General features: G+C 37.4%; 1 protein-coding gene across 6 annotated transcripts; it reads left to right on the top strand.

The window, feature by feature from the left end:
* The first annotated feature begins 11,198 nt into the window (after positions 1 to 11,198).
* On the top strand, positions 11,199 to 102,872 carry SLC38A9 (solute carrier family 38 member 9). Of its 6 annotated transcripts, none has more exons than XR_005724808.1 (15): positions 11,199 to 11,409; positions 24,091 to 24,237; positions 47,370 to 47,502; positions 50,877 to 50,998; positions 51,133 to 51,196; positions 51,426 to 51,519; positions 53,329 to 53,499; positions 58,219 to 58,278; positions 61,181 to 61,375; positions 68,011 to 68,118; positions 83,170 to 83,276; positions 92,447 to 92,560; positions 94,117 to 94,324; positions 98,664 to 98,753; positions 99,939 to 102,872. XR_005724808.1 is itself a non-coding variant. In XM_040262541.1 (15 exons), exons 2-15 carry the CDS (start codon positions 24,125 to 24,127, stop codon positions 100,102 to 100,104), a joined length of 1,686 nt encoding a protein of 561 aa, XP_040118475.1. In that variant the 5' UTR covers positions 11,199 to 11,409; positions 24,091 to 24,124; the 3' UTR covers positions 100,105 to 102,872. The 6 variants fall into 6 exon arrangements, 5 of the variants coding, with proteins under 5 accessions (XP_040118475.1, XP_040118477.1, XP_040118476.1 ...); XM_040262541.1 differs by having other exon boundaries at positions 94,117 to 94,265; XM_040262543.1 differs by having other exon boundaries at positions 11,263 to 11,567; positions 94,117 to 94,265; positions 99,939 to 100,732.
* Positions 102,873 to 113,042: the final 10,170 nt, after the last annotated feature.

Here is a 113,042-nt window from a genome sequence, read left to right as displayed (position 1 = left end):
TTTTGTGCTTTCAGGTATTGCAATGAAATAGTTCTTTATGAAACACTCAATATAATCTTTGAGAGCTCCTGGTTAAGAAAAAGTGCATTCTGATGATAACTAAAGTTCAGTATTGAGTAAAGGATAAACAATGGATAAAAATCATGCAATTCAAAAATTGAACATAAACAGTGGAAAAAGACAAGCACTGTTTAGTAAACACTTACTCCTTAATGGGTGTCCCAAGAAAGTCACTTCAGTCATGTCCGACTCTGTGCGACCCCATAGATGGCAGCTCACCAGGCTCCCCCGTCCCTGGGATTCTCCAGGCAAGAACACTGGAGTGGGTTGCCATTTCCTTCTCCAATGCATGAAAGTGAAAAGTGAAAGTAAATTTGCTCAGTCCTATCCGACTCTTAGCGACCCAATGGACTGCAGCCTACCAGGCTCCTCCATCCATGTGATTTTCCAGGCAAGAGTATTCTATTTTCTTGTTCTCACTAACAGATCCTAAGTTACTGGTGGTAATAAATCACAATGTATAGAAAAGGCATGGATTCATTCATTAGTTAAATAGGCTTTAAATGAGCACCTACTGTATGCCAGGTATTATGCTAAATGTTCCAGGTAAAATTAGCTTCTCAAGGAACATTCTAGTGACAAGAATGGCAATGACCAATGGAATTTAAACCTTAACATTCTTATCTCAAAAGATTCCCTGGAAAGCTTATGTAATGTTTCTCCAAATTCCCTGCTGCTGCTGCTGCTAAGTCGCTTCAGTCGTGTCCGACTCTGTGTGACCCCATGGACGGCAGCCCACCAGGCTCCCCCATCCTTGGGATTCTCCAGGCAAGAACACTGGAGTGGGTTGCCAGTTCCTTCTCCACCAAATTCCCTAAATCTCCTATAATAAGGTAGGAGAAGAGTTTCCTCAAAGCTGTCTCTCAGTTTGGAATCAATGTAGTTAGTTCAAAGTAATGCATATAAAGATGACTGATATAGATTTTATGTTCTTAGCATTCTCTCCACATTATTCAAGTAGTGATTTTTTAATTGATGTGTACTGTGCCTTGCACCATGTCAAGTCTATTAAAAATTCTTTTAATCTACCAGTAGTACATGGGGCTTTCCTGGTGGTTCAGTGGTAAAGAACCTGCTTGCCAATGCGGGAGACATAGGTTCAATTCCTGGGTCCAAAGACTTCCTGGAGAAAGAAATGGCAACCCACTCCAGTACTCTTGCCTGGGAAATCCCATGGACAGAGGAGCCTGGTGGGCTACAGTCTATGGTGTCACTAAAGAGTCAGACACGACTTACTGACTGAACAACAACAAACAGTACAAAAATGTATTACCTCACGTGGGGGAGAATTAGATGTTCATCGTTAAGTATTATAAATATTTGAGAATATTTATATTATGTGCATAACCATACAATAGGCTAAAAAAAATTAAATACTGCAGGTTGGAGCCCTATAAATCAACACAAAAACGAGGTGGAGTGGGTTATAATGTCTCAGACAGTTAGCACATCTTGTACTAGTGAAACATCTAAGGAAGAAAGCAACTTGGACAGGGGTTTTCAGCATACCAAGCAGGGTTCAGAGAGGCCAAAATAACTGTATTTTTCAAGTAATGGCTAAGGCAGTGTTTATGAATGTGTGGTACTCATACCACTGATTTTAGGCAACTCAGACAATTTTCAGTTTGATAGTCATTTTAGTGTTTTTATTTAATATCTTAGTATATATTAGATACATTAATCAGTGCGTATGTTGATAATGAACCCTGTTAGAGAAGCTTCGAGGTAACAGGCACCCTCTTACATCACTGTTGGGGATGTTCCATGGCCTAAACCTTGAGGGAAGGGAATTTGACAACATCTAGCAAAATCACATGTGCATTTACCCCTGGATCCTATAATCCTACTTCTAAAATTTATCTCAAAGATACACTAACAAAAATATAAAAGGACAAATCTGTTGTTCATTTGCTCAATTGTGTCCAACTCTGCAACCCCATGGACTGCTGCACGCCAGGCTTCCTTGTCCTTCACCATCTCCTGGAGCTTGCTCAAACTCATGTCCATTGAATCAATGATGCCATCCAACTATCACATCCTCTGTCATCTCTTTCTCCTCTTGCCTTCCATCTTTCCCAGCATCAGGGTTTTTTCTAATGAGTCAGCTCTTCATGTCAGGTAGCCAAAGTATTGGACCCTCAGTTCAGCATCAGTCCTTCTAATGAATATTCAGGATTGATTTCATTTAGGATTGACTGGTTTGATCTCCTTGAAGCCCAAGGGACTCTCAAAAGTCTTCTCCAACACCACAATTCAAAAGCATGAATTCTTTGGCATTCAGCTTCTTTATAGTCCAACTCTCACATCCATACATGACTACTGGAAAAACCAAAGCTTTGACTAGATGGACCTTTGTCAGCAAAGTAATGTGTCTGCTTTTTAATACACTGTCTAGGTTTGTCATGGAGAAGGCAATGGCAACCCACTCCAGTACTCTTGCCTGGCAAATCCCATGGACCCAGCAGCCTAGTAGGCTGCAGTCCATGGGGTTGCTAGGAGTCAGACATGACTGAGCAACTTCACTTTCACTTTTCACTTTCATGCATTGAAGAAGGAAATGGCAGCCCACTCCAGTGTTCTTGCCTGGAGAATCCAAGGGACGGGGGAGCCTGGTGGGCTGCCGTCTTTGGGGCTGCACAGAGTCGGACACGACTGAAGCGACTTAGCAGCAGCAGCAGGTTTGTCATAACTTTTCTTCCAAGGAGCAAGCGTCTTTTAATTTCATGGCTGCATTCACCATCTTAGGTGATCTTGGAGCCTCCCAAAATAAAGTCTGTCACTGTTTCCACAAAGTTATTAATGGCAAAACTAAAAGTTAACCAGAAATAAGCCAAAAATCCCTCAATAGCAGACCGAAACATCCACCCATGTAGTTGAAGGGGCAGAAAACTTTTCCCTTCTTGCTTTGTAGACTTTTTGGCTGGCCCAATAATTAAGCTGACATTAAACAAAAGGAGAAAAACAATTTTAATTTCATACATACAGGAGTCACATAAAAATATGAGACTCAAAGAAGTGACCAGGGGTTTTCTTGGTGGCTCAGTATCAATATAATGTCCTTCCAGTGCATATTCAGGGTTTATTAACTTTAGGATTGACTGGTTTGATCTCTTTGCAGTCCAAGGGACTCTCATAGTCTCCTCTAGCACCACAATTTGAAAGCATCAATTCTTTGGTGCTCAGCTTTCTTTATGGTCCAACTCTCACATCCCTACATGATTACTGGAAAAACCATAGTTTTCTACTATATAGACCTTTTTGGCAAACTGATGTCTCTGCTTTTTTAAATATGCTGTCTAGGTTGGTCACAGCTTTTCTTCCAAGGAGCAAGTGTCTTTTGATTTCATGGCTGCAGCCAGTGTCTGCAGTGATTTTGGAGCCAAAGAAAAATATCTGGCACTATTTCTATTTTTTCCCCATCTATTTGCCATGAAGTGATGGGAACAGATGCTGTGATCTTTGATTTTTGAATGTTACATCTTAAGCCAGCCTTCTCACTCTCTTCTTTCACGCTCCTCAAGAAGTTCTTTAGTTCCTCTTCACTTTTTGCTATTAGGGTGGTACCATCTGCATATTTGAGGTTGTTGATATTTCTCCAGGCAATCTTGGTTCTAGTTTATGAGTCATCCAACCTGACGTTTCACATGATGTACTCTGCACAGAAGTTAAATAAGCAGGATGACAATATAATCCTTGATACTGACATACTCAATTTTGAACCAGTCTTTTGTTCCATGTCCAGTTCTAACTGTTGCTTCTTGTCCTGCATACAGGTTTCTCAGGAGACAGGTAAGGTGATCTGTTATTCCCATCTCTTTAAGAATTTTCCAGTTTGTTGTGATCCACACAGTCAAAGGCTTTAGTGTAGTCAAGTATGTTAGGTCAAGCATGCTGGCTTATATCTAAAGAGATATATCTGCTTATATATTTTTTAATGGAAGGATAAGCCAAAAATTATAAAATGACTAAGAGAGAATAGGTTGAGAAGGAGAAGAATGTCAGACTTCTCTAAATGAGTGGATTTGAAACCATGTGATTGTTATACAAAATTATAAAACTAAATCAAATCAAAATTTAAAAAGGCAATCTTTAAAGTTAATGCAAAAAAACAAATGCACTTAAATGTGTATTTAGTTAGTGGCTTAACCACACAGAAATGTATTTCAAATGCTTTAAAATATAGTAATTTGACCATATGTCCCTAGTGAGATATATCATAAGGCAAACAATACTGCATAAAATCCACCAATTCTGTAGTTCATATTGTCAGTAATAAACTGGTACATAATTAAGTTACTATTGTTTAAGAAGTAAGATTTTTCAGTGTGAGAGACAAGAAATTGGAAAAGAAAAGCAGAGGTTAAGAAATAACCCTATACTCTCAAATTTGAACTAGAAATATCAGTATGAACTCATGATATATATCTCCTTAAAAAATAAAAATAAAAAATTTACAACACAAAGACTTCCTTACTCTGCCCACTGAAAAAACTTAGCAACTATGACAAACCCATCAGCAGTACACGTGCTAGCACATAGACTAATGTTGACTTGAAACAAAAACACTGCTAAATATTTCTCCAGCAAAGATTTGTTTATTCAGGATCAGAAGAGAACTGCAGTTTGGGGTCGGCAGCCATCCCAAACCACATGCAAGCCCTGGCATGGCAAAGGAAGAACACTTTTACAGAGAGGAGAAAGGCTTGTCAAAGTACCTGCCCAATAAGATGGGTTCCTCATAGCTCTAGAGGAGTTCCCCAGGTAGGGATAACCACTTCTAAAAAGACTTTAGCCACAGAAGAGGTAGTCTGTCTTCAAGGAAAGTCTTCAGTCCAGTGCACAAACATAAAGATCATGACTAAAACAAACAGCTCATGGCTTTTCACTGAGACCTTGTCAGGAAAGAAGTCTTTCCTCTTCCTGTTGGGTTCTATTATCATCACAGGTTACAAGAGCTCCCCCTTCTGGTCTCCCAACTCTACTTAACTGAGGTTTCTGTTCATTAATTTTTTACATCTTCCCCTTTTGATCAGGATTTTTCTCTGAAAGCATTGCTGATCAAGAGTCAGGGTTTCTAGTTTTAACAGTTTTTTGTCCCTCAGTGTCACAAAGGACCATTACTGGGCCTAGTGTCTCACATTAGATTGGAAACCCATTAATGCCACATTTGAATAACAAGGAGGGGAAGGAGGGAAGCCGGTCAAGCACTTTTTATCTAAAGTGCTGTTATCAAAATCATTACATCGGAGATCTTCTGAAGTATTATGCCATCATCAAAGGTTTGGCAACAAACTTCCAACAGGCCTGGTCTACATATCTAGGGAAAGTTGTCTCATCAGATATCATCTGCTTCAATTCTGGAAAATCTTCACTTTCATGTCACCAGATGACGTGCAGTTTCAGTCAGGGCTTGGTGCTTTCTTTAGGTGTAGCTCAGGAATCCAAGAGTCTATTTCTTTGGAGTCTGGAGGCACAAAGGTTGTTTGGAGTACTCAATAAAGGGCTTTCCAACAAGATTGGAGAGAGTTCTTCTGGATGTATCTTTTCTAACAGACAAAATCTCCAAGTTGCAAGTCGTGACACTTAGGGTCTTTGTCCCCCAAGGGTGCCATTTGAAAAGACTGATCTACCAAAACATGGTTGTTTTTAATAGAAGCCATTAAGCATTTGCAATACTGGAGTTCCTCTCCTTTTATCACTTGTGCATCAAAAGAAGCAGGAGCCAAGTTCATTGGATATACTGTGACTATATCTAAGAGTTTATAAATTCCAAAAGGAATGGATGTAAGATTTAGAGGAATCATAGCAAGGCTTTAGGCCTCTGTGAATTTTGCCAATTGAATTTTAACAACACCCTTCGTGTGTTAGACTAAACCAGAGGACTAAGGATGGTAAGCACAGTGAAAGTGATATAAAGCCAGCCAAACAGCACAGACTTGTCAAAGTACCTGGCCAATAAGATGGGCTCCTCATAGTTCTAGAAGAGTTCCCCAGGTAGGGGTGATCTTTTTCAAAAGGACTTTAACCACAGAAGTAGTAGTCTGTCTTCAAAGAAAGGCTTCATTCAGTCCAGTGTGAAAACATATAAACCATGTCTAAAACATACTTATATGCATTAGATGGAGGAACTTGTATGAAATCCACTTGCCAGACCTCAGATGGTCCACAATGCAATTTAAATCGTCCAGGATGCAATACAAACCAGCTTCCCAGGTTTATACTTTGAACAAGTGAGACAAGTGAGGTAGGCACTTTTTGCAGCCTTGTTAATGTTTCCCCACCAGTATTGATTCATGAAGGCTATTATTTTGTCAGTATACTAATCGTTTAATTCATATATAGTAGTGAAGAGTGGGAATTTTACACTCTTCAGCAGGACTGGATTATTATTTGGTCCAAAACACAATTTTTAAAAAAACAACACTTAAAATTTTACTTCCACTGGAAGAAGGAAGCCATGTTGTTTCCACATTCTGAAATCATGAACTACTCCAAAAACATGTCTACTAACAGTATAAATATTGGCAGTTTTGTCCTTGCCTAAAGTACAAGCCCATGTAAGAGCATATAACTTAGTGTATTGGGCTGAAGTAGTTATGGATAAAGATGCTGCCTCAACAACATCAATAAGAGTTGTTACAGCATACCCAACACAATAATTTCCATTGTCACCTTTCAAATAAGAACCATCAGTGAATCATGAGAAAGAAATATTACACAGTGGAATTTCCTTTAGATCATTATAAGAATTCAGGAGGTGATCCATCAGCATTAAGCAGTCATGAGGTACTTGATGAGTGACAGAGAGAAGAGAAATAATCAGGCTAAGGTTGTTACAAGGTAAAAGAGTTATGTGAAGGACAGTTAACCAAAGTACTTCATTGGAGTTGAGGCAGCTGTCTGAGGAACGTTGAGTGTGATGGGAATTCTGCTGTGTGTGTGTGCTTAGTCGTGTCCAACTCTTTGTAGCTCCATGGACTACAGCCCCCCCGCCAGGCTCCTCTGTCCATGAAACTTTCGACACAAGAATACTGGAGTGGTGGTCACTTCCTACTTTAGGGGCTCTTCTCGACCTAGAGACTGAACCTCCATCTCTTGCATCTCCTGTACTGGCAAGCAGATTCTTTACAACTAGTGCCACCTGGAAGCCCTGAGCTTCTGCCGCCTCAGCGGATATGCATAATTTTGTAACAATCTAAACACTAAAAGATGATGCTGTGAAAGTGCCAATATGCCAGCAAATTTGGAAAACTCAGCAGTGGGCACAGGACTGGAAAAGGTCAGCTTTCATTCCAATACAAAAAAAAGGCAATGCCAAAGAATGCTCAAACTACCGCACAATTGCACTCATCTCACATGCTAGTAAACACGGCAACATCTGTCAGATGCCATGTGAACCAGCTTGAGATACTTCACAGTTTTAACATTAGATCAAGCTAATTCTTTTGGCTAACATCACATCTTTGGAAAATTGAGTTTGCAACAGTTGCTATGATCTCCAGTAAGTGTCATGCAAAATCCAGTGTGGGAGAGGACATGAAGATAGTGATGTCCCATCTGATTTCCAGGTTTGTGAAGTTACACAGTGCCCAATAGGTATACACACCCAATTAGTAAGCAATTGTGGTTCTTTAAGAATAAAATAAAATAGTTTTCTTTCAATTTACATATCTATTTAAATGGTTAAAATTGTTAGGGCATAAAAACATATTAACTTATTTGGACCTAACTACTTAGTAAATGGAAATAAGGACACTGAGAAAAATTTACTCAGACACTAAAGGTGACACGAACCTCTGATCTAGCAGATAATCATCAATGGCTGCTGCTGCTAAGTCACTTCAGTCGTGTCCGACTCTGTTCCACCCCATAGACGGCAGCCCACAAGGCTCCCATGTCCCTGGGATTCTCCAGGCAAGAACACTGGAGTGGGTTGCTATTTCCTTCTCCAATGCATGAAAGTGAAAAGTGAAAGTGAAGTCGCTCAGTCATGTCCAACTCTTAGAGACCCCATGGACTGCAGCCTACTAGGCTCCTCCATCCATGGGGTTTTCCAGGCAAGAGTACTGTAGTGGGTTGCCATTGCCTTCTCCGTATCAAAGAATGGTGAAAAGCTAAAGGAGAATTTTGAAAGAGAAAATATTTGAGCCCACTGAGTAGTTTAATATCGCAAATGAGACTTCCAGAAATGTGCTTCCTAATATGATAGGAAGTACACAATACCACTTATAAAGAATTGATTTTAAAAATCAAGCTTAAATATGATCAAGCTTCTAGACTTAACTGCCATTGTTCAGTTGCTAAGTCATGTCTGACTCCTTGTGACCCCATATACTGCAGCATGCCAGGCTCCTTTGTCCTCCACTGTCTCCCAGAGTTTGCTCAAACTCATGTCCACTGAGTAGGTGATGCTGTCTAGTAACAATCTCATTCTCTGCTGCCCTCTTCTCCTTTTGCCTTCAATCTTTCCCAGCATCAGGGTCTTTTTCAAGGAGATTTAACTACCAGTCAACTAATTCTATAAAGTCTGCCTTCTTTGTTGCATGATCACTCCATTCAATTAGCTTGGTGGTCAACTAGTAATTTAGCAGAGATGTCTTTATTAAATGCCTAGAAGCAAAAAATAAAAATAAACAATCAAGGTTCAAAAAAACTCTTCCAGTGCTTGCCAATTAGTTGTGTCATTGGGGCACTCCTTCAATGCTTAGTTAGATACTTTACAGTTCTGCAGTAGTCTTCACTTCCTCCTTGCACCAACTCTAAAAGACAACCAGAAGTGAGAGCTTAGGTTGACAGGGTCTTCTCAGGTCTTTTCTGAGTATGTGTCTAGACCAAGGCAGGCATGTGGCCTTCTAGATTTCCCAGAATAAGAGGAAGCTTTTCAAAACCCTTATTCCCCAAGTATCTGCTCCCCCAGCCTCTTCCTTCCCAGGCTTTTGGCCTGCTTATTGTTTGTCTCATCTGTTATACTGTACCCTTATGGCAGTGGCTAATATATTTTAAATCCTTTTGACAAACACTGCCTAGGAAGCTAGCTGCCTCAGTCCTGGGGAGGCTCCAGGACAGCCTTGAGCCAAACCTTTAGGGAACCACCAGATAGGTCAAAACACACAATTACAACTCTTTTTCTCTTTTTCTTTTTTTTGCCCTCATAGCACTGCCTGTGGGATCTTAGCTCCTTTACCAGCAATTGAACAAGGGCTCTCAGAAGTAAAAGCAGGGACTCCTTAGCACTGGACTGCCGTGGAATCCTTTAGATTCAGGTCTGTGTTGCCCTCTGTGTTACCGTCAACCTAAACCAGGAAAGTGGGCTGCTGTCTTCAAGGCCACTGACAAGCTGAAGATGATCATGGAGCTCTCTTGCCAAAATTTAGCAGTGTCTCCTTAAGTGTTCCCCTGGTTGCTGTAATTTTTTTTAATTAGATTCCAGAGTACCCAAAAAAGTTGATTCTGACAGTTTTGCCAGCTTATTCATTGCTTTTATGGGAGGGACAATTTTCAAGTTCCCTATTCAGCTATCTTTTCTGATGTCATTCTATACCATTTCCTTTTACACTTCTCAGCCTTGCCTAAAAATATTTTCTCAGCTTGAAAAGCAGAGAAAAAAGAACATTTTGCTATCACTGGAGTTATCAAAAGAAATTACTGTTGATCTGAAGAATGTAATGTTGAACTAAAGAGCAATTGCAAAAGTTTTTAAGTAAGGATACCATTAATAAAATAACTTTTATCTACCTTAAAGGCAAGGAGGGCATGGCAACCCACTCCAGTATTCTTGCCCAGAGGATCTTATGGTCAGGGAAGCCTGGCGGGCTACAGTCCATAGGGTCACAAAGAATCAGACGCTATTGAAGTGACTTAGCATGCACCTTAAAGGCAACGTTCATCACATCACCTGCTTGTATTTGTCAAACCCTCAATTTCCAGCTCTTCTGCTGCTTAATAGTTGTTGTGCCTTGGGTAACTCACTTAAATTCTCTAGGATGGCTTCCTTATTTGTAAAATAGGGGTAATATACACTTCTAGAATCATGGTAAAGACTTACAGAGATATTGAATGTGAGGGTACAGTGGATAATGATCCAACTGTCAACGCAGGAGACACAGGTTCAATCCCTGGTCAGGGAAGATTCCACATGCTGCAGAGCAACTAAGCCCATGCACCACAACTTCTGAGCCCAAGTGCCACAAATACTGAAGCCAGAGCACCTACAGCCTGTCCTCCACAACAAGAGAAGCCACCTGCAATGAAAAGCCTCTGCAATGAAGAGTAGCCCTGCACTCCACAACTAGAGAAAGCCCGCACAGCAACAAAGATCCAGCACAGCCAAAAATAATAAAAGAAAATATTTTTAAAAGATATTTTGCATGTAAAATGCTTGGCACTCAATATTAGATATTTGTTAAATTTGGGTTATTTCATTTTCCATTAACATATTACATTGTTGTATTTATCCTGGTTGTTTTGCTTCCCAAAAAAAAAAAAAGTCACTGGCTTCCTGTATAAGAAGAGCTTAGGTATCACCACATGCTTTTCAGAAGGCTTACCTTAAGCTGACTTTTAATAACAAGCACATTAATTTTACTTAGTTGTATGTTTATTTGGGGTGGCTCTGGGAGAAACTGTTAGGGATGGGGAGAGGGTGCTTAAAATCCTCCCAAATCCCCTTTCCGGCTAGTGAGTAATTTGCCAACACGTTAAAAATTAAAAAAAAAAAAAAAAAGCCTAAGTGTTTAGACAAGGAAGGAAAAGTGCCAATCCAACAATTTTCTTTTTTCAAACCAGCTTCCCTTGGTATCCATCGGGTTCAAGCACGTGATGAGAGTACAGAGCATCAGCCAGAACATCCTGAGATGAGAGACAGTGGGAAGTCTGCCCTAGATGGAAATATCACATCAGCCCTTTCTCAGTGGCCACCGGGTGGTACCGACTGCAGCAGATCGCGTCCCTCCGCTTCAACGCCTTAAGGGCCTGGGACAGACAACAGACTCCAGCGCGGACGTCAGGCGGCTGGGGGAAGCGATTTGCCTACCCGGGCCGCCAGTCTTTCTGAAGCCGAAGCCCAAGCAAAAGCCGAAGCTGAAGAGGGAGGGTTGGGCTCTGCGGCGGGAGGCGTGTTGGTTGTCGCAGAGCTCTCTGGGAGTTGTAGTCCGCGACGGCGGGAGGTTTGACTGCGGCTGCCGGCTTGGTGCTCTTAGAACTCCATCCCCCGCCGGCCCCCGCGACCTAGGCCTTTGCTTTTTCCTGTCCAGGGGACAAGAAGCCTCGCTGTGGCAAGTTGAGAAGCTTGGGGAAGTGGTGTCCTCCTTCCCGCCAAACGCTCTGAGCTTCTGGGCTTGGCCTGCTCAGGTAGAGCACGTTGCGGGTTTTGCAAACTCACCTCCGGGGAAGTAGCGGAGGGAACAGGGGAGAAGCGGCCTGAACGACTGAGCTTGCATCGGAGCGGGCTGTCACCCGGGGAAGTTCTTTGGTGAAACGCGCCGGAACGGTGGCTTCTTGCGGGAGCGGTGAGGCCAAAGCTGGGGCCCGTGGAGTCCTGTCCGGAGGGGCGGCGCGCGCTCCTGCAGGGTTCGGGTGCGAGCAAAGCAGGGGACTCAGTCCGTGGCTGGGAGAACTCGAGGGGCTGTGGGAGTCGTGTCTGCCGGGGCCTTAAGGAAAAGGCATGGTTACAGTGGGTGAACACCCAGGTGAGAGGAGGGAGGCGGAGAATTGGCAGAATTATAGGAATGGGAGTAGGAGAGAGCTAGAGAGGGGAGGTGGAGGGGGAAACCTCTTTGATGCCTTGATGCGGTCCTAACCTCAGATGGCGGGGGCGAGGGGTGGGGAGTGAGGGCTAGACCAGTAAGTCCTTGTCACTCTTCTCCCCAGCCCCCACCCCCGGCTCGATTGTGAGAGCTAGTGCCCTGATAGTAGGTGGCTTGACATCTTCCTGTCTTAGAATAACAGCTAGAAGGGGTCTTTGAGAGTTGCTATCAAGTGCGCTGAGACTTTCCAGATGAGGAAAGTCAGGCCCACCGAGGTGAAGAAACTGACTCGCTCACCACCAGACAACCAGTTATTGACCAGCTGGACTGAAACCTAATTTTCATGACTCTCAAGCCTTGCCTTAATCTATTGCTGCGATCAGTAGATTAGCAAACTCTAACCTGTTCCCCCTTCTTTTATCTTTTTACTCTGGCATATGCAAGGTAACCAGGCAACCCCTGAAGGGAAAGAAAGGCTTTAAACTCCAATGCGTGAGTGCAAAGTCTGCTTCGGTCGTTTCAGACTTTGCGACCCTATGGGCCGTAACCTGCCAGGCTCCTCTCTCCATGGGATTCTGCAGGCAAGAATACTGGAGTGGGTTGTCATGCCCTTCCCTCTCTTGCATTGGCCGGCGGGTTCCTTACCTCTAGGGCCACCTGGGAAGCCGTTAAACTTTTAAATAGTTTAAAGAAACCTTGTTTTAACTTAAACAAAATCTCCTTGCATCACAAACATCTACAAACTTCATGTTAAGATGACAGATCGGTAGCAAACTAAAAATGTAACCAATAGATTCTTTGACTGGAAGAAAATAAATAAAGTTCACCTTTCCCATTGTGTGCCCACTAGAGCTCTGAGAACCTTTAGCCTTAGATTTCTTCTCTCAGTCTTAAGTGCTGCATATCTCAGTTACATACATAAAAGTAGTTGCTGTTCATTGTGATTCTCATATACCCTGAATAGTTACAATAAAGGATAAACAGCATAGGAGGATGGGAATGCATGAATTACAAATTAAAATAATGATTTATAGTATTTTTTTTTAAGGACATATGACCATAAAAGTAAAAAAAAAAAAAAATCATTAAGAGGTTAAAAATCTCTACCAGGTCAGCATTTTATAATACACTTAAATTTAAGTCCTTTGCCAGTATTCTTTCTTTCTTCCTCCCTAAACATAACTTTAGAGCATTTATAATAGCATTCCCTATTGTGGAAGGAGAGGTTCTTTGGTGCTACTGCATTGTTTTAACTGGTAATTTCTTTATTAAACCACATTCTCTTCCAGCACTGTCAGATTTACACCTCTTGAAGGATTTGTTGATCCAACTGTCACATTAGAATTTAAATATTATAGCTTCTGTCAGTTGACCATTAAGCAATTCATAAGGAAGAGGTTTGGATAAGTCCATACTGGACTTCATAGAAGTTATAGACTTACAATACATAGAAGAACATACATATACATAACAAAACTGCTTTTACCTGGCTGCCTTTTTAATGATATGATTCCATTTGCTTTTTTTTTTTTAATATTTATTTATTTATTTGGCTGCATCAGGTCTTAATTGCGGCATGTGGAATCTAATTCCATGACCAGGGATTGAACCCAGGCCTCTTGCATTGGGAACACAGATTCTTAGCCACTGGACCAACGGTAAAGTCCCCCATCTGCTTTTATATTGGCATGCTGGATAAGTGTGTAAACTATGACCAAACTTGGCCCACTGCCAAATGTATTTATTTTTTATGTAGTTTTACTGGAATACAGCCATGCTTACTCATTTATATATTGTCTTTTGTGCTACAAGGCAAAGTTGAATAGTTGTACAGACTGTATGGCTGGCAAGGCCTAAAATATTTACTATCTGGCCATTTACAGAAAAAAAAAAATTATCAACCCCCAGCCTGGTAAACTGAATATAAATGTACTATCTAAAACTCTACCATATGCATAAGTATTAGTTAATAGTAATTCTCACTCATAAATACTTATATGGTGGTTTCATAATCCATTTCTTTGGGCAAAAGCCAGTGCATGTTATTGCAGATTATTGCTAGCATCTTGGCATATATATTGAGTTGGCCAGTATATTTGGTTGTTTTATGTAAGGTGCTGTAGTAGTGCTCTGTTGTTTTTAACTTCATTTGAAACAGTTCTGTTAAGATTGTATTGTAACAGCTGTCATATCATGTGCATTAAAAAAGAATTCATCAAAATTGGTGAATTTTTGTGTAGCTTTTTTAATATTGAAGATGGAAGGAAAAAAGCAACATTTTTGGCATTTTATGCTTTATTATTTCAAGAAAGGTAAAAAGGCAACTGAAACACAAGAAGAGACTTGTGCAGTGTGTAGGAAGGTGGCATGACTGATCAAATGTGACAAAAAATGGTTTGTGGTTTGTACTGGAAATTTCTTTCTTTATTTATGGCTGCGCTAGGTCTTTGTTGCTGTGTGGGCTTTCCTGTAGTTGCAGAGAGGAGGGGCTACTGTCTAGTTCCAGTGCATGGGCTTCTCACTGCGGTGCTTCTCTTGTTGTGGAACACAGGCTCTAGGGGGCACGGGCTTCAGTAGTTGTGGCACATGGGCTCAGTGGTTGTGCCTCCCACCTTTAGAGCACAGTCTTAGTAGTTGTGGCACACGAACTTAGTTGCCCAGTGGCACAGGAACGCTTCCCAGACCAGGGGTTAAACCTGTGTCCCCTGCATTGGCAGGTGGCCTGTTTAATCATTGAGCCATCAAGGAAGTACGGTACTGGAGATTTCTTGTTGGATGATGTTCTACGGTCAGGTAGACCAGTTGAAGTTGAGAGTGATCAAATCGAGACACTAATTGAGAACAGTCAACTTTCTATCTTGAGGGAAATAGCCAACATACTCAGAATATCCAAATCAAGCATTGAAAATCATTTGCACCAGCTTGGTTGTGTTAATTGCTTTGATGTTTGGGTTACATGTTAGTTAAGCAAAAAAACCTTGACCATATTTCTACATTCAATTCTCTATTTAATGAAAATTCCATTTTTAAAACAAATTGTGATGGACGATAAAAATTGGATACCATACAGTAATGTGGAATGGAAGAGATCATGGGGCAAGTGAAATGAACTACCACCAACCACACCAAAGGTTGATCTCCATTCAGAGGACATGATGTGTATATGGTGGGATCGGAAGGGAGGTCTCTACTATGAGCTCCTTCTGGAAAACAGAACTATTAATTCCAGCAAGTACTGCTCCCCATTTGACCAACTGAAAGCGGCACTCAAAGAAAAGAATCTGGTATTAGTCAACAGAAAACACATAGTCTTCCATCAAGATAATGCAAGACTGCATATTTCTCTGATGACCAGCCAAAAACTGTTACAGCTTGGCTGGGAAGGTCTGATTCATCCACGGTATTCACCAGACACTGCATCTTCAGATTTCCCTTTATTTCAGTCCTTCCAAAATTCTCTTAATGGAAAATTTTCAATTCCCTGGAAGATTGTAAGAAGCACCTGAAACAGTTTCTTGCTCAAAAAGATAAAAAGTTTTGGGAAGATGGAATTGTAAAATTGCCTGAAAAATGTCAGAAGGTAGTGGAAAAAAATGGTGAATGCTGTTGTTCAGTCACTAAGTTGTGTCCCACTGTTTGCAACCCTGTGGACCCCTGGACAGCAGCATGCCAGGCATCCCTGTTCTTCACTATTTCCTGGAGTTTCCTCAAGCTCATGTCCATTGAGTCTGTGATGCCATCTAACTATCTCATCCTCTGCTGCCCCTTCTCCTCCTGCCTTCAGACTTTCCCAGCAACAGGGTCTTTTTCACGATGAGTCAGCTCTTTGCATCAGGTGGCAGAGTATTGGAGCTTCAGCTTCGGCATCAGTCCTTTCAATGAATGTTCAGGGTTGATTTCCTTTAGGATTGACTGGTTTGATCTCCTTCCTGTCCAACGGACTCTCAAGAGTGTTCTGCAGCACCTCAATTGAAAGCATCAGTTCATCGGTGCTCAGCCTTATCTATGATCCAACTCTCACATCTGTACGTGACTATTGTAAAGACCATAGCTTTGACTGTATGGACGTTTGTTGGCAAAATGATGTCCCTGCTTTTTAATATGCTGTCTAGGTTTGTCATAGCTTTCCTTTCAAGGAACAAACATCTTAATTTTGTGGCTGCAATCACAGTCCATGGTGATTTTGCAGCCCAAGGAAATAAAATCTGCCGCTGCATCTACTTTTTCCCCATCTACTTGCCATGAAGTGATGAGACCAGATGCCATGATCTTCGTTTTTTGAATGTTGAGTTTTAAGCCAGCTTTTTCATTTCCTTTTCACCTTCCTCAAGTGACTCTTTAGTTCCTCTTCACTTTCTGTTATTAGAGTAGTTTCATCTGCAATTGGTGAATATGTTGTTCAATAAAGTTCTTGGTGAAAATGATGAAAAATGTGTCTTCTGTTTTTGCTTTAAAACTGCAGGAACTTTTTGGCCAACCCAGTACTGTAAATTTGCTTTCTCAAAGAATTGTGAAAGGAAGTTTCTGAACCTGGAGTGGAAAGGACTGACATTCTTTGAAATATGGTGATGCTCACAGTTAGTACCTTTTAAAAGACGTTACAGAAGCTTCCTTTTGTTGTTCCCTATGTTCTTTTTATAGAGATAATGTTTCAGCATAGGTATTAGCAAGCAAGTTATTAATAAGCTGTTTTTGTCTTGAGACCCCATACTAAAACCAGTCTTAAATGATTAGGGGCTCATTATTAAATGATTTATCTTTGACATTAATCTTGCATCTGGGACTTTGTTTTAAAGGTCAGAGGACTGAATGAAATAGAAGTGAGTATGTCTGTTTATGTCATTTTGTGTATTTAATTTCCTGTATTAGTGTTAGTCTATGACAAAAATAATACTTTGGAATATTTAACAGTTTAGTCAATCATTGATAGCACTATCCTGTGTTACCATCTAAGTAATATTAGCTATGAAACTCCAGTTCACCTCTCAACCTAATTCATCAGATTTTAAGATATCTTATAGTTCTCATCAAGACTTTCAAAAAAGATATTAAATTTCCTTTGAGACAGCTTTCTGGGGGAATTTAAAGTTGAGGCAACTGAAAATTATCAATTTTCTTATAATTCTTCATATTTTTTTGAATATTATAAACCTCTGAAAGGCACTGGGATCTTTTAATTTGAACTTTGAACTCATTCATGATTTATTTTAAATCATTGAAATAATCAGTCCTTCATATTTTCCTCAACCATGATTACTACTTTTTGTTAAGGCTGACTGAAATTTAAGAACCTTTCTAGATTTTCCTCTTTTCTGATTTCCTAACATTCAATAATCAGTGAAAGTATCATCTCTGGGAGTTAAAGGAATCCTGTTTGTAAATTCAGCCACATCCTAGTTTAGTTTAGGAACCAATACAGTGGAGAGCATTGGTTAGCAAAGTAAGTCAGAAGTGTAACCCTGTATTTCCACCATTGTTTAAGCAGGTAACTTTTTTCCCTACTCTGACTTGGTTATTAACTTTTCCTCTGTTTCACTGCTGCTAGAAGGATTATTGCTGCCTAAGGAAATACCTAGGGCTTCTCTGGTGACTCAGACAGTAAATATTCTGCCTGCAATGCAGGAGACTCAGGTTGGATCCTGGATTGGGGTGATCCTCTGGAGGAGAAAACGGCTACCTACTCCAGTATTCTTGCCTGGAGAATTCCATGGGCAGAGGAACCTGGTGAGCTATAGTACATGGGGTCACAAAGAGTCAGATATAGTAAGGAAATGCCTAGGGTTTCCCTGGTAGCTCAGATAGTAAAGAATCTGCCTTCAACATAAGAGACCTAAGTTCAATCCCTGGATTGGGATGATCCTGTGGAGAAGAGAATGGCTACCCACTCCAGTATTCTTGCCTGGAGAATTCCATGGACAGAGAAGCCTGGTGAGCTATAGTCCATGGGGTCACAAAGAGTCAGATATGATTGAGTGACTAACACCTACTTACTTACTAAGGAAATATCTAGAGTTTCCCTGGTGGCTCAGTGGTTACGAATCCGCCTGCCAATGTAGGAGACCCAGGTTCAGCCCCTTGGTCAGGAAGATCCCTTGGAGAAGGAAATAATTAACCACTCCAGTATTCTTGTCTGGGAAATCCCATGAGCAGAGGAGCCTAATGGACTACTGTCCATTGGGTCACAAAAAAGTCAGACACAACTTAGCAACTAAACAACAAAGTGTTCCATTGTACATATACATCTTCTTTATCCATTCATTCATCTGTTGATGGACATGGGTTGCTTCCATGTCTTAGCAGTTATAAGGACTGCTGCTCTAACCATTGGGGTACCTGTATCTTTTTGAATTAACATTTTCTTTTTTTTTTTTTCTGGATATATACCCAGAAGTGGAATTGATGAGTTATATGGTAGTTCTTTTTTAGTTTTTCTGAGAAATAGCCATACTGTTTTCCACAGTGGTTGCACCAATTTACATTCCCACCAACAGTGTATAAGGGTTCCCATATCCACATACTCACCAAGACTTGTTATTTCTTACCTTTTTGATGATAACCTTTCTAATGGGTGTGAGGTGATATCTAATTGTGGTTTATTTCCCTGATGATTAATGATATTGAGCATCTTTTCCTGTGCTTGTTGGCTATCTGTATGACTTCTTTATAAAATGTCTATTCAGGTCTTCCGCCCATTTTTAAATTGGGTTATTTGGTTTTTTCATTGAGTTGTATGAGCTGTTTATATATTTTGAATTTTGACCCCTTATCAGTCATACCATTAGCAAATATTTTCTCCCATTTAGTACACTGTCTGTTTTGTCACTGGTTTCCTTCGTGTTCTGCAAAAGCTTTCAAGTCTGATTAGGTCATATTTATTTTTGCTTTTATTTCCTTTGCTTTAGCATTTGTTGTTCAGTTGCTCATCCATGTCCAACTCTTTGTGACCCCATGGACTGCAGCACGCCAAGCTTCCCCATCCTTCACCATCTCCCCGAGTTTGCGCAAACTCATGTCCATTGATTCAGTGATGCCATCCAGCCATCTTGTCCTCTGTCATCCCCTTCTCCTTGCTTTAGCATACAGATAAAAAAAATACTGTGATTTATGTTAGCATGTTCTGCTTATGTTTTCCTCTAGGAGTTTTATAGTTTTCAGTCTTATATTAGGTCTTTAATCCATTTTGAGTTTATTTTTGTATTTGGTGTGAGAAAATGTTCTAATTTCATTCTTTTACATGTAGTTGTCCAGTTTTCTGAGCACCACTTTTTGAAAAAACTCTTTTCTCCATTGTATATTCTTGCCCTCTTTGTCATAGATTAGTTGACTATAAGTGCATGGGTGTATTTCTGTGCTTTCTATCCTGTTTATTTGATCTATTCGTCTGTTTTTGTGCCTATGTCATAGTTTTGATTTTTATTATTATTTGTTCTTGTAGCTTTGTAGTATAGTCTCATGTCAAAGAAAGAACATTATTCTTTTAACTCTGTTCTCTTTCTCAAGATTATTTTGGCTATTCAGGGTCTTTTGTATTTCCATACAAATTTTAAAATTATTTTTCTCTAGTTCTGTGAGAAAGGCCCTTGGTATTTTAATAGTGATTGCATTGAATCTGTGGATTGCCTTGGGTAGTATGGTCATTTTAGCAGTATTAATTCTAACCCATGAACATGGTACATCTTTTCATCTATTTGTGTCATTTTCAATTTCTTTTATCAGTGTATTGTAGTTTTCCAAGTACAGGTCTTTTGCCTCCTTAGATAAGTTCACTTCTAGGTTTTTTAGTCTTTTTTGATGCAGTGGTACATGGACTTATTTTCTTAATTTCTCTTTTGAGTAATTCATTATTAGTGTGTAGAATTAACAACAGATTTCTGTATATTAATTTTGTATACTGCAGCTTTACTGAATTCATCAATGATATCTGGTGGTTTTCTGGTGGCAGTGTAGGGTTTTCTGTATATAATGGAACTTCCTTTATAGGTTATTATCCTTTTTCCCTTTGCTACCTTTAACATTTTTTCTTTGTGATTCACTTCTGACAGTTTTTTGTTGTTATTTTTTATGGAGTTATTGGGTTTTCATTGCTGCATGGGCTTTCTCTAGCTGCAGCGGGCATGAACTACTCTCTAGTTGTGGTACAAGGGCTTCTTATCACTGTGGCATGCATGCCTGGGCACGTGGCCTTCAGTGGTTGTGGATCCCAGAATAGAGCACAGTCTCAATAGTTGTGGCCCACGAGCTTAGTAGCTCTTTGGCATGTGGGATCTTCCGGGATCAGGGATGGAACCCATGCCTCGTGCATTGGCAGACGGATTCTTTACCACTGAGCCACCAGGGAAGCCCCTTTTGACTGTTTTAATATAAAGCGTCTTAGAGATCTTTTTGCATTGAGGTAATTAGGTGTTCTCCTAGCTTCATAGCCTTGTATATCCAGTTCTTACCACAGGCTTGGGAAATTCTCAGCTATTATTTCTTTAAATAAACTCTGTCCCCTTCTCTCTTTTCTGGGATACCCAATGTCCTAATGTTGTCCTTCCTAAAAGAGTCAGTCAGGTCTTATAGAATTTTCTGATGTAAAAAAATATCTTATTTCTCTTCCTCTCCTACTGGTATTATTTCTAGATTTCTGTCTTCAGGCCTGCCGATTCTGTCTTTTATCCAGTCTGCTCTATTTCCATTGCTTTGTAATTCATTCTTCATTTCATTTACTGAATTCTTCAGCTCTAGAATTTTCATTTCTTTCTATTTTTAGAGTTTAAATCTCTTTGTTAAAGTATTTCTGTTTTTATAAAGAATCTTTGTTAAAGTATTCTGTTCATTAATTTTATTCCTAAGCTCATTGAATCTGCCTTTCTGAGTTTTCTTGTAGTTTGTTGAGTTTCTTCCTGACAAATATTTTGAATCTGTTTCAGTTAGGTCACAACATTTCATTACTTTACATTTATTTTCTGGAGAATTGTCATTTTGTAGTGCAGTGTTACTATGGTTCATGGTGCCTGATGAGCTGTTTCTCCACAGATAAATTTCAAGTGGCAAACACCTTTTTTTGCTTGATTATAACAGATTCAATAGATTAGAAATTAGAGGCCTTTCTTCTGTTTTCCAGCAAATGGTGCACAATCTTTTGGTTTCTCTTACATGAACTACCTGTAGTTATATTTGAATCTTCACTCTCGATCCTCCATCACCTCTGTTAGCAGTGTTACCCTGGGCACTCATTTTTGCGTCTTGTGCCTCCCAGGTTGTCGGTGCCTTGCCTTCTGCTATAGCTGGGATGGTGGTCTCTTACGTCATATCCAGGGTCTCCTGAATTACAGGCTCTGCCGTTGCAGGGGGAGGGAGAAGAGAGAGAAGAGCCAGAATTGCAGGGCACCTATGCTGGGTGCAGTGTTGTAAGGTTCTCTGTCTTGACCTCTGTGTTCGTGGCGCCTGCTGAGGCAAGAGTCGTGTGCCCACCTCCCCTGCTGCCAGCGAGTCTTTTGGGGCTGCAGTCTCGGCTGCTAGAGCTGGAGGGCTAGGATTACAGGCACCACCACCACTCTTCTCTTGATTTCTCCCTCCCTCAGTTCCTTCCTCTTCTATATATTCTATTTAGTCTGCTCACTCTTAGATGTACAGATGTGTGGAACTCTCCAGCATCCTAGTGTATTGGGTGGAGGCAGTTTTGTTGTGTTATAGATGTTTTACTGGTTGTACTTTGAAGGGAAAAGATAAAGGTAGCTTTTTATTCCACCATGTTGCCAGCATCCTCTCTTCAACTTTTAAAAACATCCATTGAGTTTTAAATTTTGGCTATTATGTTTTGTTTTATTATTTTTTTCTTTGTTGTTATTTATCGGTGCCTAAGCGTTCACTCTGGTTCTTTTCAAACATGCTGTTACTTTTTAAAAATATCCACTTTTTCCTTTATTTGTTTAAAGGTAGGAAGCATAATTGTTTTATAATCTTATTCTGATAATAAGAATGTGGTTGAAACCTTTGTGAAACTATTTCTGCTGTTGCTTCTGGTTCTCACTAATAGCATTTTGTTTCTTTATATGCTGGTTTATTTTTGACAGTGTACTGTTCATTGTTCTTGAAAAATTGTTTGCAAGTCTTTTTTGAGGGCTAGGATCAATGTTTTCTGTATCCTCAAAGAAAAGATTTACCTTTGCTTCAGCCAGTTACCTATAAGCTTTACCAAGCAAATAACCTGAAATTATGTTCACAGCTTTAAGTGTTCTTTGATCACCTTGCAAATCCATGAGGTACAGTTTGTAGTATATAATATTTCCCTCTACACAGACACACACACAGACACATACAGACACACACACAGGCTATGGTCAGTGTCAAGAAAACTTGTTTGTGATTCTCTTGTGAGGGAGTGAGGCACTTTTCAGCTCAGTTCAGTTCAGTCGTTCAGTCATGTCCACCTCTTTGCGACCCCATGCACTGTAGCACGCCAGGTCTCCCTTTCCATCACCAATTCCCGAAGTTTACCTAAACTCATGTCCATTGAGTCAGTGATGCCATCCAACCATCTCATCCTTTGTCGTCCCCTTCTCCTCCTGCCTTCAATCTTTCCCAGCATCAGGGTCTTTTACAGTGAGTCAGCTCTTTGCATCAGGTGGCCAAAGTACTGGAGTTTCAGCTTCAACATCAGTCCTTCCTGTGAACACCCAGGACTGATCTCCTTTAGGATGGACTGGTTGGATCTCCTTGCAGTCCAAGGGACTCTCAAGAGTCTTCTCCAACACCACAGTTCAAAAGCATCAATTCTTCAGCGCTCAGCTTTCTTTACAGTCCAACTCTCACATCCATACATGACTACTGGAAAAACCATAGCCTTGACTAGATAGACCTTTGTTGGCAAAGTAATGTCTCTGCTTTTTAATATGCTCTCTAGGTTGGTCATAACTTTCCTTCCAAGGAGTAAGGATCTTTTAATTTCATGACTGCAGTCACCATCTGCAGTGATTCTGAAACCCAAGAAAATAAACTCAGCCACTGTTTCCCTATCTATTTGCCATGAAGTGATGGGACCGGATGCCATGATCTTCGTTTTCTGAATGTTGAGCTTTAAGCCAACTTTTTCACTCTCCTCTTTCACTTTCATCAAGAGGCTCTTTAGTTCCTCTTCACTTTCTGCCATAAGGGTGGTGTCATCTGCATATCTGAGGTTATTGATATTTCTCCGGGCAATCTTGATTCTAGCTTGTGCTTCATCCAGCCCAGCATTTCTCACGATGTGCATATAAGTTAAATAAGCAAGGTGATAATATACAGCCTTGATGTACTCCTTTTCCTATTTGGAACCAGTCTGTTGTTCCATGTCTAGTTCTGTTGCTTCCTGACCTGCATACAGATTTCTCAAGAGGCAGGTCAGGTGGTCTGGTATTCCCATCTCTTGAATAATTTTCCAGTTTACTGTGATCCACACAGTAAAAGGCTTTGGCATAGTCAATAAAGCAGAAATAGATGTTTTTCTGGAACTTTCTTGTTTCCTCAATGATCCAGCTGGATGTTGGCAATTTGATCTCTGGCTCTTCTGCCTTTTCTAAAACCAGCTTGAACATCTAGAAGTTCACGGTTCACATATTGTTGAAGCCTGACTTGGTGAATTTTGAGCATTACTTTGCTAGCATGTGAGTTGAGTGCAATTGTGCAGTATTTTGAACATTCTTTGGCATTACCTTTCTTTGGGATTTCTTCCTGTTAACTCCTAATCTAATAGTGAAGCGCTCTGTAGTCACAGCTGTATGGGAAGTAGGGATAGGGGGTGATTTCTTACTATACTCATTCCTTATTTTGGATGAATTTGGGGGGTTGTCTTTTATTTCCCTACTATTCCACAAGATCTTGAAAACCCCAGCACAGTTTCTCCTGGCACAGCAAATACCTTCAGAACGGAGCCAACTTGTTTGAGCTACTTACTTTCTAGGTTCTTTAATTTCACCTACAAATGGCCTGCATTTCCTTACTATTTTCAAAAAAATTTTTTTAGTATTTTATCTAGTATTTTCAGTTGTTTTCTGCAGGAAAATGAACCCAAATAGCCTAATCTGTTTTATTACTGGGAATGGATTGCCTTGCTTCTTTTTTTATTAAGCTGAAAAATAAGTAGTAACTCCTTTTCAACTTAGCAAGTTTCTGGTAATGTATTTTAGACATATAGCTCATTAAGATATCTTCAGCAAATTCCTGTGTTTTTTTATTTCTTACACATGCAAATGTATTACCTATCAGTAGTAAAATAGTTCTTATATTAAACTTTAAATTATTTCTCTTTTCTGATTTATTACAGGACTGACTTCTTTAGTACTTAGAGTCTGAGAAAAATGGCAAATATGGATAGTGATTCTAGGCATCTTCTCATCCCTGAGGGAGATCATGAAGTAAATCCTGGACCTATGAATATCCAGTTTGATTCATCAGATATAAGATCTAAAAGGTAAGTGTTTAAAATAAAACATTTATTTCATAATTAAGACTTTTAGTTATTAAAATAGAAGTCATTATAACCAAATATATAGAGATTTTATTATAAAATATCTAATTTCTTACAGGCTCTGTATGTTTGTATATAAAGGGGAATATATATGAATACATTTTCTCACTTATATTTGACTTTTTAGACTAAACTCCCTATCTATCTCTGTCAGGGAAGGCTGAGGTAAGTTTTATGAAGTAATATGCATGTAACTCATTTTAACAAGTACATATTGATTGTCTGATCTGTGCAACGTATTACGCAAAGTCAGGCTTTCCCAAGTGGCTCAATGTTAAAGAAACCACCTGCCAGTGTAGGAGATGTAGGTTCGATCCCTGGGTCGGGAAGATCTCCTAGAGGAGGAAATGGCAACCCACTCAAGTATTCTTGCCTGGAGAATTCCATGGACAGAGGATCCTGATGGGCTACAGTCCGTGGGGTTGCAAAGAGTTGGACATGACTGAGCAACTGAGCACAAGTATGGGAAGTGCTGGGAATAGAACAGTAAAAATAATTCATAATCTTTACCTTCTTTGAGTTTAAATTCCAGCAGATAGTTTAAGATAATTAGAGTTTAAAATTTATTTCATTTCTTACCTTGACAATCCAAAAGAATCCACTGAAAAATTATTATAAATGCAATTTATAATAACAATTTATAAAAAACAATTCAGTAAAGTGGTTGTTTACAAAATAGGCAAAAATCAATTGCATTCTAATAAGAAAATGTAATGGAGGAAAAGATAAAATATATAGGAATAGCCTTAAGAATGTGCAAAATCTATATGAGAGAAACTCTAAAATACTAAAATAACAGCACATTGTTTATTCAAATCTGAGACGCTGATTAAAAGTTGTACTAATTTTGGTTGTTCTTTTTTTTTTAATATAAAACTAACATAAAGTGCTGCCCATAACTCTGATGCAACAATTTCTTAGAACTTAGAATTTTATTTTTGTACTTCCTAGAATTCTAGTGCAATTACAAAATTGAAAATATAAACAAAATATATCGGTTAAGATATTACAAATCTGATTCTTCACATAGTCTGGTTCTTCTGAATCGCTTTTTGACTTGCAGTCATCAAAAATCATTATTTTTTCCTGCTCACACAAAATTGTCCTTATTACCATTAAGAGCATTGATAGTGTAGTATTTCTTGAAAGAATTTTCTTCCAAATCACTGACACTTTTTAGTTTTGATGCTTGTACTTGCCTGATCTTACCAGAAGGTGTCACAGAAAGCTTTCTAACAACACTATGGCTCATATTTATTCCTTGCTGCTGCTAAGTCGCTTCAGTCATGTCCGACTCTGTGCGACCTCATAGACGGCAGCTCACCAGGCTCCCCCGTCCCTGGGATTCTCCAGGCAAGAACACTGGAGTGGGTTGCCATTTTCTTCTCCAACGCATTAAAGTGAAAAGTGAATGGTCTCTAAATGGTTTGATCATTGGAATGACCACAGATGACCTGTCATGCCACCAGGAGCAGTTACTTTCATGACTGCCACCTGGCTGACAGTGATTAAAAGATGTCCTGGATTATTAGATGCATCCATATTTTAGAAAGGACTAAATGTGTATTTTAGAGTTAATAAGATATTACATGTAACAAAAAGGGATATTCTGTTCTTAGTAGGGAAGACTCTAAAATACAGTGTCATGCTCTTTAAATTTTAACCCACAAAATTAATGTGATCTGCCCCTCACCAAAAAAAATGCCAGCAACCAATGCCAAAGTTTACATGGCCCAGCAGTTTCACTTCTAAACATTAATGTGCAATGTCAAATAGTATATGTACAGAGTTGTTTGATGCCCTGTTTCTTTATAATAGCAAAAGATTGAAAACAACAAAAATGTCTTTTCTTACAGGACTGTATAAATTATGGTGCCTTGATACAATGGAATATTTTTCACCCATTAAAAAGAAGGAAGTGACTTTATTACATATCAAAATGGAACAAATCTTCAACTTATTTTGTTAAATGAAAAAAGTCAAGTGCAGAGCAGTCAGTGTATATAGTATACTGCCATTTGGGTAAAGACATTAACAAGTTATATATAATGCAAATATATAGAAATGAGTCCAGGGGAGTAAATAGGAAACTGTAAGAGTGTTGTCTCCTCAGAAAGAAACTGAGTGCTTTAAGTGGGACATGTGGCAGTTACTGTTAGGTAAATGCCTAACTATTCAACAACCCCATCTATTCCTTGAACTTCTATTTTCCAGTTTTCTCAAACTCCGTTTCCTCTTCCATTTCTCCCAGGATCTAGGGCTTTCTTACTCATCTCTGTGTGCCAGTTTTTCTCAGGGAATTCACTCAAAAATCCCCTCTAGACAATGCTTTGTAAATTATACTTTTTCTTCCTCCCCTTATTCACTATTACTTATCTAACCTATTCGTGCACAGCTCTATTGTCTGTTTAACATGATGATGGCAAAAAATGCTAATTTTGTTAAGGCTGTAAGCAGTTTCCAATCCAGGAGATGAAAGAGGATTGGTTTAAACTATTCTTGATAATCCTGTTTCCATTTTCCAGATACTTAATTTTTTAGTCTTTTTTAGCAGCTTGAGCTGTATGAAATTTATCACATGAGAAATGTATCATTGTCATTTAAAGTGGCCATCAGAGAAGATAATGAAATGAATCTTATAATTTTCACTTGTATGTTTCAGTATCAGTGAATAGAAGGACTAATGAATGCTGATTAAATGCTCAGAACTTTCTTGAAACCTCTGAATTCTATGATAAATAATTGACCACTGTGACGATAGAACATAGGTCTTTAAAGTGCATTCCACTGTAATAGGTTGGCAGGAGTTCAAACAGTTCTCTGAGTATTTAACCATTTAGATTAAATGGAAGTATATTTTCTATAATGAAATTTGTCAAAATAAGAGGGAATCAACTATTTTCAATCATAGGATAACTGTCTAGGTAAGCATGTTTTAAGGAAGGCAAATTTTTATGAGTTTAGCAGTATTGAATGCTAATTTTCTTGTGAAATAATTTCAGGAACTTATTTGATAAGGGGAAAAAACAGGAATATCTCAAAATAATGTTATTTTGTGGGTAAAACAATATTTGTGTAAAATGTGGGTTATTACATAAATCTCAGATATACTGTATTTTTTAATTTATTAACTTTGAAAAAATTAGTGTTAATTTAGCCTTATCTTCACGTTTGTGAAATGATGAAGTATCGTTTATACTTTTTTCTAGTATCAGTTCAGTTCAGTTCAGTCGCTCAGTCATGTCCGACTCTTTGGGACCCCATGAATCGCAGCACACCAGGCCTCCCTGTCCATCACCAACTCCCGGAGTTCACTCAGACTCACGTCCATCGAGTCAGTGATGCCATCCAGCCATCTCATCCTCTGTCGTCCCCTTCTCCTCCTGCCCCCAATCCCTCCCAGCATTAGAGTCTTTTCCAATGAGTCAACTCTTCGCATCAGGTGGCCAAAGTACACATTGCAGTAAATACAAAGGAGTTAAAATAGCATTTATCCTTGTGCTACCTAAAATCATCTTTCATATAGCCACATTTGGGAAACTGTCTTCAGCTGTTAGAATATAAAAAATAACATTTGATACTTTTAGATTGCTTATTCTTAGTTTAATATGTGGTGGACTCTGTCTCTTCCACTAGGTGGCAATCAAAATCATGTTCCAGTTCAAACATAAAAATTTTAAGAAATGTTTGGGACTGAAAGTTTGTTGGACCTGCTTATCATTTTGGTGGACTGGGGATTAGACTTAGGTAGATGAAGGAGCTTGTCACTGTAGAGGAACCATACATGTCACAAGCATTTGGATCATTTGGAGAATTTTTGCAAATTACACAATTCCACATTTCTCTCTGCATGCCTCCCCTCACCTCCCTTATTAGTTTTTCTTCTGGTTTGGGGTAAAGAATGTGGATAGGGGGACAGAGAGGTTTAGAAATCTCTTATACTGTATTTGATATATGCCATTGGCAGTCACTGGCCTTAAGAGTTTGTTTTGCTGCTTTTCCCAGACTTTCTGGTAACCGGATATTAGAGCTGGTATTCAGGATTGCTTCATGCTCTGTTGCTGCTCTGGGATTATAACCTTTGGGAGTTGACCCTCCCAGCCAGCCTGAAACCAAGTTGGGATTTGAACTTCCCTTTTTCAGTTTTCTCAAACTCTGTTTCCTCTTCCATTTCTCCCAGGACCTAGGGCTTTCTTACTCATCTCTGTGTGCCCAGTTTTTCTCAGGGAATTCACTCAAAAATTCCCTCTAGACAATACTTTGTAAATTATACTTTTTTTCCTCCCCTTATTGACTAATGCTTATTTATCCTATTGGTGCCAGCTCTGTTGTCTGTTTAATGTTATGATGGCAAGCAATATGATGTGTCAAAGACCCAGTCTATTACTTTTTCATGACTATTTGCATTTTAATAAGGAGAATTCTAGAAATATAAAAGCCTAACCTAATCACTTTCATGCACTGGAGAAGGAAATGGCAACCCACTCCAGTGTTCTTGCCTGGAGAATCCCAGGGACGGGAGAGCCTGGTGGGCTGCTGTCTCTAGGGTCGCACAGCGTCGGACACGACTGAAGCAACTTAGCAGCAGCAGCAGCAGCAACCTAAGGATTAGATTTTTCTAATAACATTTCAAGTACTCTGGTAAGCCAGTGAGGTAGAGGTAGATACTTAAAATAGGCAGTATTCTGGGTGCCCTTCAAAGATACCAAGCATGCTTATGGCCCTTATTTTTTTTAAGTATTTATTTGTCTGCCCATGTGCAAACTGGCCTCTCTTACTGTCATCTGTCATTAATACTGTAACTAAATAGCAACCTGAATTGACTCTTTTTGTTATCTGTGGTCCGAGAGAGAGAAAGAGCAAGTGAGCGAGAGCGAGCAAGCACATAACAAAGTGAAGAGTTTACCTATTAACGTGTCCTAGGCCAACAACAGTGATTGGAAATGATTATTTGATTATTGAGGCTCAGTTGTTTAATAGTTGGGGATTTATACAGATCTAGTAAAGTAGTGTTTCCAGGAGTGTTGGTTTCCAGAGCTGTGTAATTGGATTTTGAGGAACTTGCCATCTATGTTAAATAGGCAGGACCAGGGCCCTTGACCATGTATCAGTGCCCTGGAGCTGAGGACCAGTTTTCTGGTTGTATATCTTTTGTTCCCTTCCCTCTCCTTCCTCCTTTCTCCTTTCTTCTTTTCTCTCCCTCTTTTGTCTTCTTCTCTCCCCTCTCTTCTCCCTACTTTCCACCATTATTTTTCTCCAGTAGAACTCTTTTTGCTAAATGCTTAAAGAGGGCAATCCTGGCCTTGGGTTTAGAGATGCTTTAAGTCTAGCTATGGACTTTGTTAGAATGGTATCTTATTTCTAGTTTCATTGGAACCTTTTTATTCTCTCCAGTTCATAGGTTCTTTTACTTCTGCCAGTCTTTCCAGAATGTCTTTGTTTGCATAACTATCCTTTTGCATTTATATTTGCTTTCCTGAGGTGCTTCCATTTCTTTTCCCTAGATCTGTCTGTCTTATCTGATTTTGCTGTTTCTTCCCTTGCCTGCAAACTAGTTCTTTATTTTCTTCCCTTTCTTCCTCCCTCATTAACATTATTTGGACAAATCTGAAGAAAGAGGGAGCCTAATAATGGAGTGTGACTGGTGCTTGTTAGGGCTAGTCAATCAAGTGTGTTTTGTTGGGAGGAAAGGGTATGAAGAGTTGGCCTAGCATTTTTCTGTCTACTCAGTTCTACTTAGTGTTATAACACCTCCAAGTATATAGTTGAAAAGGATTTTAGTGTGTCAACCAAAAAAAAAGTGTAGTGGGCTGCAAATAAGAAAAGAGTTTATGGCAGGGGCCGGTTTCTTAAAATTATAATTCAGGAGACACAGATTTGGGTAATCCTGAAAGAGTGTTCTGAGAAAAAGAGTCAGGGGCTTATAAAGACAGAAAGCGATGAGAATGTTAAAACTAGCCTGGAAAGAACTGATATCCTTAAGGAATCACGAGTTGTTATAGGATAGGGGTCCTAGATGTAAATTACTGTTTATTTTAGGGTAAGGGTCTGATAAGTATCTTGAGTTTCTGGCAGATGTTCTAAATAACTTGCTTATCAGGTCAAAAGGTCAGACTCCATCCAGGCTGAGACGTGCATAACTCATACTTCCTTAATAGCTTCCCGACTGCCTTTCAGATAACTCTCAGCAATACCAACTCCATTTGGATTTTCCTTTCATAAGTAATTATATCATTACTGCAAAAGTGATGAAACCCATTGCAAACTCATTCAATTTTCTTATTAAAGAAAATTAAAACTCCTTTTAACCAACAGACAAAATCAAATATTTGAAATTGGAGGCTCATGAAATTTAGGGATCTTGTCAAAATCCTAATGGATGACTGTAGCCCAAAGATAAGGAATTAATATAAAAGTAACATACTGAGATTATGTATCTTTGTCTTGTCTGTTATGTTTTAGTCTTAATCTCAAATTGTCTCCAGAAGTCTACTATATAATTTTCCTATGGCTTCTTGTTTTAAGATTTCATCTTGCAATCTATTCTGTATTCCTTTGTCCCCAAGTATAGTTTCTAAGGGCTTTTAAATATTAAGAGATAAGTGAATGCCTCAACATTTCAAGCTAAGAAATACTTTTCTATAAAGTGACATAGAAAATTACTTTGGTGCTATGCTTATTTTAAAAAGTTTGATTCATTTGCAACAACATCACACTTCCTCATTTTTTCTATTTCAGTTAGCTTATAATTTAACTTGGCATGTATCACTACTTCAATTAACATTAATTCTCTTTTATCAGATTCATATCTGACTTGTTATTTATTCTAACACTAGTTTTTATATCTACCAATGCCTCTGATTTTTTATTTTATTATACTTCTTCCACAGAGTGGCTTCTAATCTCTTAAATCCTGGCTTATTTATTATATGTAGCCATTGGTCTTCATCCTGTCTTTGTTGTTATGCCCTAGCTCTTATATATTGTTATTACTTTAGTATGTTATTTTCATTTTGTTTCTCCTTTATTATAGTTGGCTCAGAGGATAAGTGTCTCCCTACAATGTGGGAGACCTGGGTTCGATTCCTGGGTTGGGAAGATCCTCTGGAGAAGGAAATGGCAACCCACTCCAGTACTCTTGCCTGAAAAATCCCATGGACGGAGAAGCCTGGTAGGCTACGGTCCATGGGATCACAAAGAGTCAGACACGACTGAGCAACTTCACTTCACTTATTATAGTTAGAGAATAATTTTTATAAATATTTTCTATTTTATTTCAGCATTATTGAGGCATAATTGGCCTGTTTTATTAAGGCTAGTAAATTTGGGTGTTAAAAATAATTGCTTAAAAAGAGGGCATGATCCTTAAACATTGCTAGTGGAATTGAAACATGATATAGCCACTCATTGGTCCTTCCAGTTTTACTGAGATATAATGGACATCCAGCACTTTATAAGTTTAAGCTGTACACCATAATGATTTGACTTACATCATGAAATGATTATCACAATAAGTTTAGTATACATCCATCATCTCATGTAGATACAAAAATTTAAAAACAGAAACAAATATTTTTCCTTATAATGAGAACTCTTAGGATTTATTCTCTTAACAACTTTCATATATAACATACAGCAGTATTAACTGTATTTATCATGTTGTACATTATATTCCTAGTACGTATTTACTTTGTAACTGAAAGTTTATAATCGTTTTCACTGCCTGTCTTCTTCCATCCTCACCTCTACCTGCCTCTGGTATAGTCTTTATTTCTATTCAGTCTTTATATCTATGAATTTGTTTTTGAAGTATAATTGACCTGTAACACAGTTCGTTCCTCTTATACAACATAGTGATTTGACATTTCTGTGCATTTTAAAATGATCACTTCAATAAGCTTAGTTATGATCTGTCACCATACAAAGATACTACACTGACTTTGTTTCCCATACCATTCATTTCATACCCATGACTTCTTTTGCAGCTAGTATAGCCACTTTTGACAACAGTGTGATAATTCCTAGAAATGTTAAGTATAGGATTATCATTTGACTTAACAATTCTACACCTAGGTATATACTCAAGAGAATTGAAACATATGTCCAAACAAATATAAAGAAATGTCCATAACATTTATAATAGCCCAAAGTGGAAGCAATCCAAATATCCACCAGTTGATATATGTATAAACCAAATGTAGTATATCCGTACAACATAATATTATTTGACCATAAAAAGGATTAAAGTGTCAATATATGCTACAATATGTATGAACCTTGAAAACATGTTATATAAAAGAGGCCACACAAAAAAAGACATATATGATTCAATTTATATGAACTGTCTAAATTAGGTAAAGGCAATAGAGACAGAAAGCAGATTAATGGTTGCAGATGCTGGCGAGAGGGAATAATGGAACTTCTTTTTGGAGTGATGAAAAGTTCTAAAGTTGATTATGGTGGGACTTCCCTGGCAGTCCAGTGGTTAAGACTCCACACTTCCACTGCAGGGGGCGAAAGTGGTACCCCTAATGGGAGAACTAAGATCCCACATTCCACATGGCATAGCCAAAAAACAAAAAATTGGTTTTGGTGCTTGAGGGACAACTCCATGAATGTTCTAAAAACTATTGAATGACACATTTAAATGGGTAAATTTTACAGTATGTGAATTAATATTTTAATAATCTATCATTTTTAATAAAGTATTTTTATTTTATTTATTTTTAAACTCTTTGGCCATGTCATGCAGCATGTGGGATCTTAATTCCCAGCCAGGAATCAAACCCATGCTCCCTGCAATGGAAATGTGGAGTCTTAGCTACTAGACCTACTAGACAGACTGCCAGGGAAGTCTTGTTAATCTGTTACTTTTTTTTTAGTTAAAGAGGGCAAAGGAGATTTTTGCTTATGACAAGGGCAGACTAAGGAATTTGGACCAACCAACTGCTGAGAATAACTAGAAAAACTTACCCCCTCCCCAATTTTTTTAATGTGCCTACAGACATAGGAGAACTGATAAGACAAGAACAGTAGGATCTAGATCTCGAAGAAGGAGGGCACCAAGAAAGGGAAGTGCAGCATTTCCTCAAGAGTATCTGCCAATTCTAGTTTAAGTTTATTAGCTGAGAAGCTATTAAATTGACAGAGCTTTTGACAGCTTTACAAGGCTACAGGGAGAAAAATTGGAATACAGTGCTCACTAAAAGTAGGCAGGCCCCGTGCAAACTTCAAGTTGAAAAGCCTAGAAATATGAATGAACTGGAAATAGAATGGTCTTCTTTCAGAGACTGTAGCTCAACTTTAACTCATCTCAGTTCCTAAAATTGAATTAAGGTAATCTAGGTCTGCTAAGTATCTTAAATTGGCTCCCCAAAGCAAATGTATATCCTTTCTAAAGAAAATAATATTATTCTAAGGCTTCAACTAATTTATACTATTTTCTGTATACTAAAATTCCATTAAGTACAATGCCAGGTACTTAAATGCCAGGCAGAGAGGATAAACCAACATGATTAGAAATTAGAGACTTGATTCGCAATAAAGACTGACATGGTCCAGATGATGGAGTTACCAGAAACAGACTTTTAAAGACTATGTTAATATGTTCAAGAAAACTGAAATAAGATTGAGAATTTTGGCACTGGCTAAAAATATAAAAAAGAACCAAACTCATAGAAAATGTTTGCTGAATAAAAAAAGGGCCCAGATGGAAAATCTGGGACCAAAAGACAGAAAACAGTAACCTAATGTAAGAAATCAGTCAATGATGAAAACAAATCAAGGCAAGGATGTAGAGTAGGAGTGATTATGCAGTACTAGAGTAAGTGTAAATTAGTATAATCACTTTGCAAGAGAGTTTGTAATTATCTGCTAGCATTTAGTATACACTATTTGTAATCAATGGAAACATTTCACCAAGAGACATGTACACAAATATAGATTATAAGTTATTCATAAGAGTGCCAAACTGGAAACAACCTGGATACCCACCATACAGCTATGGTTAAATAAATCATATTTTAATGTAATGGAATATTATACATTTATAAAAATGAACAATCTACAGCTGCAAACAAGAATATGGATGAACCTCAGAAAGATAATGTTGGTGAAAGAAGCTAAACAGAAAACACACATTGTGTGATTACACTTTATGTAAAGCTCAAAAGCAAGTAAAACTGAGTGCAGAGTGCATGTATGTAGGTCTATACTTATCTGAAAATATACTAGAATGTTAACTGATTATTTCTAATGGGTGATTTTTATTTTGTTATATAACATCTGTATTATCCTCAATATAAACAGTGTACTACTTTTATTAAAAAAAAAGCTTATCCAGAAAATATAGCATTCCTATAGTTTAGGATAAAAATAGTATATACAAAATGAAAAACCCATTTTCTTACAGTGTTTAAATCAACTGTACTTCTATAGGATGATAAATTTATCTTTTTTTCTCTTAAGAGTAGATTTTGTTTTGTTCTTGTATAGAGAAGGTTCTGGAAAAAGACAAAAGCATAAAGAAACATATACCCATCACACAGAGGCAAGTGTTGTTAAAGCATTTTAGTATATTTTCTCCTATCCTTTTCAGTGATTTTTTAATGAGATCATATGCTATATACAGTTTTAATTTTTTTAACTTTTTCAATTAAAATTTTTATTACATGCTGTTGTTACTTCTGCAAAATATCCTTAGTTGTCTGCCTGTTGACCTGTTTTTTCTCCTTCTCTGCTTCTGTCCCTTGCTCTCTACTTCCTTCCTTCCTTTGTTTTGTTCTTCTTTCCCTTCCTTTTGTCAGTAAACATTCACGAAGCTCCTTTTGGTGCTAGACACTCTGGGGAAGGAGATAGACACTCAGCAAAAGTAAAAGAGGTTATAAATATTTGATATGTATTTATATATGTATATTATATATGTATATAAACACACACATATGTATATATACACACACACATATGTATAGACACGCATATATGTTTTTTCAACTCAGTACTCATTTTTAATTAGAAAAAAGTACTGATTTAACCCCATCCTGATCCAGCATTACCAAGAACCCATGGGATCATATCCCAGCAAATAACTATGCTATAGGGTCTGGCTAAGTTCAGCAAAGAGTAGAATGAGGTCATCTGTGGTACTAATGGATAGGTGCTTTGGAGGTTTCTGTGCAGGCATTTCTTTAAGAACATTCATTGGTCAAGTGCAGAAGTCAGCAAACTTTTTTTCTGTAAGGGGCCAGGTAGTAAATATTTTAGGGTTTGTGGGCATATGCACTCAGTTTTTGGAATGAAAACAGCCATAGACAACACATAACTGCATGGGGCTTGCTGTGTTCTGATAAAACTTTATTGATAAAAACAGACCATGGGCCAGACTTGTCCTATCTGGCTGTAACTACCAACCTCTGGTCTGCAAGGAGGGCCTGGACTTAGGTACAAGCAACTGTAGGGACTGGTACTTCTGTTGCTGTGACCCCTAGGATACCTCTTGCCTTGCTTCTGGAGAAGTTAAAAAAGTAAGGTCCACTTACCTTAATTTCTCTCCACCCTCACAGTTGCTTCTAATAGTTGTTCTAATCAAAAGAGCCTTTTGCATAATAAAACAGTCTCCAGCTTCTCCCTGAACCTCAGGCCTCTGCAGCAAATCTAGAGGTCTTTGGCAAGGTCATCTAAGGGTTTTAGCTGCCATAAATTCTAGGGATTATGACTGAGGCTAAGAATGATAAGTAAGGAGAAAGTACCAGATTTCAAGAAATTGTAAAAGGTTTTATAATAAAAATTATCCTTAAGGATCATTGAAATGCCCCAAAAAGCTATAATCATTTTTCCATATTAAGAATTATTTCCAAATATCATTTTACATAAATGCATATTACTTAAATATATCATAATTTAACAGTGTTTAACTATTAAGCTGTTCACAATTTTAATTATTTTAAATAATGCTTTGCTTAGCAGCTTTCTACATGCCATATTTATACCATATTTTGCTTTCTTCTAGTAGAGTCTCAAAAGTATAATTATTAGAATAAAAGGATGTAAAGCACAATTAAGGTTTTTTTATGTATTACTATATAGCCAAATTGTTATCTAGAAAGGCTGTGCAACTTTATACTCCTACCATCTATGCGTGGAAGTTCCTGTGTCAGAATCCCCTTTCTAGCACTGTTTATTTTCTTATTCACTAAATTGTTTATAAAACTTTCCTATATGTAAAATTAGTTGATAAGAGCCAGTTGGCAGCAGATTTCATGTTGGACTGTTGCCTTTTATCAGACTGTTCAGTTATTTTGGGAGTGGTTTGCTAAGTTATATGGCATACAACCAACAGTGGATTCTGGTCAGGCTACTACAGTGTTTGCCATTTGGGTTGAAGGCCAGTTTGTGTAGACCATTTGTTGCTAGTGTCTTTCTAGTGGCGAAGCAGAAGTTCTCTTAGCTGCTTTACCTTTTTTTTTTTTTTTTTTTATCTTGTTTGGCTCCACCAGGTTTTAGTTGAATCATGCAAGATCTTCACTTGTGGCATCCAAACTTCTAGTTGCAAGTGTGTGGGATCCCACACATGTAGTTCCCTGATCAGAGATCAAACCCCCTGCATTGGGAACATGCAGCCCTTAGCCACTGGATCCCCAGGGAAGTCCCCCATTTATCTTTCTTGAGGTTCATGATAAAGATTTCTAAAGCTTGATAAGTAGTTGTTGTTGTTGTTCATTTGCTAAGTTGTGTCTGACTCTTTGGAACCCCATGAACTGTAGTACACCAGGCTTCCCTGTCCTTCACTATGTCCTGGAGTTTGTTTAAATTCATGTCCATTGAGTCGGCGATGCCTTCCAACCATCTATCTCATCGTCTGTTGCCTCCTTCTGCCTTGAATCTTTCCCAGCATCAGGATCTTTTCCAATGAGTCGGCTCTTTGCATCAGGTGGCCAAAGTATTGGAGCTTCAGCATCGGTCCTTCCAATGACTATTCAGGGTTGATTTCTTTTAGGATTGACTGGTTTGATCTCCTTAGTATTCCTTTCTTAAATTATGGGAGAGGAATAAGAGCAAGGCTCTTTCTCTGGTAATCTGTTTAAAGAGTAGATGAATATTTTGTGTTTTCAGTCTCTAGGTAACAAGGTAATGAAGAAAGCAATTCTAGTGTTCATCTGAAGAATCATAAGTATATATCAAAAATAAGACTTGTCTCAATATATATACTTACTGAAGTATTTCATTACATTTCCAGCTTTTGAGGAAATTTTAGTTAAAATGCTGGCCTGGCAATTTTCTTTTCCCCTGCTTTTTTTCTTTTTTATTGGGGAGTAATTAGGCTTTGAAACTAGAAATTTCATTTCTCTTCCAGAAATTCTTTTGGTAGATTTGTGTAAGAAGGAGAGTAATAATTGATGTGACATTGAAGGTTGAAGCCTAGAATATCTATAATTTATATTATTACTTATTTATAATTAATATAAATAATTATAACTAAGTATATAATTAAGTATATCTTAGTTATAATTTATAATTAAGACAAATTCTTTTCTTCCAAAAATTAATAATACTCTTACTTTATTGCAGTTAAAGAAATTGAGACAATTTGGGACTTATTTTGGCATTCTGATAAAACAAGTGAAAGGAAGAACTGCTTGGAGAGTGTGCCCTCTTGGGAATTTTTCCCACATTCCTAATCTTACTTTGTAGAATGTCACTTATGGTGTTGTGTTGGAACTGCCTTTTCTAGGTAGAAAATAGGATGGGGTGGTGGTGGTGGTAGTGTTTTATATCAACCTAGAGAAAAACAAAAGAACTGTTATGTTTGTATATACTTACAGGTGCTTCTAGCATCTTAACTTTGTTGAAAGTTCTTGATGTTTATTTATATAATTCTTTTGGCCTCATTTCAGTGCTGATGCTAACATCAAAACAAACAAAAAAAAAAACCTTACATTTATGTTATTGATCATTTTGTAGCCATGAAAGAAGAGATTGTTTGTTTTCAGCACAGTCGAATTAAAACAATTTATGGGTTTTTAAAAACCAAAATTTGAAAGCATGAATTGCACTGAAAGAATGTGTAAATTCATTCTTAGCAGCATCTGTGTATATATGTACTTCTTTTTTTTTCCTTTTTGTTTCATTTTCTTTTTTATTTTTTTTGTATGTGTACTTCTGTATTATGTATATTATAAAACACAAAAATAGAAATTTAAAAATTATGTAATGATCTTGATAGAATTAACTTTGAAGAAGTAAAAGTCACTCAATTGTATCTGACTCTTTGTGACCCCATGAATATACAGTCCATGGAATTCTCCAGGCCAGAATACTGAGTGGGTAGCCTTTCCCTTCTCCAGGGGATCTTCCCAACCCAGGGATTGAACTCAGGTCTTCTGCATTGCAGGCAGATTCTTTACCAGCTGAGCCCCAAGAGAAGCCCAGCATGCTAGAGTGGGTAGCTTATCCCTTCTCCAGTGGCTCTCCTCGACCCAGGAATCAAACCGGGGTCTCCTGCATTGCAGGCAGATTCTTTACCAACTGAAGCTATCAGGGAATCCCAGTAGAATTAACTTTAAATTTTATTTAACAATACATTAAAACTTTTATTTTACTTTATAATATTAACAATAACAATAGAATATGCTTTATTATTTTTGAAAATCTTATAACACCTTGCCACAATAGTAATTCAAGATAATTTGAAATTAATTTCTGCTCATCCTACAATAATATATGGAAGTTTTTGTTGAAATTTGCCTGGTAAATTTTTATCCTTCTCAATATGACTCAATCATATTTAGTGACTGCTGTGCTAATTTGTGTATTCTGGTATTCCTTGTTATTAATATTTTTAAAACCCCAAATACTCCTATTTTTACTGGTTTAATACTGTTAACTTGGAAACAACCAGTAGCATTGTTCACCTTTCTTGGTTCTCTCTCCAGTCTACCCTCCCACCTCTCCTCTCCAGAAATAAAATTAAAAAAAAATACACTGGTTTAGAGAGAGCCTTCAGAAAGTAGCTAATCTCTTGCCTGAGGGGAAGGAGAAATTAACAGAATCATCCTTCTCAGGCTAACTGGAATTAAAATCAAAACTGTTACAAGCCAGTAGCTTCTTGGCCAGAATGGAGGAGCTACCTCACTGGTCTGAAAGTATATTAGGGGGGAGCTAAATACTTCAGGGGTATCCATTTGGAAGGTACTCTGATGAGAAGGATACAAAGGAGAAAGAATCATTAGATATACGCAGATCTAATAATTTGCATTGGAATTATAACTTTATAAAGTTTTTATACTGTTTTATCCAAAATATAAATTTTCATGTTTGAAATAAATTGAATGTTTAATGTCACTGACTTTTAGCCATCTTATACTCTGAATACTTTTTAGTGAAGATATTAGTATTAATACCTAGTATTAAATAAATACCTAGATACTGGTATTGTCATTTGCTTTATTATTACAATTTTTACTTTGATTTTTTTGTGTGGTTAATAACATGTTCAAAGACCATTTACATTATTTGGAAGTTCTTAAACATTAGAAAAATTTTAATCCGCATCTATAAAATTGCAGTTTTGAGTTTTATTGGTGACAGACATTATTTTCAACAATAAAATCATGTAATAATGGAAACATTTTTAAACATCCATTATCAGAATATTTTCTGTATAATGTGTGTTTTTTAAAAAGCAACTGCTTTTTCAGGGACTTCCCTGACAGACCAGTGGTTAAAACTCCAAGATTTCAATACAGGGTACACAGGTTCGATCCCTGATCAGGGAACCAGAATCCCAAATGTCACTCAGAATGGCAATAAATTAATTTTCAAAAAGCAACTTCTTTCTCAGTCATTGTTACAATATCTTTACTTTGAAGGGAGACAGATTAGGTATGTGGGGAGTTATTTTAGTTTTGGATACCTTCTGGGTACCTATGTAGCATACTGTTGACAGCCACAAGTCATCATAGAAGAGGTCAACAAATTTGGAACAGTTGTCTTGTTACAGAAAAAAGGTAGCTAATTCATACTTAAGTTTAATAAATCTTTAAGATATTTTGCCACAAGATAACCAGCAAATTTCTATATGGTACACAAGAATTTTTGGGTCCCTCTTGATCTCATTAATGAATTTTGAAAGAATATGTTACTTTAAGATCTATTTTTAAAGTTCTTTTTATCATATGTTATATACAGTATACAGGAAAGTATATGGTACATATGTACAATTTAAAAATTCATAAAGCCCACACCCATCCAACCAACAGTGAGGTCTAGAAATTAGCTGCATGGCAGCTGTTTTGAAGCTATTTTGAAGGTGTGTGTCTTTCACCAAACACATCCCTCTGCCTCCCTATAGGTAGTCACTCTCATGACATTTATGTGATCATCTTCCTGCTTTTCTTTATTATCTATTGTCTATGTATCCCTAAATACTGAATTCAATTTTACCTGTTTCTGCATCTCATGTAAATGGGATCCTACTCTGTATATTCTTTTGTGACTTTTGTTGAGCATTATAGTTTTCATCCAAGTGGTACATAACTACTTTCATTGCCAGTAGTTTCAAGCATTTTATTCTGTAGGTATCTGCAGTTTATTTATTCATTCTACTTTCGAACATTTGGGATATTTCCACTGTGGGACTTTTACAAAGAATGACATTATTGTATGTGTCTCCTGGTATATATATACGAGAACTCTTCTAGGATATATCCCTGGGGGTAAATTTGATGAGTAGTAGTGTATATGTACATTCAACTTCAGCTTCCCAGGTGGCTCAGAGGTTAAAGCATCCGCCTGTAATGCGGGAGACCTGGGTCTGATCCCTGGGTCAGGAAGATCCCCTGGAGAAGGAAATGGCAACCCACTCCAGTATTCTTGCCTGGAGAATCCCATGGACGGAGGATCCTGGTGGGCTACAGTCCACCAGGTCACAAAGAGTCAGACACGACTGAGTGACTTCATGTTCACTTTCACTTTCATATTCAACTTCACTAGATAGTGCCAGACTATTTTCCACAGGGGTTATACCAGCTTCTATTCCCAGTAGAGTTTCCATTGTTCTACCTCCTACTAGTACTTGATATTGTGAGATTGCTAAATTTTCACCATTCTGATCAACATATTATACTGTGTCATTGTATTTTTTCCATGAGATGGAAGTTGGTAAAATGTTATTAATGATAACCAGTTGTGGGATTATAGGTGATTTTTCTGTTTTTTATGCTTTTAAAGCATTTTCCTATAGTATTTACACTTACCTCTTCAGCTACCACTTCATTGCTCTCATTCCTCTTTACAGAAAACTCCTTGCAAGGATTATTTGTACTCACCATACCAAATTTTTCTCTTGAACCCAGTTCATCCAGGATTTTGCTCTAACTACTCCGCCAAAACTGCTCACATGCAGGTTACCAGTGGTCGTTTCATAGACTAGTCCTCATCTCATTTGACTTAGCAGTAGTCACAATCATTTGACACAATCGTTCTCTAACTCTGAAAAGTCTTTAATTTGCTTGAGGATACCATACTAAATTGATTTTCTTTTAGGTTGCTGCTTCTCATTTTTTATAGCTTTTGATACTTTGATTATTCCCTCCATCATTTCTCCCCCAGGTATTTATTAAAAAATTTTTTTTAAACTAAAGAAAAGTTTAAAATGTTATCTTCATGATTTTTGATTTTTTCTGATTATAAAAGCAATATAGGTTTTGATGATCATACTGTGGTTATATAAGATGTCATCATTGGGGGTTTACCCGCATGAAGTGTATATGGGAAATCTTTGTAGTATTTTTTCCAACTTCTATATTTCTAAAGTGATTTCAAAATGCATTTATTCACTGTATTTTATTGGGCTCCTATGATATGCCAGGTACTGCCTGAGAATAGAGTAGTGACCAAATTGACAAAAATCCCTGCTCTCATGAAGCTTTTATTTATTAGAGGTAATCAGTAGTAAATAAAAAGTGCATATTATGCTAGATAGTATAAATGCTAGAGAGAAAATGTAAGGCAGAAAAGCAGAGATGGTGTATAAGAAATGACAGGGATGGAGAAGAGAGGTTGAAATTTTAGGTAGGGTGACAAGGATAACCAAATGTCTCATTGAGAAAGGGGACTTTGAGGAAGGACTTGAAAGAAGAAGCAAGCCATGAAAATATTTAGGAGAAAGGCCTTCAGAGCCTTTGTTTAAAGTAATAATGAAGATCCTAAAGTAGATACATGCTTTCAGTGTGTCAGGAATCATGAGGAGGGTACGGGGGTTAGTGTGGTACACAAATCCTAGAGGTGGGGTGGGAGAAGGGTAGCAGAGAGCGGTTATGATATGTGAATCAGGAGTTCAGGCTGGAGATAATAGTTGGAGTGCCATCAGCATGCACATTACGTTTGAAGTTATAGGACTAAATGAGTCCACCAAGAGACCGAGTATAGACAGAGAAGAGAAAATGGATTAAACTCTGGATTACCCTGACATTTAAGGATTAGGGGTTTGAGAAGGAATCAACTAAGAAGACTGAGAATTTGTCCCTTTAGGATTATGTCTATTGGCATGTGAAGTCCTCCAGGTACTAACCCAGGTTTCCCTCATCTCTTACTACTTCTCTTCTTACTACTTGTGGTTTTAAAACATTTATCCTGCTCCCTTTCTGGGTTCTTTCTACATACTTTTCCATTCTTTAAAGCACAATTTTTTTTTCTTTTCCTCATCCTTGATTAACTCCTTTGTATCTTTTCAGATTCACTTCAACAATAGTTTTCTTGTGGTCTGCCAGACATGATTTAGTTTCCCCTTCTATGTACTCTGTGGGCTTCCCTGGTAGCTCAGACGGTACAGCGTCTGCCTACAATGCGGGAGACCCAGGTTCGATCCCTGGGTCGGGAAGATCCCCTGGAGAAGGGAATGGCAACCCACTCCAGTACTCCTGCCTGGAAAATCCCATGGACTGAGGAGCCTGGTAGGCTACAGTCCATGGGGTCGCAAAGAGTCGGACACGACTGAGCGACTGCACTTCACTTCACTTCTGTGTACTCTGCACGTACGCAACATCACACAACCTTTTTGCTCCTATTATTGCTCATAATCACTTTCTCTCTTTTTCTATTTTTCCTCTTTGAACTGAAATTGCTTGCTTACCTATCTTTTCCAGTAGACCATGATACTTGATGCTCTATGTCCTGTTGATCATTTAACACAGTGCTTAATACTTTGTTGGCTCTTAAACAATATTTCATAAACTAGAGAACCAATAAAGTAATTAACCCTAATAAAAAGAGAAGAGCTTATATAGGCTCAACCTTTGGAGATGTTTTGCCAAAAATTTTACTTTCCTTTTAGGCTCAAAGGATTTGTTAACAAAGAAACCACTCATCACACCCAATTTCAATAGTTAATAGGGGATTATTTGACTTAATTTCAACATACAGTCATTAAAAGAAGAGAAATAGAAACAATAGAGAAAAGTAGAAGCATATACAGCACCAAATTAGGCCAACCAACCTCCAGACTTAAACAGTGCTGGGAAGTCCCTCATTAACAGCAATCTGGAGTCCCAGTTGGGAAAAGGTCCCAGGCAGTGCATCCAACCACGAGTGAGACTTCAGATTGCAGTTTCAAGGGCTCCACTTATAATTCCAGACACAAAAATGCAGCTCTGACTTTTTTTTAACTTTTACAATGCTGTTTGTTTCACCTCGGGAGTCACAGAATTTTGCTAGACCCCAGGGTATTGGCCAGACCTGCAGGGGCTCAAGAATTTTGAAACCCGCTCTCTTATCTAAAGTGCTGCCTGACTTGCAGTGCTTGCAGGCAGGCATGGAATCCGGGCAGTACCCAGGCAGGTCAGAAGCAGGTCAGAGACCTGCTCTCCTGCTTCTGAAGTCTGAACAAGACTTCCTCCATTTTAATTTCCCTAATAGGAGACATTGAGTAAAGTTGGAGCATAGGGAAGAGTTTTTGTGAAAATGTTATTTAGGCATCAGGGGAAGCAAGAAATGTGTCTGCAAGCCAGAAATTACCAATATTTTTCTTGTAGCTGTAAATATCGAGGCACAATGGCTTGATTAACTTCTTTTCTGTCTTCTTTATGCAAACCTGCCCAGCAGACACAGTGTTTTACCAAACAGGTAGAAACAAGTACAGTGGGTTCATTATTTTGAATGTTTATTTGCATGGGATTTTTGTGAATACTTGATTCTCTTTTCATTTTCTAACAGTTGCAATTTGGTAAGTGTTTGAGAATTTCATCTTCCATAGAGATGTGAATAAAGAAATAGTTTTAAATCAAGAGTCTTCATTTTGAGAATGAACCTTCTTAAGAGTCATGGAATTGTTAGTAAATTTCAGAGAAGCGTAACTGGTCAGTAGAAGGGTGGAGACAGATTTAAAAGCCAAAAATTTTTAAGGAATTTAAGGAGTGGAACCTAGAAAAGGTGTTAGGTAGAAATAAGGTTTCTTTGTTTATAAGTATATTAAATGAAAATACAAGGTTTTGAGTCACATTTTTAAAATTTTGCTGAATGTTAAAAGCATTTTTTTTCTGTAGCATGACCATAAATATTTTTAAGGTGAGATAAACATAACTTGTGTGTGAAATATTATAATTTCTTTCCAGTGTGACACAGTTGAGCTGTATTTCAAATGAGAAGTACCATTGATGGGGAGCATTCATGTAAAACTGTGTTCAAAAGAAAGAGTTTCAAAAAATGTTTTATTCTGAATATTCTCTGTATAGTTTCAATTTTAAAAGTGTTTTCAAATCCAACAAAAGTTCAATTTAGAAATATAATTCATATTTTTTTGCTTTCTCAGATAAAGCTAAAAGCATATGTTTCTAATAATTCAGTTAAAATATGCTGAGTTGTATATTTTTAAAGAGAATCTGCATTGAAAAGATTCCAAAATATTTGTTTGAACAGGCACTCAGCATCTTGATGAAAACTGTTGAAAAAGAAAAACTTTCAGAGTCATTCTGCTCTCTGAGTACCCAAGCCAACTAAACTGGTACAGTTAACACTTCTGTAAGAGGCCAGGAGGCAAGAAATTGGAACACTTCCTGGACTACTTTTCAACAGGCCTTCGAGCCAACTTAGTGCTTGATATTCAATATTAATACCATTGAATTTTCAGAGTAATAAGCTATGAGTAGAACATCCTCATCTCTATCAATGTCATATTTATTAATCTCTGTTAGTTATCATTGATTAGCTTAAAGCTCTGCTTTATGTTGGCATTAAAGCTGTAGTTTGTTTTTTAATTTTGTGGGATATCATTCTTACAAAACAAGAAGGGAATGTCCTGTAGAATGTGACCCCTCACTGTCTCCCAGACATATATGTTTTTATATTGCTTTTTTAAATACTACTGAGTGCTACAGTAGAGATGTAAATTATTTAGAACACCTAATGCCTTCAAAAGAGTGGTAATTATCTCAGGCTACCAAATTTATAAGTAGGGATAGTTTATTGGGCCTCTGACTCTTTTGTGTATCCCCTTGAGATTTATTGGCATCACTGATTTCATTTAGCAAATATATGCTTACTATAGATAATATATCATATTGATCTCTATATCTACTTATTTGCTCTAGGAAATGCTCTTAGATGTTTTTTGAATTGAACTAGAAAGTACCCACCATATTTAGGTGCTATGGTGGAGAGTAAATAATAAACAAACGATTCAAAGATACTGTATGCTAACTAGAGCTGCTAAGTCGCTTCAGTCGTGTCCGACTCTGTGCGACCCCATGGACGGCAGCTTACCAGGCTCCCTCGTCCCTGGGATTCTCCAGGCAAGAACACTGGAGTGGGTTGCTAGTTCCTTCTCCAATGCATGAAAGTGAAAAGTGAAAGTGAAGTTGCTCAGTTGTGTCCGACTCTTAGCGACCCCATGGACTGCAGCCTACCAGGCTCCTCCGTCCATGGGATTTTCCAGGCAAGAGTACTGGAAATGGGATGCCATTGCCTTCTCCTATGCTAACTAGAGAGACTAGGCTAAATTTAACTTCTCTAATATTACAGAGTTATTTGGAAAAACTGCATAAACTAAAATTCCAGTCACTTGGTTTTTCAAGTGCTTCCCACAAGATTAGATTAACAGTCTCCAAAAATGGTTATCATACTTTAAGAAATTTTAAGCTTATTTCAGAACTATAAATGTAGAAGACTTACCAGGAACCAGTGATAAATCTCTTGGCTTTTTTCCCCCTTTATTATTTTGGATCTGTGTACAAGCTGAAATAGCAAATTATATACAGTTTGGGAGACAGTTCATTTGTAACTTCAAGGGATCTGAGGAATACAGTCATTTCATGCACCCCTGCAGATCTTTCCATTTAAAGTAGTTTATTGCTGGAAAGAAAGCAAATGGAGGGAGTTTCAGTAAGGAACTGAATGGGTTAATGACTGAACATGATGATTGAAAACCAGAATCTATGGTTGATTGGGACACAGTTATAAGGAGAAAGCATTGCATATAAATAGTAATGTAATGGTATGTTACTGAAATCTAAGAAAAGTAGAATGAGACAAAATAGTGTCTTGATGTTCCATTTGATAGTACTTTGGATAAGTTTCATAAGGGAGATGGTTGAGATCACTAATCCTTAGTACATGAACCAAGAAATAGGAATTGCGTTTATCATAGGAAGTAATTTTGGCCCATAAAGGAGTAGAGACTCTTTAATAGAGGAATGTTTTTGTCTGTAATCTCTCTGATTCAATGCCAAACGTTTTTCAGAGAATATTCAAAGCTGTGCCTAAGTTTCATTGTTGAAAACTGACAGCTGCTATATTTCTTTTTGATAACTGATTGAAGCTCTTTCTGTTATGTCTCCTCTGTTGCTAAATTCCTTAAGTTTAAAAAAGTGTGTTTAAAGTAAGAACTTTATGAAACAAAGCTTTATTCTGTAGATTGGATAATACTTCTTTTGTGACATTTTCTTTTCCCACCAAAAGTGAGAAGTGAATGCCTTGCCTTGGTACATCCCATTTCTAATGGAGGACAAGAAGTCATTTTCTTCAATGGCTGACTTCCAGAATTTCTGCCTGAACGTTCTTTGTCAAGTGTATATTCCCTTCTCTAGGCCCTTCTATATAGAGCCCACAAACATCGTCAGTGTGAATGATGTCATTCAGAGGGTTAGCGACCATGCCTCTGCCATGAACAAGAGGATTCATTACTACAGCCGGCTCTCTGCTCCTGCAGACAGGGCACTGGTAAGGGGCAAAGCATTGCTGATTGTCTAAGGTTAAGTTGAAGTGAACAGTGAACATAAGTCAGGGCAACTCCCAGTGGTTGAACTTTTTGCTGGCCATATTCCAAGGATGGCATCATGGAAAGTCAAAGATACTAATTAATACATCTTACATCTCAGACTAGTTCATTCTTATTAGCCGGGCATAGAGAAATTTGAAACAATCTCTTTATGTTTACAACAGCCTAGAGATGTGTTAGACTGAATTCTGCTAATCCATAATCATAAAATCTTTGAGAAGGAGGAACTGTTGAAGTAGTTTAGATCATTGATTAATAAAATAAATAATAAGTTGTGCTTAGTCTATTCAATTTTTAAGTTTGTAGCTATAAGGGGAAAATGTTTTGAGAAATTTTCTACAGGAATGAGAAACTGAAATTTATACATACCTTTCACAAATATATATATTATAGATTAAAAACAAGAGTCAAAGAGCAGCTATTAAAGATTTTAAGCTTTGCAGTCCACCTACTGTCGCATATTCTTTTCTGATTAAAAACAAGAGTCAAAGAGCAGCTATTAAAGATTTTAAGCTTTGCAGTCCACCTACTATCGCATATTCTTTTCTGCTTTTGTTTTTGAATCATTTAAAATGTAAAAACTGCCCATAGGAAGAGACTGTAAAAAATCAGATTGAAGGCTAGATCTTCTTATTAAATCTGTATTATTATCTTAGGTTCAAAGCTATATAAGTAATTTCATGCTTATAAAAATTACCACATATGAGATGTTCAGAAATTTGAAAGTTTAAAGAAGAATGAAACATTTTGAGAAAAAAATGATTTTTATAGGTGATAAAAAGGGAGAAGGGAATTCAACATTCTAGATGTTTACAAGGGGCAAGGACTGAGCTAGTCACTTGAGCACATTAGGCCTTGTGAAGTCCTAAGATGTCCTTTTGTGTAGTCAAGGTAGGAACTTTCAAAATATTCTGGGTGGGATCATTTGTTTCCTCCAATGTTTTCACTTTTTCTTACTCTAGGTCTTTACATTAGTAGTTATGGTAAAGTCTTAGTGCCATATCAGAATTATCTAAGCCCTCTGGGGAGTAGAAGTCTAGTTCAGACCTCCTAGAGGCTGTTTTCTCAGAAGCAAACTTCAGAGATACCAGCTGAGCCAGTCTAAGTCTGAGTGTATGTTGTTTGCCTGGAAATTGTCAGCACTGTACACCAAGTTGAATCCCTTTTAACTGACAATGAGATGAGTCTAGTGAATCAAAGTATATAAACAGTGGTCTAAAATTAATATGATATGACCATTTTTAATGATTGTGTGTATACATCCATGCTCATTTTCTGAGAATCCCAAAATTATTTTTCTCAAAAGATTTTTAAAGGAAGAGAAATATGAAACCACAGGTGTCAGGTCTTTGCAGAGTTATAACTTTTTATTTTGGATAATTTCCCCACTTACCTGAATATTTTTATTCTGAATTGGTGAAGGGTAGTAAATCATTTGACTGCCAACATCTCCCAGATGCTTGCTAATAAATATGTGGCCTGCACAGGCCAGCATCACTGAGAGCATGTTAAAAAGGCAGACACTCAGCCCTTAGTCCAGATCTACTGAATCAAAATCTGTATTTTAACAAATTTTCTGCGTGAATCACAAAAATATTCAAGTTTGAAAAGCACTGTCCTAGGCCCACCGACAGAGTGTGGGATCCAGTCTCCCAGTTTCTCTATATCTCCTAATAATTTCTTATCCTCTAGCTTTTTAATCCTATCCCTGATAACTTTAGATTTTCACTTTTTCTGAACTTGCTCTGGTAGATACCATAGTTTATCTCCTGCCTGATACAGACATGGTCCTGCCCCTTTTTTCTTTTACTCCATAGTAGAAGACAGCAGAGCTCAGAGCCTAGAGGACTGAGGGTAAAGAGAAGGCAGCAGACTTATTTCTATATATGCTTTTGTAATATATTATAGAAATAATTGTTTACAAAGCCACAGGCATGGCATTCAAGACATTCTTTTCCCACAAGGCACCAAAAATTGTATGCATAAAAAGAGAAGGATTTGATATTCTTTCTTTTTGCACCAGTTCGTATCCTGTCTCCCTACTGAAGCCTAATATTCTGTCACTTTCTTGAGGTCTTTCCCAACTATTCCAGTCCCCATTATTGTTTTTATTATTGTTGTCATTTCTGTGTTCCAGAATTGAACACTTACTTTTTATTCTTATAGCCTTATATAATTGTTTTATATGTTTTCTAACTGAAATTTAAACTTCTTGAAGTTAGGAGCCATATATTATTTTTTCTTGAACGCTAAACCTAGCATTGTACCTAGCACAAAGTTGTAGATTTATGTAGTAAGTACTGATACAAAAGATTCTTGCTTTATACCAGTCAGTTCTTATGTCTTTAATATTATATATAAGGACTGCATATTCTCAAAGGACAATTCTCAGTGAGATGGTCAGAATTCCATCAGGAAACCGTATTTCTTTTAACTCCCAGAATAGGGAGGTAGAAAGAAATGTGTCGGGGTCAAGTGGGAGCTATGTGTGAGAAATATATACATATTTAATTGTTCTTTTCCTGTGTGTTTTCAACCTCTCTCTATTGGTTCCATCTCTACTGTTTACATTTCCTGTCTTTAAGAATCTTTGTCTTGCCTTTTCCTTAAGCCATTTTCAGTTCAGTTCAGTCGCTCAGTTGTGTCCAGCAATTTGCGACCCCATGAATCGCAGCACGCCAGGCCTCCCTGTCCATCACCAACTCCCGGAGTTCACTCAGACTCACGTCCATCTAGTCGGTGATGCTATCCAGCCATCTCATCCTCTGTCGTCCCCTTCTCCTCCTGCCCCCAATCCCTCCCAGCATCAGAGTCTTTTCCAATGAGTCAACCCTTCGCATGAGGTGGCCACTTTAGCTTACCTTTTTCTTCTACTACCAAAGCATTTAAAAGAAAAATAGTCTATGTTTTTTATTCTTTTCTTTCCCTTCTTAGGAATTCAATGACCACTTGAGTCTTAAAATTCTCCTCACTTAAAGCCCAATCCCTTCCATCCAGAATTACTTAATTTCAGTCTTTGTGGCTCTTCTTCCTCCTGTCTCTTAAAAGTAAAGAGAAAAATACTTTGACGATTGCATATTCTAAGAATTCATTCTCATTTGAGATGAACAGTTTATTATTTATAGTATTTAAACTCTTACTCCTTTAGATCTTACTATATTTAAAAAGTAATTTTTATGTTTTAATCGGGTACACACTGTTTATTTGTTCCTGATAGTTGGAAATGTGTCTGTAGTCAGGTACTTTATTGTATAGGAAATATCCTGTGTTGAACATTTACTGGTTCTAACATTTCTTTACTTTTTTTTTTAACCAGATTGCCCCAGATCATGTAGTTCCAGCTCCAGAAGAGTGCTATGTCTATAGCCCATTGGGTTCTGCTTATAAACTTCAATGTTACACTGAAGGATATGGTAAAAACACCAGTTTAGTAACCATGTGAGTTAAACTACTTTTTGGAGCATAACTTAAATTATGTGTAAATAAAAATTACTGATTATTTTAATTTTTGTCTTAATTAAAATATTTGAAGAGTCAAACTTTATGTTTTACTACTATTACTCTGCTTTCAGTTTTATGATTTGGAATACCATGCTGGGAACATCTATACTAAGTATTCCTTGGGGCATAAAACAGGTAATATAATTTTCAGCACACTTTGTATTAGAATTTTTTTTCTTTGTATTGTAAGTTTTATAAGTTTAAATAAGTCTATATAAAATTATTAAAGAAATAGATTATTATATTTAGTTTTACATTAGCTGTCAGATTTTTATGATAATTGTTTAGGGTAACTTAATATGGTTGCATATTAATTTATTCTGACATGATATATGTTGTTCTATATTTTTATTTTTTTAAACAGGCTGGGTTTACTACTGGAATGTGTGTCATCATGCTGATGGGCCTTCTAACACTTTATTGCTGCTACAGAGTAGTGAAATCAAGATCTATGATATGTAAGAATTTACCATTGTAAAAATAAATGAATGATGTGGATATTAATAAGAATTGATGTTGAGGTGGATCACTGATGTGTGATAACACACATTTCACAAGTGTGTTAACTATTTTCTGCCTAAAGGTTTATTTCTCGTAATTCATAGCATTTGGCAGAACTGATATGGTAATAAATTTAGTGGCTTCCTTTGAAATTCTGAGAGGCTTGTTCTTTGCAGAATGCATTTACTTTGGTGCTAATTTCCTCAGAAGAATAATTTAAAAAGTCAGATTTTAAAAATAAGATCTTTGCCAGAACTAAATTGAGAATTTTATGATTCTTATCAGTTAATTGTGACTCATTTTGACCTATCCCTACCAAAAGATCTAGATATTGGCATCTCCTAAAAGTGAAAATTGTAAATATGAAAATGTGAGCAATGAGTCCTTTATAATCAATTCTCAAAGTTGTACCAGCATGTCCACTCATTTCTATAAATTCTAGATCAGGGATATACCTTTTTAGATTGTTTTAAAGTAGTTGAGGACCTAAATAGATGAACATTATTTCAGTCAGTCTCAGCAAATGAGAATCAACAAACCAGGCTCTGCCTCCAGTTTTTTGGTCTCTACTAAGCAGTGGTATGTTTTTCTTAATTGTATTATTTCCTCATATCCCTTTCCCATTTATCCACAAGCCCCTTGGTGCTCTTATAGATCTCCTAAATTCTTTATATGAAGTAGGCAATTAACCCTTTATTGTGTCTTGTCAGTTTCTCTCGTATTCAGTATTTGAAATGGCTTTTGTATCATATTAGTTTGTTTATATCTGGCTATCTTTTCCATTGTAGTTTCTATTTCTTCAGTTGATAGAAAAGGACAGTCTTTCAGTTTCTATTTTTATATTGTCATCTAAATTTTCAGTTATTTTTAAAATTCTTCAAATTAATTTTCTGAAATTTTTAATTGAAGTATAGTCAATATACAATATTAAATGTACAGGTGTACAATACAGTGATTCACAATTTTTAAAGATTATATTCCATTTATAGTTATTATAAAATATTTTCCATATTCCTCATATTATACAGTAGATCCTTGTAGCTTATTTTATACATAATAGTTCATTCCTCTTAATCCTTCACTCCTCTATTGCCCTTCCCCACTTCCTTCATTGTCTGAAATTTTAATTGGCATATTATATAAACTATGACTCAAGAAAACATTTCTCTATATTATTATTAAGCATGCCAAATATTGGATATTGTCTTCTATCCCATATTGATGATTTTTTTCTAGCCTTGGTTATCACTTGCTGTTATTAGTTACCTTAATCTACTTCTCAGAATCTACCTACATTGCAGAAGATCTGGGTTCGATTCCTGGGTTGGGAAGATCCCCTGGAGAAGGAAATTGGCAACCCACTCCAGTGTTCTTGGCTGGAGAATCCCATGGACTGTAGCCTGCCAGGCTCCTCTGTCCAAGGGGTCGCAGGAGTCGGACACGACTTAGTGATTAAACCACTGCCACCACCACGTCTCAGATTATCTGTACTATTTCATTGGCCTACACTTCTTATATGTTTGTTCTAAAATTTTTTGTTTTGTTTTTGTTTTTTTATTGACATATAGTTGATTTACAATGCTGTGATGACCTGCCATATCTAATGTTTTAATTACTGTTATTTCATAAGATGGTCTAATGCCTGGTGGTAAAATACCCATAATCTTTTGCTAAATATTTTGAATCAATTTAGAGAATATAAATTTATGAATATGGAATATATAATTGACATCTAATTTTATTTTCCCCTTTTATATTTTATCTAGCATCAGTGGATACCACTACCTGGGAGTATCCAGATGTCTGCAGATATTATTTTGGCTCCTTTGGGCAGTGGTCAAGTCTTCTTTTCTCCTTGGTATCTCTCATTGGAGCAATGATAGTGTATTGGGTGCTTATGTCTAATTTTCTTTTTAATACTGGAAAATTTATTTTTAGTAAGTATCCATATCATATGCTTTAGCATAATTATTTTCAAATATAATAACTACTATACTGTTTTGGTTTCAGTCTTAAATTCTAGACTTGGAATTAATGAAGTAAAAAGTAATATTTATGATTCTAGGAGATATACTTGGTTCAATTTGTTTTCTATGGTTTCTATGTTGATTACAAATATAAAATGTATGTTAATTTCCCAAACCTTATTTTTGGGTGAATATATTCCTTCAGATTCTCTAATTAACATAAAATATTTCTAAGTTCCAAAAGATGTTTTAAGCATTGTTTGCATCTCCTAGGAATGAATTTTTTTCCTGCTTAAGTAATGGTATCCATTTAGAAAACATGATCTCAATCTATACTCACTCTCTACCTCAACTAATATAGTTATTATATATAATAGAATATATAATATTATTATTATATCATAATAAATACTATTTTCTTTTTTATATGGAATTTGCATTCATTAAAATATACACATCTTGGCCATATAATTTTGGCAAATGGATACATCCATGTAACTCACACCTCCTTCATGAAACATTTCCATCTTCCCAGAAAGTAGTGATGTATTTTTCTATTATAAAAAAATTCAGATCGTTTGTTGCCATTAAAAGAGAACCTAGTTCATTTTTTACTATTTATCTTGAATCTCACAAATGTGTTGAATTCTTATTGCTTATAATTTTGTAAATTCACTTGGATTTTCTATTTAGATAGTTGTGTCATTCATGAATATGAAAACTTCTTCCTCTCTAGTTATTATTTTTTGAATGATTCATATATATATGCATACATCTGTATTTAGTATATACATTCAAACATATATAGGACTTCCCAGGTGACACTGGTAAAGAACCTATCTGCCAATGCAGGAGACATAAGAGATGTGGGTTCGATCCGTGGGTCAGGAAAATACCCTGGAGTAGGGCATGGTACCCCTCCAGTACTTTTGCTTGGACAATGACCATGGATAGTGAAAGCTGGTGGCCTACAGTCCTTATGTTGCAAAAGAGGCACACATGACTTCAGTTCAGTCACTCAGTCACGTCCGACTTTGCAGCCCCATGGACTGCAGCACGCCAGGCCTCCCAGTCCATCACCAAGTCCCAGAGTTCACTCAAACTCATGTCCATTGAGTCAGTGAGGCCATCCAACCATCTCATCCTCTGTTGTCCCCTTCTCCTCCTGCCTTCAATCTTTCCCAGCATCAGGGTCTTTTCAAATGAGTCAGTTCTTGGCATCAGGTGGCCAAAGTATTAGAGTTTCAGCTTCAACATTAGTCCTTCCAACGAACACTCAGGACTGATCTGCTTTAGGATGGACTGGTTTGATCTCCTTGCAGTCCGAGAGACTCTCAAGAGTATTCTAAAACACCACAGTTCAAAAGCATCAATTCTTTGGCACTCAGCTTTCTTTATAGTCCAACTCTCACATCCATACATGACTACTGGAGAAACCATAATCTTGACTAGATGGACCTTTGTTGGCAAAATAATGTCTCTGCTTTTTAATATGCTGTCTAGGTTGGTCATAACTTTCCTTCCAAGGAGTAAGCATCTTTTAATTTCATGGCTGCATTCACCATCTGCAGTGATTTTGGAGCCCAAAAAAATAAAGTCAGCCACTGTTTCCCCATCTATTTGCCATGAAATGCTGGGAGCGGATGCCATGATCTTCGTTCTGAATGTTGGACTTTAAGCCAACTTTTTCACCCTCCTCTTTCACTTTCATCAAGAGACTCTTTAGTTCTTCTTCACTTTCTGCCATAAGGGTGGTGTCATCTGCACATCTGAGGTTATTGATATTTCTCCTGGCAATCTTGATTCCAGCTTGTGCTTCATCCAGCCCAGCATTTCTCATGATGTACTCTGCATAGAAGTTAAATAAGCAGGGTGACAATATACAGCCTTGACGTACTCCTTTTCCTATTTGGAACCAGTCTGTTGTTCCATGTCCAGTTCTAACTGTTGCTTCCTGACCTGCATACGGATTTCTCCAGAGGCAGGTCAGGTGGTCTGGTATTCCTATCTCTTGAAGAACTTTCCACAGTTTATTGTGATCCACACAGTCAAAGGTTTTGCATTGTTAATAAAGCAGAAATAGATGTTTTTCTGGAACTCTCTTGCTTTTTCCATGGTCCAGCGGATGTTGGCAATTTGATCTCTGGTTCCTCTGCCTTTTCTAAAACCAGCTTGAACATCTGGAAATTCACGGTTCACATATTGCTGAAGCTTGGCTTGGAGAATTTTGAGCATTACTTTGCTAGCGTGTGAGATGAGTGCAATTGTGCAGTAGTTTGATCTTTCTTTGGCATTGCCTTTCTTTGGGATTGAAATGAAAACTGACCTTTTCCAGCCCTGTGGCCATTGCTGAATTTTCCAAATTTGCTGGCATATTGAGTGTAGCACTTTCACAGCATCATCTGTTAGGATTTGAAATAACTCAACTGGAATTCGATCATCTCCACTAGCTTTGTTCTTAGTGATGCTTTCTAAGGCCCATTTGACTTCATATTCCAGGATGTCTGGCTCTAGGTGAGTGATCACACCATCATGATTATCTGGGTCATGAAGATCTTTTTTGTGCAGTTCTTCTGTGTATTCTTGCCACCTCTTCTTAATATCTTCTGCTTCTGTTAGGTCCATACCATTTCTGTCCTTTATTGAGCCCATCTTTGCATGAATTGTTCCCTTGGTATCTCTAATTTTCTTGAAGAGATCTCTAGTCTTTCCCACTCTATTTTTTTTTTTTTTCTATTTCTTTGCACTGAACACTGATGAAGGCTTTCTTATCACTCCTTGCTATTCTTTGGAACTCTGCATTCAGATGCTTCTATCTTTCCTTTTCTCCTTTGCTTTTCGCTTCTCTTTTCACGGCTATTTGTAAGGCCTCCTCAGCTAACCATTTTGCTTTTTTGCATTTCTTTTTCTTGGGATGATCTTGATCCCTGTCTCCTGTACAATGTCACAAACCTCTGTCCATAGTTCATCAGGCAGCCTGTCTATCAGATCTAGTCCCTTAAATCTATTTCTCACTTCCACTGTATAATTGTAAGGAATTTGATTTAGGTCATACCTGAATGGTCTAGTGGTTTTCCCTACTTTGTTCAATTTAAGTCTGAATTTGGCAATAAGGAGTTCATGATCTGAGCCACGGTCAGTTCCCAGTCTTGTTTTTGCTGACTGTATAGAGCGTCTCCATGTTTGGCTGCAGAGGGTGTTTGCTATGACCAGTGTGTTCTCTTGGCAAAATTCTATTATCCTTTGCCCTTCTTCATTTTGTACTCCAGGGCCAAATTTGCCTGTTACTCCAGGTGTTTCTTGACTTCCTTGGCAACGAAATAACAACAGATGACCATAACTGGCTTAAAATAAGAGAAATTTATTCTCTCACAGTCCTAGAAACTATAAGTCTGAAATCAAAGTGTCTGTAGGGCCTTTGAAGCCTTTAGGGAAGAACCCTTCCTTTTTCTTCCTAGTTTCTGATAATCAGCTGCTACCAGTCCTTGGCATCCCTTGACTTTAGTAATATTTCTCCAACCTCACCCTCTGTCTTCACATGGCCATCTTCCCCCAGTGTCTCTATGTCCAAAAATCTCCTGTTCTTATTAAAGACACCCATCATTGAATTTAGGGTGTACCCTAATCCAGTACAACCTAACCTTAGCTTGATTATGTCTGCACAGACTCTGTTTCCAAATAAGGTCCATTCTGTGTTTCCTGGTGGACATGGATTTGGGAGAATTCTATTCAACCTAGTATACTTGGTATCAGGGTTTTTACTAGCCTTATGTAAATCTTTGGCATCAGGAATTATGTAATTATGTAAAGATCCATAACTTCCTATCTTGAATCACTAATAACCCATGGAGATGTTATAAAAACCTAAGCATAGATTACTTCTTTTTTTCTATCTTGAGACACATATAATGGAGATGAATAATTCACATATATAACTTACTTTATGACCTTAAAATCTAATCTAGCTTTTTTTATCATCTTATTTAAGTTTTACATCACTTTCTTTAATGCTTACTAAGGTTATGAAAGGCTAACATCAAACAGAATAAAGTAAATTCCCTCAGGCAAATAAAAAACATATTTTTACCCATTCTCTCATTTACTGTAGAATGATATGAATGCCCAGGTATCTGCATTAGCTTTTTATTTTGCTGCTACTTTTAGTAAAACTTAGTGGGACCTGTGATCAATAATTACTATATAGCTTTCACTTTATAAAAGCTGTTCTATATTTTGTCAAAACTTTAAGTGATTTTTTCAGATAAATTCAGGTGTCTTGAGTAGTGGCTTTCCACCTTTTGCAGGTTTTAGAACCTTACTATATAAAATATAACTACTTACATAAATCAGTGTGAGTATAGGATAAGAAATTGTGCACATTATCTTTATTCCAGGACTTTTAACTTCAGCCTTCTGGGTGGTTTTTTTGTTTTGTTTTGTTTTTAAAACCTTCACTCATAAAAATTTTCCACCATGAGACTATGACACCAATGACATCATTCCTATAAAGCAGAGAAAGCTGAAGAAGGTGAAGTTATGTTAATAATGAAGTAGTCTTTGTTCTGTGTATTAAATAATATTACCACGGATTAGATCTTAAAAGATTTTTATAGATGAAGAAAATTTAGAGGGTGATTGATTTAATATCTTCCACTCAGTATTAAATTATGCTTTCCTCATAATTTTTAGATTTTATTCATCACATTAATGACACAGACTCTATACCGAGTACCAATGATAGCAACCCTGGTAAGTAGTTTGGAGTTGAAAGTTTGCCTTGTTTCTTTATTCATCACCTTTTTTCAAAAAAGATATAAGGTAGAACCTACAAATTTATTTTAGGTATATGACCAGCATAAAATCATTAGGTTAACTAAGCCACTATTAAATTGTTGATAACCAGTAAGGTAAAAAAAGAACAGCTCCACAAAAGTTTGTGTTAATGTAAGCTAAACAATATTTAGTTCATGTTATACAGTTCACAGTTATAGCTCACATCCACAGTATCCATATTTGCTTATGATCAACAAATATTTTCAAGTACCTCTATCACTGCTGATTGTTTTAGAAGTCTAGGACCTTTGTTCTCAGTTCGTTAATTTAGTTTTAAACATTGATCATATTAGTTAGTAATATTTAAGATATATAAATTGTTTACTAAACTTCCTAATAATGAACCAAGGCTAGGAAATATGGACAAATAAATTGAAGATTTGCACCCCCCCAAAAAAATCAATTTCTTAGAAAAGTTTATTTTAATTAATTTATTAAAAATAAACATTTGGGGACTTCCCTGGTGGTCCAGTGGCTAAGACTCCATGTTCCCTGTGCAGGGGGCCTGGGTTTGATCCCTGGGCAGGGAACTAAGATTCCATATGCTGCAACTAAGACCTAGTGCAGCAAAATAAATACATTAAATAGATAAAGAAAATTAAAAAATAATAAATGTTTGTAGCCTCGGTGTTTATCCAGTATGGGAGTCATAGGAAAAATGAATAGAAAAGCTAATATAACCTGAGTAACAGCATAACTAACATCACCTAAAGCTTTTATGTGTTTAGGTTTCAGAGATACTGAATTGATATTTTGATGGAGGTACACATTGATCACTAAGAGGACAATTCATTCAATGCATATTTATTAAATCTGTTATGTGTCAGAAACTGTTCTAGGCTCTGGGGTATAATGGACAGACAAGAGTTTCTCTTGTGAAGTATACATGCCAATGTTTGCTGTTCAGTGTCTTACTTTACCCCTTAATTAAGTTAATTAATCTGTCTTTTGTTAACGCTAGAAAATGAGTGAAGTACCAGCATTATTTCTGTGAATGCACATACATACACACATACTTTTCGTTAATTATACTAAAATGTATTCATATAATTCAAACACATACCTCCTGAACCCTGTTCCTTACCTCAGAATTTTCAAAAGCCCAAGAAACATACTGGTTTTAAAATTGAAATTCATTTACTGTAGCTACTCTGATATCAGTTGATGAAACTGGTGTATTACTATCTAGTAGGATTTCTTGAGTAGAGAGTCAGTTCATTGTTGAGTTCATGAATATTAGAATTACACTAATAATTTGGAGAGCATTATCAGCAAAGTCAGTTTACTTTGCATAGTGATATCTTATGTTGATAGTAGCACTTCTTAATTCTTTGGTTTATTTTAAACAAAGTATTGAATAGAGTATCAAGCAATCCATTTCAGTAAATATTAGAAATTACAGCAGACATTATTGGATACTTACTGTGTGCAAGCATTGTTCTAAATATTTTACAGCAACTTCATAAGGTAGTACTGTTCTCTTCATTTTCTATAGCGCTTCCCTGGTAGCTCAGCTGATAAAGAATCTGCTTGCAGTGCAGGAGACCCTGGTTCAATTCCTGAATTGGGACAGTCCCCCAGAAAAGGGATAGGCTACCCATTCCAGTATTCTTGGGCTTCCCAAGGCACAGAGAATTTAGTGACTTGTGTGTAGAGTGACAGAGTGAAGACTCTTTATTCAATCAGTTTACTTCCATAACCTGTATTCTTTACCACTCTAGTTGATTAGCACAGGAAAAATTCAAGTTAATTTACTTTTGTCCAGAGCATAGAAGGAAAAAAATACAGGTTAAAAGTGCTGACTAAGAAAACTGTTTGGCTTTGTGGCATGCCAAATAACAGATAGAGAATAAAATTGTTGCTCAGCATTTTTTTACAGCATTAAACATTCTTTATAAACAGCTGATTATTAGCAAAAGTACTATTATGAACTTAGAAGCACAGTGAGAATGATCTGTATTCTCTCTGCAAACAGAAGAAACTGCCACTTGTAGATCAGTGGTAGGAAAAATAAATTTTATTCACTTCCCAGTTCTCTGGATATCATCTGGGCTTTCAGCTGCTCTAAGGCCTGAGAAACATCCAGGACAGTTACTCTGGATTGCTGGGATTCAAGATTCTTAAGCTGTAAGCAATTATTAGATTTTGGCAGTACCATAGCAATGTTTCAATGGTGTCCGCTTTTTATTCCAGACCCGTCAATTTTGCTTATTGTTAGAAGAAACCTGTTCTCTGGACTTTGGGTTATTAGCAAAACGAACAATTACCTTGAATGATGTGTCTTATATGATTGTAATAATAAGATCAAATGTCATCCAACCTGATATTTTCTCTCTGGCAGTGGGACAGAAGGATAGTTGGTAGAATAATTTTATCGTTTCCAGTAGAAAGTAGAAATCAAGGCTATACCTCAAAACTTTCTAACATTCTACCTTTAATTATTGATAGGTAAGAGTTTTCTGACTATAACTACATATAAAATAGATAAACCACAAGGACCTACTATATAACACAGAAAAGTATATTCAATATCTTGTAATAACCTATAGTGGAAAAGAATCTGAAAAATAATACCTGAATCACTATGTTGTATACCTGAAACTAACACAACATTATAAATCAACTATACTTCAAAGTTTTTAAATAAATAATTTAAAAATTTGGAAAGACTCCACATATATCTAAACATAACCCTCTATTTTTTTTCCCAAAAAGGAGAAACTTAATATTCAAGGTAAAACTTAAGGTTGGTAGAGCAAGTGTAAGTCTCATTGTTCTTCTTTGTTGCCTCCTCTGATCCGTTGCTTCCTTGTTGCAGTGATTTGTCCAAGTGCCAGGAGCAGTGGCCATCCTGATAACAGCTCTATGGTTTTCTACGCCAGTGACTCAGAACTCCAACAGTTTGAAAAGTGGTGGAATAAGTCCAAGACAGTGCCCTTTTACCTCATAGGGCTCCTTCTGCCACTGCTTAATTTCAAATCTCCTTCATTTTTTTCAAAATTTAACATCCTAGGTAAGCCAAGACACTCTGTTATAGAGCCTCTGTATAGTAGAATACGTGCTGAATTCTGTGGGAATATGGTCTGACCAGCCAAATAGTTACCTTCCAGGCCTGTTCATCTGTGTTTAATTTCTTCACACGTATATTGCGCTACTTTTTGCTTTTCTTGATGAAGTTTGGCACAGAAAAAAATAGAGATGGCAATCTCAAGCCCAAGTCCCTTTTAAAGATGAGTTACTGGGATTTCCATTCTATCCTTACTGAACAACTATTCCTCATTTCCACTACAACTACTGGCAGTAGAAAGATTTCAGCAGGAGAAATCCAAAGTGAATATTATAGGAATTCTCAGTTCTAAAGTTTGGAAATGTTAGAACTTACTAAGGGAGATTATGGAATATTTTTTTCCTACAGATTCTATTTAAGAGTATAAACAAGAATTATCACTTTTTAAAAAATATAAATTTATTTTAATTGGAGGCTAATTACTTTACAACATTGTATTGTTTTTGCCATACATCAACATGAATCTGCCATGGGTGTACACGTGTTCCCCATCCTGAACCCCCCTTTCACCTCCCTCCCCATACCATCCCTCTGGGTCATCCCAGTGCACCAGCCCCGAGCATGCAGCATCATGCATTAAACCTGGACTGGCAATTCATTTCACATATGATATTATGCTTGTTTCAACGCCATTCTCCCAAATCATCCCACCCTCGCCCTCTCCCACAGAGTCCAAAAGACTGTTCTATACATCTGTGTCTCTTTTGCTGTCTCACATACAGGGTTATCGTTACCATCTTTCTAAATTCCATATATATGCATTAGTATACTGTATTGGTGTTTTTCTTGCTGGCTTACTTCACTCTGTATAATAGGCTCCAGTTTCATCCACCTCATTAGAACTGATTCAAATGTATTCTTTTTAATGGCTGAGTAATACTCCATTGTGTATATGTACCACAGCTTTCTTATCCATTCATCTGCTGATGGGCATCTAGGTTGCTTCCATGTCCTGGCTATTATAAACAGTGCTGCGATGAACACTGGGGTACACGTGTCTCTTTCAATTCTGGTTTCCTCGGTGTGTATGCCCAGCAGTGGGATTGCTGGGTCATAAGGCAGTTCTATTTGCAGTTTTTTAAGGAATCTCCACACTGTTCTCCATAGTGGCTGTACTAGTTTGCATTCCCACCAACAGTGTAAGAGGGTTCCCTTTTCTCCACACCCTCTCCAGCATTTATTTCTTGTAGACTTTTGGATCATAGCCATTCTGACTGGTGTGAAATGGTACCTCATTGTGGTTTTGATTTGCATTTCTCTGATAATGAGTGATGTTGAGCATCTTTTCATGTGTTTGTTAGCCATCCGTATGTCTTCTTTGGAGAAATGTCTGTTTAGTTCTTTGGCCCAGTTTTTGGTTGGATCATTTATTTTTCTGGAACTGAGCTGTAGGAGTTGCTTGTATATTTTTGAGATTAGTTGTTTGTCAGTTGCTTCATTTGCTATTATTTTCTCCCATTCCGAAGGCTGTCTTTTCACCTTGCTTATAGTTTCCTTTGTTGTGCAGAAGCTTTTAATTTTAATTAGGTCCCATTTGTTTATTTTTTCTTTCATTGCCAATATTCTGGGAGGTGGGTCATAGAGGATCCTGCTGTGATTTATGTCAGAGAGTGTTTTGCCTACATTCTCCTCTAGGAGTTTTATAGTTTCTGGTCTTACATTTAGATCGTTAATCCATTTTGAGTTTATCTTTGTGTATGGTATTAGAAAGTGTTCTAGTTTCATTCTTTTACAAGTGGTTGACCTGTTTTCCCAGCACCACTTGTTAAAGAGATTGTCTTTTCTCCATTGTATATTCTTACCTCCTTTGTCAAAGATAAGGTGTCCATAGGTGTGTGAGTATCTCTGGGCTTTCTATTTTGTTCCATTGATCTATATTTCTGTCTTTGTGCCAGTACCATACTGTCTTGATGACTGTGGCTTTGTAGTAGAGCCTGAAGTCAATCAGGTTGATTCCTCCAGTTCCATTCTTCATTCTCAAGATTGCTTTGGCTATTCGAGGTTTTTTGTATTTCCATACTAATTGTGAAATTATTTGTTCTAGCTCTGTGAAAAATACTGTTGGTGGCTTGATAGGGATTGCATTGAATCTATAGATTGCTTTGGGTAGTATACTCATTTTCACTATATTGATTCTTCCAATCCATGAACATGGTATATTCTCCATCTATTAGTGTCCTCTTTGATTTCTTTCACCAGTGTTTTATAGTTTTCTATATATAGGTCTTTTGTTTTGGAGAAGGAAATGGCAACCACTCCAATATTCTTGCCTGGAGAATCCCATGGACGGAGGAGCTTGGTGGGCTACAGTCCATGGGTCGCAAAGAGTTGGACATGACTGATTGACTTCACTTTCACTTTCACTTTGTTTCTTTAGGTAGATATATTCCTAAGTATTTTATTCTTTTCGTTGCAATGGTGAATGGAATTGTTTCCTTAATTTCTCTCTCTATTTTCTCATTATTAGTGTATAGGAATGCAAGGGATTTCTGTATGTTGATTTTGTATCCTGCAACTTTACTATATTCATTGATTAGCTCTAGTAATTTTCTGGTGGAGTCTTCAGGGTTTTCTATGTAGAGGATCATGTCATCTGCAAACAGTGAGAGTCTTACTTCTTTTCCAATTTGGATTCCTTTTATTTCTTTTTCTGCTCTGATTGCTGTGGCCAAAACTTCCAGAACTATGTTGAATAGTAGTGGTGCAAGTGGGCACCCTTGTATTGTTCCTGACTTTAGGGGAAATGCTTTCAAATTTTCACCATTGAGGATAATGTTTGCTGTGGGTTTGTCATATATAGCTTTTATTATGTTGAGGTATGTTCTTTCTATTCCTGCTTTCTGGAGAGGTTTTTTTTTTTTTTATCATAAATGGATGTTGAATTTTGTCAAAGGCTTTCTCTGCATCTATTGAGATAATCATATGGTTTTTATTTTTCAATTTGTTAATGTGGTGTATTACATTGATTGATTTGCAGATATTGAAGAATCCTTGCATCCGTGGGATAAAGCCCACTTGGTCCTGGTGTATGATCTTTTTAATGTGTTGTTGGCTTCTGATTGCTAGAATTTTGTTAAGGATTTTTGCATCTATGTTCATCAGTGATATTGGCCTGTAGTTTTCTTTTTTTGTGGCATCTTTGTCGGGTTTTGGTATTAGGGTGATGGTGGCCTCATAGAATGAGTTTGGAAGTTTACCTTCCTCTGCAATTTTCTGGAAGAGTTTGAGTAGGATAGGTGTTAGCTCGTCTCTAAATTTTTGGTAGAATTCAGCTGTGAAGCCATCTGGACCTGGGCTTTTGTTTGCTGGAAGATTTCTGATTACAGTTTCAATTTCCGTGCTTGTGATGGGTCTGTTAAGATTTTCTATTTCTTCCTGGTTCAGTTTTGGAAAGTTGTACTTTTCTAAGAATTTGTCCATTTCTTCCACGTTGTCCATTTTATTGGCATATAATTGCTGATAGTAGTCTCTTATGATCCTTTGTATTTCTGTGTTATCTGTTGTGATCACTCCATTTTCATTTCTAATTTTATTGATTTGATTTTTCTCTCTTTGTTTTTGATGAGTCTGGCAAATGGTTTGTCAATTTTATTTATCCTTTCAAAGAACCAGCTTTTTTGGCTTTGTTGATTTTTGCTATGGTCTCTTTTGTTTCTTTTGTATTTATTTCTGCCCTAATTTTTAAGATTTCTTTCCTTCTACTAACCCTGGGATTCTTCATTTCTTCCTTTCCTAGTTGCTTTAGGTGTAGTTAGGTTATTTATTTGACTTTTTTCTTGTTTCTTGAGGTATGCCTGTATTGCAACTTATCGCCTCCCCTGTCCCTGCCTCTGGGTGTTCTGGGTGTACAACCAGCACACCTTCTCAGGCAGATGTTGACCGTCCAGAATTCCAAGAAGTCTTGGTTAGCAACGAATCCTGCTCGCAGTTTGGTAGATAATGCCTCTCTGGGGCCACAATTGCCCCCTTCCGGCTCTGGCTGCCCTCGCCTGCCTGTCACCGGAGGGGGATGGGCTGGCCTGCAGTGGGCTAGCTCTGCTCAGTCCTTTGTTCTGTGAGTGGGCCTGACGGTGTCTTAGGTTAGGGCTTTTTGCGTAGCTCTAGTCAGTCCTTTGCTTTGTGAGTGGGCCTGGCAGCATCTTAGGTTATGGTTTTTCCGTGTGGTATCTATACCACACTCTGGTTTGCTATCCCAAGTTAGTTCCCTCAGATTGCCCTTGGGGCATTCAGGCCTGGTCCTTCCTCTAAGCAATGCAGCCTGCACATCCCTGCCCAGCCCCCGCAAGCTAGTGGTGGATGCAGGCGTCTATGCTGTTTCTCCACTGGGGGAGTTACCATTGGGCACGTAATCTGTGGGTTTTAATTATTTATTTATTTTTCCTACCAGTTATGTTGCCCTCTGTGGTTCCAAGGCTCACCACAGACTCGGCAGTGAAAGTGTTTCCTGGTGTTTGGAAACTTCTCTCTTTGTTAAGACTCCCTTCCTAGGACAGAGCTCTGTCCCTACCTCTTTTGTCTCTCTTTTTATCTTTTATATTTTTTCCTACTTCCTTTCGAAGACAATGGGCTGCTTTTCTGGGTGCCTGATGTCCTCTGCCGGCATTCAGCAGTTGTTTTGTGGAATTTACTCAGTGTTCAAATGTTCTTTTGATGAATTTGTGGGGGAGAAAGTGGTCTCCCTGTCCTATTCCTTCGCCATCTTAGGACTGACCCCATCACTTGACTTTGAACCTCAAATATTGTTCTCTAGCTGAAGCGCCTTAGGCTTATTCTGGTTTTTCTCTGTTCCTAAGTGCTCTTTCTTTCTTTTCAACACTAACTTTAAAGGAACAGACTTTTTTTTGTGAGACCTGTTTTTCAGAAATTTCTGAAATCACTGAAGAAATTTCATAAAAGGAACCCCTACGAAAGCTCAGATCTGGTTAACTAAAGACAAGCTGCTACTGCTAAGCCACTTTAGTCATGTCCGACTCTGTGCGACCCCATGGACGGCAGCCCACCAAGCTCCCCTGTCCCTGGGATTCTCCAGGCAAGAACACTGGAGTGGGTTGCCATTTCCTTCTCCAGTGTGTGAAAGTGAAAGTGAAGTTGCTCAGTAGCGTCTGACTCTTCGCGACCCCATGGACTGCAGCCTACCAGGCTCCTCCGTCCATGGGATTTTTGGCAAGAGTACTGGAGTGGGGTGCCACTGCCTTCTCCGAACTAAAGACAAGGGTATCATTCAAAAAGAACTGTTAACCCAAATAGATAATAGGATTTCACCTTCTCCCTGTAGATATGGTCTCTTGGTAGGCAGACTAGAGTATGAAAAAGTTAGATTACATCAAAGAGATGGCTTTTGGGGTTTTCAAAAGACCAAAGAAGGAAATAAGGATATTTCTCTATACCTTAGCTTCATAACAAAATTCACCATGAGACTACAACAGACACACACAGAAAATGAAGAGTTGTGGTTATATAAGCTTCAGCCTCTTGTATGCATCCTTTCTAAATCAGCTAACCTCCAAACCCACAGTAGAGCTTATAGAGCTCATTTGTGGTTTCCTGATTTGCTGGCCAACTTTCCTATGGAACAGATCTTTAAAAGTTAGCTTGTGAACTTACCAAAGAACTTGCTCAATTGGGCAAAACAATCACTAGGCTTCTAACCAGGTTAAATTATTCTCCACCTCCTTAAGATATTTTGTTTTTGCCCTTTCTTTTGGCAAAACTTTCTCTTTTAAAACTACATATTTCTTCTTTAGAGAAATCAGAATCTAATTCCTCTAAAAACCATCCTGGATCTCTTGACTCTGCTCAATAGTGACTGGACTTAATTCCTTAAATCCTCTAGCTTCCAGACTACTAAAAAATCCTGAAATTCTGAATGCCCACTTTACCCTGCATAAAGTAGGTGTTCACTGTACACACAGTGAATGGAATCTGAAATCTTTCCTTGGAGCGAGTAGTACTATGCAACCAAAATTTCATCTAGATTCTAGATCAGATTGTCCATGGACTGTTTGACTTACTACCATTCTCAAATAAGTTTATGATCCACATTTACTACTTCTCTTTCTTTACTTTCTACTATCTTACACTAAATATTTTGACAGATTTTCCCAACTTGTTGGCTGTCTCTAACTTTTAATACAGAGAATAAGAGTCAGGGACTTCCCAGGGGTCCAGTGGTTAAGACTTCGTGCTTCCAATTCAGGGAGTGCAGGTTCTATCCCTTGTTGGGGAACGAAGATCCCACATGCCGCACGGACAAATTAGAAAAAAGTCAGTTTTGTATTTTGTTTTTTTCCTAAATAACCTTGCAATCTTATAATAAACTCTCTACATATATCAGAACCTAAATTCAGCTCATGACTTCTTAGGCCTACTACATAGCTTTGTTTTCTGATATCTTCCAGAGTTTGTTTCTGTTCTTTAGATCTTCAGTTCAGTTCAGTCGCTCAGTCATATCCAACTCTTTACCTGGGCATAAATACTAACGCTAATTTTCCAAAGTTTGCTGAAAGTGTAGAAACAAAATTTGATTTTGAAATAGTCTGTAAAACAAAGATAATTAATGGTTTCTGAATTTTTCCTTGCAGGCACAGTGTCTGTTCTCTACTTGATTTTTCTTGTCACTTGGAAGGCTATTCGCTTGGGATTTCATTTGGAGTTTCATTGGTTTACACCAACAGAATTTTTTGTCCCAGGTGAGCTATTTCAGCCAAGTAAAGAATTAATGAATTACAATAATGTGATCTTTAGTTAACTATTATTAGCTATTGTTACTATAAAACAAATAATCATAGCTTTTATGATGAGTACTTTTTATTAATGCTGTTAAGCTAAAACCAGAAATACAGTTGAAATTACTATGGTTTTCTTGCAGTTGGGGATAACCAGGACCCTTTGTCATTTCTACTTGGGAGTTAAAAGTCATAGTGCAATTGAAAAATCAAGAACTCATTCTCTAGACGTCTCTGAGAAGGCATAACCCTAGAATTTTAGAGACTTAGAACATAGTAATAAATATATCTGGATAATACTAGTAATTGTAGGTCATCTGCTTGGTGGTTCTATGGTGGGTAATACCACATGACCCAGGTCTGCTGCAGCCAGAGCCCCTATCCCTGTGGCAGGCCACTGCTGACTCGTGCCTCCACAGGAGACACTCAAACACTCAAAGGCAGGTCTGGCTCAGTCTCTGTGGGACCTCTGGGTCCTGGTGCACACACAGTTGGAAGCATCTTGGGTGGGTAGGGGGTTTGATTCTAAATACAGTTTCGCCCCTCCTGCCATTTTGTTGGGGCTTTTCCTTTGCCCTTGGACTTGGGTATATCTTTTTTTGGTGGGATCCAACATTCTCCTGTCAATAGTAGTTCAGCAGCAAGTTGCAATTTTGGAGTTCTTGCAAGAGATGAGCACACGTTCTTCTACTCCTCCATCTTGTTGCAGAATGATTATACCAAAGAAATTCTTGCAGTGTTAAGAAAGTTTTAGGACCCCTACAGATTTCCCAACTTGAGGTTTGGGCAAAGGGACTGAGAACCCCCAGGCAATTTGACTTTGGAGACAGCGGGTTTGATTACAGAACTTCCACAGGACTGGGGGAACAGATTCTTGGAGGGCACAAACAAAACCTTGTGAACACCAGGGCCAGGAAAAAGGAGCATTGTGCCCACAAGAGACTGAGTCAGACTTGCCTTTGAGTGTCCAGGAGTCTCGGGCCAAACAACAGAGATGGAACACAGCTCCACCCATCAAAAGAAAATAGGATTAAAGATTTCCTGAGCATGGCCCCACCCATTAGAATAAGAACCAGTTTCCTCCACAGTCAGTCTCTCCCATCAGGAAGCTTCTATAAGTGTCTTATCCTTTTTCATCAGAGGGCAGACAGAATGAAAACCATAGTCACAGAAAACTAAGCAAACTGATCACATGGACCACAGCCTTGTCTAACTCAATGAAACTATGAGCCATGCCGTGTAGGGCCACCCAAGACAGATGGGTCACTATGGATAGTTCTGACAAAAAGTTGTCCACTGGAGAAGGGAATGGCAAACCACTTCAGTATTCTCGCCTTGAGAACCCCATGAACAGTATGAAAAGGCAAAAAGATATGTCACTGAAAGATGAACTCCCCAGGTCGGTAGGTGCCCAATATGCTACTGGAGAAGAGTGAAGAAATAACTCCAGAAAGAATGAAGAGATGGAGCCAAGCAAAAACAACGCCCAGTTGTGGATGTGACTAGGATGGAAAAAGTCTGATGCTGTAAAGAACAATATTACATGGGAACCTAGAATGTTAGATCCATGAATCAAGGTAAATTGGAAGTGGTCAAACAGGAGATGGCAAGAGTGAACATCGACATTTTAGGACTCAGTGAACTAAAATGGACTGGAATGGGAGAATTTAACTCAGATGACCATTATATCTGCTACTGTGGCCAAGAATCCCTTAGAAGAAATGGAGTAGCCCTCATAGTCAACAGAAGAGTCCAAAGTGCAGTACTTGGGTGAAATCTCAAAATGACAGAATGATCTCTGTTTGATTCCAAGGTAAATAATTCAATATCATAGTAATCCAAGTCTATGCCCCGACCACTAATGCTGAAGAAGCTGAAGTTGAATGGTTCTATGAAGACCTACAAGACCTTTTAGAACTAACACCAAAAAAGGATGTCCTCTTTATCATAGGGGACTGGAATGCATAGGAAGTCAGGAGATACCTCGAGTAACAGGCAAGTTTGGCCTTGGAGTACAAAATGAAGCAGGGCAAAGGCTAACAGAGTTTTGCCAAGAGAACTCTCTGGTCATAGTAAACACCCTCTTCCCAACAACACAAGAGACAACTCTGCACATGGACATCACCAGATGGTCAATACCAAAATCAGATTATATTCTTTGCAACCAAAGATGGAGAAGCTCTATACAGTCAGCAGAAACAAGTCCAGGAGCTGACTGTGGCTCAGATCATGAACTCCTTATTGCAAAATTCAGAGTTAAATGGAAGAAAGTAGGGAAATTCACTAGTTCATTCAGGCATGACCTAAAGTCAAATCCCTTATACAGTACCTGACACAGTATACTAGACACAGTACCTGAAGAACTTGGTGACCAAGACCATCCCCATGAAAAAGAAATGCAAAATGGTTAGCTGAGGAGGCCTTACAAATAGCTGAGAAAAGAAGAGAAGCTAAAGGCAAAGGGGAAAAGGAAAGATATACCCATCTGAATGCAGAGTTAATAGCAAGGAGAAATAAGAAAGCCTTCCTCAGTGATTCAATGCAAAGAAATAGAGGAAAACAAAGAATGGGAACACTAGAGATCTCTTCAGGAAAATTAGAGATACCAAGGGAACATTTCATGGAAAGATGGGCACAATAAAGGAAAGAAACAGTATGGACCTAACCAAAGCTGAAGATATTAAGAAAAGGTAGCAAGAATGCATAGAATAACTATATAAAAATAGTTTTTTAAAAAGTCTTAATGACCCAGATAACCACAATGGTGTGATCACTCACCTAGAGCCAGACATCCTGGAATGTGAAGTCAAATGGGCCTTAGGAAGCATCACTAGGAACAAAGTGGAGGTGATGGAATTCCAGTTGACTATTTCAAATCCTAACAGATGATGCTGTGAAAGTGCTACATTCAATATGCCAGCAAATTGGAAAACTCAGCAGTGGTCACAGGACTGGAAAAGGTCAGTTTTCATTCCAATCCCAAAGAAAGGCTATGCCAAAGAATGTTCAAACTACCACACAATTGTACTCATCTCACATGTTTGCAAAGTAATGCTCCAAATTCTCCAAGCCAGGCTTCAACAGTATGTGAACCAAGAGCTTCCAGACGTTCAAGCTGGTTTTAGAAAAGGCAGAAGAGCCAGAGATCAAATTGCCAACATTTGCTGGATCATTGAAAAAGCAAGAGAGTTCTAGAAAAGCATCTACTTCTGCTTTATTGACTACACCAAAGCCTTTGACTGTGTGGATCACAACAACTGTGGAAAATTCTTCAAGAGATGGGAATACCAGACCACCTGAGCTGCCTCCTGAGAAATCTGTGTGCAGGTCAAGAAGGAACAATTAGAACTGGACATGGTACAACAGACTAGTTCCATATTGGGAAAGGAATACGTCAAGGCTGTATATTGTCATTCTGCTTATTTAACTTATATATAGAGTACATCATGCAAAATACTGGGCTGGATGAAGCACAAGCTGGAATCAAGATTGCCGGAAGAAATAACAGTAACCTCAGATATGCAGATAACACCACCCTTATGGCAGAAACCAAAGAGTAACTAAAGAGCCTCTTGATGAAGGTAAAAAAGGAAAGGGAAAAAGTTGGCTTAAAACTCAACATTCAGAAAATTAAGATCATGGCATCCAGTCCCATCACTTCATGGCAAATAGATGGGGAAACAATGGAAACAGTGACAGACTTTTTTGGGGGGGCTCCAAAATCACTGCAGATGGTGACTGCAGCCATGAAATCAAAAGATACTTGCTCCTTGGAAGAAAAGCCATGACCAACCTAAAGCAGAGACATTACTTTGCCAACAAAGGACCGTTTAGTCAAGGCTATGGTTTTTCCAGTAGTCATGTATGGATGTGAGTGTTGGACCATAAAGAAAGCTGCATGCTGAAGAATTGTTGCTTTTGAACTGTGGTGTTTTAGAAGACTCTGGAGAGACCCTTTGACTGCAAGGAGATCAATCAATCCTAAAGGAAATCAAACCTGAATATTCATTGGAAGGGCTGATGCTGAAGCTGAAGCTCCAATACTTTGTCCACCTGATGTGATGAATTGACTCATTGGAAAAGGCCTTGATGCTGGGAGAGATTGAAGGCAGGAGGAAAAAGGGATGACAGAGGATGAGGTGGTTGGATGGCATCACCTACTCAATTGACATGAGTTTGAGCACACTCCAAGAGTTGGTGATGGACAGGGAAGCCTGGCGTACTGCATTCCATGAGGTCGCAAAGACTCGCACGTGACTGAGTGACTGAACTGAACTAAATGCTGGTAATTAACATCATTGTTCCCTTTATGGGTTTCTTCTTTTAATGTTGATGTTTTTCAGACTAATTAAGATGGTGATTATTAAGTGTTCTTTTCCTCCTTTTTTTTTTTACCCCATAGCAGTTTTTTATTTCACCCAAATTTAGAGTATTTTGAACATGATAGAAGGGCATCCAAGGATCAAACCCAGGTGTCCCACATTGCAGGCAGGATTCTTTACCGTCTGAGCCACCAGGGAAGCCCAAGAATACTGGAGTGGGTAGCTTAACCCTTCTCCAGGGAATCCTCCAACCCAGGAATCGAACTCAGGTCTTCTACATTGCAGGCAGATTCTTTATCAGCTGAGCTACCAGGGAAGTCCAAAGCAATGAATTGATAATGCTAAATGAGGAGACAGACTAGAAAATAGAAGTGGCTATTATGCTTATATCTTAAAAACTGATAAGGAGAAAGAAATTAGTACAAAATCCTGTTTTGGTTTAGAAAGACTGCTTTCCTTACATTCTTCAACTGTTGATTCTGGCAGTGCAGATTTCAAGTCTTTATTCAATTTCTCAGGTTTGTCTCTAAAGACTACAATTAGGGTTGTCTTCCTTTGTTTCATTTATTACAACATTCTTGAGTTTTCCAGGTGTGCTGAGTTGGTGATCATTGGAAGTCATTGTGTTACCATGGTTACTTATTTTTAGTTCATCTGGCTGCATCAACTTTAATTTTTTAAATTTCTATTAGAAGCCCACAAAGACTAAAAAGTCAGTTTAAATTCAGAATAAAGGAAGCACTGCGCTTGAAAGGCATCCTTCTCTCACAGATTATATTTAAAATTGGATAGTGGTAAAAATGGCAACTTTAAGTTACTTCTTCCACTGATTAATAAAAATAGTCTATTTTCTAAAAGTAGATTCATGATGATTTATATTTAGACTTAGTGATAAAAGTTCCTGCTAATAATAGAACATTGGAGATAAATATGAAAGAAAGGGAGAATATTAATAGTTATTTAGAAGAAGGAAAAGAGAAACATTTAAGTAGTTATCAAGCCATTTATTTCACTTTGCTTCATTTCTAAATGATATGAAAGGAGACTAAAAGGAGTTTTTATAAATGTTTATGGCTCTGAGACTTACTGTTATTGAATTTTTCAATAAAGAAAATATGTCATAAATCTTTCTCAGTAAAGGCTGATTAAAAATCAGAGAATTTGGAGGGTGTGAATCTTTACTGTCCTGATGAAGAATTCTCATAAACTTCTGGGTCTAATTGAATCTTTATGTACTCTTGTTTCTAAAAATTCATTTTTCAGTTCAGTAAGTAGATCCCATCACCCTTCTTCCCAGGTAATTGGAAAAATGACAAGAAAAACCTGCTCATGTATTTCATTCTATCCTTTCCTGCCTACTCAGGGACTTTACTTTTTGCTGTTATCCTTTCTTTTTTAATCATGCGTTATCAGATTTTTCCTACTGAACTATTCCTACTAGTATACAAACATGTTTCCCAGTCTAAAAACAAAAACTCGTATAACCCCATTCCCTGTAACTGTTACTTCTTCTGAAAGAAAAACTTTGTAAGAGTTGTCTGTGCTGTCTCCACTTCTTCCATTTTGCCTTGGACTCACTTCTGTTAGGCTTTTGCTCCAGTCACTCCATGCCTGATGACCAATGACTTCATCTTTCCAAACCCCATGACCAAATCCCATACTTCTTCTTACTCAACCTATAAGCAGCATTGGGCACATTTGGCCACGTCTTCCATCTTAAAACACTTTATTTACTTAACTTCTAAAACCCTATTCTCTCTTGACTCTTCTACATAACTGTTCCTTTTCTTATCTCTGACCTCTAAATGATAGTCATCTGGTTTAGACACAAACTCCCCTTCTCTCTACCTTTATTCCCTAAATAATGTCATCTAGTCACCTAGCTTTATATGTTGTCATCATAGATGATGACCAATCCCAATTTTTTTATCTCTAGCTCAGATCTCTCTACTGAAATCCATACTCACGTATCTAGCTGCTTCTTCTTGGATGTCCACTTTGTATTCTTAATTTACAAAAATCCAATAACTGTTTTCTCCCTCATCCACCCCCTCCCACCAGCCTGCTTAACCTGCTCTTCTCCTAGGCTTCTCATTCTCAGAAAATGGTAACCCCAGTTTACCACTTGACTGGACCAAACACTTAGGAGTCATACTTGACTGTTCTTTTTTTCCACTTCCCCTCACCAATATCTGCACAACTGACCTTCTACTTTCAAAATAAATTGAGAATCTGACTATTTCTTATCATTTCTACCAAAAAAGAACTATGTTAAGCTCCTACTCTCTCAGCCAGATTATTGAAGTAGCCTCATAACTAGCCTCACTGTTACCACTTTGTCTCCTTCTCCATAGTCTGTTCCACACCTAGCAGATAGAGTTTATTTTTAAAACATAACCTTCAAAAGCCTCTAGTGGTTTCCCATCTTATTCAGAATAGAGGCAAGTCCAGACCACCTGACCGGCCTCTTGAGAAATCTGTATGCAGGTCAGGAAGTAACAGTTAGAACTGCACATGGAACAACAGACTGGTTCCAAATAGGAAAAGGAGTACGTCAAGGCTGTATATTGTCACCCTGCTTATTTAACTTCTATGCAGAGTACATCATGAGAAACGCTGGGCTGGAGGAAGCACAAGCTGCAATCAAGATTGCCGGGAGAAATATTAATAACCTCAGATATGCAGATAACACCACTCTTATGGCAGAAAGTGAAGAAGAACTAAAAAGCCTCTTGATGAAAGTGAAAGAGGAGAGTGAAAAAGTTGGCTTGAAGCTCAACATTCAGAAAACGAAGATCATGGCATCCAGTCCCATCACTTCATGGGAAATAGATGAGGAAACAGTGTCAGACTTTATTTTTTTTTGGGCTCCAAAATCACTGCAGATGGTGATTGCAGCCATGAAATTAAAAGACGCTTACTCCTTGGAAGAAAAGTTATGACCAACCTAGATAGCATATTCAAAAGCAGAGACATTACTTTGCCAACTAAGGTCCATCTAGTCAAGGCTATGGTTTTTCCTGTGGTCATGTATGGATGTGAGAGTTGGACTGTGAAGAAGGCTGAACGCTGAAGAATTGATGCTTTTGAATTGTGGTGTTGCAGAAGACTCTTGAGAGTCCCTTGGACTGCAAGGAGATCCAACCAATCCATTCTGAAGGAGATCAACCTGGGATTTCTTTGGAAGGAATGATGCTAAAGCTGAAACTCCAGTACTTTGGCCACCTCATGTGAAGAGTTGACTTATTGGAAAAGATTCTGATGCTGGGAGGGATTGGGGGCAGGAGGAGAAGGGGATGACAGAGGATGAGATGGTTGGATGGCATCACTGACTCGATGGATGTGAGTCTGAGTGAACTCTGGGAGTTGGTGATGGACAGGGAGGCCTGGCGTGCTGTGATTCATGGGGCACAAAGAGTTGGACAGGACTGAGCGACTGAACTGAACTGATAGGCCCTGTTGAATGTGACTCCTGGCTTTCTCTCTGATTTCTTTCCCTATTACTTTCCCACTCATTCAGTCTACTCCAACAACACTGCCTTCCTTGCTGCTCTCCTAAATTGCCAAGCACACTCCTAGCTCAGAGTCTTTGTACTCAGTATTCCCTGTACGTAAAATGTCCTTTTTCTCAGGTTTCTACATGATTGGTATTGTTAGAGAGGTTTTCCCTGACTTTGTACCAACTCTCACACCTTCTTGTTCTTTGTTTTCTTTAGAACTGTCATCACTACCAAATCTTATAGGCAAGTATCCCAGGTTATCTAAATGTTAAATTCCTGATTCTGACTGGTTGGAGTATTGAGGCATATTCGTTATTCTAATCAACTTTGCTCCCGAGTTTCAGATAGAAAGTAGCAGACATTAAGATAACAAGAGACTTACCTAAAAATGTTTCTGAATCTGTTTGGTTCTTGAATTTGGAAAGTTCAGATGTTATGAAATATCTGTGTTTATTTTTTTTACCTGGGTATCTAGAATGTTCGCTCTCTGAGAAATATTCTTTGTTTTTTTTATGCTTCTCTATTACTATTGTATCCCCAAGATCTATGATACTTCTAGCATATAGTGAGTGCTCAAATAACTGAGAAAATGGGTTTATATCTACTCCTTCCCAACACCCATTAAAACAATATTTTAAAAAATGTAAAAAACAAGCACAAAGAAACTCTCCAGAAGAGACAATAGCAAACGAGAGACAGCAACAGATTTTTAGAAGCTAGAAAGCTGGTACGTGGTTGGTAATTGACAGCAAAGCAGAGAAAGCTGAAATGTAAATACCTGTAGAGAGGGGGGCAATGTGAATGACACAATCCTTGAAAGCCTCAGTATTTGGAGACATTTGGGAACTCTGAAAGCAAAGATAAGGAGAAGGGCTTAAAATGGGAGAATTCCTTGAAAGTTTATATCAGTAATAATTAGATATAATCCATCCCCCTTCCCTTTTCAATCTAGCAGGAGATGGAAGAAACTAAATCAGGTACTCTCTGGACTTCGGTTTGCCAAGGTCAACAGAAGGGTAGGAATAAGACTCAGTTCTGAAAATGGGTTAAGTGAAAGCATATGTGCTGAATGGTGAGGCCAAACCCCACCTCCTACCCCTCCAATTCTCTTTTCTTTACACCTTGCCTCTCAGAATGCTGATAGCATAGGAAAATAGAGGGTTCTCCTCAGGAGAAACCAATAAGCCCAAGAAGACCTGGAGTCTCGGATATTTGGGTTCTATCAAAGAAATGGCAGGTACCTTGTTTGTCTCAGATCATTTAGATGTCTACTAAGTATGCTTTTTTTTTTTAGTGCTTCACTTTTACATATTAATATAACTGAAGACCACTAGATACCTGTGGAAAACCTCTTACATAAAAATAAAACAAAAAAGATAAAAAAGGAACCTAAAGGGAAAATAATGAGTGAACAAAAGCAACATTCTAAAAAATTACATCCTCAAAGTGACAAAGACAATGATTTCCGTGAAACAATATTTGAATACCATTGGAAATAAAATATGAATAGAAATTAAGAATTCAAAGGAAATTTGGAAGATAAAGCTAACCTTCTCAAAAGACTAGACAATGTAGATGGATGGATGGATAGATGGATGGATGGATGATTGGAAGGAAGGAAGGAAAAATATAGGACAGAAAAGATGAGGAAATAGAGAATTAATCTAGGTGGTCCAGTATCCAACTGAAAATAGTGCCATAGAGAAGAGAGAACGTGGTGAGGAAATTATCAAAGAAATTATGTAAGAAATTTCCTCAGAACTGAAGAACATAAGGCCCCAAAACATTGTGAATAAGACCCACACCAAAGCATATCATTATGAAATTTCACAACACCAGGGATAAAGAGAAGAGCTTTCAGGGACTAAGAACAAGTCTGTACAAAAGGTCTGGAATCAGAATAGTATCAGACTTTTTAACAACAACTCTGAAAGAAAAAGACAATAGAAGGTCATCAAAGGTTGCAGAATAAATTATTTTGACCTAAAATCCTAAAGCCCACTATACTCTCATCCAACTGTTAGAGTATATAATAAAGGTATTTTTGGAAAGTCTCACAAAATTTTACCTTCCATGCACTCTTTCTCAGGAAAATACTGCAAAATATGCTTCACCAAAAAGAAGTAGAGTATCAAGAAATTCCCAGAATGATGGTGAAGGGAAATCCTAGGAAACAGCTGTGCAACAGGCGTAGGGAGCAGCCAGCCCAGATTTCAGCAGGTAGACAGATGGCTCCAAGAGGCATTTTTTCAAAGAAAAAAAATAATAAAATGGAAAATGTTATTTGATGTGTTATATAGATAGAGTGGAGTTTTTCCATTCTTTTGGAGAATTTAGGGAAGAATTAGTGTTAACTAGAAAATTAGGCAACTAAGAAGGAAAAAAGTCAATTATGACTTCCAATAAAACAGGTCAATACAAGTATTTTATATAAGAAAGAAAAGTGTAATAATAGTAATAGATTCCATGGCTTAACTATGAATAACAAATAATAATCATAAAAATGAAAACTTTGATTTTACAAAATCAGAATTATGATTCTATTAGGGGAATAAAACATGGGGAAGTGAAGGGTGATAGTGATATAAAAGTCCTAAAGCCTTCTGGTGGAAAATCAATGGATCATGTCTAAAATTTAAAAGTAAAGAAAAAGGAATATAAGCATATTACTTAAAAATAGATTATAAATTTAAGATATGCTAAATAGTCACAAGAGTTATAATTAGTTGCCTCTGGGAAACAGGATTCAGGATGGGAGATTTGAAAGGTATAAAGCTGGTTTTTGTTAGAAACCTTGTGATACTGTTTAACTTTTAACAATTTAAGACTGCAATTAAGATTACATTTTTAAAATGAAAAGCTGTTAAATGCTTTGAAACTGACTTCAAAAAGAGACTCAGACACTGATTTTCAAGGATTATGGGGTGATTTGCCATTTGATAGCAGCATTGTGTTAATCTGCAGCCAGAAAAACATAATTTTCTAACCACATGTACTTTAAATAGTATGTATATACTGCACATTTTTTGTTGTTTTTGCTTTTGAACTTTTTAATTAAAGTATAGCATACATTTATAATAAAAAATACACAGTTCCTAAGTGTACAACTTGATTAATTTTCACAAACTGAACAAATCAGATAACCAGCACCCTGTTCAAAATCAGAAATTACTATTAATAGCACCCCAGAAATCCGTCTCATTCTCCCTACCAGTTGATATTGCCCTGCAGAGATAACCACTGTTCTAAATTTTAACCCCAGAGATTAATTTTGTCTGTTTTTTGACAGACTATAGTTGGTTATGTCCATATTTAGTCCTCTGCCCGTGTTTTCAATCAGATTGTTTATTTTCTTGCTATTGAGTTATATGAGTTATTTATATATTTTGATTATTAGCTGTTTATCCAGTACATGATTTGCAAACACTTTCTCCCATTTTGTAGGTTGCCTGTTCATTTCGTCAATGGTTTCCTTTGCTGTACAGAAGCTTGTTAGGTTGATGAGGTTCCATTTGTTTATTTTTGTGTTTGTTGCCTTTGCTTTTGTTGTGAAATAAAAATATCACTGCCGAGATCAGTATCATGGAGCTTCCCCTCCCGCCATATGTTTTCTTCTAGGGGTTTTATGGTTTCAGGTCTTACTTTCAAGTTTTTAATCCATTTAGAGTTGATCTTTGTGTATGGTTTAAGATAGGGGGGCCCAGTTTCATTCTTTTGCTTGTGTCTCCTGGTTTTTCCAACAGCATTTATTGAAGAGGCTATTCTTTCCCCATTGTATATTCTTGACTTCTTTGTCATAAATTAATCAGCTATATATGTGTGGATTTATTTCTAAGCATTCTGTTCCACTGATCTATGTGTCTGTTCTTTGTCAGTACCATGCTGTTTTGATTACTATATCTTGTAATAAAGTTTAAAACCAGGAAGTGTGATGCCACCAGCTTCATACTTCTTTCCCAAAATTGCTTTAGCTGTTTGGAGTCTTTTATGTTTCTATATACATTTCAGGACTGTTCTATTTTTGTGAAAAATGTCATTGAAATTTTGGTGGAGATTGCATTGAATGTGTAGATTGTTTTGGGTAGTATGGACATTTTAACAATATTGATTCTTCCAATTCATGAACTTGGAGTCACTTTCCATTTATTTGTGTCTTCAATTTCTCTCATCATGTCTTACAGATTTTAGTTTATAGGTCTTTCAACTCCTTGGTTAAATTTATTTCCAGGTGTTTTATTCTTTTTGATGCTACTATAAATGGGATTGTTTTCTTAATTTCTTTTTCTGATAGTTTGTTATTAGTGTCTAGAAACACAACAGATTTCGTATGTTGAAATAGAACTCCCCAAAGTTTTCTGATTTTGTGTATTGGTTCTAAAAGTTTTTTGGTGGCATTCTTAGGGTTTTCTGTATATAGTATTATATCCTCAACAAATGGAGGCAGTGTTATTTCTTCCTTTCCAATTTTGATGCCTTTTATTTCTTTTCTTGCTCTAAGACTTTCAATACTGTGTTGGATAAAAATGGCAAGAGTAGTCGTCCTTGTCTTATTCCTGTTCTTGAAGGAAAAGTTTTCAGCTTATCATCATTGAATGTGATATTAGTTCTGGGTTTGTCCTATATATGGCCTTTATTATGTTGAGGTACTTTCCCTCCATACCCAGTTATTTGAGAGTTAATATCATAAATTCGTGTTCAGGCTCGATTTTGGAGGGTAAGTCCCTCCAGTGTGCACACTGGGAACATTTTTTCCCATCAATCTGGGCTTTTCCTTTACAGGACAAGCCAATTTGGTTGGGTACCCATTTGCAAAGGGGAGGTGTTGTTGGACTCTACTCTGAGCTGGTTCATTGAGAGCTAGTTCTCATGGGGCAGGCCCACCCTAGTTGAAATTAGCTCATTTGTAGGGTACATTTATTTACCTGATTTGGGAACCGGTCCAGTTGGAACTGGTTCATTTGGAAGCTAGTTCTTGAGGAGGTGGGTAGCCTAGTTGGAATTAGTTCATTTGTTTTATAGGGTAAATTTGTTTTATAGGGTAAATTTATTTACCCTATCAGGGAATCGATTCATCTGTATTCATTGATGCTGGAATCTATGCCATTTTTCTTGGAATTTGTCTGCATCTTTTGTGTTTTGGTGTTATAAAGCTTTTAAAAATGGGAAATGTTTCATGTGTACCAGGGGAAAGATCTTTGGGGTACATGTTAGCTACTTTAAGATCAGAAGGGCAGTGGCCCCTGAAAGGTTCACAATTAAAACAGTCAGAAATGTTTTACAAAGGAGAGGAACATTCTGATAATGAACATGCCTAGGAGGCTCCCTTGGACTTGTGGCATCCAATTCTAATTTCCCTTACAGGAGCCGGGGAGAAGGAAATGGCTACCCACTCCAGTATTCTTGCTGGAGAATCTCATGGACAGAGGAGCCTCGCAGGCCACAGTCCATGGGATCGCAGAGTCAGACATGACTGAGTGACTTAAGCTTATTGTAAAATGCTTTTTCTGCATCTATTGAAATGATCATATGATTCTCATTCTTCAATTTGTTAATGTGGTGTATTGATTGATTGAATGTGGTATCATTGATTACAATGATTGATTTGTATATGTTGAACCATACTTGCATCCCTGGAATAAATCTCACTTGATAATGGTATGTAATCCTTTTAATGAATTGTTTAACTTGGATTGCCAATATTTTATTGAGAATTTTTGTATCTGTGTTCATCAGGGACATTGGCCTATAATTTTTTTTCTTGTGTCTTTGTCTAGCTGTGGTATCAGGTTAATTCTGGCTTTGTAAAATGAGTTTGGAAGTGTTTTTCTCTTTTATTTTTTGGAAGAGCTTGAGAAGGATACTATTAATTCTTGATTGGTAGAATTCACAGAGAAGCTTTCTAGTCTTAGACTTTTGTTGAGAAGGTTTTAATTATTGATTCAATCTCTAGTCTGTTCAGATTTTCTGTTTTTTCATGATTCAGTCTTGGGAGTTTGCATGTTTTTAGAAATTTATTCATTCTTTCTAGATTGTCCAATTTGTTGGTGTTTTGGTGTATAATTGTTCACGTGGTCTCTTATGATCTTTTGTATTTCTGTTGTATCAGTTGTGGTGTCTTCTCTTTCATTTATAGTTTCACTTATATGAATCATCTCTTTTTTCTTGGTTTATCTAGCTGAGGTCTTATCTATTTTATCTTTCAAAAAAAGCCAGCTCTTAGTTTTGTTGATCTTTTCTATTATCTCTTTAATCCCTATTTCATTTATTTCTTGCTGATCTTTGTTATTTCTCTTCCTTTTAACTTTGGGATTTATTTGTTCTTTTTCTAGTTTCTTTAGGTATAAAAATGTTTATTTGAGATTTTTCTTATTTCTTGAGGTAGGCCTATCATGTACAAATGATAATTTTATCATCTTCTAAAATATTGGAGCTTTGTTATAATTATATAAGTATAATGCTGTTGATCTGAAGTGGTCATTGTTTTTCTTGTTAGAAAGTATCCTTCTGTTGAGGTATGTCTCAATAGGGCTTTTTTTTAAACCTATATTGTTGGAACACCTCATAGAGTAACTGCTATGAATACTGGAATGCATTATCTTTTCAAATTAGTGTTTTCATTTTCTTCAGATAAATACCCAGTAGTGGAATTACTGGGTCAATATGGTAGTTCTGTTTTGATGATAGCCATTTTGTATGAGATGCGAGGTAGTATCACGTTTTGGTTTTAATTTGAATTTCTCTGATGATTAGCAGTATAGATCATTTTTTCATGTGCCTTTTGACTATCTGTATATCATATTTTGAAAAATGTATATTCAGGTCTTCTGCCCATTTTTCGTTGAGACCCTGAATTTGATCTTGCTCTACAACATACTAGTTGTATGACCTCAAACAGAAATAACTAATAGAAAGTACCCTCACATGGACTTTCCTGGTGGTCCACTGGTTTCAACTCCGTGCTTCCAACACAGGGGGCGTGGGTTCGATCCCACATGCTGGCAAGCATGGCCAAAAATGATAAAGTATCCCCACAGACATGATTTCTTGATTCCTCTTCTTTCCCTTTTCAAGTATTTGTTCAAGTATAATGTTAGCCTTGAGGAACTTTATAAAGGCATTTTATTCGGCTACTAGTACTCATTTTCCAGTTGTCAGTTTTAATGCATGTTTTTTCTTCTCTCTTTTTCTCCTAGAGATAAGATTTCAGTTTCCACAACTGACTGGGGTGCTTACCCTTGCTTTCTTTATTCATAATTGTATTATCACACTCTTGAAGAACAATAAGAACCAAGAAAATAATGTGAGTAATTACCTGAGGAATTGACTTTTGTTACTAAACCTTAATTTTTAAATGTAAACCACAAAACAATGGTCAGCAAACTTCTTCTTTAAAGGTTTGGGTGGTAAATATCTTAGACTTTATGGGGCATGGGATTACAATTACCCAACTCTACTATTGTGGCATGAAAAATAACTATAAACAATATGTTAGCAAATGGGTAGTGCCTGTGTTGCAAGAAAATTATATTTGCAAAAACAGACAGTTGGCCATATTTCATCCATGGGCCATAATAGTTTGCTCTAGAGCACTCACTAAAAAAAAGGAAAAAAAAAGGATGTATATCTGGTAGCCAGTAATGGTGAGATCTTTAAAAATACCCAAGTGATCTAAAAGAAAACAAGAAAAAGGAAACAAAGAATATATGGTACAAATAGAAAACAAATAGAAAGATAATAGATTCAAACTCAGTCACATTAATAATTACATTAAAAATGGTCTAAATACTACAATTAAAAGAGATTGTCAGTCTGACTAAAAAAATAAAGCTATATATTGTCTACAAGAAACTTGCTTTAAATATAAAGATATACCATGCAGACATTAAGTGTAAGAGAGTTGTTGTTGTTCAGTCACTCTTTGCAGCCCCATGGATTTTTTTTCATGCCAGACTCCCCTGTCCTTCGCTATCTCCTGGAGTTTGCTCAAATTCATGTCCATTGAGTTTGTAATGGTATGTAATCAACTTATCCTCTGCTGCCCTCTTTTCCTGTTGTCTTCAATCTTTCCTAGTATCAGGGTCTTTCCCAATGAGTCAGCTCTTAGCATCAGGTAGCCAAAGTATCAGAGCTTCAGCTTCAACATCAGTCTTTCCAATTAATATTCAGGGTTGATTTCCTTTAGGATTGACTGGTTTGATCTCCTTGCAATCCAAGAGTCTCTCATGAGTCTTCTCCAGCATCACAATTCGAAAGAGTCATTTCTTTGGCGCTCAGCTTTTTTGTGGTCCAGCTCTCACAGCCATATATGACTACTGGATAGAAAACAGAAAGATAATAGATTCAAACCCAGTTGTGCTGATACTTACATTAAAAATGGTCTAAATACTACAATTAAAAGAGATTGTCAGTCTGATTAAAAGCAAAACCTAATTATATACTGTCTACAAGAAACTTACTTTACATATAAAGAGATCATGCAGACACTAAGCGTAAGAGAGATGGAGTGGCTATTTTAATATCAGACAAAGCAGACTTCAGAACAAGGAGTATTGCCGAAGATAAAGAGGAACATTATATGATGATCTTTAAGGACCAGTTCATCAAGAAGACATAATTATCCTAAACATGTATGCTCCCAGTAATAGAGCTTCCAAGTAAAGGAAACAGCAACTGTCTAAACTGTAAGAAGTAGAGAAATCCACAATTATATTAATAATTAGTGATTTCACCAACTCTCCCTTAATAATTGATGGCGCAAATGGAAAATAAGTAAAGATATTGAAAGCATGAAAAATACTATCAGCCTACCTGGCATTTATAAAAGTCTTAAACAACAGCAGAATTCACATTCTTTTCAAAAACACATGAAACATTTACCAAGATTGACCATATGCTGAGCCACAGAACAAGTCATAATACACTTGAAAGGACTGAAATCATACCAAGTATGTTCTTTGACCACAATGAAATTAGAAATCAATACCAGAAAGAAATCTGAGAAATTGACAAATATATGGAAATTAAACAACATACTCCTAAGTAACTAATAAGTTCAAGGAAAAAAATTACAAGAAAAATTAGGGAAGTACTTTGAGATTACTGAAAATGAAGATAAAACATATCAAAATATATGGGATGCACTAAAACTGTGCTTAGAAATTTATGGCTGTAAATACCTACATTAAAAAAAAAAAATCTCAAATCAATAATCTAACCTTCTACCTTAAGACATTGGGGAAAAAAAGAGCAAACTAAACCCAAAGAAAGCAGAATTTAACCAGTTACCTGTGGCCTTGTTAGTAAAATTTGAATTCAGCTTGATAGCTTCTAACCATATAAATGAAAATCATGATGAAGTTCTAATAGGAGTCTATACAATTATTGAAAAGTGAAAGTGTTAGTCATTCAGTCATGTCTGACCCTTTGCAACTGTGGATCTTTCTGCTAACAGGAGAGAATATCCTTCATGTTTCTTCTAGTGCCTTTAAATTTTCTTGCAACGTGAACTTATTAAGTCTTCTCCAAGATTTCTTTGTATGATATCGATAAGTTAGACTCTCTGAAAAATAAATAACCACATCAGTTCGTTCTTTCTGTCTTCTCTCATCACTGTACTAGATTTTAATATTAAAAGTGGCTTTTATCAAGGATTCATGGTAATATAAGAAAGCCATGTGTATAATGTTGCTTTATTGTTTTACAAGAACTGTAATTGAGATATTCTTTGTTAAATTGCTCAGCATCCTTTATGTAAAGACGGTAGAGAGAAAATTTTCTCTGTTCAAAGCTAGGAAAACATTTCCTTAATGACCTCATTATTTGATAATAAGGGTCATATAACTATTCTTGTTTCTATTTTTGCTTTGACTTTTGGAAAACTTAAGAATTAAGATCTCTTACCATTTTCTATAACTTTTCCTAGGCAAATGTATTTTTGCAGTTTTTTTCTTTTTCCATTACCCTCACAATTTAGATTCAGTTTTTATTTTGGAAATGTTTAATCTTATTGTACTTCTGTCATAAACAGTTTTGAATCTTTGGAGGGAATAGGAAGAAAATCTTCGTATCCTAAATGAACATTTGGAACTTTGGAGTATAAAGGAAAAATTGAGAATATACTTTATCGCTTTTACTTTTAAATGCCTCTCACCTTCTTCACAAATTTCCTGACTCCCTGCCACTTGAACTAAGCTGCCAATCACAAATTTTAGGACGTTTCAAGATATGTGGAAGATATCTTTTATCATCACAGGAACAGTGTATGTAGTTAACAGTGTATACTTTGGTTTCAGCCAGGTCACCTTTCTATCCTACTCAACTGATCTCTAATGCTAATTTAAACCAGGTACCACAGAAACCAATTTTGTGAAGTTGGATTCTCATGTTTTGGGTCATTCTATCCATAAGGCTATGTTTCTCAAACTTCACCACCAAAGTCCCCTTAATGAGAGAGAACACCTTGTATACCTGTGAATCTGGGGGTGAAGAAAACAATTTTAGTGGAATCTCATGTTTTATCCTAAACACTCATGTATATTTTTATTGTGCTCATAATTAGTTTGTCTTATTAGAAAACAGTCTTAAAACAATGGGTTAAGTTACAGGCAGACTTCACTTTGCACAGTTCCCATATGCATGAATTTCAGTTGCTGTGGCTTAGTTAGATTATATCAGTTCCCCCTAACAACATGGTTCAAATTTAGGTTACCACAGGATTTGAACTTGCATAAAGTAGTAACTGGGGGCTTCCCAGGTGGTGCAGTGGTAAAGAATCCACCTGCCAAGGCAGGAAGGACTGTACAAGTCAATGAATCACTTATGGATCCTCACCTGGAATCAACTTCAGAAAATCTTAGCACCTTAGAAACCTTCACCTCAAGAAGTTTTTTTCCTAGTGACTCCCAGAGTCTTGATTGGCATCTGAACTGGTCCTTTCACTTTTAGATTATTTTCCTTTGTGCCTCTGATCTAGTCCGCATACCCCTTCTCCAGAGATTTTATATTGTGGCTGGTTGGAGTAATTCTCCCTCGGTGAGGTGTTAGAGGTATCTCCCCAGTATTTGCAAGCCTTGGCTGCAGCGCACCTTCCTGACTCACCTGTTCCCAGTGAGTGAACAGCATGAGGGAGGAACCGGCCGACCCCAACAGTGCCGCAGCTGCAAAGGCATCTTCCTCAAAGAGATGTCTGGGCACTTTCACCGTCTCATGTGTATGTGTTTGTCGCTCAGTCGTGTCTGGCTCTTTGCGACCCCAGGAATTGTAGCCCACCAGTCTCCTCTGTCCATGGGGATTCTCCAGGCAAGAATACTAGAGTGGTTTGCCATTCCCTTCTCCAGGGGATCTTCCCAAGCCAGGGACCAAACCCAGGTCTCCTCCATTACAGGCAGATTCCTTACCTTCTGAGCCACCAGGTAAGCCCCATGACACAGTCTCATACTACCATAAAATGAGAGGACTGTCTATACTTAGTTTTGCTCCTGAAAATTTTTAAGAGGAATAGCTTTTCTTGAAATTCACATCAGCTTATCTGAAGGTATGCATTCCTCAGTGCAAGAAGCAGACTGAATAGAGATAAATATTTCTGTTTTATGGTCCCCAAAGCACATAGAAAGAGTCCTGCCTTTCATAATATAACACTCAATGGAACTTGAAATCTATATTCCATATGTAAATAACCATAAATGAGTTCTTGTTTCTACTGAGTTTGGGGACTAGCATTTTGTAGAACTAGTAGGTGAGGTTCAGGTAATAAAATTTGGCTCAACTTTTGTCACTTGTGGAAAATAGTTTTTTAAAGGCTTAGAAGTAAAAGTTTAAATGGATGATGTCTTCTTACTGTCTTAATTGGTTGAAACCAGTGTATAAAATGCTTCCCCAGTGACTCAGCAGTAAAGAATCTGCCTGCAGTGCAGGAGATGCAGGTTCAGTCCCTGGGTTAGAAGATCCCCTGGAGAAGGGAATGACCGTCCACTCTAGTATTCTTGCATGGAGAATTCCATGGACAGAGGAGTCTGGCAAGCTATAGTCTGTGGGGTCGCAAAGAGTCGGACATGACTGAGTAATACTTTTCATTTTTCATTGTATAAATTAAGCTAAATATGTACTATATTCTGAGAAAACTTTGTCATTTGATTTATTCAAGGAGGTTTCAGTAAGTAATTTGAGTCATTGAAGTTTTGTTAATACCATGATACAATATTTTCTTGAGATTTAAGTCAGAAAATGTGAAGCTTGTCAGGAACTTGGAATTTTTAATGTTGATTTTGGGTTAGTCATTCAGAGATCATTAAAAAAAAAAAAACCAAACTTTGAAAATAGAAAAGAAGACATAAGAATATAAAAGGCCTCATTCTCATCTATATAAACTATAGTTGTACTTGGATCTGAAGACATTTGTGAAGGAGAACAGTGAGGCTCCTAAACAGGGGTAGTGCTCAAATTTTCCAGGTTTTCCAAATTTGACATAATTTCATGAGGTTTTCTTTTCACTAAACATTTTTACCTATGTAACTAAATGAGATATAGTTTCTGTTCTTTAGTAAGACATACCTTACCCCAAAGAAAGTTGTAGAGTTGAAGATTATCCAACTCATTCCTCATTATCAGAATATATTTGCTCTATAACCATCCTGGATCTGTGGACCACCCTCTTCCCATTTCTTCATCATGTTTGAAAAAGAAGCTATACCATGCTTGTTTTGTTTTGCCTATCTTTATTTAGTTTTATTCCCTGCTTACTTCTTTTAAAACTATTTGAGGTGCTCATATCTTAATTTGTTATTTACTTTTTTCTTCTTATGAATCTTTGTAGTTTACTCAACTATATATGTCTGCAGTAGTTTTTATGTAAATGTTTGGGGTAGGCCTGTCTCTTTTTCAGTAAATGCTCTGCTGGATAGTCACTATGAAAAGTATGTGGAACAGAAAGATTATAAACCATTTTTGAGAAACAGAATGTGCTCCCAGGCCCACTTGTGCCCCACTTGGCATCCTTCCTGTCATTACTTCTATACTGCCAGCCCTGCCAGCTGCTGCTTATTTGTGAGGCGGAGTAAGTTACTTTATTAGTGTACAGGGTTCTTGACACATTTACTAGTTCTTATGGTCACTTGTGCTGATTTTTAAATATATTTTTTACTTTGAGCCTCATTTTCTAAAAGGTGGGTTTTTTTCCTGCCGTTTTCCATTAAACAGGCTTCTAAGAGGCCATATCTCCAGGCCTAGAATAGTGATGGCTTGGGTTCAAAGCCCACATGTGTGCATGCTATTCACAGGTGGCATGTTTCCCAGGATCGTGCTAGACCTCAGCTGCTCTTATATTAAAACATCATTTCTGTTCATTAGAGTATTTTCAGATGAAAACAGTTACTTTACAACTCTTGACATAGTTCTACTGAATTTACATTTAAACTACTGAGAAATAGAGCTTTTCTAATCGTTGTTATTTCTCTTGCATCTGTATGTGTACTTTATTGTTATCTTTTGTTACTCGTTATTTGGTACCTCTCTTTCACTGTTTTCTTTACTATTGTTTATTAACTGTGACACAAATGTACTATTAAACTGGTTAACTCTCCATTGTAGTGGCTAAGGGCATGAAGTTTGGAGCTGAAAAGTCTTTGGTTTGAATATTGACTTCACCAACTACTTACTGTGTAACCATGAACAAGTGTTGTAACCTCTCTGCACTAATTTATTTATCTATAAAATAAAGAAAAGGATTATACCTACTTTAAATGAGATAATGTATGTACCGTGCTTTGTACACAGCCTAGTACCTAGAGGCACTTAATAATTGTAGACAACGTGGTTATTTTTATCAACATTTACTGAGTTCCTGCTGTGTGCCAGGTATTGTCCTGGGTATTGGGGATATAGGGCTTCCCAGGTGGCACTAGTGGTAAAGAACTTACCTGCCAGTGCAAGAGATGTAAGAGATGCAGATTCGATCCCTGGGTCAGGAAGAGCCCCTGGAAGAGGGCATGGGAATCCATTCCAGTATTCTTGCCTGGAGAATCCCACGGACAGACGAGCCTGGCAGGCTGCAGTCCATAGGATCACACAGAGTCAGACACAGCTGAAGCGGCTTTGCACACACGCATGCATTGGGGATATAAAGGTGAAGACACAGTCCTTGTCTCAGGGATGTCATAGTCTAGTAGTATGGACCAACTTGGATATAGAAAAATTAAAAGACCAACATAATAGAAGAACTGTTAACCTTGACTACTTTGGGATGTGAAAGAATATTCTCTTTCCAGTTGATATCCTCATATCATAAATATAGATTCCTTTATAATAAAAATTAATGATGATTACAATATAGGGTAGTAGATGCCATATTTCAGATGTGTATACAGTGCTATAAGAACAGGGAAGCAGAAGGGGGAAACTCTCTCATCAGGAAGCCCTTGCATCTTCACCTTTTTATCATAGTCAGATTTTCCCCAGTTTGCTAAGGTATACATCTTTGCAGAAAGCCTGCCCAAAATAATATGCTGATCAGGTGGTATACAGACTAAAGACTATCCATGAAATGGTAGCTGTCCCTCTTTATATGGATACATAGCTCTCTGACACAACCATTTTGGCCTTCCAAGATTTTGTGTTTTGCAAAACTTCTTTCTTCTTGAGTAAAACTGAGTAAGCTGAGAGTGGAATGACTTTCAAACATCACTCTGTGAGACACCTACCCATTTTTATGAATATGGGGGTTCCCTGGTCCATTTCTGTTAATACCTCACAAGACCATCAGGCAACTCAAAGGTTGACTCCAGTCTAGCCTGGGATGGGCCCTAGAGCTTCAAGAACTAGAAAAGAGACTTTGAAACGTCTCTGGAGGTTTTTTTGGCTTCCCCTTGTTCACCCCTACACGGTTAGAAACTCTTAAAACGCTGGAAGCAGTCTCCATAATCCAGGTTCCTGCAGTTCCATAGCCTAATGAAAGTGTTAGTGAAAGCGCTAGTCGCCCAGTCGTGTCTGACTCTTTGCAACCCCATGGACTGTATAGCCTGCCAGGCTCCTCTGTCCGTGGGATTCTCCAGGCAAGAATACTGGACTAGGTAGCCATTCTTTTCTCTAGGGGATCTTCCCAACCCAGGGATCGAAACCAAATCTCCCCTGTTGCAGGCAGATTCTTTAGCATCTGAGCCACCAGGGAAGCCTCTACCGTCTAATTTAGGGGTTGAAATCCCTGTTTTGTTTTCAAGCTGATTGTCAACTTAGACTTGACTTTTAGGTTTCTCATAGTTTGTTTGTTTGAAGTGAATTTATCAACATTTAAGTTTAGAACTCTCTACTATTGCTTTAGCCCATTTGAGGAGAAACGTTTCCCCCAAATCAGAAACGTTTCCTAATACCACATGTCCAGTTTTCTTACTGTGGTATCAAACTAAAGCAAAATTGTATATAATTTTTTTCTTATCTGTTTTTTTAGCTTTCAAAGTAATTTGTGTTTAAAATGAAAAATGAATAAGCTTATTGCCATAACTTAGTTGTGCTGAATTGTTTGGCCATAACTTTTGTGGTGATGGAGACCAGATTTATGAGCTGTGGGATCTGTTCTGTTTGGATCAGACAGCTGGCTCCATTAAATATCTTGGAGCTTTTTACTTTGCATGGGGATGGTTGGGAGGGTGGGAACAGCAGTGGAAGAAAGCAATCCACTTTATTTAATGTTCTGCATTTGTTTACTGGCTCCAATCATAACATTGTGCAGCTGTTTAAACAGCTGCCTTTTGATTTCCTTTTGTTTACTGTTTAGGTTTATTAAGCTTGTCTTTAATACCTGCTTACTGTCTGCTTTTTAACTAGCTTTTGTACTTTATTAAATATATTTTAATATATACCAGTCTCTTTTGGTCTAGGTATGCTTTGATGATCTACGAAGTTAATTCACTAAAAGAAAAAAAATTTTTTTTAATTCCATAGGTCATACAGAAAGCAGCCTATTCTTGATTTCTTGTTGTCCCTTAGCTTTATTATTTTAGTTAAATATTTTATAATTTGGTAAATAAATTGCATTTCAAAATTAAGTCCAAATTTCAATCATGATAAACCACCATTTATGTTAACTTTCTAAGCCTGCCAACAGGTAGCTTAGTCTACATACTCCAGGTAGTTTTTAAAAAGTTGTCAGACTAGTTGTTAAGTATGTGAATTTTGTTTTAACAAATGTCTCTGAGCAACCTGGATACCTAGGAGATATATATTTACACAGAGAGAGCAAAAAGATAAATATTATATTTATTTGTCAGTCTTACTATTTTGGAGAAGGAAATGGCAACCCACTCCAGTATTCTTGCGCCTGGAAAATCCCATGGACGGAGGAGACTGGTGAGCTACAGTCCATGGGGTCACAAAGAGTTGGACACGACTGAGCAACTTCATTTTCACTTATTTTTTAGCCTATTCAGACATACTTACTAAAAATTTATTCATCATTGTGGGAATTTTATTCTCTCTTTACAGGTGAGGGACTTGTCCATTGCTTATATGCTGGTGACATTAACTTATCTCTATATTGGAGTCTTGGTTTTTGCTTCATTTCCTTCACCACCATTATCCAAAGATTGTATAGAGCAGGTAAGGCACTGTGTACCCTCTCTGTGTGATTGTTTATACCTTCATATCTGCAAGGCAAACAGTATGATACAGTAGCAATGTATACTACCAGACAGGCCTGGGTTTGAATCCAGTCTCTTCTATTTACCATGTGGGAATTCAGGCACCTTCCCCATTCTTTGTGAGCTTCAGTTTCTTCTTCCATTAAATATCATAATAGATACTCCATAGATTTTAGAAGGTCTCTCAGAAAATCTTCTGTATGCTGGCACCTGTGGTACTCAAATAAATGATTCCTATTATTTGCTTCTTATTTTTCTCTATGTGTGGATAATTATGCTAGTAGCAGTCTTGAATTTATAAACCCTCACAGAGACTATATTCAGTTCCCTGATTTTCTAAAGTCCAGATCTGGAAATGTCCTGAATAAACTGGTTTCTTAATTCATCGGTCCCTGATAATAGATTTGACACTCATTTTGGTACTAGGTGGCAAGCATAAAAGCAAAGAAAGACTGTTTCTTAAAAAGACAGAGGAAGAGACAGAAAGAATAAAAGGAACATTCTTTTACTAAAAGGCTGCCATAAATAATATTTATTATTTGATTTGACCCATCATAAACCTGGGAATAGCATAATCTCTAGTTGTATGTAACTGAAGAAGTTCTCAGAGAAAGTAGCATTCACAGGTGATTTTCATTCTAGTCAGAAGAAATTCCTCTAAAAGAGTGTAGTGGAGACAAAATATGATTTATTACCTATGAATTATAAAAGTTATTTCAGCATAATAGTGGTAATAATGTTCTCATCTTTTCAAGATAAATAGATTTGACTTATTGCTCTTTTGATAGTTTGAAATGTTCTCTTGATTTCCTTGATTCCAAAAGTTCTTTGGCAGCCAAATGTTTGCTGCAAATTCCCCTGATATGAAAAATCCCATATAAAGCCCACTCCCTTGGGAATAAGCATATCTGTGGTATTTGTATTTGAAAGGGAAAAAAATCTGAGTAATTGGCTTTCTTTTTCTTAGATGCCAAATGAAAATGGAGAACAGAATCATGAAAGGAAGTAGAAAAAATTTCTTTTCTATTTATTGATAGACTATAGATAATAGTGATAGTAAGTAATAGATATACTCTCACTTTATGCTATAATCTTTAAAAATGCTACAGTGTATCAGAGGAGAAAAAGTAAGAGAATCATTGAGAATGAAATAGCATTGAAACAAATTTATACTTAAACCTCATATACTAACAGAGCAGTACTTCTCAAACTATCAGTGGTAAACAAGGTCGTCTTTGTTGTTGTTTCAATGTCAAATCAATTGCAGATTGATACTTTTGTAAAACAAAAATATGCCAATGTCAAGTGTCTTTAAGTTTCTAAATACTTACTTTTAATTTATGTGGTTAGCTATTGAAGAGTAATAGCAAATAGTTTGTGAATGGGCGCCAGCCCACGAAACCATACAATTTGGGTGGCACCTGTGTTCAAAATAAGCAAAAAAATTCCATTTTATAAATTTGTATATATTGAATTTGATTTGTTAACATTACTTTATTATCTTTCTTGGATTAGAATTTTTTAGACAACTTCCCTAGCAGTGACATCCTGTCCTTCATTGCAAGAATATTCCTGCTGTTCCAGATGATGACTGTGTATCCACTTCTAGGCTACTTGGCTCGCGTCCAGCTATTGGGTCATGTCTTCGGTGACGTTTATCCTAGGTAAGGGCTCTTCTCTTGACCAGCAAGATGTGCCAAGCAAGAAATGACTGTGCAAACAGGTCAGTTTAAAATGTGACTGATCCTTTTGCTATGAAACTTTGCCTAATGAAAACGATTACTAAGGATAGACCTTTGGTGTTCTTTTCCCAGAAGAGCTTTAAAAATAGAAGCCGTTCCCTTGTCCAGAATGATTTAAAGTTAATTCCTGCCCATGTAGTTATGTTAGCTCTGATATCAGCTATATTTATCTTGTGATTTAGTTGCTATTAATCTACTCTTTGCCAAGAAGTTATCAGTATATAGTAGTACCTGTGTTAGTAATGTATGGCTAAAGAGAAGCAACTCATTTAGTTATTGGTTATTGGTATTTACTTGTATATTTGTTACCATTCATGCAGTTTTACATAAACAATAATGGTTTAGGATTGAACATGAGATACATAGCAAGTTTAAATTATCATTTGCTTCTGTAACGATTGCTATAATTTTTAATTTCTTATTGGCGATGAAAGAGTTTGAGTCCTCTTGAAAAATCTGTTCAAAGCTAGTCACCCTCATCCAAGAGAAGTTTCCATTTACTGAAACTTCCTTGTTGGCCCCTGGTTAATGCCTACTCTTACATTAAGTTTTATTATAGATTATTCTAGTAAAAAGTACTTAGTCATAACCTATTTTATTGGGAATAAATTATCTTAAATGAAGAAAGCTTTTGGATAAAATTTGAAAAAAGTTACATTTGCTGTAACCAACTAAACAAGTGGTCTTAACCAGTTTATTTGAAGTAAAGTAATGCAGTCTTTCCCCTCATTTAACAAATAATTGGTTAGAAGTATGTAGTTTTAAAAACAGAAAACTTTTAAAAGCAAACATCAAGAGTTACCAAGCCTCTAGCCTTGACAACAGCAGCAGCTACAGTTCTCACATTGGATTTCAGTAAATATAAGAATCCTATTGTGTTTATATGTCCTGCCATATTTATCGAAATAATACATTTTAAGTCATAGATGAAAAAAAATTCTAGGTAAATGCGTTATTCCTCTTTTCTGCCATTATTTTGCATAATGTTGGCGGTTAGAATGTTTTCTCTTCTTGGAAAAAGTCTGGAATTTCCCTCTTGCGTTCACATTACATTTCTTCCCCTACCATCAAGAACACATTATCATTTATCCTACAATTACAAGTACTCTACACACTGCATACTTTGGAGCATACTTTTTGATCTCAGGGCCCCTTTACACTCTTAAGGTTTATTTGAGGACCCCCAGGAACTTTAGTTTATCTGGGTTATATCCATCAATAGTTAACATGAAAAATTAGAACTGAGCTTTTAAAATGTTTATTAATTTACTTAAAAAGCAATAATAAAACCATTACTTGTTAACATATTAATGATATTTTTGAAAATGAACAATTTCTAAAAATTTTCTTTTACATTTCAAAACTCTTTAATGTCTGATTTGCTAGTAGATCATTGAATTACCCTATTTTCTACATTCATTCTGTTGTAATATGTAATTTTTGTTTAAATAAATGAGGAAGATACACCCTCCCATGGACACATAGTTGGAGCAAGAAGGAAGTACTTTTAATAGCCTTTCCAGATCATTGTGGATATTTTTCTTTGCTACTGTGCCAAACCTTGACAGGTGGTAGTTTTTTAAAAGTTAGTTGAATCTGAAACTCAGTTACATTAAAAGCCATTGGTTTGTCTTACAATTTGGATCTTCTACCCATGTATGATTTTATAACATTCAGTTCAGTTCAGTTGCTCAGTCGTGTCCGACTCTTTGCAACCCCATGAATCGCAGCACGCCAGGCCTCCCTGTCCATCACCAACTCCTGGAGTTCACTCAGACTCATGTCCATCGAGTCAGTGATGCCATCCAGCCATCTCATCCTCTGTCATCCCCTTCTCCTCCTGCCCCTAATCCCTCCCAACATTAGGTTTAGTCATTTGGAAAAGACTGGTTCACTGAGTTCTATAGATCTTCCAAATACTGACCCATTTCATTATATATTATCAAAACCCACTTTCACTATTATCACCACCAGTTGCATTATAAAAGTCTTAGATATTGGAATACTGTCCAGCTCTCATGGTGGCAAACACCAGCTCTCCAAATTCTAATTTTTACTTGAAAGCTCAAATGTTATCATTGGCAACACAAACTGCCCATTGTTTTTCTTGAAATGATAAGATCATACCATTTATTTTCAAGAAAATGTCTGTCACATATCCAAATCTAAAGAACCATAGTTTGTCTGTCTTTCAATTAAAAATGGTCTTTGGAAAAAACAGCACGGTTGTCCCCCAGTTCAGTTGCACAGGTGCTTTTCCTCAAGGCAGCCATTGTACTTCAGTATGCAGCAGGTGTGCTTTATTCTATACTTCCTATTTGATCATACAGAATATTAAAAAGAGGTTTGTTCAAAGTATAAGATTTTGCACCACAACTAAAGAAAGCTCGGGCACTGCAATGAAGAGCCCACGAGTCACAATGAATTCCCAGCACATCCGAAAACAAACAAAAAACAACACCGAAGTATGAGATTTAATAAAACTAATAATTTTCAGTCCTTTATCAGGACAATTTTTAATAAAACTTTTTTTTGAGAGTGTTGGCAGTAAAGAATACAGTATAGAATACAGAGATAGTTGCAGCTACTTCTGTCCAATCTAAGGGGGCAGCAGTTTACCCACCGTTGCTTTTGCAAAGCATGTTTTGTCTGACTGGAAAATAATTTTTACCTCAGAGCTTCCTGGAAGGGAATTGGAAACTTCCCTGAGGTTCGCGGTTACACTTTGAGAACCACTGCTTTGGAAAAATACACAAAATTGTTTCCTTTTACAATACAGAAATAACAGAGGCCCAGCCAATGTCTCAAAGCTCTGAAGCAATTTTAAGGTTGGAGTTTTTAGATAAGTAGTAAGATCTGGAAGCCTGAATATCTTTGTAATTCATCAAGATATATGACTAACCATTTATTTGTATATATAATTTTCCTGATTTTTAATTCTTTCTGTAATCTTTCCCAGGGATTAATTAACCTCTGATAACTTGGGCTCAAAATATTGCTTTGATATGTCACTTTGACTTTTATGGATCATTTTGGGAGGAAATGGAGTTATTTCTCAAGCATCACATTCCATCTACCATATGATTATTTCTGTCCCAAAATTGATTTCCCAAGCCTTGAATTGTTAACATCTAGTTCAATTTACTTAGCTGATATTCTGCTCATGGTAAATACTGAATAGCTTTACGTGACTAAATCTGAAAAATAAAAACCTGCCCATTTTGCCTTTCCCTTGATAAAATTTATTTTTCTAATTATAAAAGTAAAATAATACTTTACAAAGGAATACTATAAAACATATGAAATTTATCAGGTGTAGAAATGAAGAAAAACTACCCCAAATCCCAAATTGTAACACATCTCTACTCCCTTTTAGTGTATTTCTTTCTGATATTTTTTCAAACATTTTAAGATTTTATTGTGTAGTAAAAATCTAACTAGCTTTTTCCTCAAGTTGCCTAGATAGATTTTTACCATCTAGGTAACAATGATTATATATTTTTAACATTTTAAAATGTTTCCATCAAGTAAATTGTTACCCTGCCATATATCTAGGATGCTTCTGTCTTTTTACAGATCAGTTCAGTTCAGTCACTCAGTCATGTCCAACTCTTTGAGACCCCATAGACTGCAACACTCCAGGCTTCCCTGTCCATCACCAACTCCCAGAACTTGCTCACATTCATGTCCATCAAGTTGGTGATGCCATCCAACCATCTCATCCTCTGTCGTCCCCTTCTCCTCCCGCCTTTAGTCTTTCCCAGCATCAGGGTCTTTTCCAGTGAGTCAGTTCTTCGCATCAAGTGGCCAAAGTGTTGGTGCTTCAGCTTCAGCATCAGTCCTTCTAATGAATATTCAGGACTGATTTACTTTAGGATTGACTGGTTTGATCTCCTTGCAGTCCAAGGGACTCTCAAGAGTCTTCTCCAACACTACAGTTCAAAAGCATCAATTCTTTTTACAATTCAAAAGCATCAGTTCTTTTTACAAATACCTTTATGTTAATAGTTTTTTAATTTTCTTATGATATTCCACTCAAATGGAATTACAGATCAAAGAATGTAAACACTGATATACCCTACCAGTTTGCTCCTACAGAATTTAACCTAGTTATATAATTGCAGGAAAGGGCCAATATCACTGTCCCACAACCAATATTGAGTACTCCTGTTGCCTTCTATTTATGCTGTAATTTTATTGTCAAGTTTAAGACATTCTCGTTTTAGAGATGATAGTAATTAATTTCATTCTCACATTGATTGTTATAATTTGCCTGTTTTTATATTTTTTCTTTCTCCAAACTCTCTTCTCAACTTTTAGCATTTTCCACGTGTTGATTTTTAATCTGTTTATTGTGGGAGCTGGAGTGATCATGGCCTGTTTCTACCCAAACATAGGAGGAATCATAAGGTACTGCCTGTAAGGGAACTTTGCCCCTTTACATATTTGTCTTTATTTTTAAGCTTTTCCTATTGTTGTTGTCTTGATATAATTGTTTAAAATTCCAGTATTTAAAATTGATAACATTCAAGTATAGTTCACTGGTATCAGTTAAGGGGTTCTTTATCTTCCACTTTTTATTCCTCACTCTAGAAGCACCATTTTCCTTAGCCTTAGGTACCTTCCCCTTCTCTTTTTCTCATAATTTTCCAATGTATTTCTTTCTTTTTATCCAAAATAAAGTTATTTTTCATATATAGCATATAACTTCTTGGGGTACCTGGAAGGTCTCTAATATGTCAAGGCTATGTCCTAACTTTCTTAATCCATTTCTACTCAAGAACATATTTCAGTGTCAATTGTAGTCAGAAAGTTTAGATCCCAGATGGCTCTTTCCTTAATATCCATTCTCCAAATACACTGTGATAGGTTGAGTAGATTGGAATTAAAGCTGTGACCTCAGATTCTCATGGAAAACTAAAATTTAGAATGATCCGATTTTTCTTCCTCAACCTTGTAGAAAGCAGGACTGAGTTACTTTTTTTGAAGACCCTTTCCTATAAAAGTAGCAAAAGACAAAAGAGGAGACCTTTAGCCTGACACTTGTGAAATATAATGGATTTACAAGTTCCCTTTAAGCTGTTTATAAGGTAATTAAGTATAGGGAAGGAGACAAGTAAGTGTAGGTTCCTCAGTCATGTGTTTAGGTATTTTTGTTACTATCTTTGATAATTATGCTGAATACCAACAAGACATTCATCTGTTCTCAGTCTTAAGCAGATGCTTGCAGTCCTTCAACAACTCAGAATTTATAATTAGTTTATAAAAGATCAAAGATAGGAAGCCTATCTCCAGATGTTTCTGAGGAAGTAGCCATAATCACTGAGATACAGAGGAACTACAGAGACTTGAGAGATGAATGAAAAACTCTGTCAAGCAGATGCTATAAAGATGAACAGGAAATAGTATTTTATATTAACTTAGCAAGTAAAATAAGTTTTAAACTCGGATGCTTTATGTCAGCAACAAATGAATCAAAAATAATTTTATTGTAACATCCGATTGAGGATGATTTAAATTATCCTATATTTACCATAATTGTAAATCAGAAAAATGCAGAATGAATATTAACCTAAAACCTTTTTTATTCTGCAGGTATTCAGGAGCAGCATGTGGCCTGGCCTTTGTATTCATATATCCATCTCTCATCTATATAATTTCCCTCTACCAAGAAGAGCGTCTCACGTGGCCTAAATTAATCTTACACGTTTTCATCATTATTTTGGGCCTGGCTAACCTGATTGTTCAGTTTTTTATGTGAAATAGTCAACTGCCTTCTCAAGATCTTTCATGGTATTTTGAACTTTGACAACGGTTCCACATAAATTCACTTGTAAACACTGTTCTTGCCATGGCTATAAATGTTTTCCTAAGGTCATTTGATAACAAGGAAATAAGGGTCCATTAGTCAGTAATTATTATTAGAGTGGGGAAATGGGCAGTAAGAGTGGTCTTAATCTCCTTACCTTTCTCATATTCACTCATCTCTTCATTCTCACTGTCTTTTCCAAGTGGAAACGTATGCCTCTAGGAAAAATCATGCTAGGTTTTACTTTTAGAGATGTAAAGTGGGTAGGTTTATTTTGGCTGCAATAAAGATTCTCAGGGTGTCAAAGCAACTGTATTGCTCGATCCCATTTCTGTTTCAGTGATTCAGTTTCATTTTATTACTTGCTAGATCATTTCTGCAGTTTGCCCAAATCTTTACTGTTTTGGACAGTAAACCAAATACCTCATTTTTAAAAAGTCTCCATGACACCAGTGTTAGTAGAGAGAATTCTTATGTGAGTCCTTAATATCTGTTTTTAAAACAGGAAAAAAAAATCTACAATGTCAATACAGACCCCGTGGTTGTGAAACTTATACAAAATAAAGGAACTAGGAGAGTTTGTTGCAGTCTGACTCCTCTTTGTTTCTGATCCAGTTCTAGTTCCCCAGGCCCAGTTTGCATAGGAACAAGTATGGTTGTCCTCCAAGACCCGTGGGCTCTTTTGCTTTTTTTGGATCCCTGAGGATTGCATAGGATGTGATGACTGGACCAATAAGGAAGAGTGTAGGAAGCATGGAAGAGAGAGATGTATAAGGTGTTAAGGGAATAGAGAGGAGTCAGAAGGAGTGAGACCTCCGTAAAAGTGTATTCTTTGCAGGGGGTGAAAGTGATTTCTTCAACACAGGAAAGGATTACTTCTGTTTAAAGTATGACCTCCAGAAGGAGACCACCCACACACAACTTACTTCTGTACTTGGCAATGTGAAAGTATTAGGTGCTCAGTCATGTCTGACTCTTTGCAACCCCATGGACTGTAGCCTGCCAGGCTTCTCTGTCTTTGGAATTCTCCAGGCAAGAATACTGGAGTGGGTTGCCATTCCCTTCTCCAGGGCATCTTCCTGACCCAGGGATCAAACCTGGGTCTCCTGCACTGCAGGCAGATTCTTTACCACCTGAGCCACCATGGAAGTAATTGACAGGGTAGAGGTTAAATCCCCATAAGAAAAACTACTTGGATCTGAGAAAAGGATTAGGGAATCTAAATTCTTATAATTAAAAGTTCTCTTTTCCTTTCAAACTAAAAGTTAAATCAAAATCCAAATCCATGTCTTCCATGTAATGAAACCTCTATGTTCAGCTAGAAAAGGTAGATTTCTCTGATTTTATGGTCACATCAAACAGTATTATGTTAATACATAGTTCCAAAATAGTGCATAAATTTGTTATTTCCTTCCTATGAGAAAAACAGATGAAATGGTTTTTTAAACCTGGTAAAGAGCCCCAGATTTAAGACCAGCCGTTCTTTCTTTCAGCAGAGGTTTCTGTCTAGTCCACAGACCTGTACCTATAATGATGACCTATATTGCCTAAGCATTAGTCACTCAGTAGTGTCTGACTCTTTGCAACCCCATGGACTGTAGCCTGCCAGGCTCCAGTCTCCATGGGATTCTCCTGGGCAAGAATACTGGAGTGGGTAGCCATTTCCTTCTCCGAGGGATCTTCCTGACTCAGGTGTTGAACCTGAGTCTCCTACATTGCAGGCAGATTCTTTACCATCTGAGCCATTAATATACCATATATTACCTAAGCTCTTTTTTAAAAAGTCTGTTTATGAAAATTCTCCAACATGTATGAAAGTAGAAAAAAAAATGACAAATTCCTCATATACTCATCCCCTACATTTAGTACAATAATTATAAGACTTTGCCATTGCTCACCTATCCCCCAGTTTTTCTTTTCCACTGAAACTTTCTAAAGTCAATCTTGGAAGTTATGTCATTTCATCTCTATAAACCTTAATAGGCACTAATAGCCTCTTGAATGTAGTTATGTTTATTGAATGAGATGGTCTTTCTAAAGTTTTCGTTTGTTTGTTTTTAGCAAAAACTGCTAGTAGATTTTAAGTAATTAGAAAAATCTACACTAAATATCTGGATCTTCGTGTTACCTCTCTCAGAACAGGAGTATAAGATGGGAGAAAGTGTGTCTGCACCTCAGCATCTTTGTAACTTGAGAGTTTTGTTCAGTTGGAGACACAGGAATCAAAAAACAAACCTTGAGAGATCCCTGTTTATCCCAAGTTTCCTCCCTCGTCTTTAAAAACATGAGAGACAAACTTGCATTGCCTTTTTTCAATGATGTTAAAACACTGGAATGTTTTAACACATAGAAAAAATGATTTGGTATGTTTTTTCCATTTAATAAAATGAATATGAAAATGAATATATTATTTATTAAACTAAAAACCAATGTGGATATTTGCTTTTTGTTTTCTTTGAGAGATTTGCTAATTCAGAACTTCCAAAATCCTATGTTAGATTTATGCTGAGTGACTTTGCCTCCTTAGGTTTTTCTTCACAAAACCAGCTCCTTTGGCCTGGTGATTAGCTTGGTTGGAACACTCTTTGTGTGAGTCTGTGTGTCCTGGCTCACACATTAGAATGATGAGATAAGGTCCATTCCAATCATTCTATGATGAATTTTAGACTTTTTCTACTGTCATCTCTTTGAATTTTCTAATTAAATTTCTTTTACTTTTTGCTCTGATGTGATTTATGTTAGTTTGAATTTAGCTTAGTTAACACATAATCAAGGACATTTTAAAATTTAAAAGTGTTTAGAGAACTCTTCTTTGGAAGGGCTCTGGATGAATATGTAGTATCCTAATACTAAGCCAGAAAAAAACAAAGAAATATGCTTTGACATCTGACATGTGTGGGTATTCATCCAAAACCTGTTTCATCTTCACACCCAAAGAATGCAGTGGAGGAAAGAATACACTTACCCACAAAAGGGACTGTTTTAGAGGGAAATATTCACTTTATTTACACTAAATATACTTTGCAAATACAATGCAAACTCTAAATGGAGAGACAGAAGAGTTTTTGGTTCTACTTGAAGTTTATTAGGATAATTTTTTAATCTATATTTTAACTTACTCTGCACATAATTGAATAACACTGTCAGGGGAGGGGAAATTTCCCCCCATCCTCCTTAGTTCTTTTGGCTGGTCTAATAATTAAATTGACCCAAGACAGATTAACAGGAGAAAAAACAAAACAATTTAATTCACATGTGTGGAATTCTCATAGAAATAAGATTCCCCGAATGATCAAAGCAAGCTCTTTATATATCATTTTTAGACAAGGAAAGAAATTGGTGAAGATTTAATGTATGCTAGGATAGCAAACTAATGAGCAAGTAACAAGTTTGTTTAGGTATCTGTTTAAGCCTTGAATTCCCTAACTCTGATGATAAGGATATTTTCTAGCCTCCTGGTATAGGGAGGATTCCTTCACCTGAGAGATTTACCTTCTTGCTTTCATGCAGAAGGAGGAAATGAGTGTTTTTTATATCTTTTTTTTTTTTCTACCAGCTGTTTCTCAAGTAACTTCATTTCGGAATAATCAGTATACCACTGTGCCATATCTTGGGGCAGCCTGCCCTGAACCTCGACACTGCAATGTTCAGTACTTTGGAGGAGGCAAATATGTATAAGACATCATTCATAGCCTAAAGGAACTTGTAGTCTAGTAAAGGAGCTATGCCTACAGTTAACTGTGACACAGGGTACCGTCAGACCAAGGGAAACAGATCCCTTCCAGTTGGGATCCTCAGGGAGGGCAGGTAAGGAAGGATGCTGAGTGGTAGAGCTGCAAGGATAACTGTCCAAGATTTTAGATCTTTGATGCATTCACTGTCAAGTGGGATCTTGTAAAGTGTAATTGCTTTCGGCAAATTGCCTCTAAATAAGAGAGGTTTAACTGCTTCTATGTGCTATTTATTGTTCTCTTTGCCTTTTCGCACTGCCTTGTTCACTTCTGTGAATCTTGAACAGCAAAATACAACTGATCAATAGGGAAAATAATCAGTAATACACTGGGCGATACGAACAGAAAGATTCTGTAAAACTTTCTCTCCAAAAACTTGACTTATTTAAATATCAGTATTCAAAATGTCAAATGTTTGGGCCCATTGATTAGAGTAGGAAGTATTGATGTTGCTTGTTCTCTTTACAAAGCACTGACCTATTGCATTTTAGAATCTGCTGCTGCTGCTGGTTCATTTTCTCATCCCAACTCAAATGTCCAAAACAAAATCCAAACCTCACTGATACCTAAACAATAGAATGGTACATTAGTTTGTTGTCTAAAGTGGAACGCACACAAGGCAGCCTGGCTGGCCCCAGTTTCACAGTCGACTGCCGACTTGACTTCTGATTATATAAACATGTATTGCAAAACAGCTCTGACAGGAACCTCATAACCTAAACAGTATTCTCTGAAATGTAATTTGTTGTCCTTTTATATTAAAGAAGAAATTAAATCAAAATTATTTTGATGAAAAACAACTCTGGGATTTTGTTTAATTGAATTTTGCCGGGAAATGCCTACTAGCACTGACCTCAGGACAGAAGGAGTCCATCTTTTGCTGGGTCAGACTTCTCAAGTGACTCTGCGTGTGTCACCTCAGGTCATCCAAGTGACCGATGAGTGTGTCTCACAACAGGCTACATAGCGCCCTCCTTCATGTTCTAGATCTTAGAAAAAGTTATATGCTTCTTTATGTTAACCAAAATCTACAATGATCCTTTTTGAACAATAAACTGTTATGACTTCTCCCTCTAAGAGCATTTCACAGTGAATGTGGCACTTCAGATAAGGGTAGCCCAGTTTCTGGTATAATCTTACAGAGCCATTAAAGGCAATAAAGAGCTCTGTTTTAAGTTAAAATTCCTTTTGTTCCCCCCCTTTTTTTTTTCATTATTTCTCAACTCTTCTGCAAAGATAAAATAAGGCTATGTCTTTTTAAAAGATTAAAATTTTCTCCTTTCTCTTCATTCATCTCAGGCCATAAAGTACAGGATTGGGATGGGGTTTAGAAAGAGCACACTGTGCAAAATTTTCCTCCTTCGGGTCTCACGATATTCCAAGTAATCCAGTTGTGTTTGTTCCCAACAGACACTTTATACACTTGTTTAATTAATCAGTGAATTAGTGATGCAGATTCCACTTTAATGAAAAACAGTAATTGCTAATTTTAAAAGTTTTTTGTTTCTACTTGGGAGTTATATTACCCCCATCCCCCCCCCCAAAAAAATCAACAAAATTGGATTAGTCGGGTTCAGAATTAGTCCCTTGGTTGATATTTACATACTAACTGGATGCCAGGCCCTGCTAAGCATGGAGCATCCGGTGGCGACAAGCCAAATGTAGCCCTGACAGTCAGCATCCTTGCCCACCCTCTGAACTCTGACAGCTGGTCATTTTTTCTTGGTGCCATGAAGCACCAGGCTGTGCTCCTTTTCTGCTGCCCTCTTTCTGCCCTCTTTCTGGTGAAGACTGTGACATAGCCACATCATACACATTTGGAAGAGATGAATATAGAACAGTGGTGCAATAAATGCGACTCTGTAAAGTGAACTATGTAAGCATGTGGACATGTAAACATGTGGACTTTGTAAAGTGAACTATGTAGGCGTGTGGACAAAAACTGGAAGGGACCATAAAATAAATGTGCATCACCTGTTGAAGTGATGAGATTCTAATCGTGTATGTTGTTACTTTATGATTTGCATGACAAACTTTCTAAAAGGATACCTGTTACAAATCACAGAAGAGAAGCCTTGTAGAAATATATCTACACTCAACCCATGAAGTAAAGGACCAACTTACAAAGAACCTTTGGAATAGGGGATAGAGGTTGTTGGTTATAGAGCAAATCCAGGGGGGCCTGAACGTTATATAATTTGTTGTTACCTCTTAAGGAAAAACATAAAAACTACAGAGAACCCCATACAAATGAAGATCCCTTGCTTTAACTTTTTTAGCTGTAAGGTAAATCATCCTCAGACAGCTCTGAAGATGGGATTTAGAAGACCAGAGGAGATAGAATGAAGAAAAGCTTCAGCACTCTGATAGGTCAAGTTTTCAGTGTCTCTGTTACCTTTAAGAATTGCAACTTTTATCAGATCTGAGCCTTTGTTTCAGGAAGGGTCTAATTGGATTTAGCAAAATAGCATGGGGTACAAATTCAGTAATGGTTAATTTGGAATCACAATGGGACATTTTTCTTTTTTAGACCAGGCAGTTTTTACTTGGGGGAGGGTTTTGCAGGGGTGAGGAGAATGGGGGAGGGGTGTTCCTTTTAACTTTACAGAAATAATAGAGTTCAAAGATAATGTTTGTCAAATTGCGAACTTAATTGTCAATGAATCTTAGAAATGAGAAACATTTTAAGGGCTCTTGATGCAGAAAACAAGCCACCAAGAGCAACACTAGGGTAAGGCAACATTTATTTACACTTCACTTTGTTCTACAAAAGAACTACTATTGTACTACAATAAAGTAAAATCAACTTTGAAGAATTAACTTGAAACATTCTTTTAGAGACTAAATTAGAAATTTGTAACACTCTTTAAGGAAACTATTCAAATAAACTTTTATAATTTTATAGCTCTTTTTTGTAGTTCATATTATATTTCTTTACTGTAGATGATAAAGCCTAATTCAATGCAGTAAGCCTATTGATTGTCCCAGATTTGGAAATACAATATAGAGACATCCTTCCCAGTGCTGCCAGAATTCTCTTTATGTAACATGACCCTGATTATGTCCCTCTTCTGTAAAAACCTTCAGTGTCCCCATAGAAAAATGGGCAAGGGCCTTTGTAACAGACGACTCAGAAGAGCAACTACAAGTTAACATGAAGAGAAAAAAAGTTCAGGGTCGAAACATTGATCTGTGCTAATGGATAAACCTCAAAAACATGAAAGTGAAAAAAGCCAGGTGCGAAAGACTACATATTGTATGGTTCCATTTATATGACATGTCTAGTAAGAGCAAATTTATAGGAACAGAAAGCAAATCATAGTTGCCTAAGACTGGCGGTGGGAGCAGGGGTTCTCTAGAAGTGGCTATGTGGTGGTGATGGTTTATTCACTAAGTCATGTCCGACTCTTCAACCGCATGGACTGTGGCCCCACCATGCTCCTCTGTCCATGGGATTTCCCAAGCAAGAATGCTGGAGTGGGTTGCCATTTCCTTCTCCAGGGGATCTTCCCAATCCAGGGATCGAACCCACATCTCCTGCACTGGCTGGCAAATTCTTTACCATTCAGCCACCAGGGAAGCCCTAAATGGCCATGGGGAGGAGATTTTCTAGGACTATAGAAATGATTTAGAAGAGGACTGTAGTAATAGTTGCACAAATGTATAATTATTAAAATCAGTGAATTGTAAACTTATATTGGTTGAATTTTATGATGTAAATTATCCCTTGAAGCAGTTTTTTTTTTTTTTTCAAGTTCAACCATGGTAGTAGAAAAGTAGCTTAAAATATTTTCTATTTGTCAAGTACTAAGATAATATTAACTATTATTATTTTATTTTTATTATTATATCATGACAAAGGTATGGGAATGAACACTCATACACAGTGGTGGGTGTAAAATTAGGTGCAGATTTTCTGAAGGTAATTTGACAATATGCATCTAAGCCTCAAAATGCTGGTATACTTTGACTCCCTTCTGGTTGTATATCCTAATTGGAGGATAAACACAGAGATATTCATCTCTACTATTTGTAATGGAAAAATTAGAAACAATCTAAACATCCAACAATAGGAGATAAATTATGGAATACCCATCAATAGAATACTATGTATCTACTTTAATGATGATGCAAATGCACATATGCAATATGTCAATAAGATGTTTATAAATATAAGTGAAGTGATTACAATTAAATATGTATAGAGTTTAGAACATTTGTGTATATTTTTGGATATCTATATAACAAATATGAATTAGGTACCTCCAAGTGCTAGGACTACTGGGTGTTTCTTCCTGTTTTGTTTATGTGTGTTTTCTAAAGCTTTTAAATGTATCATGTATTATGAAATAAAGTTGTTTTTTTTTTTTCTTAAAAGGATATCTTTTCACTGACTTATCATGACTTTAAGGATCCCTTTCGATATTAATAACAAAACCTTTGGGACCCTCACATAATAGCAGTTCAGTTTTTAGTATTTTAAATTTTTATTTTAATTTTTTTATTGGACTGCATCAGGTCTTGGTTGCAGCACGTGGGATCTTTGTTGCATTGTGCAAGATCTTTTGTTGTGGCACACGGACTCTCTAGTTGTGGTGCCACGGCTTAGTTGTTCTGCAGTATGTGGGATCTTCATTCCCCAATGAGGGATCAAACCCACGTTCCCTGCATTCCAAGGCAGATTCCCAACCACTGGACTACCAGGGAAGTACCTTTAGTGTTTATTGATTAATACAAAAAGCTACTATAACTTCTATTCCACTTATATGTAGCTTTGAATATATTAAAGCATCTACAAACAACACTCCCCACTGCCTGCACACACACACACACACACACACACTCATACATCTTTCAGACTTACGTAGTCTATATTACCAATTTTGAAACAACTCTGTGGCTGCCGGTTGGGAAGGATACCTAGAGAATAAAGTAGAAATGCTGTAGCTTGGTAATGAAGGTCCTTTTTATTACAGTCTTCCTTTATTACAGTCTTCCTACCTTTCCAACTTTCCACCGGTTCATACAAAACTACTAATTCTCTCACTGGTCATGCTCTGTTATTTCATCTGCTTTTGTACATGCTGTGCCTTGGGCCTGACATGCCCTATTTCTTTTGTACACTTCACAAATTTTTATTTTTCAGGACATTGCATGGAAATCATCTTTTTTAACTCCCTTCCAAATAAATTAGGTGCCCCCTTTTCTGTGCTTTCCACTTGGCACATGTTGGTTTTTTTTTTTAAAGGAGTATAGTAGCAGCAGCAGCATAGTTGCTTTAGAATGTTACGTTATAATGAAGTTAGTCAGAAAAGCGAATATCATATATTAACCCATATATGTGGAATCTAAAAAAATGGTACAGACGAACCTGTCCTCAGGCAGCAGTAGCAACACAGATGTAGAGAATGAATGGACGTGTGGACACAGGGCAGGGGTGGGACCCTGTACACATGCTTTTATTGAAGCATTTATCACATTGTATTGTAATTACTGGAGAAGGCGATGGCACCCCACTCCAGTACTCTTGCCTGGAAAATCCCATGGACGGAGGAGCCTGGTGGGCTGCAGTCCATGGGGTCGCTAGGAGTCGGACACGACTGAGCGACTTCACTTGCACTTTTCACTTTCATGCATTGGAGAAGGAAATGGCAACCCACTCCAGTGTTCTTGCCTGGAGAATCCCAGGGACGGGGGAGCCTGGTGGGCTGCAGTCTATGAGGTCACACAGAGTCAGACACGACTGAGGCGACTTAGCAGCAGCAGCAGCATTGTAATTACTGGCCATGTATATTTCACCATCCAGATAAGGAAGTTTACCTTTGTATCCACTGTTTCTGGCACATTATCTGCAATAGAAGAGAGGCCTGTAATCTCAGTTGAATGAGTGTGCAGAGAAAGACCCAATCTTGCCCGTAAGAGAGTTGCAGTCTAGTTAGGGACACATACATGTCTCATATTATTGTTGTTCAGTTGCCAAGTTGTATCCAACTCTTCGCAACCCCATGGACCAGGCTTCCCTGTCCCTCACCATCTTCTGGAGTTTGCCTAAGTTCATGTCCATTGCATCGGTGAGGTCATCCAACTGTCTCATCCTCTGTTGCCGCTTCTTCTGCCTTCAACCTTTCCCAGCATCAGGGTCTTTTCCAATGAGTTGTTTGTTAGCATCAGGTGGCCAAAGTATTGTATCTTCAGCTTCAGCATCAGTCCTTCCAATGAGTATTCAGGGTTGATTTCCTTTAAGATTGACCAGTTTGATCCCTTACTGTCCAAGGGACTCTCAAGAGTCTTCTCCAATACCACAGATCAAAAGAATCAGTTCTTCTGCGCTCTGCCTACTTTATGGTCCAGTTCTCAGAACCATACGTAACTACTGGAAAAAACATAGCCTTGACTATACTGACCTTTGTCAGCAAAGTAACGTCTTTGCTTTTTACCACACTGTCTAGGTTTGTCATAGCTTTCCTGCCAAGGAGCAATCGTCTTCTAATTTCATGGCTGCAGTCACCATCAACAGTGATTTTAGAGCCCAAGAAGAGGAAATCTGTCACTGCTTCCACTTTTCCACTTCCCCCTTCTATTTGCCATGAAGTGATGGGATCGGATGCCATGGCTAGTATTTTTAATATTTAGTTTTAAGCTGGCTTTCTCACTCTCCTCTTTCACCCTCATCAAGAGGTTCTTTAGTTCCTCCTCATGTTCTGCCATATATATTAGTCCTATAATAGAAGATGTGAACGACCACACGGAAGAGATAGTGGTTACTTTTGACTGGGTGATTAGGAACTACTTTCCAGAGTAGGGTCCATTTGAATTATTTTGACAAGCTGAAGAAGAAAAGAGGAATAAAAGCCTTGAGTCTCTTGTTATACTTTAGAAATTCAGTCTATAGCAAAATGGAGGAAGGCGCCATCTTCCCTCCTATGTGCCTTCGCTCTTCTCGGCAAAAGGAGGCTGGTGTCTCCTTCCAGCCCCCCGACCGCACCCTCCTGTGCACCCTGAGCCATCTTCAATCCATCCTCTTGCCAGTCGGATCACCCCAGGGCCCTGAGGCCGCTTCACAGGTCTGTAGAAGAGTTTAAACTGTCATTCCGTCCGCGGACCTTCCGCCATTTTTTGTGGGGGCCTGTCTCCACTGTTTCCCAATCCCAGTCAGGGAATCAAGATGAAGGCGGGGGACGTGGGTGAAGAAGACAGGGAAAGCGGGCAGAGCTCTTCCGAAGGAGATAAAATGCAGATTAGCCTCTGTCTTCTGAAGATTTTTTTAAAAACCTGGCTAACACTAAAAGAGCTCCATGACAGAGAGCCACGCCGACTTCAGGGGAAAGTAACCAGTCTGAGGAAAGAGCGATTGTCAGACGGGAGGTGGACAGGCTCCATATCCAGAATTAAAGATTTGACGGAGCAACGGAGAGCCCTGAATGACACTATCCATGACCTGCGAGGTCAATTAAACGCCAAAGTATGTGATCGCTCTACAGTAAACGAAACATACAGAAATAGGCTACAGCAAGAATTTTATGATATCCAACAACAAAATCTGTAATTTACTGGTGAGCTCACAGCAGAAAGGAATAAATTAAGAGAAGAAAACAAGCAGCTTTTGGCTAGGCTCAAGAGGAAACAGCCACAGTTTCGCCGTTCTTTTTCTGATAGTGATGACGACTTCGCCCCTGGGCCTCAAAAGAGCGAGTCAGTTGTTTTGATCAGGGACCCTCCGCCCGGACCTGAGAGGCATGTGGCTGTCAAACTGATGATGCAAACGATCACCAAACAGATGAAATCTGGAGGGAAAAAGAAACAGCCACACAGTTCCGCGTTTCAGGTTCCATTTTATAGTCAGGACGTCTTTGAGGTGCCAGAGAGCCCTCAGGAGAAGATTTCCTCTAACAGCAGTAAGACGATCACAATAAGCAGTGGCAGTCAGAAGGCATCTAGCCCTGTTCCTTCAGCGTCTACACTCGGCCCTCAAACAGTGTATGGATTTCAAGCTGACTCCAGCCTTCCTGATGCCAGGCGTGGCCATCCACAAAGCAAATCCATTCTCACACAGAGGACCTCCCCACAGAGGATCTCCACACCAAAGCATGGAACTGAGATTGAGTTCCCTTGGAGCCTTTCCAGTATTTCTCCAGGAGAAGACCTACCTACTGAAATATTATCTGAAACTTCAGAGGAAAGTATGATTGATTATAGCAAAAGCATATTTTCTCCTTTTACACAGAGAGACGAAAACACCACTTTACATCTATTTCCTTTAGACTGTACTTCAAGATCTAATGTGAAAAGACCATCATTTGGTGTTTTTCACGTTTCAATGAGAGAGCAGTAGCCAGACACCTTGCAGTGAACAGTTCACAGCAAGGAAGAATATGAATGGAGCTACAGGTGCAGCCCATGATGCTGATAAGCCACAAGGTGAGACTCAGGCTTGCACTTCCGGGTCTTCAATAAAGAGAAAAGTCAAGATACAATTAGAAAAAGGGGGGAAGTAGCTATCTCTCCATCTCTCTCTTAAGGAGACTGCTTTTCTTTTCCAAGAGGACAGTCTTCCTATCAATTCAGACTATTTAACATTTGTATTCAGACTATGTAACTGATAATTCCTGACTTTGATTCTACTTCCTAGAATATAATATACAGGCAATAAAAAGTTGGGCAAATGACTAAGACTTTGAAACAGTGACTTATTGCCAATTAATAAAATTCAGCTACAAAGAAAGAAACTTAGTTTTCAGAATCCCTCTACTTCTATATAAAAGTGTAGAGGTCTATCATCTTTTTGTTGAAATTAAGCTGCTTGTGTCTATGAGTCAGTGTGGGCCATGCTGAGTTGGTTTAGTTGTGTCCTAGTTTTTGCAACACTGTGGACTGTAGCCTGCCAGGCTCCTCTGTCCGTGGGATTCTCTAGAAGAGTATGGGCGTGGGTTGTCATGCCCTCCTCCTGGGGATCTTCCCCTCCATAGAGCCTCTTAGACTCTTGCATTGGCAGGCGAGTTCTTTACTAGTGCCACTTGGGAAGCCCTTATGAGTTAATAAGAAGGCTTAAAAAGAAGAAAGCCAAGAGAACACCTAAAAGGCGTGGACTGTAAGAGTTCAGCCCTGTAATACTTGTGAAATACTTACTTGACTTGACAAGGTAACTATAATACTTACACT

This window comes from Oryx dammah, unplaced genomic scaffold, assembly GCF_014754425.2.
Source record: "Oryx dammah isolate SB20612 unplaced genomic scaffold, SCBI_Odam_1.1 HiC_scaffold_20, whole genome shotgun sequence".
In the NCBI taxonomy this organism is placed as follows: domain Eukaryota; kingdom Metazoa; phylum Chordata; class Mammalia; order Artiodactyla; family Bovidae; genus Oryx; species Oryx dammah.
The sequence above is the reverse complement of the archived record's forward strand: the minus strand, read 5'-3'. Positions and strand labels throughout refer to the sequence as shown.

Bases quoted from the DNA above. Each gene is read 5' to 3' on its own strand.
- SLC38A9 (XM_040262541.1), top strand. From the start codon at position 24,125: ATGGCAAATATGGATAGTGATTCTAGGCATCTTCTCATCCCTGAGGGA. The intron at 47,503-50,876 runs GTAAGGGGCAAA...TTTTTTAACCAG, and splicing joins CTCCTGCAGACAGGGCACTG to ATTGCCCCAGATCATGTAGT. The intron at 94,266-98,663 runs GTAAGGGCTCTT...CTCAACTTTTAG, and splicing joins TTCGGTGACGTTTATCCTAG to CATTTTCCACGTGTTGATTT.